Source organism: Polypterus senegalus, chromosome 9, assembly GCF_016835505.1.
Source record: "Polypterus senegalus isolate Bchr_013 chromosome 9, ASM1683550v1, whole genome shotgun sequence".
NCBI lineage: Eukaryota > Metazoa > Chordata > Cladistia > Polypteriformes > Polypteridae > Polypterus > Polypterus senegalus.
The window spans coordinates 97,847,784-97,981,342 of record NC_053162.1 but is presented as its reverse complement, the minus strand read 5'-3'; the positions used below and the strand labels follow the sequence as shown (position 1 = coordinate 97,981,342).

Here is a 133,559-nt window from a genome sequence, read left to right as displayed (position 1 = left end):
TGTTTTACGACCTTCTAAATACGTTTTTTAACATTATTAGAGCCCTCTAGACATGAAATAACACCCTTTAGTCAAAAGTTTAAACCGTGTTCCATGACAAGACAGAGATGACAGTTCTTTCTCACAATTAAAAGAATGCAAACATATCTTCCTCTTCAAAGGAGTGCGCGTAGCAGAGAATGTCAGAGAGAGAGAGAGAAAAGTAAACAATCAAAAATCAATAGGGCTGTTTTTATGTATGCGAAGCACCGTGATAAAGCAGCCACAATGAAGGGATCAATGTGAAGGTAGTCTTTAAGCATTTTTTTAGAATAGCATCCATATCTTCTAAGCAAACAGCCTCTGTGCAAACAGCCCCTCTGCTCACACCCCCTCCGTCAGGAGCAGAGAATGTCGGAGAGAGAGAGAGACAGAGAAAAGCAAACAATCAAAAATCAATGCGGGCAGTTAGAGCTTTTAAGTGTGCGAAGCACCGCGCAGGAAGCATATCGTATATCATTGAGGAGTTTTATTTAATACATAATACTTGCTCTGATTGGGTAACTTCTCAGCAATCCGCCAATAGCGTCCCTTGTATGAAATCAACTGGGCAAACAAACTGAGGAAGCATAAATTAAAAGACCCATTGTCTGCAAAAATCCACGAACCAGCACAAAATCCGTGATATATTTAGATATGCTTACATTTAAAATGCGCAAAGGAGTGAAGCCGATATAGCGAGGGATCACTGTACTTGTATCTTTTGTGAAAGTGTTTCTTTGATATTTGGAATTCAGGCTTCACACATTATACACTTCATGTCTACATTTTGTCACTTATTACAAAAACATGAAAAACGTTTCTGTTTTAATGATGTGTTTACTGTGCATAGATCGTTGTAGACACAGAACACACATGAAATGCAAGTGTTCCAAATAATGATATAGTATTTATAAAAGGTGTCATTTTGCTTGACTTCTCACTGTATACAACTCTAAGCAACTGACATTCAGGTAAACAGACTTGAGCTAAGAAAACTGTGCGCCGGTAGGGAATGTGATAGCAGACTGATTGCTGTTTACTGCTTATCAACAACATATTTAAAGGACAAAAGATGGTGATGGAGAGGTGAGAAGCGTTTTAAGGTGGGACAGATCTATGAGTTTTTTTGTAGGCTCTGATAATTCTAGTGTTAACTAAACTGGAGAGATTTTGTATGGAAGAATGGTCAAAAATACCTCCATCCAGAATCCAGACACTCATCAAAGGCTATTGGAGGCGTCTAGAGGCTGTTGTATTTGCAAAAGGAGGCTCAACTAAGTATTGATGTAATATCTCTGTTGGGGTGCCCAAATTTATGCACCTGTCTAATTTTGTTATGATGCATATTGCATATTTTCTGTTAATCCAATAAACTTAATGTCACTGCTGAAATACTACTGTTTCCATAAGGCATGTCATATATTAAAAGGAAGTTGCTACTTTGAAAGTTCAGCCAATGATAAACAAAAATTCACAGAATTAATAGGGGTTCCCAAACTTTTTCATATGACTGTGTGTATAAAATAAAATGAAGTCAACAGGACAGTACTGAGTGAGCTTTTAAATGCACAAATGGTACACAGAGAGGGGCTTCATACTTGGTTATGGACAATCAAAACATTACTATTGTTTTAAATTTCAATTTAATTATACCAGAGTGGCAGCTCTACTGTAAACCCAAGGGTACAGAAAGAAAAGGTTGACAGGAAAAGCTCCAAAATTGGAAATACCAACAAAATAGCAATTCATACAATTATTTTTGTGTTCATCCGGTCACGAGAAAATATCTGTAGTATTGTATTCTTTATGTGAAATTTCTTCTTTTATTTCATTGCAGCACCTCTTGTATGCAGACTTGCTTGATGAAGAGTGGATGGTTGTCATAGAGCGCCCAATAATTGAAATCATTTCACAGCTGCCTGCTCCAGTCAGACAGAAGAAGTTTGGAACATAACAAGCTAATTTCAGTGGACTGTTCATACAACTTCATCTGCATTGTAGCCTAAAATACTAAAAATAAATACTTATTTTTGCTTTTAGAATTTCTCTTTTTTTTAACAACTTGCCTCATTCACATTCAGCTGCTGAATGTTTATTGGAATATTTTGTACAGTAAGAGCAGAACAAATGTATTGCACATAGTGTAACCGCCTCACAGCAGTTGTATTCCAACTGGGATCTACCCCGGGGCAACCAGTTTCTTTTTTCTAAATGGCTACAGTACAGGTATGTAAAATTTTAAGGGTCTCTTTATCTGTATGTGTATTCTTCTATACAAACAAGTATCCTAGAAGACCTATGACATTATGTCCAGGCCAATTAATTTATCTGTCAGTGAAGTCTTTTGCTACTTGCAGTTGTGAATGAGGTACAGTATAATATCGGGTATCACCTATTAATGAATCATTGACCTATTCCTGTAGAAACAATCAATTAGGGGTGTTTGGTCTTGTTTTGTTGTCTTGTTTTGTTGGTCTTGGTAGTTTTTTTCTAGTAGTTTTAAATGTTCTTGTTTAATATTTAAAATTTGTTGATGTTTTTATTGTTATTATTATTTTTTGAGGTGGATATTAATAGCTCAGAGCCCAAGAAATCAAAAGTAAACCTGGACTAATCAAAGTGCAAATGTATCATATTACTTGGGTAATGAAACCACTACTTGAGAGACACCTCAGAAAAATTGATTCTGCACCTTCTACATAATTCCATAACGAGAGAGAAAATCTTGTGAGTTGTCTCATCCACCATTACCCAACTTGATATCTTCTTGATTACCAGTTATTTTTCTCAGATCCCTAGTAGAAGTTAGTCAGTACTTCAGTGGAGGCACTCGCATGCAAGCCACCGGTACACTAGTTCATGTCTCCTGCTGCTTTTGAACAATATAAGGTTTGCTGTATAAGCATAGAGTGAACAAATATGCACATTACATTAAAAACAACTTCTCAATAGTGTTTTGGATATTATTATTGTAAAGAACAGACATTATTAATCTGCAGCTAAAAGGTGTTGGAACTAGTTAATTACACAGGAAAGGTGCTGCTCCTTTAATATATACCTAGGATGTGTTTAGAAAGAGAACAGCAGTTGATATGCTGGCAGAAGATCGGACGTATAGGGCATGCAAAAAGCATTTCGGTGTGGTGTTCAATTTCAGTCATGCTCGAAGAGGCTGTTATGTTCCAAACAGCAGGGACGAAGCAAAACTACGTCTTGCACTGTGCCTGAAAAGTTGGCTTAGCAGTCAAATATACAATAAAGACTAAATTAGGGTTACGGTTTATCTGTGCATTTAGAGACATTTTTGCTTCTGTGCATCTTCAGACTGAAATTGCAATCTTTAAGATACTTTAGGAATGGTGTCGGCTTTGATTTTCTCATTATACAATAATTCAGTTCCTTTCTTAATACTTAGTTATTTGGATAATTTTAAAGATTTTTTTAAACTAATTAATAGCTAGATGTGTGAATTTAATGCAACTGCTTTCCTCCATTCAAAGAGTAGTATTGATTTTAATATTATGCTTGTGTTGGCCAGTTTGCAGTTATAGTTTTATTTATTTTGGTAATTTAACTTACCTGCATATATGTTGACATTTACTGGGTAACAGAATGGTGTGGTATTATTACTATAGTTGAGAAAGAGGGCATTGTATGTACTGCACTAAATACTTGTTTGGTGTGGTTATTGGGGGATTTTATTGTTGGGATACCTTTTGTTGTTAAAAAGGTATACAGTAATCCCTCCTCGATCGCGGAGGTTGCATTCCAGAACCCCCCGCAATAGGTGAAAATCCACGAAGTAGAAACCATATGTTTGTATGGTTATTTTTATGTATTTTAAGCCCTTATAAACTCTCCCCACACTTTATAAATATTCCCCACACAGTTATACAGCATAAACCCTTTGTATTCTCTTAGATATTAGGTAAGATTAATTGAAATTATGTATGTAAACACACTGTTTATATACAGTAAAACCTAAATATTATTTTAAAAATATCGAGTGTCTCCGATATCACATATGTTACACCCATTACGATAGACAGGCCACCAACAATAAATATGTACAATGCAAGAAAAATTCTATACAGTAAATGTGTGTACAGTGACACTAAACATATGTACATGTACTAAGTACTGTAAGTAGAAAATTAATTATGGTTACTCGTCAACAATGACATGACTTGTCCGATAATGAGTTTAGTTTTACTGCACAACAAAGGAGAGCGTTGCAGCTCTTCTAAAGGAGCCACTTCAGTCGACTGTGTAGCACCGCCGTTGTTCTTCTTCCAGCAGTCTTCAATCCAAATCCCTAAAGCGGATTCCATCCAGACTACTGCCTTATTACATCCACTTACAACTCGTTTTGCACCCTGGTTAAAAGGACACTGCGGCCGTAGATCTTGTATTCCTTTCCTACTTTTTAAATAAAAAGAATCGTAGCCTCAATGATGCCGTAATGATGTCCTACAGTGGTGTAGCTTTTCTCTTCCTTCAACATTTCCAAAAGTTTTACCTTTTCAGCAATCGTTAACATCTTCCATTGGCGCTTGGGCACGGCCTCTGAAGCAGTAGCAGGAGCAGATCGTTTTGGAGCCATAACGAATGGCTTGACTACGCATAAAGATAAACACAAAAGAGCACAAAAGTTAACTCTTTACACAGCGAAACACATTGATGCTGAATGAGCAAGACGAGACTTCCTGGTTAACGCCGCGGAATCGAATTCTGCTCTTCGTCGCTGAGCCAGTCAGCACACAGGAACTTAACTGCGTGCTCTGATTGGTTAGCTTCTCAGACATCCGCCAATAACGTCCCTTGTATGAAATCAACTGGGCAAACCAACTGAGGAAGCATGTACAGGAAGTAAAAAGACCCATTGTACCCAGAACCTGCGAAGCAGCGAAAAATCTGCGTTAAATACAGTGGTGTGAAAAACTATTTGCCCCCTTCCTGATTTCTTATTCTTTTGCATGTTTGTCACGCAAAATGTTTCTGATCATCAAACACATTTAACCATTAGTCAAATATAACACAAGTAAACACAAAATGTAGTTTTTAATTGATGGTTTTATTATTTAGGGAGAAAAAAATCCAAACCTACATGGCCCTGTGTGAAAAAGTAATTGCCCCCTGAACCTAATAACTGGTTGGGCCACCCTTAGCAGCAATAACTGCAGTCAAGCGTTTGCGATAACTTGCAATGAGTCTTTTACAGCACTCTGGAGGAATTTTGGCCCACTCTTCTTTGCAGAATTGTTGTAATTCAGCTTTATTTGAGGGTTTTCTAGCATAAACCGCCTTTTTAAGGTCATGCCATAGCATCTCAATTGGATTCAGGTCAGGACTTTGACTAGGCCACTCCAAAGTCTTCATTTTGTTTTTCTTCAGCCATTCAGAGGTGGATTTGCTGGTGTGTTTTAAGTCATTGTCCTGTTGCAGCACCCAAGATCGCTTCAGCTTGAGTTGACGAACAGATGGCCGGACATTCTCCTTCAGGATTTTTTGGTGGACAGTAGAATTCATGGTTCCATCTATCACAGCAAGCCTTCCAGGTCCTGAAGCAGCAAAACAACCCCAGACCATCACATTACCACCACCATATTTTACTGTTGGTATGATGTTCTTTTTCTGAAATGCTGTGTTCCTTCTACGCCAGATGTAACGGGACATTTGCCTTCCAAAAAGTTCAACTTTTGTCTCATCAGTCCACAAGGTATTTTCCCAAAAGTCTTGGCAATCATTGAGATGTTTCTTAGCAAAATTGAGACAAGCCCTAATGTTCTTTTGCTTAACAGTGGTTTGCGTCTTGAAATCTGCATTGCAGGCCTTTTTGCCCAGTCTCTTTCTTATGGTGGAGTCGTGAACGCTGACCTTAATTGAGGCAAGTGAGGCCTGCAGTTCTTTAGACGTTGTCCTGGGGTCTTTTGTGACCTTTCGGATGAGTCGTCTCTGCGGCTGATGCCCGTTTCCATGCTCACATCGTGATGTATAAAATCTAAATTTGGCGTAAAGCCACACACATCCTCACACCTGGTCAAATCATTATGTATGCTAGTTTTCAGCTCCAATTTGCAAACTGGTGGCACCCAATGTCAAAGCAGTGCTGCTGTTCCTGTGTGGTTTCCCTTTATTTATTTGATTCACATCCCTGCATAATAGCATAGTTTAAGACATCTTATTGTAATCAAACCTGTAACAATATAATGATGCATGGAATGGCCAAACAATTCCAAATACCATAGCTGCTTTAGCATTGGTACTGTCAGTAATCTAACCCATTGTATCTGAGTGGGGAATCACTGCTATATAGCATCTGAAAGGAAAGGTCTACGGCAGATTGTGTCAAGAGCAGAGAGAATTATCGAGGTGCTGCATCTAGCACACGCTGCCTCAGCCATGGGCACACTCTACTTGAACTCTCCCAATCGGCAAATGCTTCAGAGCCTTTCCTGCACGGACCTCGTGGTTCAGAGCCCTAAACGCACTCAATCAGTCCATGAAGTACTCATAGTAGAAATGTTTATACAAACCGGATTCTAAAAAAGTTGGGACACTAAACAAATTGTGAATAAAAACTGAATGCAATGATGTGGAGATGGCAAATGTCAATATTTTATTTGTAATAGAACGTAGATGACAGATCAAACGTTTAATCCGAGTAAATGGATCATTTTAAAGGAAAAATATGTTGATTCAAAATTTCACGGTGTCAACAAATCCCAAAAAAGTTGGGACAAGTAGCAATAAGAGGCTGGATAAAGTAAATTTGAGCATAACGAAGAGCTGGAAGACCAATAAACACTAATTAGGTCAATTGGCAACATGATTGGGTATAAAAAGAGCTTCTCAGAGTGGCAGTGTCTCTCAGAAGCCAAGATGGGTAGAGGATCACCAATTCCCACAATGTTGCGCAAAAAGATAGTGGAGCAATATCTGAAAGGTGTTACCCAGCGAAAAATTGCAAAGACTTTGCATCTATCATCATCAACTGTGCATAACATCATCCGAAGATTCAGAGAATCTGGAACAATCTCTGTGCGTAAGGGTCAAGGCCGTAAAACCATACTGGATGCCCGTGATCTCCGGCCCTTAAACGACACTGCACCACAAACAGGAATGCTACTGTAAAGGAAATCACAGAATGGGCTCAGGAATACTTCCAGAAACCATTGTCAGTGAACACAATCCACCGTGCCATCCGCCGTTGCCAGCTGAAACTCTACAGTGCAAAGAAGAAGCCATTTCTAAGCAAGATCCACAAGCTCAGGCTGTCACTGGGCCAGGGATCATTTAAAATGGAGTGTGGCAAAATGGAAGACTGTTCTGTGGTCAGGCGAGTCACGATTCAAGTTCTTTTTGGAAATCTGGGACGCCATGTCATCCGGACCAAAGAGGACAAGGACAACCCAAGTTGTTATCAACGCTCAGTTCAGAAGCCTGCATCTCTGATGGTATGGGGTTGCATGAGTGCGTGTGGCATGGGCAGCTTGCATGTCTGGAAAGGCACCATCAATGCAGAAAAATATATTCAGGTTCTAGAACAACATATGCTCCCATCCAGACGTCATCTCTTTCAGGGAAGACCCTGCATTTTTCAACAAGATAATGCCAGACCACATTCTGCATCAATCACAACATCATGGCTGCGTGGAGAAGGATCCGGGTACTGAAATGGCCAGTCTGCAGTCCAGATCTTTCACCTATAGAGAACATTTGGCGCATCATAAAGAGGAAGGTGCGACAAAGAAGGCCCAAGACGATTGAACAGTTAGAGGCCTGTATTAGACAAGAATGGGAGAGCATTCCTATTTCTAAACTTGAGAAACTGGTCTCCTCGGTCCCCAGACGTCTGTTGAGTGTTGTAAGAAGAAGGGGAGATGCCACACAGTGGTGAAAATGGCCTTGTCCCAACTTTTTTGGGATTTGTTGACACCATGAAATTCTGAATCAACATATTTTTCCCTTAAAATGATACATTTTCTCAGTTTCAACTTTTGTTCCGTGATTTATGTTCTATTCTGAATAAAATATTAGAAGTTGGCACCTCCACATCATTGCATTCAGTTTTTATTCACGATTTGTATAGTGTCCCAACTTTTTTGGAATCCGGCTTGTACTTATAAATGCAATTACTTCACTGTAAACTTGCATTACAGTTATAATATTACACAACCTGAGTCACGTATGCTTTCATAGTGTATATTTGTCATTGTTTTTTTTTTTTTATCTTATTGTTATTGTTAATTTTATGGAGGATTTGCATATTGAATCTCATTGTACCGTACAATAACAATAAAGGAATTCAATTCAGTTCAACAGAAGAGAGCTTGTGTTTACAGATGATGACAACTGGCTTCTAAATCGATTTAGATTTCCAGGTGCTATCTTCTTGCAGCTCTTGATATCATTTTTAAGATGACATGCAGTAAAGTATATATATTACATTATACAGATACATTTTTAACTTCATTTAAATAATGTACAGTACAACCACAAAATTCACGTGGGTTACGTTCCTAGAGCAGCCGTAAATTGTGAAAAACCGCAAACTTTGGATGTGGTTAAAAAAAAATGCCTATTTTCATAATTTAAACCCTAAGTATGCCCTCAAAACACTTTAATTTCAAAATCAGCTTAATACATTACCTAAAAATAAAGAATGTAAAGGTAAATCCGTATAATTTACTGCTATGTCTCCCGCAGTGCTCGAATGTAAAATACAAATATTACCGGTATATGTACTGTAATTCATGCAAGCGCATTTTCATTACCAGAAGCATTAGACGGTGCAGCTCGTTTTGGCAGCATCTTGGCGCTTTAACCCTTAAATTGCCACATACTTGGGGGTTAATACATCCCTGGACGCCAAATACTTTTTTGCTGCACTTTAAGTAACCGTCACAATTCACAAAGAAAAAAGCGAAATTTTGCAAAGAGCATCACAATTACTGCAACACTGATCATTTCACTCACTGCTAATGAACTGTAAAAACAATTTAAAAAACTACTGGAACAATATGTACAAAGTGCAACTAACGCCATGGGTGAAACTCAGTAAATCACTGAGCCAACTGTGCTTGAACTAGCTGCACACAAGCACACAGAGGTAAATGCTGATGCTTGCAGGCTAGTCTAGTGCAGAGGCTCAATCCCAGGGACAGTGAGGCTGCAGGGTGTCACGCTTGGGTCACAGAATTGCACAGAAACACAGGAGATTGTAGAGACAGGAACTTTATTCAAACACTTCAAACAAACCTGTCTCTTTCACAAAGTCAAGGAGCTCAGTATGCAGTTATCGATTAAAGAATAGACAAACATCATAGGGGAGCACAACCCCCAACAGGAGCAGAGAATGTCTGGGGGAGGAGAGAGAAACAAAGCAAAAAGGACAGGTACAGTTCAGCCTTTTAAGTAAGCTTAGCGCGAGAAGCATATTGCGACAGAGCAGTCGCAAGTAAGGGAGCAATGTGAAGGTGATCTATCAGCGTTTTTTAAGAGGGGGTTTTTGAGTAGCGTTTATGTCTTCTAGGGGTGCGTTCACCCCCCCTGCTCACAAGGGGCTGCCGCTAAGATTAACACAGTCAAGAAGACAGTGATTTATTTATTTTTATGATAGAGATTCCAGGGGCGCACCCAGCCTTGACCCGCACACACTCGCAAACCGGTAATCAAACAGCAAATAAAGAATGTAATGAAAATAAATGGAATAAGAAAACGATACCACCCCTGTTCCCCTTACGGCGATTACACATTAAGTACAACAGAAAAAGTTCATGAAAAACAGCAACAGATGTAATGTAATGATGAAAATAGATAGTCCAGAGATCCACACGTTGAATGGGAATGTACAGATAGTCCTACCGCTAGTTCCTGAAATGGTGAAGACGGGTGGACGGGTTCAGAAGCGCTCCTTTCTTTGCAGGATGGCCATGAATCCACTTACATTCCTCATGTACACAGGCAGATGGCAGATAATCCAGACACACGAAACGATCCAGGACAAAATTAATAAGTACAGGTAACCCAACAGGAGGCAGACAGACAGGAACTTGAAACATAAATTACAAAAACTTTTTTTTTTTTTGCTTTTGTACAATTGATTCCTGTTCTCTCTACAGTACGTATTGCCACGAACAAAGCCATAGAAATTGCAGAGGATATTTGCAGTTTCCGCAAACAATTAGTGAAGTTCTAAGGAAAATGACTGAGGCCATGAACTCTGAACCGTGACTTCGCAGGGGTCTACTGTATACTGTTATTAAGTAAACTTGTGGACACAGTGGACAGCGATAGCAATGAACTGGCACCCCGTGTAGAGATTGTCCCTGCCTCTCGCTGTATGCTTGCTGAGACTGGCATGACCCTGGATGGATAGATGGCTGAAATAATTAAAACATGTAATGCGAAGATATTTCCGTAAAAATTTTGAAGAATTTGCGTTCTAAGCTTACAGATAGCTTAACTTTTATTAAAGAGCTGATTGTGTGGCGATTGGTTACTTAGAGAAAGAAAAGGAAGGACAGGAATTGGGAGTTAGAACGTTTGAAAGAGACAGTACTGCTGCAATTAATGAGTTCGTCCAGGGTCATGCACGCCGCAGCAAGCATCTTGCGGGAGGCAGGAACAATCTCTGGATGCCCCAGGACGCCATATGATCACTGCCCCTCCACCACTGGGGCCCCGTGTCTAATACATGCTTTAAGTCATTGCATCATAAAAATGATATCAAGCATACATCTTATTGTTTAAATTGCTATAATATCATGAATGTAATTCCTTGTCCTGTTGGTGTAAGAGAAAGCCCATTTAAGAAGCAAGTAGTGATTCACTTACATATAGTAAATAGAAGAACACATACAATATGGCATTTAACATACTACTTTAGTTACGATGGGATTTGAGAAACTAGTTAAAGATTTTAAGATGAAGTTTAGTGACGTTCTACTTTTAATGAAAAAAAAACTACGTGATTAAAGTGGAAATTTCTAGATTAAAGTTAACATTTTGAGCTTTTTTTTTCCACTGTGTCCCTATTTTCTTTTCTCTGTACCCTAATAAGCTTCCATATGTACTCAGATGATGGGCTATGACTCGCCTTTCCACAGCCGCTTTGATATTTGATTTCGGGCACTGTGTGACTTTCTGAACTTGAACTTTGATCAACTTCCTTTTGTTGTTTAAACAACTGCTTAAACCAACAAATAGTACATTTTTAATTACCTCCACTTGGCATTCGCTGAAATTCTTCATGTTTTCTTGTGCTTTTGCTATTGTCTTTTCACAGAATGCTGTACTTAAGGGAATATTTATATTGATTTGCATATTCAAAGAGGCGTAATTCTGGGAGGAGATGGGGTGGGGTGGCAGGCACATGCATGAACGTCACATTTCATGCTGGCCGGGATTTATGTAGCGGAAGCGCGTGGAAGATGGCTTACTCACGGTTTTGTCAGTCTGAATTTTTTGTGCATACACACATTGCGACTTTTCTCCGTACTCCATGTTTTAGTGTGAATTCTACACACGCCATTATACATGAGGCGCCACACCTGCTCTCCATCTTAGTTTGAATCGGCCAACAAATTTTTCGAGACATCAACAGAGATTTTAATTTTCTATTGGGTGTTTATTAAAAAAAAAAAAAACAAACCTTAGCACATCACTCAATGTCATTTTTAAATCACATGAATTGGACTCGGCTGTCTATGACAGCTGTTCAGCCAACATAACCCTATTTGAGTTGCATTTTTAAACCCAATGTAAAGTGCTGTTAAAAAGCAACAACAACATTTATTGTTATAGCACATTTTCATAGTTCAAAGTGCTTTACAAGATTTCAAAGAGAAAGTTGCAAGAAAAGAAAATGAAAAAACAATATTAAAGAAGAAAAGAAAGAAAATAATCTAAACAATCCTAAAAACAGATAAATATCAATATGTATAATGTCCTTATATACTCATATGAGTTTGGTGAAGACAGGAAAACAAAACAAAAAAAAATCTGCAGGGGTTCCAAGGTCAAAAGACTGCCTAGCCCCCACTGGGTATTCTACCAAACATAAATGTTCATAATTCATTACTCTTTGTTTTCAGGCTACATGAGATAGGATTTGATGAAGTTGGTCTCGTGGACAGCTGGGATGCCCGTCTTCATTCCATCATCAAAGGTGCCTGCATGGTGCCTTGATTAGCTGGTGGTGGTGCAGATGGCCACCACAGAGGAACCGGAAAAACTTCAGAGAAAAATAGAGATTAGTAAATATTGCAGAAACCTGGAAAATATTATAGTCTATTAGGAATACAACTAAAATGTAGGCACATTAAAATAAGTTAAAATAATGGGTTTTAAGAGTTTATATATATATATATATATATATATATATATATATATATATATATATATATATATATATATATATATAATAATAAAAGGGCAAAGCCCTCACTCACTGACTCATCACTAATTCTCCAACTTCCCATGTAGGTAGAAAGCTGAAATTTGGCAGGCTTATTCCTTACTGCATACTTACTAAAGTTAAGCAGGTTTCATTTTGAAATTCTACACGTAACGGTCATAACGGTCGACAACATCCTCCATGTTGAACTTTCTTATTTATGGCCCCATCTTCACGAAATTTGGTAGGCAGCTTCCCTGCGCTAGCCGAAACCGCTGTATTTACTTATTTCGATGGTATGACGCCACTGTCGGCCGCCATATTGAACTTTCTAACATCACCAATTTTCAAACTTCCCGTGTAGGTAGAAGGCTAACCCCATCTTCACGAAATTTGGTAGGTGGCTTCCCTGCGCTAACCGAAACCAATGTACATACTTATTTCGGTGGTATGGCCACTGTCGGCCGCCATATTGAACTTTCCAACGTCACTAATTCTCCAACTTTCCGTGGATGTAGAAGGCTGAAATTTGGCAGGCTCATTCCTTACAGCTTATTTACAACAGTTAAGCAGGTTTCATTTTGAAATTCTACGCATAACGGTCAACAACGTCTGCCATGTTGAACTTTCTTATTTACGACCCCATCTTCACGAAATTTGGTAGCTGGCTTCCCTGAGCTAACCGAAACCAATGTACATACTTATTTCGGTGGTATGATGCCACTGTCAGCTGCCATATTGAACTTTCCAACATCACTAATTCTCCAACTTCCCATGTAGGTAGAAGGCTAAAATTTAGCAGGCTCATTCCTTACAGCTTACTTACAAAAGCTTAGCAGGTTTCATTTAGAAATTCTACGCATAATGGTCATAGCGGTCAACAACGTACGCCATGTTGAACTTTCTTATTTATGGCCCCATCTTCTCGAAATTTGGTAGGCGGCTTCCTTGAGCTAACCGAAACCAATGTACGTACTTATTTCGGTGGTATGATGCCACTGTCGGCCGCCATATTGAACTTTTCAACAGTCTTTGTTACTTATGGGCCCATCTTCAAGAAATTTGGTACATGGGTTCCCAACGCTAACTGAATCCTACTTACGTACATATATACGTCCATAGCCTGCAGCTCGGTCACAGTGTGAGGCGTTGGGTCCCCATCCCAAAGCCTCCCACGTTGTTGGCTGCCTGCCTATATAAGACTGTCCGTCGCTCCGGTCTGTACATTCCCTTCCTTGCTTCGCCACGGGATTCACGCTCTCCCTACTGATAACTACAGCCTTTTTGTTTAATCCATGGCTTCTCCGCTGTTTTATTGTTTTTTATTACAATTATAGTTATTGTGTAGGTATTTTACACTTACTTTACATTGCTCAGATACCCATTTCCTTTATCATTCCAACCCCCATTACCATGTCTATCGAGATGATCATATTGCATGGCCATATCAGGCTCACTCTTGATATCCGGAGGAACATTGTGTCTTATGTATTAAATGACTGGGACAGGTTCAAGGTGTGGACTGATGACGGTACAGGAGATAATTATACTACACAGGAGCACTATAAGAGTGAAATGCTTAAGCCCTTCACCTATGGTTCTGCATGTGAGTTGATGACTGCCACTGAATTGTTCGGTTGTTGCTTTCAAGTGTACCGAAATGGCCAACTTTTTTACAACTTTCGACAACCGCCAATGCCTCTTAAACATCTTAGATTGACAGGTGACGATTTCAGTAGTGGACACTTTGATGTTTATGAATGTTTAAACTCTCAAAAGCTGGATGTGATTTTATCGATGAAACCGGTTGTGTGCTTACAACACTTGACAGATGCCAAATGTCACTTCAACACAACAAATCCTGCAAATACTGTCGTAATTTAAACAAACCATGAAACTCAAACCGATTATGACAGCAGCAATCCAAGCTGTGAGATTTGAGACAAGATTACTGTTCACATGGCCAACTGTATGTTGCATCCTTAAGAGTAAGCTCAGCTCACAGCTTGGTCATGTTACAACCGGAGGGCCGAACTGACAACATGGTATACAAAGAGATCCTTAACAAATAATTATTGGCATATTTTCCCTCAGTTTAAAAAGGTTTAATTTTCTTCTTAATAAAATTTTAATGCAGTACTTCGCCGCTGCGAAGTGCAGGTATTTTGCTACTATATAATATATATATATATATATATATATATATATTAGCCTGGTGAATTTCTATTGGTAAAGTATTCCTGATTTTAGTGCATAGCAAAAGGCCACCTCACCATTTCTCTTAAGCTTGGCTATTGGAATTGCAAGCAGACCATCATTAGAAGACATAAGTTTATGGTTTGGAGTTTAGTGGGGCAGGTATTCTATTCAGGACAGAGCAAGATTTTTTAAAGCTTTATACACCATTAATACACATGTGTAACCACTATAATGATACTAAAATGATTGGGATGTGCTCAGATTTTCGTTTTCTAGTTAAGATTCTGACTGCTGCATTATGCACTAATTGCATTCAATTGATGTATTTCTTAGGTAGCCCTGTTAGGAGTGCATTACAGTAATCTTGTCAACTAAAACCAAAAGCGTGAAATATTTTTTCAGCATCTTGTAAAGTTATGAGAGGTCTAAATTTTGCTACAGTGCATCCAGAAAGTATTCACAGCGCATCACTTTTTCCACATTTTGTTATGTTACAGCCTTATTCCAAAATGGGTTAAATTAATTTTTTTCCTCAGAATTCCACACACAACAGCCCATAATGACAACGTGAAAAAAAGTTTACTTGAGGTTTTTGCAAATTTATTAAAAATAAAAAAAATGAGAAAGCACATGTACATAAGTCTTCACAGCCTTTGCTTTGAAGCTCAAAATTGAGCTCAGGTGCATCCTGTTTCCCCTGATCATCCTTGAAATGTTTCTGTAGCTTAATTGGAGTCCACCTGTGGTAAATTCAGTTGATTGGACATGATTTGGAAAGGCACACACCTGTCTATATAAGGTCCCACAGTTGACAGTTCATGTCAGACCACAAATCAAACATGAAGTCAAAGGAATTGTCTGTAGACCTCCAAGACAGGTTTGTCTCGATGCACAGATCTGGGGAAGGTTACAGAAAACTTTCTGCTGCTTTGAAGGTCCCAAAGAACACAGTGGCCTCCATCATCTGTAAGTGGAAGAATATCAAAACCACCAGGACTCTTCCTAGAGCTGGCTGGCCTTTTAAACTGAGCGATCAGGGGAGAAGGGCCTTAGTCAGGGAGGTGACCAAGAACCCAATGGTCACTCTGTCAGAGCTCCAGAGGTCATCTGTGGAGAGAGGAGAACCTTCCAGAAGGACAACCATCTCTGCAGCAATCCACCAATCAGACCTCTATGGTAGAGTGGCTAGACAGAAGCCACTCCTCAGTAAAAGGCACATGGCAGCCCGCCTGGACTTTGCCAAAAGGCACCTGAAGGACTCTCAGACCATGGGAAACAAAATTCTCCATTCTGATGAGACTCTTTGGTGTGAATGCCAGGTGTCACATTTGGAGGAAACCAGGCACCGCTCATCACCTGGCCAATACCATCCCAGTGAAGCATGGTGGTGGGAGCATCATGCTATGGGGATGTTTTTCAGCGGCAGTAACTGGGAGACTAGTCAGGATAAAGGGAAAGATGACTGCAGTAATGTACAGAGACATCCTGGATGAAGACCTGCTCCAGAGCGCTTTTGACCTCAGACTGGGGCGACAGTTCATCTTTCAGCAGGACAACAACCCTAAGCACACAGCCAAGATATCAAAGGAGTGGCTTCAGGACAACTCTGTGAATGTCTTTGAGTGGCCCAGCCAGAGCCCAGACTTCAATCCGATTGAACATCTCTGGAGAGATCTTAAAATGGCTGGGCACCGACGATTCCTATCCAACCTGATGGAGCTTGAGAGGTGCTGCAAAGAGGAATGGGCTTAAACTGGCCAAGGATAGGTGTGCCGAGCTTGTGGCATCATATTCAAGAAGACTTTAGGCTGTAATTGCTGCCAAAGGTGCATCGACAAGGTATTGAGCAAAGGCTGTGAATACTTATGTACATGTGATTTCTTAGTTTTTTATTTTTAATAAATTTGCAAAAAGCTCAAACTTTTTTCACGTTGTCATTATGGGGTGTTGTGTGTAGAATTCTGAGGAAAAAAATTAATTTAATCCATTTTGGAATAAGGCTGTGACATAACAGAATGTGGAAAAAGTGATGCGCTGTGAATACTTTCCGGATGCACTGTATATTCATTAAGTGAAAAAATGCAGCCCTATTAATTTGGTTAATATGTGATTTAAAGTTTAGGTCAGAGTCCATGATTACCCCTAAATTGTTTACCTCCTCTTTGACTTTTAACCCTAAGGGATCAAGTTTATTTCTAAGACTTCGGATCAGAGAGCCGAGAACATCAGGGTCATAGGGAGCTATCGATTTTAAAAAAAAAAAAGGTTTGTGTCATCTGCATAACTGTGGTGGCTCACCTTCTGTTTTGAGATAATCTGTCCTAATGGAAGCATTTATATTGAAAAAAGCAGCAAATCCAGAATAGATCCTTGTGGTACAGCATATAAAGTATGGGCTCAACAGGATTAACTTTGGGTGGATGTACTATATTATTTTGTGTTTAAAATATATAGAAAAAGCCTCACAAGTTTAACTAATAATTTTAGGAGGCATTCCACTGAGAATAAAGCTGTTGAATTGCCAGCATTATCATTTATAATTTTAGAGAAATGTTGCTGTCTCTCAAGGTAGACTGTGTTGTTATATTCAGTTATTTTATCTATTGTTCTAATACAGTGGACATCTATAGGTAAAATAGTAGTTAAATTATTTGCATTTATGCCGCACTGTCCAGGTTTCTTATTTAGCCAATGGTTCGTTATTATAGTGCTAATACAATTCACATCTAAAGTTGAACTCACTACAAAATTATCACATCCTAACATGGCATTATAAAAAGCATTACAACTAAACTTACGTAGTCAAGAAAGACCGATTACCTTTGAGATATTGTCTGAGAGGACCCAGGCACAGAATCTGCTTGGATGCAGACCATCTCATCTGTAGAAAAGCGGTTTCTCCTAGAAAATAAATTTTGTCTCTTGCAGAAGCCTCTCAACCAGTTGTTCAAGGCCACCAGTTAACTGTTGGATTCATCCAAACTTCTAGCCAATGGCAGGGGACCCAAAATGATGATTCTTGAAGCCGGGGTCCTCTGCTTCATGCCTTGAATTAGTAGTATAGTCTATCCTTAGAACCTCCCGACTGTCTATCAATTGTTGTTTATGTACAGTGGTCCTAACAGCCCTGTCCTTGTGCTTCTCAATGAATGTCTCTTAGTGTAATATCTCGTACTCTTGCAGTGGAAAAACAAAAATTTTATGTTTAGGGCATGTAATACTGAGTTGGTGTACAATTGAATCCCCAATTACAAATACATCACAAAAGTCGGCCAGCATAGTTGGAGAGAGTAAAAGGTTGAAGTGGTTCTAGTTGGCATTGCTTACCTGAGACGACGGACATGATCTACCATTGAGCCCCTGCCTGCCTTGCTGGAACAGCCAGGTTCCATCATTGTTGTCATCTCAAGTAGGAGCGGGGTAAAACACACTTGGCCCAGTGTGTGAGCTGCACGGCTTAAGTTCGATGTTGCTGAGTTGCATTGATTGCAGCTGCTGTGGAGTTCTCTTATAGCAGGCGAGGTTTCTTTTCCCTGAGCTGTGTTTGGCAAGGAGTTGCGGAATCTAACTCACAAGGGCCTGAGGTTCATCAACAACACATTGCAGCTCACAGTTGGCCATTTTCTGCTTACGCTTCACGTCCTAGGAGAGGGGGAGAGAGAGAGAAGTTAGTAGTTTACCAATTAATTTAATTGCATATGATATATGAATGTGACTCACTGTTTCAAAAGCATTTACTGAAAATGTGATAATTTGAAGTAACTATGTATGTAAATGTAAAATGCACCAACATTCAAGCTGGTTAAATAAGTCTTAAAATGCACAGGAATGTGTACATTTTCTGACTGGTTCTTCATTGTTAATGTGTGTATTGTTTCCTGGGTGCAGCACTGAAGATTTAGGAAAAGTCTTAATCTTAAATCAGTATTAAGTCATGATTATGAAAAGGAGAATACACACCACAGGCTTATTTAGCCAGCTCAAAAACATGCCTTCTGGGGGACTAACACATCAAATTCTTCTAGAGGAAGCCAATTGGCTTTTAAGGACTAATGAATTAAGAATGAAAACTGGTCATTTTATTCTTCTTAGAATGGAAACTGAGAGACGTTGAGCAGCTACTTTGTTTGATCTACTACAGCAATTGATAAGACTACTTTATCTTCCTGCAGTAGCATCTTTCTTTGTTGCAAGTAAAGGACTGACAGGTATGAAGCTAAATAAAGCTCTCCTTTGTTATGGCAGATGAGTTCAATAGTAGAACGTGGTATTGAGATAGAACTGCATTCCCATACAAAGGAGAAAACGGAATGAAACAAACTTATGTATGAAAGTGCCAGTTGCTTTATATGTACGGAGGTGACAGAGCATTGAGCATTTGTGAAGGATCAACCTTCAAAATGGGAAAACAGTCTTAAAATTATATCAAAAGTGGTCTTAATAGTGTGTGGTCTTGCAAAGAAGAAAACTGAGCCAAGATACAAGGTCATTAGAGTCAGTTTTCTCTCTTGTTAATTAATAAAACTAAGATGGACATTACTGAGGTTTTTACATAATAGCTGATTTACAGTCATAAAGTTTGGGAACCCCTCAGCCTGCATAATACTTTACTGTACTTGCAACAAAAAAGACAACAGTGGCATGTCTTTCATTTCCTAGGAACATCTGAGTACTGGGGTGTTTTCTGAACAAAGATTTTTAGTGAAGTAGTATTTAGTTGTATGAAATTAAATCAAATGTGAAAAACTGGCTGTGCAAAAATGTGGGTCCCCTTGTAATTTTGCTGATTTGAATGCATGTAACTGCTCAATACTGATTACTTGCAACACCAAATAGGTGGGATTAGCTCGTTAAGCCTTAAACGTCATAGACAGGTGCGTCCAATCATGAGAAAAGGTATTTAAGGTGGTCAATTGCAAGTAGTGTGTCCCTTTGACTCTCCTCTGAAGAGGGACAGCATGGGATCCTCAAAAAAGATCTGAAAACAAAGATTGTTCAGTATCATGGTTTAGGGGAAGGCTACAAAAAGCTGTCTCAGAGGTTTACACTGTTAGTTTCAACTGTAAGGAATGTAATCAGGAAATGGAAGGCCACAGGCACAGTTGCTGTTAAACCTAGGTCTGGCAGGCCAAGAAAAATACAGGAGTGGCATATGCGCAGGATTGTGAGAATAGTTACATACAACCCACAGATCACCTCCAAAGACCTATAAGAACATCTTGTTGCTTATGGTGTACATCTGTACATCGTTCTACAATTCGGTGCAATTTGCACAAAGAACATCTCTATGGCAGGGTGATGAGAAAGAAGCTCCTTCTGCACTCAAGCCAAAAACAGAGTCGCTTGTATGCAAATGCTCATTTAGACAAGCCAGATTCATTTTGGAACAAAGTGCTTTGGACTGATGAGACAAAAATTGAGTTGTTATTTGGTCGTAACAAAAAGCTCTTTGCATGGCCGAAGAAGAACACTGCATTCCATGAAAAACACCTGCTACCTACTGTCAAACTTGGTGGAGGTTCCATCATGCTGTGGCACTGTGTGGCTAGTTCTGGAACTTCTTAAAGTCGAGGGTCAACTCAATATCAACAAATTCTTCAGGATAATGTTCAAGCATCAGTCACAAAGTTGAAATTACGCAGGGGTTGGATATTCTAACAAGACAATGACACAAAACACAGTTCGAAATCTACAAAGGCACTCATGCAGAGGGAGAAGTACAATGTTCTGGAATGGCCGTCACAGTCCCTTGACTTGAATATCATCGAAAATCAATGGGATGATTTAAAGCAGGCTGTCCATGCTCGGCAGCCATCAAATTTAACTGAACTGGAGAGATTTTGTATGGAAGAACGGTCACAAATACCTCCATCCAGAATCCAGACACTCATCAAAGGCTGAAGGAGACGTCTAGAGGCTGTTAGTTGAGCCTCCTTTTGCAAATATATGTATTGATGTAATATCTCTGTTGGGGTGCCCAAATTTATGCACCTGCCTAATTTTGTTATGATCCATTTTGCATATTTTCTGTAAATCCAATAAAGTTAATGTCACTGCTGAAATACTACTGTTTCCATAAGGCACATCATATATTAAAAGGAAGTTGCTATTTTGAAAGCTCAGCCAATGATGAACAAAAATCCAAAGAATTAACTTTTTCATGTGACTGTATATGTGAAGGAAGAGGAGTCTTTTATATGCAGACTAGCTGTCTAACCCGGTTTCACCCAGAAGGATTTCCATGTCTGCAAGCCTGAGTTATAGTGCCATTGAGTAATCAAATGTATCAGAAGTTCTATTTAATTATGTACTTTTCTGTATACAATATTTGTATTTTATTTTTTTAACCAGGGACAAATAATATTACTTCACTTGAGTGGCTTACCATTGAACATACTACATATAATCCTTGGTGGTGGAACTTCGTATTAATGCACATTCAGTAATGTTTTAAAGGTGATTTAAAGTTGATTAATTCAAAGCTAAGACTGCTTAAAATCTTGACTTTCCATTAGCATCAAAGCATGAGATTAGTACTGCAGCAGTATACAGTGGATTTCAATAAATGACAACCAATTTAAAAAAATAAAATAAAGGAATTATTTTTACTTACTCAAAAGCACATTCCAGTTCTCTTCTTAACAAATTCTGATTAACAGCATCACCATCAGCTATAGAAAAAAAATCAAGTTTCATTCTATTCAATCATGGCTTGGCTCTATTGGTTAATAAAGCGCTTATCATGGTACATATGCATTTGCCATGCAAATTGGCTCTAAAGTTATGTGTTTTCCCTACATTTAGACAAAAAAATAAATAAACATTTAGACCAGAAAATAAAAGCTTAAAAACATAGTGAACCCAAGAAAGTTATCAAACATTGATCTTTATCTTGAGAGTACGCTCACATTGAAAAATAGCTTATACATATCATTCTAGGAAAACAAAAACAATATTATGAGATTTGGACATTCCTCAGTGCTTCTCAGTATAAAATGAAAGTCAAGGAGAGCAGCTGAATCCAAGAAGAGCTAAAAAAAAATAAGGAAGACATTTTTGCAGTTTTACAAAACTAAACTGGGAAAACAGAAGCCTGGCCTAGTTGGGAAACAGACGAGAATCTGGTGAAACTTGAGCCTCTGGATTTAGTTTCTGTTGCACTCTTTATGATGTCTTACCCTCCATAAATGAGCCATGCTGCACACTGGGTGATCGAGCAGGCAGCCTTGAATGTTTTTTCAGCCTGCAGTACTGCTTAACATAAGGAAGATATTGGTGGTGGCACAAAAAGATACTCGCAACATTAATGTTGTCAGGGCTTTAGAAATTCTTTTTTGAACTTGGTGTACCTTTTTAGTTTGTTTTTGTAATGCCACTTTTTTGTTTTTGTTATTCTGATATCAACATCAATGTTGGATGGTTGGCACCATTTTGTAGGTATTTCTGCATGACACCGGCCATATTGTCAATTGCTTTGTCCATTTTCACAACGTCTGGCAGCATGTGCCCTCATATTGTGCCTATAAAATTCAATAAATTTGGCAAAATTATCTTCTGTTTACTCCCCACATTTCATGGGATTCAGTATTCAAGAATATAGTCCTATCTTCCAAAAATCCTAATCATCAAAATATACACTTTAATCTGTGGGCCATGTGGTTGTCCAGCGATCCTTATTGCCATTTCAGTTTTGTTTTTTTTTAAATATTTTTTAGGACTGTCCATCAGTGTTTACATCCTGGTCTGCAATTCTCCATCCGTATCCTTCTTTTGTCCCACTTACTCCTTCGTAGTTTTAGACATCTCGTTTCTCTCTTAATCCATGTTGGAGGAGGTTATTTTCAATAGGCAGCTTTAACAAATGGAATAGAAATCTTCTGTTACTTAGTCCTTTAAGCTTTAGACGTCCTGCTATTTTGATATTGTTTTAGTGACATGTTTCTATTATTCATCTAGAATAATAAAACAAAGAAAATGATCTCAAAAAATATACTCCTCATGTAAGAGACGGCAGCACAGTTCCTGGAATTTGAGAAACAGCCTATTTATTCTCCCCAGCCTTCTTTGCATTAAAATGCAAAAACATAAAACCTAAGATTGATAAGGTTTGACTTTTATTTATTTATTTGAAGTTTTGAGCTGTTTTTTTTTTTAGTTTTTCGTGTACAAAGTATAAACCATTGTAATCATCCAAACATTTGACCTCGAGATTTTGATGAATCTTGATGTTTTAGACCTCTCCAATACCATTTTTGGAATTATGTCTGTCTATGTGTGTCTGTGTGTTCTGTTTGTGTAAACACAATAACCTGAGTACGCTTTCAGTTCAATTTTGCATACAAGTATTAAATACAAAACTTAGATTTCTATCAACATTTGAGGTATTTCTGCTAACCGTAAGTGGTACTTTACCTTTTATTCATGCAGCTGCAGTGTTCGATTTATTCAACTTTACTTTTATAATAATTGTTCAATATATTATTAATTTTGATTTGTTGTTGATGGTTCTTTAATGTAGAACATAATGTCTTGTGGTTTACTCCTCAAATAGCCATCCCCATATCAGAGTATACAAGAAAGTCTAAGGGAGACCACTGCCGATTTTTTTGGATAACGTTTTGTGCTAGAGATGAACATGCTGGTGTCCTTCAAAGTTTCTTCAGTAGACATTATTCAATAAGCAAGTGGACAGTCTGGACAAACATATAGACATGTCTTCTTCTCAGAGAAAGGGCTATAATTCTCATTGGATTAAGGTTTTCTGGGTTAGAAGTGTGTTATGAAGCTTATGGTTTTGGGGTTAAAAAAAAGGAAGGTTTGATAATCATTTTGGTAATATCAGAGGTAAAAGTGGAAAGTCTGGCCATTTCCAGTTCTGCTTTTTCTGCCCAGCCATTTTGCACAATGTTAGGGCAGCTGAGGATCAATGGTAAGACAAGTAAAAGATCCAAAAATTGTTAAAAGAGGGTGGCATATAGTAGATGTGGATGAAAATGTTCTCTGTAGGCGAGCAGTGACGGATCCCAACTACCATCTCACTATTCTGTAATGGTGCTAGGCCAAGGAATGGACCATGCTGGCAATGCAGAGACAGACTGTTTCGTCTTTTCTGGACTTGATATGTGATATTTATACACTGAAGGGAGAGACGTGTGACGATGTGGGTTCAGCTCCATGCTCCCTCAGCTGTTCGGGAGCCCTTGAACCCAACACCGTTGATAGATATAACCAAGGTGAGCTAGACAGTGAGGCAACAACACAGCAAGAGGATGATGTAAAAAGGTGCAAAGTGATTTTATTTAAAATCCAACAAAACAAAGTGTCCACAAAGTGCAGTGCTTCAAAATCTTCATCAAATAAATAACCCATAAAAACAGTGATAATCGTGGAGGTTAAAAAAATCAATAAACAGAACAACACTCCTTTAAAACCAGAGGTTAAAACCGTTGCTGGAAGCATTCTCAAATCAATAAGCTCGGTGCTCTTCTACGCTAGCGTCTCACCCGCTTCTTCCGATTGGGCTTTGCAACAGACGAGACGCTTTCTCTGCAGCTGCCCTTTCTCTCATATACACAGGTTTGGAGACTTCCCGATCCTGGCTTCGGTCTGGCATTCATCCCAGGCCCAAGACTTGGACTCCTTGGTTTCCAGGACGCCCACACCAAGGACTTCACCTCCAAGCCTCCCGCCGTCCCGGCCTTACGTGGACAGTCTCTCCTTGTTCGGTCACTCCCACTACATGATCGCTCAGCGGGAGTGACTTCTACTTCAACTCCTGGGTGTCGGCCTAACACCCAGACTTCCATGCAGCTGCCCGCAAGCGAGCGACCGTGTGTCTGTGTCTGTCTGTCTGTCTGTCTGTCTCTCTCTCTCCTGCACCGACTTGCTCGCTTGCTTCCTGTCACCTCTGTCCTTTCTCTCTTCCTTGTTCTTTTTACTCTTTTATCCTCCTTAACCGACTCGCGTTTTTTTATTGGGGGGATGGCGGCTGCAGCACATTAATCCCAGGAACAATCACCGATGTGCGCAGTCCCTTACCTGTGCACTAGGTGAGAAACGCATACACCGCAGAGCGCCCTGCGGCTTGCTACGGCCACCATGCCCCCTCACTATGCCGCCGCGAGCGCTGTGTTTATTTATTTAAAAACTGCTGGCCTTTGCTAAACGAGCTGTGGACCCATAACACCAGAAGACCACAGTTGTGGCTACAGAAGTGGAGCCCTTGCAGTAATGGACTGGCTAAGTGGCCCTGAAAAAGCAGATGAATTCCTTTGCTAACTCAGCATTCATAGAGAGGGTGTTAGATATCTGCATCTTACTAATCCTAAAATGGGAGTGAAATGACTCAGGATAACACTCCAGTTGTCTGCCTCAAAAGCAGTGCATTGCCTCCATGTGTTGTCTTGTAGAGGTTCATAACAACTGCTTCACAAAACTAAAGAAGTTAAAACCTCATTTTGATGTTTTGGAACAGCTATTATGGCTGTTAGATGATAAGGAAAAGTAAAAAAAAAAAAAGCCTCAGACTTGAAGACGGATGAGGTTTCCATAGTGAGCTGTTCTGTCCATCTCTAAGTTCCAGTTATTGGCTTGGATGAGAATAAAGACTGAGAAAGCCCATGCCTCCCTACTGTGTTGTGAAAAATCGGAAACTAAACCTGAATTAGTTGGCAGACAAAGGTGTTGTCAGGGTTTGTAACAAATTGGGGGCACATCATGATATAGAATCTGCATTGAGACGAGAAGATTACCAGCTGGGTTGTTGTTGAGGGACATTCATTTGAGACCAACCAAAGGCTTATGGTCTGCAGTAATAGTGCGAGGAAATTGTAATTGTAGGCAATATTGGTGAAAACAGAACTGGTGGGTGAAACAGAATGTTCACCCCCAGCACAATCTGTCTGCTAAGACCACCAACAGCGTCCCAGGCAGCATCAGTGTGAAGTCAAAACGACTCCTCCTATTTGGGAAATACCACACTGAAGAATTACAGAGAATGTAAAGTACAGTAAATATTGATATAACAACATCAACTTCTTGAAATGTGATTTGGTAAAGATTATATGAGTAAAACAAAATATGACACCCTGTAATCATCTTTTCCTAAAAGCCCAGAAACACTAACACACTTGGACATGTTCATGAACTTATTCTAGGTGTTTCTTAAGGTCAACATGTTAAGTTCATGCATCTAACAGCTTGGGAATATAAACTTTCATGAGTTCTGGTACACTTTGTCTTGATTGATTTAAGCCATTTAACAGATGGAAGGAAGGTGAGCAGAGAGTGAATGATGATCAGAAAAGATCTCAATGGCTTCATATTTCATACATTACATTTAAAGCTATTCATTCATAACAATGGAGCATGTCTGTGTGTGATGGTGCCAAGAAATGCCTCAACTGCTGTCAAGTGTTCCAGAAAAGTTAAGACTGAAGTTATTTCAAATGGCTGATGGCTGCCTTGTGTTCTTTACCTGCCTCAGCGGTTCTACAGCAATTGAAGTGTGTTGAGATTGGGCCTCCAATTTAATAGTTTTTGAGTTCCATCTGCAGACTTCCATTCTGTGTGCAGTTTTTTTGTGGTCTTTATTGTGCTGAAAGCTTTCCTTTTTGCCAGTAAATCATTTCTAATAGGGCCAGAATGATTATATTTTTCAAGAATCAGCATTTTATTGATTTTAACCAGATCCTTAGCACTGATATCTGAAATGCACCCCTCATATCTATCTATCTATCTATCTATCTATCTATCTATCTATCTATCTATCTATCTATCTATCTATCTATCTATCTACATCATGAAAGAACTGATGGCTGCAGGCAGATATCAAGGTACTCTGTGTGTGTGTGTGTGTAATATAGTGATAAACATCATTGATGGACTGACATCCCAACCAAGATGGATGGTGTACCCTTACCTGACAGGGAGTAGTGATGGAGCAGATGGATGTGCATCCCAGCTAGGCTGGTTACTATTCCCTTTTCCAGTTGGGAGAATAATATAATAGAAGGACAGGGGTTCCTGCCTCCCAGACCCATGTGTTCCCCAGTACATTAGGTGGCAGCATCCCTCTAGTGTAGATCCCATTTGGACATCCAGAGGGTGGCCCTGATGGGGTCCTTGGGTGTGCTAGAGAGTGCTGTTGGAAGGTGCCTCTTGTGTCAGATGAAGGTTTCACCTGACCCAGAAGTGCATCCTCTTTATGGTGCTAACATGCCAGAAATGCTCCTTCTTCTTAGTTTAAAGAAGCCTTCCACCTTTGTATCTTGTAATCATTTTTGGGTTAATATGCATTATTAAAACTGCCATACCTTGACATGTCATGTCTCTATTTGTTTATTTTATTTCTTGGATGCAATTGAGAAGGCAATTTTCATATTTTCTGGTGTAACATAACTAAATAAAGAAACACTGAAACCTCATCAAGACATGTTGGATTTGAAAGAAGAAGAGGCCTGTGCTTGCCTTGAGGACTGCAGAAAGAGAAAAGAAAGAAAGAGGACTGTGATGTATTTAAATCTGGATCTAAGCCCACTTATCCAGAGCAGGGTCATGTGGAATGTGTGTGTGTGTGTGTGTGTGTGTGTGTGTGTATATATATATATATATATACAATGCATCCACTTTAACAAAAGGACAAGTATCTGTGTGTGTCTCCCCAGTTCCTATATCTCTGTTTTCCAACACATGGCGTATCACAAACATTAACACCACTTTTATGAATCCTATATCAAATGACATATAACAGAGACACAGCAATCGGATGGATACGCTGCACTGCATATGTTAACACTGAATGCATCTGACCTAATGGACAGAAATCAGCGTATCCTTTTTAATAAAAGCAAAAGTGTCTGTGTGTATCTGTCTGGTCACAATGCCTCTGTTATAGGTCATTTGGTGTGGGATTTGGAAATGCATTGCTAATATTTGTGATGCACCATCTGTTGGAATGAAAAATGCAATGCATTTTGTTGCAGCAATTGTTTTTGATGTGCCAGCTGTTGGAATGATACATTTTATTACTACATGCATTTCAACAGACAGTTCAGTACAAATGTTAACGCTGAAGTCTCAAAAAGTGCAGTTATATACAGATAAGATTTCATATAATAGCACAATAATAAGTGGAAAAAGTCATTGTGTTATGAGCCATGTTCATGCTTGTAATTGATTAAGTCCTGACAATTCTTCACTGTTTTTTTGTCAAACTTCTAGATTCACTAATCATCCTCAGCCTCACTAGACTGTCCAGATTGAAGGCAAGTACTCCCCCTTTTCCAAGTTTGGCCGGTCATGGCCTTTTGCTTAATGTACACAAGTTAGTTTTGTTAAGTGATAATAAAAATTCCACCATTATAAAGGTTGACTAAAAAAAAACTTTAAAAGAAAACAGCTTGAAAACATTTTATTTGTGTACAGTAGATTTTCAATAAAAATGGCCACTACAGGCTTGATTTGTTTATACATTACAAATGTTTATCAGCAATTATAAACACAAACACAACAGTGTCACCATCCGTTATGTTACTGCATCTATTATTGTCATGTACTCAGAAACAAGAAAAGTACAACAGACGATCCATCACTAATAAACAGCCAGTGTGTGTCCTCTGTGGAAAGCTAAGAAACACCCTACTGGGTATGCATTTTAATGACATTTTTGAAATGTATTTTCTTGATTGCTGAGCACATTATTTTCTTAAACATAAAATCTTATCTTGAAAAGCAAAACGTTTTATTTATATTAAAAAATGATCCACAGCTAAACACCCACTTTTACTACTACAATTTTTATACATATTTGAAGATAAAAGACGTTTCATGACTTTGCTGCGTTCTTCTCAAAAGTGCTGCAATACAGAATAAGACTCGCAGCCACGCCCACCAACTCACACGCGACGACACAGAAAAAACGGCGTCATTTATATTCGTCTGTTGTAGTGGCCACATGCACCTCCAAGCCTCGTTGACTGTTCATAGAGGCATGTTTCTCGTGGAGGTGAATCGCCATATGCAGCGTGTAAAGCGGTTTGTGAGGGGTATACCATGGGATCCTTAAAACAATCCTTTACAACTGAGGTTAAAACACAATGAAGTAAGCAGTCTTTAAAAACCGAATTTTCGGTTATAACACACGACCACGTGCACCATGGCAAACTGTTTAACACGCTTCATACAGCAATTCGCATCTGCGACAAACATGCGTCTTCTTAGATGCTCCTGCAGGAACACGAAAAGTCTACGTGAGTCACAGGTACATCTGGACTGTGCAAAGACGACAACGACTCAAGTGACAAGTTGGAGGTGGGCACATGAGCGATGGCGGTCCGCTAGTCACGGACGATTGTGTGTTGGTTCGTTCCGTGCATTGTTACAATGTTGCTTTTCTTGCTGATTTATTCCATTACCGATTTTCCAAATTTTAATTTTCTCCCTGTGCTTAAAAATCATTAAAAAACCGGCCTGATTAGGCGGCGTATGGTACGCCGCGGGTTGGACAGTATATAGTATAATATCACTTTTTTTTTTGCATCAGGAGCTGGGATAAGCCTCTTATTTTATTGCCAGTACCTTATTCTAAACTTTTTCTGCTCATTCAGTTTCTCAGGCACTTGCTTTGGTTATTTTGTGCAATAATTTTCTTGTGCAAAAGAGTCATGATTGTACCTGTGTGTGAACAAAGTGTGAGCACCTATAGAATACTGTCTATTAATGCACCAGGAAACCTGTACTATTACTTAACACACAAAAGAACAGGTTTTCTCAAAAAGATAATACTTAAAAAAACACAATTAAAATAATAAAGGATTTTGTTTTATGAAGTTACCAAAACAACATTTTTTAACGTCACATATAAGGTGCACACATGAGAGAGAAAAAGTAACAGGAAAGTCATAAACCTTTTTCTAATACACACTCCAGTGGATCAGATTGACCCCTACTCGGGTCTAAATTCATGATCACCAAATAATCCAAAACACTCAGTTACACAATCATCAACTGGACCTCAATCAACCCATTCACAAGTCCAAGTCTGGCTCTCTTTCTTATGGGTAGGATGACTTGCTTGTATTGAATGCTATTTTATTTTAATAAAATCAATAAAATGTCTTTGTGGGTTTCCTCCGGGTGCTCCGGTTTCCTCCCACAGTCCAAAGACATGCTGGTTAGGTGGATTGGCGATTCTAAATTGGCCCTAGTGTGGGTGTGTTTGTGTGTCCTGCGGTGGGTTGGCACCCTGCCCAGGATTGGTTCCTGCCTTGTGCCCTGTGTTGCCTGAGATTGGCTCCAGCAGACCCCTGTGACCCTGTGTTCAGATTCAGCAGGTTCGAACATGGATGGATGGATGTTACTGTGGTGGGCTGGTGCCCCGCCCGGGGTTTGTTTCCTGCCTTGCACCCTGTGATTGGCTCCAACAGACCCCCGTGACCCTGTGTTAGAATATAGCAGATTGGATGATGGATGGAATAAAATGTTAAAAAAAAAAAAAAGTCAAATTCTGTTAACATCAATTAACCAACATGTTTCAGGAATAGCACCCCCTTCATCTGGGCTATATATTAGTTCCATTAAATGGCTTCAAATTTAAAAAGATCAAAAAATGAAAATTTTAGTTTTAAATTGGATCATAAAAATATGCATTCTTAATTTTAAAAAATTAACATAAATTTGTATTTATGAATTTAGACTCCAGTAATGGTCAATCTGATTGAAATTTTTATGTGTATTATAAAAAGGTTTATGACTTTGGTAACGTCCTAGTTTATTGTAATACAAAAAGTCCTTTATTATTGCAATTGTGTTTTTAAAATATTTTTTGAGAAAACCTGTTTTTTTACCTCTCTATTTTATATAAATCCAAAGACAATTTTTGTGTAACATTGAATAATTTAATACGCAATAAGGATATAGACAAGTGAATATCAAGCACATTTTATTTTATTTTGGATATTAAGGAAGCAGTTTGAAACAAATGTTGTGTAAAGCTGTGTCAAAACAATTAGAAAATGAAAAGGGACATGTTCAGAAGTTGAAAACACTAGCACCTCAGTGTCTCCATATATTGGTTATTATGTAAAGGTTCAAATTTAACCTAATTGCAGTGGTCACACGCGTGCGCACTTGGGACAGCTTAAGGCCTCTGGTGAGGGTAATTACCCAGCATACCAGGAGTTGGCACTTTGGTCTTAATGCCTTCTCTCTTCCTCCCTTTGCAGAGCAGAAGACTGGCAGCCATTCCATTGCTGACATCACTTCCGTTGCCCACCCCCCTAGACCCGCCCCTTCCTACTGAGTTGACTATATAACCTGGGAACCATCTCATCCATCTTGTTCTCATTTCTGTTCTAATTCATTTTACATCTTTGTGTGTTACAAATTTGTGCGTTCTTTCAAATTATATGTGGTCACCAAAGTACTCTTTCACTTTGTTGCACCTCCTTTTTACAAAGTATAATACATGTACAAGCCTTGGGGGGTATTGGACTATTGTACAACTGAAGCCAGGTTCTGGTTCCTGGTGTTAATGAGAAAGCAGCACCTTAGAATAAAATGTGTTGCTGTACTCACTGTGTTTTATGGCAATGAAAGCTTTAATTTTGCTTCAGATATTTGGGAGAGGCCGTCAGTCTGAAAGCTTAATCTCGTTCCAGGCTGAGTCACAGTTGTGCACAAGAAGACTGTCCACACATGGTTTATTTAACAATATTTAGCAAAAATAGTCATGGTTACAACGTTGTCAGCACACGAGTGGATACCTGACATTCGAATTACGCAGCATGACAAAATAATGATTTTTTTATCGATATTTTGATATTGTCGCTGATATTCAAGCTGGATCTCTACTGAAGCCCACTGTATGAGGATCTCCTTTCTCCCCAAGAACATAAAATAAAAACTTACCTCAGCCATCATTACAAACATTGCACAATGAGTAATGTATACAAAAATGATCATTTTTGGTTGGTTTATTCCTTAAATACTACATTTTGGGGTTGAGTTCATGTGTAAAGAAAATGGTGCGACAATCCCAGGATCAGGTCAGGGTTGTAACTGAGAATTTCTAGGGTTGCCATATCCATGCATATAACCATAAAACTGAATTAAAGCTTTCAAAATGTTATGGCTTCTACCTTTATGATGAGCTGATGTTAAGCACATCTTTGCTCGTCAGCCTCACACAACTTGCTTTCCTTGGGTAAGTCTTTTTGAAAATTGTTAAACACACTTTCCCCACGTACAGCCATACACCACAAGTGCCAGCAGCAAGGCTGAAGATGTGACGCACATGGGAAACTCAACATAGTGCAACTTTCTGAAACAATAAAATTCAGCATCATCTTGGTACTGTATCTTTGCTTATGCCCCAAATGCATATTTGTGCTTGAAGTAAATTATTCAAATAAAATATGCATTTTTATGTCCCAGCTGCCACTCACAAAAAAATTGTATTGCGCTATTTTGTAAAAGTATTGCATTATCTCACAATAATAATAGTGTTATTTTGCAAGATATTGCTTGCTTGCTGCTAATATCACCACCCATACTTCTGTCAGGTAGTGGCAGCCATTAAGAGAGAAATTGCATAACCAAGCAAAAAGAACAGAACACCATAGCCTCAGTAATCTTTGGTCACTGTGAGACCTGTAGGAGCAGCATGCTCAGTTGACCACCTGCCCATCCTTGTTCAAAACAAGGCCCTTATCCTCTCTCTTGATGTCGCTCTTGGACATTGCATGCAATTCTGTTTAAAGGGTGTGAAGATATGAGCTTACAGGAACTTAAGATGAACTAATGATACCTCAAGAAGCCATTAAGAAGGCTAATAGAATGTTAGGTTATATTGTACAACGTGTAGCATACAAGTCCAAGGATGTTATGCTCAAGCTTTGTAATGCACTGCTTAGACCTGTTTAGGTGTACTATTTATGGTTTTGGTCTCCAGACTACAAAAAGGACATATTGGTGCTAGAAAAACTCCAGAGAAGAGCAACTAGACTGATTCCAGGACAACAGAGGATGAATTTTGAGAAAAGATTAAAAGAGGTGAGCCTTTTCAGTTTAAGCAAAAGAAGATTAAGAGGTGAGATGACTGAAGTGTTTAAAATTATGAAGGGAATTAGTCCAGTGGATTGAGACTGTTATGAGTTCATCAAGAACACCAAGACACTGTTGGAAACTTGTTAAGGGTAAATTTCGCACAAACATTAGGAAGTTTTTCTTTACACAAAGGGACTTTCTTAACTAGATCTAATGTTATTTTGGACAAATTTAATAGATAGGACTGGTGAGCTTTGTTGGGATGAATGGCTGTTCTTGTCCAGATTGTTCTAATATTAAAAAAAAATAATTCATTCAACAAGCTTGTTAAATCCATGATGTCAACTCCAATAGTTAATAATTATTAATTTTACATCAGCCTTGGTGTTAGAAAGTCAAGTATGTACGAGGTGTGGCAGAAAAGTAATGAGACTGATTTTTTATCTACCAAAGTTTTTATTTTTTTCAAACATCAATGTTATCCCCTTCAAAGTAGTTCCCTTGGGCAGCTACACACCGATGGAGACGTTGTTCCCACTGTTGGTAGCAGCGCTGGAAGTCTTCAACCGGTATGGTCTTCAGCATGTCCGTTACACTCTTTTAGATGTTTTCTAAAGTCCTGAAATGATGCCCTTTTGAAGACATTTTTCAGTTTAGGAAAAAGGAAAAAGTCACACGGACTGAGGTCAGGTGAATAAGGGGGCTGGGGAACCACAGGAATGCCTTTTGAGGTCAAAAATTCTGTTATGGAGAGGGCAGTTTTTTGGTACGATTTTGGCACAGACCTTTCGCATGTGCAAATGTTCAGTTAAAATTTGATGAACGGTAAATCTGTTCAAATTTAATTGTTCACCCAACATTCTTAATGTTAAACAACGGTCTGATCTCACAAGAGTGTTCACACGTTCGATGTTTTCATTGGTTTTCGAAGTTGAAGTCCTCCCTGAACGGTGTTCATCTTCAACGTGTTTTCTGCCTTCCAAAAATGATTTGTGCCAGCGAAAAACCTGAGCTCGGGATAAAGAATGTTCCCCATAGGCCTGTTTTAACTTTTCAAACGTCACACTTGCCGCTTAATGGCACAACGTTGCTCCAAATTCGCTGTTCCATTTTGCGTGCGCACAACCAAAACACAACTTTGCTAATAGCAGTCACAAAAATCACGTAGTTAACGGAAGGAGTTGAAACTCGCACTGAGCTATGGGAGGGTACTGATACACGTGCTCTATCAAGGACAACAGCGCAGCGTTGCCAGATCGCTTGCAGTGTTGCCAGTCTCATTACTTTTCTGCCACACCTCGTATGGCTTGCAATTTTGTTTGTTCTCTGACACACTGTATATAAAAACTAGTGTAGGACTGATCAAAGGGCATTAAAATATGGGAGAATAGTATTAAAATTTGGGACTATGATTAGTTGTCTTTGTGTTAACTGAATTAAGCACAGTACGCCGCATACACACACATACATGTTGAACTTTATTGAGTTATATTAAGAAATGTGTGAGTCTACCCCAGAGGCACTGAGTGTAAGGCCATTTAAGGGCCATACATTGTATTAAAAATAAAAAGTGTTATTCAGTGAGTCGATTAAACAGGCATAGCTTTTATGTACATAGATCACGAGCCATTCATTTTTTAACCCCACGTTTTCTAAGGCAGGATCATGGAATTCAAAAGCCTATCCTGGCTGGATGGGACAACATTTATACTCCTGCATGTGCCCTCCAATTACTGATAATAATTTCAAGTCACCAAGCAAACAAACTCTCTTGTCTTTGGAATGTGGAGGGAAGAGAGCATGGAAACTCCACACAGGTATTGACAAAACAGGAATAGAATCCATGTCTCTTTAGCTGTGATGCTCTAATGCTAGAAATGACACTGAAGTGCTGGCACAGAAAACCAGTCACCAGGAAGCGCTGTATTTAAACAACGGCAGTAATCAAATTAGTCTTGCTTTTTGATCCAAACAGTCATGGACATCTCCCAGAAACTGAAGGTAATTACAGCAACATTTTGACTTATGGGAATGACATGATTTATGGGAAATAATGTAACATGTTTTAATCTTCTATTTGGAGTGTTAAGGGATGTTTGGATGAAATTAACATGCTGGTAGGCTTTAGTTAAGATGGTATGACATTTCCCCCAAAGAAACTCCATCCATTTTCTGTCCTGCTTATTTGGTTCAGTGTCTTTTGGAAGACGGAGCTAATCTTGGCATTGGGTGCAAGATGATAATCAGATCTGTACAGGGCCACATGCATGCATGTCCACATTCACTCCTAGAGTATCCATATAATCTAACACGTATGTCTTTGGTATGTAGGAGGAAAATCATAGTACACAAGGAGAATACAAAACCTCCTCATGCTGAACCCAGAACTGTGGAACTGTGTGGCAGCAACCCTAGCCACTGTGCCACCTGCCAGTGTTTTAGTGTGAAGTAATCATATAATTGGTTTATTTTAAAATATACATTAATATAAATAGTGGGGTCCTGTTGTTGTTCTACTTTATTGTGGAAAAAGTATGCTGGCTTTGTATTGCTTTAACTGAAGTGTAGTTAGTTGCATAGTATTTGTGTTGTTTTTTTTTTTTTGTGCACAAAGATTCCTATGTAAGAATAAATTGAATTAAACCATTTAACTCACAGTGTTCACTTTGTACACGCAGTATCTCACACCTTCATTCAAGTGCAGGACGTATGGCCAAGCACAGAATCATAAATTCTGTCTTAAGATAGTGATCTGTCTTAATGCATGGGTCTAGAGTTTAAACATAACTTGAATTAAAACTGAAAATGCAAGTGCTGGTTTCAGCTTACGTACAGTGATTCTTGTCATTGTATTTTAAACAAACAATAAACAAACACACACACAATGATTTCAAGCTTTGTTCCCCTCTCGGTTTCACTGCTTAGTGGTCCATTTCATCATCGATTCTGTTATGACTGAAGGTAATGGCTGCTCATTTGGCTTGGCATTTTTCTTTCTGGCATAGCTGAAAAGACAACAATTTATTACACCTTAATTAATTCAGTAATGGATAAATATACTCATATAATATCCTCAAATCCACTTAAAGCAATTCAAGGTTGTGTGCTGGCATGAATATACTTGCCCTTTATTATTTTAATAATCTCCTTAATTTCAGAGATGGCTTATCCTAGACAAGTTTGGGTAGTGATACCTAAAAATACAGAGTACGTAACAAATTGTTTAATGAATCTTTATTTTGTCTAGAATAATTTTCAGGATACACCAATACAATGTGCTTTACAAAGCAAACCATCAAGGATCAAATTCCAAGTACATAATACATCAAAAATTTGACAAGTGAGGGGAGACCATTCAGTCCATCAAGCTTGTCTGTTTAGCTAACAGTATCTCATCCAGATACTTGTATAATCAAGAAACTTCTAATATAAAACAGTTTTCAATTACATGATCCGATTAAAAAGTTAAGAGTACATGCATAAGTAAAGAAGAAACTGAACACTGGGGTACATCAGTGTCATTATTGTGTCAGTGTCATCCTGGGGTGGACATTTGCAGGCCAACTAAATGCCAAAAGAAGCTGAAACTCGATTGATATTTGTTTCATTGGGTGTGCAGTTGACCTTTTTGGGTGGGTAATGCCCACACTCAGACCACCTGTTGCCACACCCCGGGATTAGATGAACTACCTGTTTCAGAATAATGTAATAAGAATACAATGACAAAATGCAAGATAGTTAAATCTCTTTAAATTCTTACAATACTTAATGCGTTTGTTCCTTGTCAGAAGTTTATTATAGTTGATTGATACTTCAAGCTAGGGGACCATTAAAAAGGAAATTGCAATAAAGGTGTGATGAAGACATGACAGAGCATTTCTGCATCAAGAGTAGATATAAAGGTTCTGACCCTGTCCTATAAGTTGAAAAAAACAACATGTCTTGCAGTTGCATTGGTATGAATTTAAAGTTGTGTCAAAAATCATTCCACAAATGGTAATGGAGGTGGGAAGCAGTCTGCAAGAGCCAAGCTCTAAGTGAGAAGTTATTACGTTTTTTTTTTTGGTTCCTTTTGTTTGTATACAGGAGGTTGGTGGACATACAGACATGTACTGTATGTTAATGTCATTTTGGCAGGCAATGAGTGACTGATTCATTCCTCCCCAAAGGTCAGTTTCTGCCTATAATTGATTCCGTTGAATTAGATGGCTTGTTCCTTTTTTTACAATCAGTCAAATCATAAAAAACAAGCATATATTCAATCATGTAAATCTTTGGATTTATAGGCCAAGAGTAATGAAGTTCTTTATTCTTCACCAGACAAGAAAGGCTGTGACGGGACCCAGCTTAGGTTTTTTAAATTGTCAATGCTTGCTATAAGTTTTTTCTATTAGAATTTTTCTAGCTAAAGAATGAAAGAGGCAGTTTTGGATGCTGATTAATTTTAAATGGTTTGACTTACTTTATTTCAGAAATACAGTATACTGTGGCAATGAACTACATATACTAATTTGCCTGTATTCTCCAGTGATTCCAGGTAAAAAAATCATTAGCCTAAGATATAAGATGTTTGGTTGTTTTTTCTCCTTGGGGAAAACCAGACCTTTGAAAATTTGTCTTTTAGAGGCCACCATATTATTGCCGAAAATGATGGGGATTTGCGGCAGCTTTAAAAAACAAAAAATTTAGACAACACAAGGTAAGAGAGGAAAAAAAAAGAGATTGACCTGGATATAAAAAGCAAGAAAAGGAAAACACTGTGGACCCTATTAAACCATCATCTATGTTGGGAATGGCTAAATCGGTCAACATCACGCAGTGTGGGATTACTGCATTTGAAGATGTTGGAGCTCATTGGGATGAGGAATTATTCCCAGGATAGAGAGAACTGGTGGGCTGTAAAAGTTTCCTGTCTTTGATACTGCACTGACTTATTGGCAGAAATAGTTTTAAGAACTGAGAACTAAATGGGACTGTTTATTGGGAAGAAAATAATGGCATATTCAATGTATATGTATATATACCCTGTATGTGCTATATTTAAAATATCACAAAGAAATCGGCTGGAATCAGTGTCTTAGACTTGAGAATATTTATGCATTAAAGCTACACCTTTCCTTGAGTTTCATCCCACCAATACAGTAAAAGCTCATGAAAGCTGTACCATAGCAGGAACTTATTTTACTCAAGGAGTCACCTGTTACTCTCTACAAGCTTGAAGAGACATATAAGTTGAAAGAATGCATGTAATAAGCATTCATTTATGTTAATTGACTACGGGTAGGTGTTGACATGATTGTGCCATGGCATGGATTGAAACCCTGTGTTCAGTGCTGCACGGATAAACACCAGCACTCTACAACCTTGACCCGGATAAGCACATTTAAAATTAAGGTGAATAACTGGGTAAATCAACACTCACTGACCTTTGTCACTATTTTTGAGAAATAATTTGTTACAAATTTCATTAAAATCTATTGTATAATTAATTGGACAGAAAACTACCAGATGACTGGTAAGCCAGGTTTTTGTTGTGTTCTTGCTGAGAGTTAAAGTACTACGCTGATTGGCTCATGTATTGTGTTATCATTTTAGACACTCTCAATGAATTTTGAATGCTGTAACTCTGATTGATCCACGTTGGTAAGTAGAAAGACTGTAATTTTAATTTGTGATTCCAAAGTATGTGGATCTTCAGCCTCAGTTGCAATGTTGGTTTAAAAGAGGTTTTTGTAAGCTACAGTACTTGGAAATGAAGTTCACAAACAATAGAAGCGTATTCAATTTGTCAAACATCTTCTCTAAACAGTCCCAGTACCTTTTACAGTCAGTTCTTACAATGAAGAAAGGTTGGTTTGTTTAGTGTTTTCCATTCTCTATTTTGGTGTCAATTTGCTCAGTTCAGCTGACACAAAAGCATAATTAATACTGCCTACTAGAGAAGGAAACTATGAGGTACTCCACAATATGCAATAATCCTGCCACAATATGATAATGTTGCATTTTTTTATGTTTTTAATTTAAATATTGCAAATCATACTGTATTATATTGCCATTTTCTGTATTTGATTAATCTTACAGTTAACATCATAACTCATCAAGGCAAACATTTATCAATTATAATTAGATTAAATATGTGTCTGCTATAATTAGAAGAACCCTTGACTCAATTCATTTAACTTTTTTTAAATTGTTGAAAAGAATTTCAAGTATGTTGGCAGTCTCCACAATAGGACTGGGTATGCTCAGCTATAGTATGTGACACGCACATTAGTAAATTGTCTACAGTTAACTCTGGGTGTATCCTTCTGACATAAATTAGGGCCATTTAAAAGAACAGGAAACAAATCAGAAAGACATTGTGAACTTTGGCTGCATTAGATTTTAGCTAGGATTTGTTACTTCCTTTGTTTAAATCACTTTGTAAATTCAAATGTACTGTGGCATACGGCTGGGGGTGGTACCCAGCTTTGATGCCCAGGAGGACCGGAGGAGGGCTTGAGCCTCCCACAGACCACGAGTGGGTGACTGCCCTGGTTGCACTGGGGACCACGGGTGCAGAGCTTGGAAGCTCAACCCTGTAGGGATCTGTGGTTACCGCTAGGGGGCACCCCGGTGCCTGGAGAGCCCTGGACCTCAGGACTTCCGCCACACCAGGAAGTGCAGGGGGGAAGAAGACTGGGGACACCCGGAGGGCTTCCAGGTGCGCAGCCGGCACTTTCGCCACACAAGGGATTGTCCACGGAGGAGTGTTGAGAAGCACCTGGAGCCCATCTGAGCTTGTATAAAAGGGGCCGCCTCCCTTCATTCGATGACTGGAGTCGAGGAGTGGACGAAGTCTTGTTGGAGAAGAGTGACCTGAAGGAAGCAGGCTCTGGAGGGAGAGGCCAGGACTTTGGAAAATTGGTGCTGGAAGCACTGGGTTGTGCACCTGACTGTAAATATTAGGAAAATAAATATGTGTGTGTTGGGTGACCAAACGTTGCCCATCTGTCTGTGTCTGGGACTCGTTCCACAGTACATACAAATCGGTTTTTAGGGATCCTGTTGGCATTTATTCTTATGCAGTTTTAACAAGATTACGTGCAGGGTACAACTTTCAAGTATTATGTATAGCTGTGTGTCCAGTTCAAAACATGCACAAAATGGCTAAAGAACAAGCTTTACAGTAAATTAAAAAAAATATTTTTATTATATTATTCCCAGCAGGATCAAAAATGCAGAGGGCGAATAGAAGACAAACATGTAGTCCAAAAACTGTAGCAAGGGTCACAACCAAAAGAACAATAATCAATAACATAAGCCAATAAAGACGAGATAAAAATTGAAGTCAGAAGGAGTGAAGAGAGTTCAAAAACCAGAGAAACAAAACAAAGAAAGTAAACATTTGAAGGGTTTTGGGATCCATGAAGCCAGATGGTGAAGCATATTCCAAATCACCTTTTGTCCAATTGTGTTGTGATTAACAGTCAATGACCTCTGAGGACACACCCACTCTGGGACAGTCTTAACAATGGTAATCAAAAATGGCACTCTCAGAATGGCACTGATAGGATGGCTCAACTATAACTATATTTCAAAAATAAATTAACTCAATGATTGCCTATCTTCGCATACCAGATTTTGGAGTCTAATGTGAAAGTAAATCATTAAAGAAGGTAGAAAAAGGTGCAGAGTGCTTCTGTACTAGAATATGATATTCATTATAAGGCTTTCAGGTCTTAGAGGTTTCCTCAACATGTGAAAACCTCCCTGATGTTCTCAGCCTCTTGTTATATGTTAGAATAAGGCAGGTTTGAGAATCCTTAGTTTCTTTAGGGTAGTAAAAAGCTTGTTGGCTTCAGTAGAATTATTTATTAATTACTAGGGGCTTTGCCCCCTGCTCTCTTTGCTTGCCAACCCCCCTGGCCTGCGCTACATGCCAGCCACCTTGCGTCTCTCTGCCACTCGGCTCGCGTATCTGGATTTCACTTTCACCAAACGATAAATATTTTAATTCTCGCGGATACACCTTCTTCATTGGAAAAAAACACCACTTTTCCCTGATGGCAACACAAATTTGACGATCTACAACTCTCCAACTTAAAGTTTAAATATGAACAATATATTCAATCTCTTTTCGCTGTTCCATTATTTCAGAGAGTAATAATTTCCATTTGTGGGTGCTAATGCGATCTTTACTATCATTTTTTTAAGACTTTCGAATTTTAGTACTTTCATTATCTCTAACCTGCTCAGCATGTGTATCACGCCAACGTTTTTGAACCTCTTTAAGACGTTTTACTTTGTCATCCACTCTTTTCTTTTATTTTTGGCCCTGGGCGTTGTTAAATCTCTTGGCACAAAGTCTTGTCTCGCGGGACTTGAAAGCATCTCTCTGAAAAACTCACGTTTCATCCCAGGCTAAAAAGTCTTATCTTGTCCCAGGATTTTTTTTATATAATAGAGACATATAAACTAGCTTACAAGAATAACTATTAAAGGTTCTATTAAAAGGTATATGTACTGGGGTCAGAAGCAGAATTTGAAAGCCCTTGGTATACATGTAGGACATTGTCTCTAACTTGTACTGGCTTAGACATTTAGTCATAGCTGGGAATTGTAACAACAAGTATGGTTACTTGCTTTTAAAGCACTTTATAAAAATACTCCCTATTAAATATGTTATATAAATATCAACTGACTGACATTTAAATAATGAGTCTTTCACACCAACCTCAAAGCTTTGTTCAGCCCAGGTTTTTATGATGCTTCTCATATCCCACTGCACTGTTAGCATTGATACCTATACAAAAACAAAAAGAAAAGACAGATGGTTTATAAATTGAAAACATTTTTCAATTTAAAATGAAAGCCTTAACCCACTTCGTTGCTATCATACTTATTACAGAACACTACAATTACAGCAGTATTCATCCAAATATTACAAATTCTATATTATATCTAGGAAGTGTGCTGATATTATAAAACAATGATGCATATTAGTGTAGCAAATTATTCTACTTTTGTATCCAAATGTTATAATTTCTATGTGTAAAAGTAAATGCCGCCAGCTCACAGCTTCAGGAAACTCAGTTTAACTCTAGTGCGGTCATTATCGTTATGGAGCTTGTATGGTTTCCTCTTTTGGATAAGGTTTTCTTTAAATACCCCAATTTTCTTCCCACATCCCAAAGATTTGGGTTAACATTTTAGTTATAATTCATCAGTTTTGCTACTGTTGTAAACAACAACTTCTCTGCTACATGGGGAATTTCTATATCAATAATAATTTCAGAATGTACCAACACATTCGCCTTAACTCGAGAAGGATTGTCACTGTGATTGTCATGGGGGATGGATGGGTGTCCTGGCTGGCATTGAAGTAAGCTTCTGGCCAGAAAAGGAAGTCATAACAGAAGGACAAGAGGCATCTGCTGACAAAAGTTATATTCTCCAGGTGTACACAAGATGGAAGCATCCCACTCGTCAGTCACCCATACGAATATCTACAGGTCAGACTGGGAAATGTAGCTCTATGGGACAGCCCTGTTGGAGTTCTTCGATGCCACCAGGAGGAACTATAAGGGATTTGTGTGACCTATTTAATAGACTTCCGCCTGACTTTGAAGTGTTTCCAGTGTGCAACAAAAAAGAAGCCAAGTTTCCTGTAAAAGTAGTCAAAGTCGGGAGGACTGTGGATGATGCTTCATGGGAGGTGTGGAAGGAGGAAAGAAATTTATTGTCATGTTGTATTATTGCAGAAGAGAATTGGAAGAACAGTGGAGGCTAAGAATAAATAAATTTGTGTATTTGATGTCAGGATTGTATTGTGTAATGGCATCTGGGGGGTTTGGGTTGCTGTTATGCCCCCTACTGGTCACATCACTTATCTGACATTTCTCCATTGACATCTAACATAAATGTACCCTTTGATATGAGGTAGTGAGAGTCTGCACAATTTTACTCTAAAAACAGGCCTCCCCAATTAAAGCACTGTGTCAGACTCACTAACTAGTGTGCCACCTGTTTTAAGAATTTCATTGCGTAATTGAAATCTACGCATGATATCTTACCTAAATAATCTTTATAATCCTTGAAGTACTTGTGTCGTAAAACACGGCCATCTGTAAATTTATAAAGAAAAAATCAAATTACAAAAAATAAAAACACAAGGCGTACAGTGTATCTTGGCATATTTTGCTTGTCTGTTAGTAATGCTCCATATCCATTGGTAACAAACATACAGTAAGTATGTGAGGTGAACAGGAATGAGTTTACAATTTGCCTTTTGGATGCTCTTGAACCATTCAGCTCAATTACAGGCTGGGATGACTGATGGTCACATCAGTTGATAATACCTGAGTCCATCTGGGCAACATACATAAAGCATGGTGTGAGTGGTGATAAAATGAAAAGAGTTGAGGTGGAAAGAACATAAAGCCTTGGCAGATGATTTATGAATGTGATTTTTGTTTAGAACTGCTGGCATGTTGGGGGGAACAAAGTCAGCATATACTGTGTATACCATCTGGTATTTAATAGCAAACTCTCAAAGGGATTTGCCAAGTTTGACAAACAAAAATTGTAAATGAGGACGCCTTGTAAATTTAATTCAAAAGCCAGGGTTTTACATACAAAAAAATTTCAAAAAATAAATCAAAACAAAATGGATATATTTTTTCTTGACCAGCTATAACTTACTACAAAGACTCAATCATATTATTTTACAACAGTTCTTTGATATTTTGCCATTCAGTGAAGAGCTATGAATACATAGTTACATCTGAAAACAGGAGTTCTTTATATCATGTTTTATGGAAAACATTGGCTGTATTCTCCTGAAAGTTCTTGTTTTATGTTGATTTTTAAAGAAAACTGATTTTTTATGAAAGCATGTTTTCGTTCAGTAAAGAAGCAATGAGCTGCTGCTCTGCAGGTAGCCAATAGGTAACAATTCAAGGATATTCAGTCTTACCAAGTCAGAGAATTAAAATGAGGAAAACAATGTTCCTGAAAACAAATGGACAGACTCCTGGGGCCTCATGTATAAACGGTGCGTACGCACAGAAATATTGCGTAAGAACGTTTCCACGTTCAAAACACGATGTATAAAACCTAAACTTAGCGTAAAGACACGCACATTTCCATGGTACCTCATACCCTGTCATACGCAAGTTCTGTGCTCGGTTTTGCAGACTGGCGGCACCCAGCGTCAAAGTAGTGCTACTGTTCCTGTGTGGTTATTCTTTTTTAGATCTTTTAGATCATCCCTGACGCTGCTTTATAAATACACTGAAATTAACCACATATTGTTCATCAGTTTAATGCATCTAATTGTAATTAACCTGTAACAATATAATGGTCCAGATAATAGCCATAGTATTCCAAATACCATAACTGCTTCAGCGTTGTTACTGTCGATGCACTTTCTTTTTCTTCTTTCATTTGCTCCCGTTAAGGGTTGCCACAGCGGATCATCTTTTTCCATATTACTCTCACTGCACCACTCGGAGTATTTATATCACTGTATTTGAGTGGGGAATCACAGCAGCAGCTAATCGGAAAGAGAATTATCAGGATACAGCATCAAGCACACACTGCCTCAACCACAACAAAATGCTTCAGAGACTTTCCCGTATGGACCTCGCGGTTCAGAGACAGTTTCATCCCAAGAACTTTAAACACAGTCAATCAGTCCATCAAGTGCTCCTTGTAGAACTGTTTGTACTTATAAGTACAATCACCTCACTGTAAACTTGCACTACAGTTATAATATTGCACAACCTGCGCCATTTTATAAAGTGCATATTCACATATGATGATGATATAATTTTTAGGATGAAATGCAGCAAAATATGTTGATTATATTATACAGATAAAACTTTAACTTCATTTAAATAATCTGTATTGTTAATAATTAAACATGTGAGGACACGGTGTCGGAGTGCTAGCTAGTTCACGGATTGATCCTACCTCGTGCTGTATTCTTGCTGGGCTTGCGCGAAACTGGAAGGATAGATGGATAGAATAATTAAACATGTACTACGAAGATATTTCAATGTTCTTTAAAAGTTTCGAAGAATCGTCGTTGTAAGCTTACAGAGGGCTTAACATCTATTACAGAGCTGATTGTGTGGCAATTGGGTATTGGAGAAAGAAAAGTAAGGACAGGAATTGGAGGTTAGTACGTTTGAAAGAGACAGTACTGCTGCAATAATTTCATTGAAGGTCGCGCACAATCACTGCGCCATCGTGTTTCCATGTTTAATAATATGCTTTCATTCCAATCATCATGAAAATGATATCACGTATACATCTCAGTATTTTAATTATTCGGAGAGCTGTAATATTACGAATGTAATGGATCAGTATCATATCGGAGAAAGAGAAAGTGTGGAAGCACATAGTGATTCACACACATAGAGCACATAAAAGATCAAATACAAAACAAAGCATTTAACATGCTACTTTAGTTACGATGGGATTTGAGAAGCTAGTAAATTAAACAATTTTAAGATGAAGTTTATGATGTTCTACTATAATGACAAAATAAACTACGTGATTAAAGTGGAAATTTCGAGATTAAAGATGACATTTCGTGCTTTTTCCCCACTGTGTGCCTTTTTTTTCTCTGTACCCTAATAAGCTTTCATATGACACTCAGATGGTGGACTACGACTTTGATATTTGACAACTTCTTTTTTATTTCGGGCACTGTGTGACTTTGTGAACTTGAGCTTTCGAGTTTGTCTGACACTCTGTCACTCGATCAACTTCCTTTTGTTGATTATACCACTGTTTAAACCAACAAATAGTATGTTTTTCCTTTGCCTCCACTTTGTATTCGCTGAAATTCTTATATTTTCCCCCGTGCTTTTCCCATTGTCTTTTCACAGAAGGTTGAGCTTAAGGGCTATTTAAATTGATTTGCATATTCAAAGAGGCGTAATTCTGGGAGGAGTTGGGGCGGGACAGCAGGCGTGTGCACGAGTGTTACTTTTCATGCTGATCGAGATTTATGTGGCAGAAGAACATGGAAGTTTGCGTACGCACAGATTCCTGCATCTGGATTTTTCTGTGTGTACGCACATTCCTGCTTTTGTGCTTACGCCATGTTATAGTGTGAGTTCTACACAAGGCATTATACATGAGGCCCCTGGACTTTTAAAAAATACTTCCAAAATGACCTTAGTCCTTTACTTTTTCTGTTACTTGCAATATCCTATTTTTTTAAAATAATAACTACCAATGGCCTTTTCAGGCTTTTGCTTTCACTGCTATTTTTTCTGGTGAGAGTTGTGATAGCAACATACTGTGTTGGGCATACTAGGCCATTCAAGGCCTACAAACAGTCTCCAAGTGCTTCTGGGTAATATCCAGGCACTTCTAATCCCTCTGTGAGAAACGGAATTCCTCCAGGGTGTGCTCCTGAGTCTTTTCCCAGTCTATCTTGTTGGGATGTGTCCAGAGGGCATCCTTCCTATGTGCTCAAATCATCCGATTTATGTATTGGATTCTTTCAATCTCAAGAAGCAGCATTTCTCCTTAGAAGCCCATGGATATTGTTAAAAAATTCATCTTGTTCCAGATCCCAACAATCTTCTTCAGAAACCGAATTTCTCAGTCTCATTGTTTTGGCTGAACATCAGAATTAGTGACTATAGGTGAGGATAATCTCAGATTGAAAACTTTGTCCATGAGTTTAGCTCCCGCTTTAACATTCTATTGGAATTTGAAACAGTCTGTGATGCAAATGGAACAATTATCCATATAATTTAAATACTTTTGAGAAAGGTTGTATTTAGCCTCATTTTGCAAATTTTGATGCAGAAAATGCCATCATACATAAACCCCCTCATCCACGCATCCCCCAAAGGACCAAGGCTGCACAGTTACATCACATAGCTAAAACAAAACATATCTCGAACTGATGAACATGAGGGGGTGATTAAGTATTAAAATAACATTTTTATAGCCTTTGCCTTGTTCATGAGGGGTATATTCTAAGGTTTAATGGACGAAATGTTGGAGAAATAAGTGAGAATATATTAAATAAGCCACAGCCTAATTTTAGTTTTTTTAACTAATATCAATTTTCACTTTTACCTGAGTTGCCACGTTGTTTAATACACTGGCCTCTGTTGGGGATTCCAGCCGCCGGGTTGCCAGGGTTGATTATATGGCATTCATACCCTGTTGGGCAGTGCAGAGGTTCATCTCCATCTTCTGTTGTACTGCAAGCTTCCGCTAAAATCAAGAAATGGATGACTTATGGTCATTAATGACATTAGAATTTTTCAGATTTGCACCTTTGTTAACCTTGAAGAATTAACCTGAACATATTTAGTTATTCCTTTCAAATATTTCTGCAGAACATACTGTATCTGTACAACATGTAAGTATTCATCTTAGATAGATAGATAGATAGATAGATAGATAGATAGATAGATAGATAGATAGATAGATAGATAGATAGATAGATAGATACTTTATTAATCCCAAGGGGAAATTCACACTTTTAACTTGACATAACTTACCCTGAAGCACCTCCTCTGGTCCATCCAATAACCATCCATTTCCTCCTAACCATCGAGGCTTGGGTTGAACTAACCAGTCCAGTACTGAGGAACAGAAAAAAAAAATATAATAAACTGCTCAAAAAAATTAAAGGAACACTTTGAAAACACATCAGATCTCAATGGGAAAAAGAAATCCTCCTGGATATCTATATTGATATAGACTGGGTAATGTGTTAGGAATGAAAGGATGCCACATCGTTTGATGGAAATGAAAATGATCAACCTACAGAGCCCTGAATTCAAAGACGCCCCAAAAATCAGAGTGAAAAAATGTGGCAGGCTAGTCCATTTTGCCAAAATTTAATTGCAGCAACTCAAAATTGTATGCAGCACTTTGTATGGCCCCTGTGTTCTTGTATACATGCCTGACAACATCGGTGCATGCTTCTGATGAGATGACAGATGGTGTTGTGGGGGATCTCCTCCCAGATCTGGACCAGGGCATCACTGAGCTCCTGGACAGTCTGAGGTGCAACCTGGTGGCATTGGATGGACCAAAACATAATGTCCCAGAGGTGTTCTATTGGATTTAGGTCAGGAAAGTGTGGTGGCCAGTCAATGGTATCAATTCCTTCATCCTCCAGGAACTGCCTGCATACTCTCACCACATGAGGCCAGGAATTGTCGTGCACCAGGAGCCACTGTACCAGCATAGGGTCTGACAATGGGTCCAAGGATTTCATCCTGATACCTAATGGCAGCCAAGGTGCCTTTGTCAAGCCTGTAGCGGTCTGTGTGACCCTCCATGGATATGCCTCCCCAGACAATCATTAACCCACCACCAAACTGCTCATGCTGAATGATGTTACAGGCAGCATAATGTTCTCCATGGCTTCTCCAGACCCTTTCACTTCTATCACGTGCTCAGGGTGAACCTGCTCTCATCTGTAAAAAGCACAGGGCACCAGTGGTGCATCTGCCAATTCTGGTATTCTATGGCGAATACCAATCGAGCTGCATGCTGCTGGGCAGTGAGCTCAGGGCCCATTAGAGGACATGGGGCCCTTGGGTCACCCTCATGAAGTCTTTCTGGTTGTTTGGTCAGAGACATTCACACCAGTGGCCTGCTGGAGGTCATTTTGTAGGGCTCTGGCAGTGCTCATCCTGTTCCTCCTTGCCCAAAGGAGCAGATACTGGTCCTGCTGATGGGTTATGGACCTTCTATGGCCCTCTCCAGCTCTCCTAGAGTAACTGCTTGTCTCCTAGAATCTCCTCCATGCCCTTGAGACTGTGCAGGGAGACACAGCAAACCTTCTGGCAATGACATGTATTGATGTGCCATCCTGGAGAAGTTGGACTACCTGTGCAACCTCTGTAGGGTCCAGGTATCGCCTCATGCTACCAGTAGTGACACTGACTGTAGCCAAATGCAAAACTAGTGAAGAAACAGTCAGAAAAGATGAGGAGGGAAAAATGTCAGTGGCCTCCACCTGTTAAACCATTCCTGTTTTGGGGGTCATCTCATTGTTGCCCCTCTAGTGCATCTGTTGTTAATTTCATTAACACCACAGCAGCTGAAACTGATTAACAATCCCCCTCTGCTACTTAACTGACCAGATTAATATCCCATAAGTTTCACTGACTTTATGCTATACTCTGATTAAAAAGTGTTCCTTTAATTCTTTTGAGCAGTATATATAATTTATTGGCATATGGCTGTCTCTACCAGACAACCTCAAATAAAAATTAAATGATGTGCTGTCTTATGATTGCTTTGACTGTATAAGTCAAAAGCAATTGTTCATGGGAAGAAAATATTAAAATTAACCCACTGGGGCTATTAAACCTATGTACTAAAAATCAGTTTTTACATTAGTGAAATAAGGAAGTACATTTCCACCACTAGATAAATCTGTTTTACTCACCTGGAGGAGGTTGGACAGACTCTAAACAGGCATAAATACATCCATTGTAGCAACAACGTTTATGCCGTTCACACTCAGAGTCAGATCGGCAGCTGGGCACTTCACATGCCTGCTCTGGGAGCATCTGAGGTGGTGGAGGGCATCTGTCATTCTTTTGAAACTGAGCTGATGGAGACTGGTTGGGGTACTCATAATCCTAAAGAAAATATAAAAAAATATTATGAAAGGAAAAAAATATTAATAACAACACAAGTCTACCCTGTGTGGTTAATTTAATAATTAACCTGTGCTAACTGGCTTTAGGTTTGTTCTGATGAGAAGGTGAAGGTAAAACAAGTTGGGAGATCAGTTAAGAGATTTTAAGAATTAAGGATAACACCTTCCAATTTCTTGCGAAGATCAGATCCTGCACCTCCAATGATTTCAGAACTCTACAATTTGCACTGGTAAGGAAATATGGGAAAAGTAAACACAGGTCGCCAGAGGACACAAAAAGATAATGAGATGCTAATGCTGAAGTGCAGAGATAAATGTATAGAAGTAGGACTGGTGCACAACTCACAAAAGGGATGATGTCATCAGAAAACTACACTCTGGCTTTTAGCCAAAATGGAGAAATGGAAAGGACTGTGATAGAAGACTGTCAAATCTAGGTTACATCATTAGAAGCTTGAATAACTACACATCTGAATTGTATCATAATTCTGAGGATGACTCCTGTGAAATTTCAAATCCATTAGATCTTAGAATTTTGAAAAATTTTGTTTCAAATGTCACCAGGAGCTTTATAAGCAGAAATGAACCTTCCTTCTGAACTATCGAGAGCTGGTGGAGATTTTACTGTTAGGTTCCATACTAATTTCGGTGGTAGGTTTCTGATAATTGGCCAGAAGACTGACTCCATTCTGTCTTTATACCAATCTTGAAAAAAACACACTTTACATATTGTCAGTCAGTAAGCAAGCTATTATTGTGAATTGTTCTCGAGCATATTGCACCAATCACAGAACAGGAACAGGATGAAGAACAGGTGAGCTTCAAGAAGGATGTTCATCCTAGACATCAAGTGTTCGGCCTTCATTTGATTATGGGAAAGACCTGACATTACAATCAACCCCTTTATAAGGCATTTACTGATTACAAATAGTCAACTCTGTGAATCATCATAATCTGTGGAAAGTATTGGGCCAGGTGAGTGGGAGTAATGGGATCATCAGGGTCATCATAAGCCTTTACATAAAAAGCAAGCATCCATTACAGTCAAGAATGTTCTCTAAGATTCCACATCTGGCATGGTTGTCTGATTAATATTTTTGTTCCAATTTGTACAATGAGATGGCAATGAGTAATTTCATAGATGAATTGGCTTGGACTAGATTTCTAATAAGTGGTCGTAACATTAAAAATCTTTATTATGATACCAGCCTTAGTGTAGCATCACCAGGGGGACTGCAACAAGTACTTGAAAAAGTGGATAAATCTGTACAGTTAAGGGATACATTAGATTGTTTAACCAAATATGAAATGACTGGGCACAGACTATGGCCATCACGACAAGAGACTTACATACATTAGCTTGGCAGTTTTTTTTTGTTTTAAATAAGGGTTTAAAAGCTGGACTTTGAAGAGAGATAAATTCAGAAAGATTGACGCTTTTTAGATGAAGAAATTTAATCGACAGAACACGGGTCAAATGTCTTAATGCTAGGAGAACTCCAAACAATGCATGAATGGATTAAAATCATTGCCCACCATAATCCAGAGTTTCTTGAGCCATATTACTAAAGTGCTGAAGCTATCGGGATTCATTCCACAAGGCATAGTGGAAGTAAAGAGATCAAAAGGCAGGCAGAGACAGAAGTGCACAGTGAAAGGACTTCTTTATATTGTTTTTGAATTAGATTTTTTGAGCATTTGATTATTGTGTATATGTGGCATGTGTAAACATCAGAGTATATGTTTATGAGCACTTAATCCCAAGTAACACAACCTGTGCCATTATAAGCTCTTATGCCCAGAAGCTCAATTGAATTTCAATGTACTAACTAACTGTTGTAAAAGTAATACACTCAATGTAAACAATTAAATATTGCACAGGAAGTTTTAGAATGGTATCCACGGAATATTGAACATTATATTTGTTACTGTATATTTCATCCATTTTTGTTTATGTTAATATAGTGAATTATGTTAGAAGTTTCATATTACTTATGTATTTTATTAGTTTGTAGTATTGTTTAGTTTCTTTGTGTATAAGAAACCTTTATTATGTGTCTTCTGTTTTGTAAGTGGTTTTCCAATAGGTGCAACCACCTGCCTATTACCACCAGGGACTGTCCTCAACTCTATAAAGATGAGGTATTGCCACAGTTCCTGGTGGTTCATTTGAAGGTGCTAGAGAGTGATGAATTACAGTGATCTACTTTTATTGTGACTTTTTCAGATTTTCATATCATTCTCTGTTTTTATTGGGACTTTGGTAGCATTTGAATACCTTATTGTTTTGGACAAATACTATTGCCTTTGTGCTCCATGGAACTTCATTGTTAGTGAATAGCATTTTTGTGAAAAGGCCCTTTTTTATCTAGCCAGGATTTCCCTCTCTAGTGTGCATTTTTGGAAATGCTTTTTTGGCATGCATTCTTTGAGTCCCAGATCATAACAATATTAAGTGGCCATTAGTGGAAAAAATAGGAATAGTCTTAGTGAGTTTATCTGTTTGACCTATAGTTGGCTAAAGGTAAAAATTCTGAATTGATTGGTTTGTGTTCAATATTAGCATTGTCTTGAAAACCTTTAATGTAAGTTGACAGATCTACCCCATTCTTTCTTTCAGACAGTGTATTGAATGACCTTGTGACTGACATATTTCTTTACCAGTGGTTTTTAAACTTTTTTTTTCTTGCAACCCAATTTTGCCTATTGCATGTCTTCTCAACCCTTAATCACCATGGAACAGTGGCAGATCATCATGCCATGCACTCGAACATCATTCTTCACCTTTGGAAAAATACCGACAAACATTGTCCGGGAGTGGGTACACCCCTTGCAGGATCACTGCTGATCAACATCTGTAGATGTAGGTACAGATGTATGGTGAGGGTGGTTCCCCTTCGCCACTGTACATCATGTGGAGGATTTCCCCCATCAAGAATTGCCACCAAATGTCATCTGAGGGAGCAAGGGGGGGTCCCCTTTGAAGAATCGCCAGCAAATAAAGTTCTGGAGGGGCAGTTATTTTGCTCTAGCCATGCAGACAGTAAGCCATCAAAAGCCTTTCTGCAAACCATATTTCATAACTCAGTTACATATACCCATAGTTTAAGAAACACTGCTATATACTATAAATTTGAATCCTTCAATAAATATAGTTGGTGATTATTGATAAAAGTAATGTTAAATTTGGACTATTGTCACAGAAATTACTGGGGCTGCAAAGACTCTAGCATGTGCTCTAAAGATTATTAGAGACATAAACTACAAAAAAATTAAAACTGTTTTTGCATTCTGTTTTGTATTTTTAAAATTCATAATCTAGACATATTATTACTTCTTCACACATTTTCATTTACCACCATTGGTCTATTTTTGAAATGACTGTACTAATTTTTTCCTAGTATCTCCCAGAACCTCCAAACTTCTAGCCTTTAGTTTCCCAGCTCATGTCTGCACCTCCTGTAAATGACATTGTTACTTAATTTGGTATAAATATAACAATCTGTTTTCTAATTCTATTTAAGATAATACTACTTTTCCAGGATTTGTCATTTGTGAAGATTTTATATTTTGCTGAAAAAGCAGGTTTCCATGTAAAGAAGTTCAGCAGATTTGTAAATGTTGATTGCTTAATGATATCCAAATTAGTGACCTTAAAACAATCTTTTATTTGTGACTGAAATTCTGAAGAGCAGCACAAAAATGCTCCTGATGTAGATAGATGCAGTCCTTAATCCAGTCAGACAATTTGATGAAGGTTTTATTGCCCTGGACTTGCAATAAAGCTGCCAGCTCAGTTTCTGCCTGGTATTCTTCACTGTGTGTCCTTCAGCAAATCATTATCCTGCCTGAATGTGTCCTGATCTTGTAGGTCACCTTAGCTACAGCTAAATCTAAAATAATTATATCTGCTAGGAAGACTGAGTAACTACTGCACACTAGATCTGAATTTCTAAACCATACAAAAAGATTCTGATCCCTTATTATAAGATAATATTGTGTCAAAATTTGTCCTCTCTTTTTGGGCAGTTGACATACTTGAAATACTTCAGAATTTCAAAGTTATATTGCATTGGTTAACCTCATCCATTATAATAGCTGTGTATTTCAGGTATACAGGCTCATACTTGCTGACTGTAGTAAAAAGTGGTAATTAAGTAATTCCAACAGTATGTAAAAAGTTGGTATTTGACATACTAACATTATCAACAGTGTGCATCAATATTCACTCTTTCCATTTGTCTGTGGCATCACCTGACTGATCCATCCTATTCATTATGAGTCTATCAATATGGAAAGCTGTCTCCTATATGTCTGGACCTTGCTGTACATGCATGTAATATCCCGTGTAGTGGGAAAATGACCCCAATCTACACTCTGGGCATGTGATAGATCATGAGCCAAACAGGATCAGCGGAGAGAAGAGACACAGAACAAAACTGACAGGTGAAAGGTGTGACTTTATTTTCACAAAGTGCTATACAACAAAATCACAGCAGTGTCAGATGGGCTTTGTGTCACAGTCCTTAAACACTGACACTCCATCAAAAGAAAAACAAAGGAAAGAAAAACAAATGTGTATTTACAATACATCTAGTGCACTTCCACAGTCCTCTATACAAATCTGCACACGACCACACCAAAAATCAAGGCAGCCTTCCTTTTTTATCCCTAGCTCAGGAAGCTCCTCAACAGGGGGAAAAATAAAGTAAAAAATGCACAAAGAAAAACAAACAAAAAATAAACCGAGTTTGTTTAAACAAAAAGAAAAAAAAACCAACTGGACCAACCCCTAAAGAAAAACTATCCCATACCTACACCAAAATTATTACTCGAAGATATATACGTCCAATAAAAAAATATATTTACAAAGCCGTCAAGTAACACAACTGCTCCTTCAACAGCTCAGCATTATTTAACCATACCTCGCCTTTAGATCCATTGGCCACCACTGTTGGTCGGCAACTCCTTAACTACAACCGTCAACATTATCCATCCAAACTGCCACCCCCGTCTTCCCCACGCACCTATTCAGGTAGACGCTGGCACGTGCACGTTGACGCCACGCGCCGTGACACGCCCCAATCAGCTTCCTATTTAAAATCGAACCCCTGCTGGTCGCCCGCGCAAGTCTTCCCGGATGGTCAAAGTGTATGTTGAGGTCGAGCACACCAGTTGCCAACTCGCCAGTAAGTAAACATCATTTATTTAGCATATGGGATACTCACCTCTAACTCGGCCTCAGTTACAAAGGGGAATGCCGCATTCTAAACGGCATGCAATGAGCGGGCCGCGTGGACACCAACGTGCGAAAGTGAACACTCACGGAGGAGCCCGTACTGGCCATAATACTGGCTCCACGCGTGCCTCACAGCGTGCACCCGCTGAGACGTCCCGTGGCAACTCCTTTAACACACAAATAATAAGCGCCCGTCCTTTACACGGACGTACTTTTACAAAAATGTTCGGTTAAGTGTTACGTTTAACTTAAATTTGTAATGCACGGAGTTGCGTATTACCATAGTGTAACACTCGCTAATTTCATACTAGGCCTATATACTATGGCACAGTTCATCCGGTCTGTTACAAGCTGCAGAAACTGAAGTTTGGGCAAGTAGATGACTACGGAAGCTCTGAAGTGAAAAAAATTATGGGATAACCCTTATCTCGTACGTATGTGAAAATATCTCGTATGTACGAGATACTTTCACGTATGTACGCAATACTTTCACATACATACAAGATAAACTTAGATTAAAATATTACAAAAGTGTGATTCGGGGCTTTCTAATTACAACCTTACCAAGGCCATGGCGCTTCAGTTTGACGTCACTTCCAGCACTTGTAGCGTGGTGATATAAAAAAGCAGGCGGATGGGCTTTTATTTATTAAAGGAGTGTGGGATGGTTAGAGATGGGTTTAACAGCATGCAATACCTATGTCAGGTAATGCTCAGAACGTCAGTCACGAAATGCCCATCACATACCCCGTTTCACTATGGTTAAGATTAAGCTTGTGGAAGAGAAAGGGTTTAGTTACGTGCTTTATGTTTACAGGTATTCGTCTGCACGCTCGTACGGAGCAACTGAAGAGATATGGTGTTTTTTTCTTCTGGGAAACAATTTGGTGCATACAACTTAATATCTCGTGCCCACCACTTACCATAGCCTGCGCACCATGTACTTTAAAGTCGCACCTGCCAATACTGCGTGTGCGCCGCATTCTTTCAGATGAGCACCAAATGCCATCGCGTGCTACTGTACATCATTTTCTGGAAACAGGACATATCACTGAACAGTCTGATGTTTTCCGCATACAGTTACAGTCCACAGAAATGGATATTGGCAAGTTTATAAAAGCAGGCTATGCATTCAAGCCCAGATCGTTAAATCCGCGAAGCAGCACCGCTAACCAATGCACTAATTTATAGTAAAAGGAAAGTAAATTAGTTAGCCATTTACTTAATAGCCCGCAGCTTGTTATTCACACAAGTTACGAAAGGAATTCATATTTCACGTATTTAGTGCATGTGAAGTTTACCCAGTCCAATGTGGGTTTGCTAATTTAATGCACTGGTAAACCTGGCACACTCAATCGCTTATCTACACCAATGAACTGTGGGATTTAACATGCGTCTAAAGTGTTAAATCCAAATCAGGCCACTTTAACTCCTGCCGTTTTCAGACAAAAAATGTACCCTTGTTAAAACGCCAAACTTGAATATTCTAGTAAAATCCACTGGCAAACCTGACACACTGAGTCAACCATTGCACTGTGCAAAACGAACTGCAGTCTTTAAAAGTATAGCAGAGATCTAAATTGTGTTGCTGCCATTTTTATTGTCACGTTTTTGACAGGATGGATCACCAAGTTAAATTGCAGGTAATACTTGCTTAGCCCAAATGTAGGTACACTTGGTATATTAATTGGCTAACTTATGATGTCATCGTGTTTACGGTAATGGGAAAAAGAAAAGACACCTTCTTTCAGTTTTATTACATATCAGAGGCACGGATGGTTATTTAACCTAATTGCCCCTTAAACGACAGAGTCTGACTTGTTGCTCATATGGGAATGTGTAAACTTTGCTAGAAAAAAAGGACTTGTATCCGCATTTGGTTGTCAAAATTTAACTGTAGTCTCTCTTGTCACAGAACTGTTAAATTAAAGTGAGCCAAAGTGATTTAACAATTTAGAGTGTGACTTCAATATTAGTCATTCTAGTGCCATTTATATGAAGACAGATGTATGCCAAATTTACCAGTCAATTTGACTATTCTACCCGGGTTGGTCTAGGCCCACGGTTTTCAAACTTTTTTGAACAAGTACCACTGCGCGAGGACCAGTAAACTGAATTCCCACTGTCAATGAATTGTTAATTTACGCCCGTGTTGTTTTGAAGAATAAGTCACTATAATAACTATGACTATAATTATGATGTTAAAGTGATATTAAACTAATTAAAGAATCGTTTTAAAAAAGTGCAAGGTGTATAAACAGGTAAAACGACTGAAAAGTCATATGCATGGTTATTTGACAGCAGATTCTCGCTCACAAAAAGAATTTTAATAACTTTGTTCACATGCAAAATACATTATCACTTGTAAGGTTACTCACTCTTACTGCCATGCTTAGTGCGAAACGTGCGCTTTTTATGCCATCACGTCCTGGATCCGTGGAGAAAATGTGCTTACCGAGACCACCATATCGTATTCCAAATACAAACAATTTCTTGGTTTCGTCTTTATGCTTGTCATGGAAGAAAAGGCCTTTTTGCATAGATACATCGAGCTGAAGGGTAGCAGAGCTGTAATCGCCTTAGCACCGAGTTCATCATGCTCTTTCCTCACTTGACTCCAGAATTCTGTCACTGATTTTTCTTTGAACATTTATTGGAAATGCTGATTATCTGTCATATCTATAAATATGTCTTGCTGCTGGATGGAAAGATCGGTACTCATAATGTTCTCCATATTAAACGGCGATGTAATCCAGCGCTTTTCAACGTCGCTTCTTGATGTCAAGAATTGAAAATATGATACAAATTCCAAATAGAGCTTCTTCAGATGGTTGGTAAAAACTTTCTGTGTTTCCCTTGAATCGACAGCAGCGTTCATTGCTAGAAATTCCGAGAGAATCGGAAACATTTCCAAATTTCCATTTGCGACCGATTCATCCAGAAATAGAGTTTCTTATGAAAAGCTGAAACTTTCTCTTCCATTGTAAAAATGTTGTGTCCGTATCCCTGGAGAGACACGTTCAGTTTTTTAAAATTTTTTAAACACGTCTGCAAGGTAACCAAGGCAGCAAACCCATGACTCATCTTCAAACTTCTCTGCAAGGGATGACGAATCTTTCAGGAAGAAATACACTTCATCATGGAGCTCAAAAATCCTCATCAGAACTTTTCCTCTTGAAAGCCATCGAATTTCTGTATGAAAAAGCAACGTCTTATGGTCAGAACCTATTTCTTGGCAGAATTGACGGAACAACCGCGCATTCAAAGGGCGACTCTTGATGTAATTAATAATTTTTACGTGCAAAATCTCACTCATTCTGTTCGATGCCAGCGCATGTCTATGCAGGATGCAATGAGAGGAAACTATCAAATTATTTTGTTGCTTTGCTCTCGCAATGAAATCAGCTGTTCTTCCTGTCATTGCTGCTGCTCCATCTGAGCAAATTGCAACACACAAAAACCAAAGAATATCATGTTCGGGGAAGAAATCATCGATATGTTTGAAAATTTCCTCACCAGTTGTTCTCTCAGGTAAAGGTCGACAAAGCAAAATATGTTCGATAATATCTTCAGAATCTGGAACACAAACAAAAACGACCAACTGGGCTTCGCCTGAAATATCTGTGCTTTCATCCAACTGCATCGAAAACTCCTTAGCTGCAATTATCTTGTCAACCACCTGTTGTATCAAATCCTCCGACATATCTTTAATTCTCCTTTGCATGGTGTTATCAGAACATGGGATACTTTTCAAAACGCTGGCCATTTTGTTGTTGAAAATGATTGATACGATTTCTATTGCCGTAGGAAGCACACGTTTCAGAACGACAGTATGGGGTTTATTTTGTTTTGCCGCTAGCAGTGACAGAGCATATGATGCCTGCAAACACTTGTCAGGCACACTTGTTTTTCTGAACACTGTCTGCCGCTTCAAAAATTCGTCTTTACTCCTGACAAAAAACGACAACGGCTTTCTGTTGTGATCTTTGTGCTTAGTTGTAAAGTGTTGCTGAAGTAAGGATGGCTTCATACACTGGTTAGACAGTACCTCATTGCAGATAACGCACACAGGCTGCTGATGAGTGTCGCTTTCAATGTAATAAAACCCCCATTGCAAATAGTTTTCGCTGTACTTGCAATTTGGTTGGGCTGTCTTTATTTTCTTTTTTGGTGGTTCTTTCGGTGTATCTCGTCGCTCAGCATTTGGCAGAAGTGTTGTTTCGGTAGCACCGGAAACTTTACTGTTCGAACCGCCTCTTTGTGGTTCTGGCACAGATGTTGCCACTTTTCTGATAACGAATTTGTCCATCTTGAAAGAACTGCACACGACACAACACAGTAAAATGGGTAAACGGCGCGTAAATCACTTTCCTTGAGACAAACCATAAATCGAACTGAAGAAATGAGACTGCTGAGAAGCCAGTTGTTAATTCCCCCCAAATTCTTTCGTTTGTCCAAAGAAACAGACACGAAAAGGTCATTTTGCAATCCACTTTGAGAAAGGGTAGACATGAGATAAGACCTGCGAGGGTTTAAGCTTGGGCACCTGGGGCATAATAATCCATTTGCTCCAACTTCTGGTGATTCACCGGCTGGACAAAACTTGTCTATTTCTGTGCTATTCCAATTTCGGACCAAAGACTTGAGTAGGTAACGGGTTTTACAGTAGTATACTTATACTATATATGATTATATGCAACATATTGGCATTCTAGCAACATCGATTCGTGGAAAATAAAGGACCACACGAGTACCACTTGGCATGACTTGTAGTACTACCAGTGGTACGCGTACCAGAGTTTGAAAACCGTGGTCATAGACCATCTCAAATATCTCCAGATATTTTGTGGCAGGTAAATCAAGTGCAACTTTCAATTCAGAAAAATCCAGTGTATAAATACTAGAGGGATGGCTGCCATTATGTTTGAGACAAACCGTGCTAAATCAGCCACTACCAAAATGCATTTTGATGCCTGACCATCTCATATTGAACATTAGAGAGTACCATTAAAACTGTTTCCACATATTGCCTGGTAAATAAATCAAATTCATCTTAAGATGGTCTGTAGTGTATACATATTAGGAGAGGGCTTTCTTAATCAAATACTTGCTTAGACTTCTCTGGTGACTACTGAACAGCATAATTGAGTTATAGAGGTCATCCCTCTGAGGCACCTACAAAATTCACATGTACATTTTAAGTTTGTTTCTGATCATCTGAAGTCTAGCCTGTATGTCACTTATGAGGACAGAGAGAAAACTGAAAACCAAATGGCTGCTAAATTAAATGAAAATCTATCATAAGAGACAGATTTGTAGTTTGACTATAAGACAAAGATTGGAGTGGAAGATGTAATTATCTTTCAACTCCACAATGCATAATTTTACCTGGATAAAGCTGGTGGCACTGTGATGATTATGTTTTTTGGTCTCTCCAGGGCCATCAGTACCATCCTGCCATCCCTGTTTAGGGATAAGCTCAGAGATATGCAGATGAATTAGTGTATGCTGTCTGTGATAATGTACTGTCTGTCGGACAGACTGCAGTTTGTGACACTCAAGGACTGTGTCTCTGATGTGGCCCACAATGAGCAGTTCTGTCTATTTTTCTTTTCGCTCTGTACACCTCAGACTACAAATACTGTACCAGATCATGTCACTTCAAGAAATTCTCAGATGATTCTGCACTTATGGGGTATATTGATAAGGGGGATGAAACAGAATATAGGAGTCATGTTGAGAATCTTTTTTGTTGTTGTAGAAAGATTTGTCTGCAGCTTAACATTAGCAGAAGAAAAGAACAGATTATTGACTTTTTCTGCTTGAAAGAGCCTCAATGTTGGGTCACTATTCGGGGAGTGGTTTTAGAGGTGGGGCATTTCTAAAGGGGGTCCACATCAATGATAGATTGGACTGGTCTCATAACACAAAGGAACTATATAAGAAGGGACAGAGCAGGGTCTAAAGTCGTGCCATATCAGTTAATATTGATACAATGCATAAAATGGCCTTTACTGTTCTGTTCATAACTATACAGAAGTTCTTGTGTGTCTGCATACCCAGGATAGGAAATAATAAAGTTAATTTGTTCTGTCTGTCTATCAGCTTTGTATTATGTCATTACAGCCATCTTTCTGGTATCAAACATGGCAGGATCTAATGAAATAAGTCTGTCGCAGTCCATGTTAGGGAAAGGTGGCAAATTACTAGACTATTTTCAAAATAAGTGTTGCAGCCTTTGTTGCTGTGATTGTTACAGGACATGCAGATGCATTTTCGCTTTCTTTATATAGCATATATTAAGTATACTGAAACTGCATGCACAGATCTACAAACATATGTGACAGCCTTGATGTCAATAACCCATGTATTCACTTGAACTTTATAGTAGCAAAGCATACAGTTTTTGCACTTTGTGGACTCAAGTTTGTAGCTCTTGAAGCGACTTGCGTAATGGTAATGTTGAGTCACTAAAGCTGCCATATATAGTAGATGCAGCATAACCAGGAATGTTCAACTCTACTGAGACAGAAACAGAAACAATTAAAAACAATTTGTCTGCTGTGTCACAAAATGATGTGATGGCAATTGAGATTTAAAGAAATAATATCTCCTGTCTGTGTGAAACGATGGGATTGTTTGATGCAGAGATTACAAAAGTATGAAGTTTTAAAATGAAATATGAATGATGTATAAAATGAAGTATAGAGTATTAATCAAAATCAAAGTCACCACCCAGATGGAACTGGTGCTTACTTAGATCCAGTGAAAAGTGGAAAAGAAAAGCCAAACTTTAAAGTTTAAAGTCAATGTTAAAATGTGAAGTAAATAGTATTAGATCACAAAAGAGTGATGCCCTAACTCTAGTGCCATGACATTGAAACACTGAAAATAAGTAATAAGGTAACGGGTAAGACCATCAAAATTACTTGATTCAATTTTTTCCCATCCCCTATTGTGCAAGCCTTTCATTCCAACACCAACCACCACATTTATTTCTATAGCACATTTTCATACATAGAATGTACTGTCGCTCAAAGTGCATTACTAGATGTAAAGCATCAAAAGATTTGGAAGCGGCAACAAATCTCACAAATCTCTTACATTGAATTAAAATGGAAGAAGAGAAACTTGTCTTCATACACAATAATGAAACATTACAGAACAAATAAAGACACGGTGTGATGAAATGTTCAAGATATAATCACTATTAAAGGTTCCATATAAAGAAAACTGACAAACATACACATTCCATGCATATACAATATGCACACAACATACCGAATGTGTGCATATTTATTTGTCAGTTTGTAAAAGGAGGAAACCTTTCTGTTCTGTAAACATATTATTTATAAAGACTGTATGTCTGTACTGGAGATCTGCCAGATCTTTGATTTTGAAAATTGATTTGTCCCACTCTGTGTTTCAGATGAAATTAAGCAGAGGTCTGACTGAAGATGAATTACATATGATGAGCAAAGACTTCAAGTGTGGAGTGACATGAAAAGCACCTGCTATCTCAGGCCAGTTCTCATATCTGGAATTTACATCGTGAGTGAATTCCACTAATGCAGATCTTTGGACAGCCATGTTAGTCTTGGTTAAACAGACCAAAAAAAACCAAATCTCTGACATGTTATTTTTCAAAAATGAACAATAAGACTGCTGGAGTAATGGCACCTAAATGATAAAATAAATATATCCAGTAAATAAATTAGAACATCTGCCCTATCATGCTGATGCCACATCTGCACACTAAAGCCAGGCCTAAGGACCAGGGGCCTCATGTATAAACTGAGTGTATTCACAAAAATGTTGTGTATGCCCATTTCCACAAACACTTCAGATGCATAAAAACAAAATAAAATTTGGTGTAAAGTTACACACATTTTCACAGCAGCCTCACACCGTGCGTATGCAAGTTTTTGCTCGGTTTTGCAAATGGGCGGCACCCAGTAATAATAATAATAATACATTTTATTTATATAGCGCCTTTCCCATGCTCAAGGTGCTTTACAGAGTTTAAAAAAGAACAGCAGGGTGTACAGTATATAGCATTGTACTAAACCAGATAAATAAATAAAGAAGAGTAACAGTAAATTCAGAGAAAAGCCTAACAGACAACATAATTGATAGTCTAGCATATACACACAGGTTACATGAGCATCTTGACAGAGAGGTAAACTGAGAGAAGGGTAGTAAAGTCAGGTAGAGCTGAAAGCCTTCCTGAACAGATGAGTTTTGAGTTGTTTTTTAAAAGAATTCATGGAGTCAGCTGAACTGATTAATTTCAATAGGTTATTCCAGAGTCTGGGTGCTATACAGCTGAAGGCCCTGTCACCCATGGAGTGTAGATTAGTGTGGGGCACAACAAGATTTCCAGAATCAGAGGACCTTAGTGGGCGGACAGGCACATAGTGATGGAGAAGGTCACTGATGTAGTTTGGCGCAAGGTCGTTTAAGGCTTTGTAGGTTATTAGTAGAATTTTATATTCAATTCTGTAAGACACGGGGAGCCAGTGAAGGCGGAGCAGGATTGGTGTTAGGTGTTCACTACTGCTGGTTCAAGTAAGGACTCTTGCAGCCGAGTTTTGAACAAGTTGGAGCTGTGATATAAGATTAGAAGGGGCACCTGCCAGTAGGGAATTACAATAATCGATGCGGGATGTGATAAAAGCATGGACAAGTTTCTCAGCATTAGAAAAGGAGAGTAAGGAGAGAACACGGGATATGTTATGGAGATGAAAGTAAGAAAGTTTCTTAATGTGATTTATGTGAGTGGAATAAGAAAGGGAGGAATCAAAAATGACACCAAGATTCTTTGCAGTGGAGGCAGGTCTGATGAGATCACCACTAAGATGGACTGGGAAAGAGCTCAATTTATTAAGTTGCACTTTAGTCCCAATTTGCAGGAGTTCAGTTATGTTGCAGTTTAATTTTAAAGAGTTCTGCTCTATCCAGGTATTCATTTTACCAAGGCAGGTTGTGAGCTGAGAAAGCTCTGATGAAGTTCCACTTTTAACATTGAAATAGAGTTGAGTATCGTCTGCATAAAAATGATAACCCAGTCCAAAGCTACAAATAATATGGCCAAGGTGAAGCATATAAATACAGAAGAGAAGAGGGCCCAGGATAGATCCCTGAGGAACTCCTTGTGTGACTGGCGCTGAGCTGGATCTGTTGTTGCCAAGACTAACACATTCTTGCCTATCAGTCAGAAAGGACTTGAACCACTGGAGGGCAGTGCCAGAGATACCCAGCATGTTCTCCATTCTGGACAGTAGAATGTCATGTCTGGCAGTGTCAAATTCTGCACTGAGGTCTAATAGAATTAATATGCTGGTTTGTTCAGAGTCTGCTGCCATAAGCAAATCATTGGTTACCTGTAGCAGAGCAGTGTCAAAGCAGTGCTACTGTTTTTGTGTGGTCTCCCTTTTTTTAGGGATTTATCAAATACACCAAAGTTAACTACATACGGTGCATCCAGAAAGTATTCACAGCGCATCATTTTTTCCACATTTTGTTATGTTTCAGCCTTATTCCAAAATGGATTAAATTCATTTTTTTTCCTCAGAATTCTACACACAACACCCCATAATGACAATGTGAAAAAAGTTTACTTGAGGTTTTTGCAAATTTATTAAAAATAAAAAAATGAGAAATCACATGTACATAAGTATTCACAGCCTTTGCAATGAAGCTCAAAATTAAGCTCAGGTGCATCCTGTTTCCCCTGATCATCTTTGAGATGTTTCTGCAGCTTAATTGGAGTCCACCTGTGGTAAATTCAGTTGATTGGATATGATTTGGAGAGGCACACACCTGTCTATATAAGGTCCCACAGTTGACAGTTCATGTCAGAGCACAAATCAAACATGAAGTCAAAGGAATTGTCTGTAGACCTCCGAGACAGGATTGTCTCGAGGAACAAATCTAGGGAAGGTTACAGAAAAATTTCTGCTGCTTTGAAGGTCCCAATGAGCACAGTGGCCTCCATCATCCGTAAGTGGAAGAAGTTCAAAACCACCAGGACTCTTCCTAGAGCTGGCCAGCCATCTAAACTGAGCGATCGAGAGAGAAGGGCCTTAGTCAGGAAGGTGACTAAGAACCTGATGGTCACTCTGTCAGAGCTCCAGAGGCCCTCTGAGGAGAGAGGAGAACCTTCCAGAAAAACAACCATCTCTGCAGTAATCCACCAATCAGGCCTGTATGGTAGAGTGGCCAGATGGAAGCCACTCCTTAGTAAAAGGCACATGGCGGCCCGCCTGAAGTTTGCCAAAAGGCACCTCAAGGATTCTCAGACCATGAGAAACAAAATTCTCTGGTCTGATGAGACAAAGATTGAACTCTTTTGTGTGAATGCCAGGCGTCACATTTGGAGGAAACCAGGCACCTCTCATCACCAGGCCAATGCCATCCCTACAGTGAAGCATGATGGTAGCAGCATCATGCTGTGGGGATGTTTTTCAGCGGCAGGAACTAGGAGACTAGTCCGGATAAAGGGAATGATGACTGCAGCAATGTACAGAGACATCCTGGATGAAAACCTGCTCCAGAGCGCTCTTGACCTCTTGACTTGACTGGGGTGACAGTTCATCTTTCAGCAGGACAACGGCCCTAAGCACACAGCCAAGATATCAAAGGAGTGGCTTCAGGACAACTCTGTAAATGTCCTTGAGTGGCCCAGCCAGAGCCCAGACTTGAATCCGATTGAACATCTCTGGAGAGCTCTTAAAATGGCTGTGCACCAACGCTTCCCATCCAACCTGATGGAGCTTGAGAGGTGCTGCAAAGTGGAATGGGCGAAACTGGCCAAGGACAGGTGTGCCAAGCTTGTGGCATCATATTCAAAAAGACTTGAGGCTGTAATTGCTGCCAAAGGTGCATGGACAAAGTATTGAGCAAAGGCTGTGAATACTTATGTACATGTGATTTCTCAGTTTTTTTATTTTTAATAAATTTGCAAAAACCTCAAGTAAACTTTTTTCACGTTGAAATTATGGGGTGTTGTGTGTAGAATTCTGAGGAAAAAAATGAATTTAATCCATTTTGGAATAAGGCTGTAACATAACAAAATGTGGAAAAAGTGATGCGCTGTGAATACTTTCCGGATGCACTGTATTGTTTACAAATTTAATCAACTTGATTGCAATCATTCTGTAATAATATAATGGTGCATGGAATGGCCAAGCTATCCCAACTACCACAGCTTGCTTTAGTGTTGTTGGAATATATCATAAATGGAAGAATTAGAAGAGAATGCTTATTTAGAGATGATGATGAAAGGCTTCTAAGTTGATTTTGATTTCCAAGAGCTATCCTCTTAGCAGTGTGTGCTGAACTGGTACCAGCTTTACAAAGGCAGACTTTGAAGAATTATTCTGTACCTGTTCCTTTCCAAGTTCTGTCCACCCTCGGATTTTTAGCCACAGGTGATTTTAAACATGAACTTCCTGACCAATCATTTATTTCACAGACATCACTGAGCCAAGCCGTGCCAGCTGTATAGGATCTGCTTTTCATACAGATATATAAGATTTACTTATACTGTGGTTGAACTGGAAAGCACAATTCACAGCAACATCTGATTGTCCAAATGTAATCGAAGCAGTCAACTGCACGCACATTGCTATTGCAATGGCGCCAGACAAGTTACATCAGCCAGGGATGAATCATCCCAAGAATGAACTGGAATTACATCTTCTGTAGCAGGACAGCCTATAAAAACGCCAACTCCGCACAGTCGTAGGTGTTTTTTCCAAACTAGGCTGACCCGCCTTTTAAGGCGACCGACTTTTAAGTTGACCACTTCTTAAGGCAATTCAATATATAGATCAATTTGATATTTTATACAAACTCATTAATTTGGTTATATTTCATTTGAGCGGTATTACTTTAATACTCGTAGTTTCTGTTATTTTTATGATGAAATTTAAACTTTTTTTCTATATTGGGTTCAACCCTGATATTTACTACGCGGTGAGGCATTTGTACTCCATCAACATTAATTATTTCCAGAGACATAATTTTGTCTATTTTTCCAGCACATCGCGCACAAAAGCAAGGGAATGATGGGAGCACCAGAACTCTGCTCACATCATGTCGCTTCGTACCTCAAGCTGCAAGTAGTAAGTCTGTGATAAGTGGAATACCTTCGCTTTCCACTCCGGGACAGAAGGACAATCCCGACCACTTTTATATAGTAAGAAAAAAGAAGAAGATATCGCACAGTCTGGAGTAGAAAATCATCTTTTACCTGGAAAAATGAAACTACAAATCCCATCGTGCATTGCAAAATGGACGGGGCGTGTGTGAAACTCTGCGCCTGCGTAGCACTCACGGGACAGAAGGACAATCCCGACCGCTTTTATATAGAAGGATACTGCTGCAAAAGGTAAGCAGTCCTTTTAAGCATGACGAGTCACCTCAAAGAGCTATGTAAAGAGCAGTGAATCGATCTATTGTGGCGCTTGGTGCTGACTCTACACTATAAAGGTGCCTTCAGATAATTAATTGCTCATGTAAATAGAAAGCATTTCCACTCTATTAATGGGCTGCTCTATAGTCCACAGAAAGTGTGTTTCATTGTGCAGGCATGTAGCATTCTGCATAATGTGGTACACAATAGTGGCTTGCCCATTTCCAAAAAGATGCGGTATGGTGAATCTGACCCTGACCACCAAATGATCAGCCAAATTGGACAGTGTTATAAGTTCATTTGAATGTAATTAGCAGAATGTAAAAACAGGTAATGGGATGCAGCATTTATTTTATAACCAATTAATTTAATTTGTGGTCAATATTACTTAGTATGGCCCTTATATTCTTTATTTCATTGGCCACATCTCTTAAAGCACCCACAATTGCATTTTGTGACTCCAGAAAAGCATCTGACAGCACACAGCCAGCTGGTTGCCTGGCAGTTTCCGAGGCAGAACTGTGTGAGCAACCAGAACCTGAAGATGTGCTGGACAAAGCAACACAATCATCGCATCCTTGGCATATGGGTCAGCTTTTGAAATGTTGTCAGAAACGGAATAAATAGAGGAATAGTTTGCTGCAAACGGCCTTTTCACAGCGAATTTGATACCTGACCACTTCTTTTTTATTTTGGGCACTGTGTGACTTTTTGAACTTGAACTTACGAGTGTCTCGACCATGCTGGATAACTCGGTAACTTCCTTTTGTTTCTTATGCCACTGCTTAGGCCAACAAATAATATGTTTTTTCTTGCCTCCACCTCACATTCACTGAAATTCTTTTTTGAATGTGCTTTTTCCATTCTTTTTTAACAAAGCACTCAACAGAAGGGGCTATTTATAATGATTTGCATATTTAAACATGCAAATTTCAGGGAGGAGTCAGGCTGGGGCTGTAGGTGTGTGTATGTGCGTTAAACTTCATGTTCTTTGGGATTTATAAAGGGGAAGTGCGTGGAACTTGGCATACGCACAGTTTAATGCAACTAGATATTTTTGTGTGTACACACATTTCCAGTTTTGTCCGTACACCATGTTTTTGTGTGAATTCTGCGCATGGCATTATACATGAGGCCAGAGGTGCTCAAGGATCACAACCACTTGCATTCTCTCCAATATGTTAATCTAATTAAACTATTAAAACTGTACAGATGTGGACAAGTAGTATCTATTAGTGTGTTTATTCTGTGCTTCTGATGAGTATTTATTCTTTAAAGAAATTCTGATAGATTCTTCATCTAATGCGGGATCAGGATAGCGAGAGACTTTCTAAGCAATAGGGGTATAAGGCAGAAGATGACCCTAGAAGTCATTTCAGTCCATCCCACTATCTCAGACCACACAAGGTCTCTTTTGATTTGCCTTTTAACCTAACGGCATATCTTTGAACCGTAGGATAAAACTGGAGTTCAGACAAGCCTGTGGAGAATATTCATTCCACACCTACCCGTGCTACTCAGTCACTGACTGCCATTCACACCCAAATAAAACTTGATCACCATCACAAGGCACTTTACAGCTACAGAGCCATACTGCATTTGCTTCAATTTCCATACTCTCTCTCTCTCTCTCTCTCTCTCTCTCTCTCTCTCTCTCTCTCTCTCTCTCTCTCTCTCTCTCTCTCTCTCTCTCTCTCTCTATATATATATAGATATAGCTATATATATAGATATAGATATAGATATAGATATAGATATAGATATAGATATATATATATATATATATATATATATATATATAGAGTAGAAGTAGACATAGTACACAGTTGAAAGACAAGAACGTTAAGTGATTTGTTCAATTTCAGACTCAGTGGTGGAGACTAATTAAGCAAACATGTGCTTTAATGTCAGATCCAGGGTTCTTTCTGGGTTTGAATACCATTCTTGGTGGCTGTGTGTGTAGCTGTGCTTCTGTGTCAGTTTTTTTCTGGCAATCCATTTTACCTTGAGTTTGACTATAAGTAAAAGTGTGTGAAGGCCCTGCTATTTAGTGGCATCCTATCCCAAACTTATTCCTGCCTTGTACCCAATGCTTCCTGGGCAGGCTGTGGCCTGCCTCAGGCCTAAAATGATTTAAGCATGTTTGATGGCATCATGCAGTTAATTTAGTTTAATGAAGGAAAACAATTTTCCTTCCAAAATGCAATGCTTGAGTAGTAACCTGGACTTAGTATTTTCAATATTTAGCTTTGCAATTTGTTAGTTTTTCATTTGACACATATGTCCTCAGACAAACCAACATGTTCCCACACAATTACTCCAGCCCAACAGTTGCAAGGATTACATACCCTAATAGAAGGGTTTAGGATCACATCAAGATTCGACCCCCACTTCTAGCAATTTTTGCGAGAAATATTTTCAGGATGTTCAGTTTTCAGTTGTCTTTCTAGGAAATCTGCAGCTACCTCCAAGGGGCCCCTGTGTGGCATAAATTACCACATAGCTTACCAAGTGCAATCAGCAGTAGTCATTTGTGCAATTCAACTTGCAAACGAGCAAGAAAGGGAGTTGGATAGAGAATCTGCATATTACATGAAGAGCACACAATATTTAGGAAGTCCATTGAAATCAGTTTCAGATTGGAAGGACACACATTAGATCAAGTGGAAGGAACAGTTACTCACATTGTACTTGTCTCCAGTTTTCTGCAGCAAGCTCCTTTTTTGTAATTTTCTTGTAGTCCGCACTTCTGGAAACAGAACCAGTATACAGACAGCTGCAGCCAGTGTTTTGATGATGGATTTTGTATGCATGCTCCCAGACATGCTTTTTTCTTTCTGTTCTTTCTTCAAATAAAAGTTAGTCTCCGAACATACAGGTTAAAAAAAAAAGTGCCATGCACAGGGTCTTCTTTTATTGTTTTATAATCGGTGACTTCATACAGAAAAGCTGAATTAAAAAGAAAGTTTCAGTTAGATCCTGTCTCTCTCCGGATCAGGTATTCTGCTCTCCAAGTTAACCCTGTCCGCATGTGCAGCACATGTTTCAAAGAGCAATATTTTTAGAGTCTGACTCGGCTACAGTAGCTCACATCTGGCAGTCTTCATTCAAAAATGCCAGCAGGAATCTTTGCAACAGTTCTGTTAGGAAGGGGTGGCGGGAGGCAAAGATGGAGGTGGGGGGTTAAGGGGTTTGATGGAGGTGGGTGGGATGGAGGAAGGGAGGGGAAACACAGACTCACTCTGGTTGGAGAGAGTAGGTGTGAAGAGACTTACTTTTGGGATGTAAGACGGAATATCGCCTGTGCCTCCTACCCTCACCCACCCAGGGAAAAAAAAAACACATGCAGGGTCTCACATATTTCCGTTGCATTTATCGTCAAAGAAGGCTGCTATTATGCAGCTGGCTACAAAGTTCTTCCTTGCAGAAAAGAGATAATTATAGGAATGCCGGCTAGGAGTGAAGTGTTTAACGCTTTGGCTGCCACACTGCTTTCGAAGACAAAATATTTTTTTGAACACAAGTTATAACACTTCTGGAAAATCAAACTCTGTTGGTGGGGAAGGCATGGCTAGTAAAATAAGATTAAAAATGAAAACATAATTTGACACTTTAAAAGTATTAATTTTTTGTAGGCTTATCCACAATGTCTAAGTCCAATCATTATTGCTTCAAAGCCTTTTTTGGCAGGTCATTACATGCAGAGCAGGAAGCCCAGAGCAATGTCATCATCATTTTACAATTTGTTGCATAGATCAGAATTGTTTATTGACTCAACTCTCAACTTTAAAATAAAATATTACATTTAAGGAGATGAGCAAAATCAAATATTAATATAAAGAAACACTGACATGGCTAGGGTATATCTACATCTGTATTATGTATTTCTTCCTAAACTACTTTAAGTGTATACTGTAATACTGTTTCAAAGAGCGGCTTATTTTTACAACTTAGAGAGAAGGCAAGTTTCAGGATTCAAGGTTGCCAAAATATCATCTGGTGGAATTGTAACATTGTATTTATAAGTTAGGCCTCTCATGTCTCTAAGTTATTGCATTTCTTTCTTTCTTTCATTTACAGACCTACAAAAGAAAAGTTACACTTTTTTACCCAGGTCAGTGGTTTGTGAAACCCTGATTTAAGGGCCTAACATTCTATAACCAGTTTTGTATATGTGATGTTCAAAATGTATTAGAGAGAGAATAAAACATTTTAATACATTATTAAATTCATACATGTGTAAAACTGCTGTGACCAAATTGTGGCAAATGTGTGGCTGCAATAAAAATTTCACCTAATTACAACAAAGATATGTCAGGGAGTGCATTGTTTAAACAGATCATGTTTATCAGTTCCTATATTTTACCCAACTCATAATAAATTTGTATTGGTATAAGTGTTTTCTGAAAATTGGAGAAATACACTTGCTGAAAAAAATATTACAAAAACTTGTATACCTGCTTATCCGTGCAATTATCTTATCAGCCAATCATATGGCAGCAGTGCACTGCATAAAATCATGCAGATAGCATTCAAGAGCTCCAGTTAATATCATAAGGCAGACTTGGTTCATGGTTTCATGCTGTTGGTGCCAAATACTGACTTTAGCATCTGTGTGCCTAAGCAGAAATCAAGACTCATCAGACCAGAGTACATTTTTCAAGTTTTCAGCTGTCCAGTTTTGGTAAGCCTGTACCCACTGCAGTCTCAGTTTTCTGTTCTGGGCTGACAAGAGTTTAAACCTGAACATGTCTTCTTCTGTTTTAGCTAGGGGATCCATTCCCGGGCTCCTGATTCCCAGACATTTTTGATTCCTGCATTCCCGGGAATGAAACTGCTATAATTCCTGGGAAACCGGGAACAGGCAAGCTCCCATATATAGCATGTAAAAGTGTAAAACTTGATCAAGAAATAACAGAGTTACAGTTGAAAATAATTAAATGGCATGATTTTTTGGCCCACAGTGTAGTGTGTTGCCGATTAATTCAGTCAACAACAGACCAGCAGCAGTCAGTCTCCCGGCTTCCACTAAGACCGAGCACAGTGGACTGGGAGGAGTCTGCACTCTGCAGCTCATGAATGCCGGGACAGGGCAGACTTCATTGACGTCTGTCAGACAACAGCTTTGAACAGCAACTTGAAATTGCAATGCGTCAGTCTGTTGCATCTGCATTATCTGTGCCAAGAAACTTGCCATCACAGAATGATGACAAGAAACTGGATGCATCAGTAAAAGCTGAAATGGAAGTGTTTCAGAGCAATGGCAAGCGCAGGCATTGTTTAGAACAAGTGTATCAGTATATGATGACTGTGCCGCCTACTGCAGTAGAGGCAGAGTGTGCTTTCTCAGCGGTACACTGGACACATGCTTTCTATGCTGTTATTACCGCAACTAACTAGATACATATACTTATATGACAGCATGAACTACTTGTAGATAAGTTTAGTCTTTTATTGCTGTCAACATATTGCAGTAGTTTTATTAAAAATAAGTGTCGGCCATTCTAAAACTGTTCACATGTAAGATGCCCGTGCACTGTGTCATCCCTGGGAGCCTGGGATTCCCAGGAATGACATGCGGGATTCCCAGGAATGGATAAACCCGTCCAGTAATGGATTCCCTAGTTGTAGCCCATCTGCTGTGACATTATTAGATGCTTTTCTGCTCACCACAGTTCTATAGACTGGTTATTTGATTTGATTTAAATTTATCCCCCAGGGGAAATTGTCTTTTTGCATGACATTTTAAGGTTAAGGGCTCAATTTTCAGATTTAGGGTTCAAGGGCCCTTCTGGCAGTAATGAGATTTGAATTGGGACCCTTTCAGATACCAGCACAGATCCTTAGCCCCAGAGCCACCACTCCGCCTGATCACTGTGTGATTCCATATCTCATTGTTTTAATTCATAATGGAATGGATGGCATTGTTAAATATTTTGGCCAGGATTTATATTAGTATATAAAATGTGTGGATTTTTTACTTTAATGCTATCACTGCTAGGTGGACTTTTAAACACACTGTCAAAATGATGTATTTGTATTATACTGACTTATGGTTTATGGGTGTTACCTACATTTCTGGTATCTGGCCAATTTCTAAATGATAATAAATTAACTGCCAGACATGTGGTCTAATAGGACAATTTCTCTGCTGCAGTTCCTGCTTATGGCTAACATCAGGGCTGAACTATCAATCAATAAAAACTCAGCTACCAAGTCTTTTAAATACTTCAATTTTAAATCTGATGAGAAGACATTAATGTACAACTACTTTTGGAAATTGGTCACCAACTTTATCAAATGTGCTGCTTTATATTCCCTCTAAACCACTCCAGTCCGTTCCCATCCACAGTTCACAAAGAATCCTCCCCCACTCAAAACAAGGTCTTGTGAAGGAATAACTGTCGGCTTTGTTTAACATCAGGTTGCCAAATGGGGCCCCCAGTCCACCATGGTGGCGTATTATTACCACTTATTCTTGTATAGAGTCATTGAAGCACTTGAGATTTCTTGTTAAGCTCAGTCACAGCAGGCAAGGTGCAAAGCATGACAGACTAATTGTGAGATCTTCTAAAAAGTCTATTTGATAGAAGAGAGTGTTATAATCAGACATGGACACTAAAGATTTTGTTTTATTTTATAATGGGTTTTAAAACTATAATTCTTTTGTAAATGTCCACAGTTAATAAAACACAAAGAAGAACGTTTCAATTAAGTGCAGTTTTTCCTTGAATAAACTAGGTCATCTCCATGTACATCTATATGCAAGGCTTCTTCACTGGCAGTCACTCCAGTCAAGTTTATTGCTATGAGCTCTGATGGCTGAGTAATCAACTTCTCGAGCTGCACATATTGGGGGGTTGGAAGCAGGAGGTTCCACTTGGAATCGCTTTTGCTAATTTGGGTTCTTATTCCTTGCCTCCTGTCGCCAGCCTTTGTCTACCTTATCAGAGAGGACATTTGTTTCAAAGTAAACTGCAGGTTGTTGAGACCTCTATGGGGATGTTCTATGGCTAGGGGCTACCAGGTAAAAATGTTAATTGAATAAACCTTTTGTAATGTAAAGTTTAGTTGTGTCTTTGAACCCTGTGTGCTGCCATTTATTCAACTTTGTAAAGAGGATTTCTTGAAAGTAATGTGATGATGCAGCAGGTTCATGGCTTCAGTTCTTCTGTACCTTGGTGTAGGAACTGAGTAAATTTTAAGTTGGAAAACTTAATCATCAGTCTTATCTTTGGGAATACCAGTAATTAACGAATACTTGCAAGGCTCCTACTTTAATTACCATGTCTTTGTCTGTTTTAGGAAGTGGGTCTGCAGCCTTTAGATTTTTATCTGATGCACATTTGTTTTAAGGAGCAGAATAATACAATTTGTTAATGAACACAATAATTATTGAAGTATCATAACTGTGTATATATATATACAGTATTTATATACAGTATATATACATATATATATTGTGACAGATAGGGGGCGCTGTCGTCCCCTTGAGCCCTCAGACCATACGCCAGACATCAGATAAAAGTCCAAAATAATGACTTTTTATAATATATAAGTGTACAAAGCACCCTCCACTCCACAATACTCATAAATAAATCACAATAACATTCAATAAACAAATCTTCCACTCCCTGACGCGTTGTCACCCTTCCTCCCAACTCAGCTTGACACTCTGGGTTTCCCAAAATCCTTTATAGTCCTTGACCCGGAAGTTCTTCTGATCCCTCAGTCCATGTGATTACCCAGCACTTCCGGGTCAGGTGAAAACTCCTCTTTTTCTTCAACCCGGAAGTACGTCATTTCTTCTGTCCACGTGACTGGGACGTACTTCCGGGCTGTAGGGAAAATATTCCTTGAGCCTCTCTGCGGCATCCTCTGGCGGCCCCCATGGTATCCACCAGGGCTGTGAAGAAAAACTCCATTGTCCAGGATTCCCTGCTGGCATTCGGGGCACCTCCATGCTGCAGGGTGGGCTCCATCTGGTGGCCTGGGGATATTGGCCGGGATGAATGGCGGCCCATATACCACAATATATGGTATACAGTGCATCCAGAAAGTATTCACAGCACATCACTTTTTCCACATTTTCTTATGTTACAGCCTTATTCCAAAATGGATTAAATTCATTTTTTTCCTCAGAATTCTACACACAACACCCCATAATGACAACGTGAAAAAGTTTACTTGAGATTTTTGCAAATTTATTAAAAATAAAAAAATTGAGAAAGCACATGTACATAAGTATTCACAGCCTTTGCCATGAAGCTCAAAATTGAGCTCAGGTGCATCCTGTTTCCCCTGATCATCCTTGAGATGTTTCTGCAGCTTAATTGGAGTCCACCTGTGGTAAATTCAGTTGATTGGACATGATTTGGAAAAGCACACAACTGTCTATATAAGGCCCCACAGTTGACAGTTGATGTCAGAGCACAAACCAAGCATGAAGTCAAAGGAAATGTCTGTAGACCTCTGAGACAGGATTGTCTCGAGGAACAAATCTGGGGAAGGTTACAGAAAAATTTCTGCTGCTTTGAAGGTCCCAATGAGCACAGTGGCCTCCATCATCCATAAGTGGAAGAAGTTCGAAACCACCAGGACTCTTTTTAGAGCTGGCCGGCCATCTAAACTGAGCGATCGGGGGAGAAGGGCCTTAGTCAGGGAGGTCACCAAGAACCTGATGGTCACTCTGTCAGAGCTTCAGAGGTCCTCTGTGGAGAGAGGAGAACCTTCCAGAAGGACAACCATCTCTGCAGCAATCCACCAATAAGGCCTGTATGATAGAGTGGCCAGATGGAAGTCACTCCTTAGTAAAAGGCACATGGCAGCCCACCTGGAGTTTGCCAAAAGGCACCTGAAGAACTCTCAGACCATGAGAAACAAAATTCTCTGGTCTGATGAGACAAAGATTGAACTCTTTGGTGTGAATGCCAGGCGTCACGTTTGGAGGAAACCAGGCACCGCTCATCACCAGGCCAATACCATCACTACAGTGAAGGATGGTGGTGGCAGCATCATGCTGTGGGGATGTTTTTCAGCGGCAGGAACTGAGAGACTAGTCAGGATAAAGGGAAAGATGACTGCAGCAATGTACAGAGACATCCTGGATGAAAACCTGCTCCAGGGCGCTCTTGACCTCAGACTGGGATGGCGGTTTATCTTTCAGCAGGACAACGACCCTAAGCACACAGCCAAGATATCAAAGGAGTGGCTTCAGGACAACTCTGTGAATGTCCTTGAGTGGCCCAGCCAGAGCCCAGACTTGAATCCGATTGAACAATTCTGGAGAGATCTTAAAATGGTTGTGCACCGACGCTTCCCATCCAACCTGATGGAGCTTGAGAGGTGCTGCAAAGAGGAATGGGCAAAACTGGCCAAGGATAGGTGTGCCAAGTTTGTGGCATCATATTCAAAAAGACTTGAGGCTGTAATTGCTGCCAAATGTGTATCGACAAAGTATTGAGCAAAGGCTGTGAATACTTATGTACATGTGATTTCTCAGTTTTTTTATTTTTAATAAATTTGTAAAAACCTCAAGTAAACTTTTTTCACGTTGTCATCATGGGGTGTTGTGTGTAGAATTCTGAGGAAAAAAACGAATTTAATCCATTTTGGAATAAGGCTGTAACAACAAAATGTGGAAAAAGTGATGCGCTGCGAATACTTTCCAGATGCACTGTATATTGTAAGATGCTAGGGGTCGCTGTCACTCATTTAACCCGAACAGACAGATACACTGGACACAGGTTAAAAGCACCAAGAAGGTATTTTAATGCTACTTCTTTGATGATGGTGCCTCCAAAGCACCCCAGCCGCAATAGATATGCAATTAAACAGCGAACACAAATATTTATAAATCAAATCTATCCTCCATACCTCCTGACTGGCTCACTTGCTGGGTCTCCGGTAGTCCTTTATTTAGTCCTTGACCCAAAAGTGCTTCTGTTCTTTCCAACCATATGACTTGCTAACATTTCTGGGTCGAATGAAGAACTGGCTTTTTTCTTCAGCCTGGAAGTACTTTGGTGCTTCTGTCCATGTGACTTGGGAGTACTTCTGGGCTATGGATGAGGCATGGCTCCTCAGGGAATCGTTAAACTCCAGGGGAGCTGCCATCTAGCATTTTGAAGAAGGCAGTGTGCAAAAGTAGCTGCCTCCTCCCATCCTCAGGGCGTCCCAGGTGACCCAAAAGGAGGACATGTCTTCTTTTTTAACATGGTTTCCTCCGTCCTCCAGGCATTCTAAAAATTCATTAAACTGTCCTCCTTTCACAGAATCACGAACAGAGTTGACCATTTTTTACAAATTACATATGATATATACCGAGAATGAGCAGCCTTCGGCCATTCTCCATTCATCTGTGTCACCGCATGACATTACATTACGTTATCACATTATCAATAATTGTAACACCAAGTAGCAGCAACACTGTTTTATATTCTATTTCCGCCAGCCTTTGTCTACCTTATCAGAGAGGACATTTGTTTCAAAGTAAACTGCAGGTTGTTGAGACCTCTATGGCGCCACGGACAGCGGTTAGTGATTGATTGTCTAAAAAAAGTAATAACTAAGACCTTTTTTCAAAATGTCAACAGAAACAAAAAAGTCTAAAACCGAAAAGAGAAAATGCAAGTTTTCTGATCGTCACAAGACGAAATATCTGTGCTTTGAGGCAGGACGAAATGAAACTGAAGCGAAATGTGTGGTGTGCGATTCCTACGTGTCTGTTGCTAATAAAGGAATGCTTGATTTACAAAGACATATTGAAAGCGAGATGCACCGAAAGATGGTACGAACGTATGGTTTAAATGCCAAGATGACTTTTTTTGAGCCAAAACATTCAATTGCTGACAAAAAGGCGCGTGCAGCTGAAGCTACATTAGCGTTTCATACTGTTGCTCATCATCAGTCTTATAGGTCGATGGACTGTACTACTGGCTTAATGCGCAAATTGTTTGCGGACTTTGACACTGCAAAAAATATTTTGTGTGGTAGGACGAAATCAGAAGCCATTATCAACGGTGTCATTGGCCCTCACAGTGTTACCAAACTAGTTCAGACACTGAATGACGTTAGCTATTTTGGAGTGGCAACCGACGCAAGCAATCATGGAGCAGAGAAGTTGTTCCCAGTTATTGTGCAGTATTTTGACTGGAAAGCTGGTGGAACTAAAACAGGATTACTCAAGCTGGACAGCATGCCAAAGGAAACGTCAGAAACTATTTCCAAGTATCCTGTAGACACTCTTAGGAAGTACCATCTGTCTTCAAAATGTATTGCATTGTATTAGACAATGCTAATGTGAACTTTGAAGGTATCAGCCGGAGGGAGGGAATAATATGTTTTCGCAGCTGAAAAAAGCCCTGCAGTGCCCACTTGTTGGAGTAGGATGTCCAGCCCATGTACTGCACAACTGCATTCAGCATGGGGCAGATCTGCTGCCAGTTGACATTGAGACAATTGTACTGAAAGTGTTCAATTATTTTTCCATTTACACTGTTTGCACGCAGGCGTGAAAGATTTCTGCGATTTCATCGATGTTACATACCAGCAGCTGTTGTACCACAGCAAGACCAGATGGCTGAGTTTGTTTCCAGCAATAGAGAGACTTTTGCAGATTTTTCCAGCTTTGAAGGCTTACTTCCAAAGTATGGATCAGCCACCAGTGTTGCTGAAGATTTATTTCGAAAACGATTTTTCGGAACTGTACTTGTGTTTCATACATTCTCTGATGTTAGTTTTCCAGTGCCAGATAGTGGTAATCGAAAAAGAAGAAACATCTGTGTTGGAGGTCTGCAACAGCTTGAAGTAAACAATGAAAACTGTTCGAGGCAGGCTGGAGGAGACTTTTATTCCACTAACCGTTAGACAGCTTCTGACAAAATTGCGTCAAGACGGTCTAGATGCGGATTGCAACAAGTTCACACAAGCAGTCCAGTCAATATACCAGGCATGCATTTCTTATTTGGAAAAATGGAAGGCACCATTTGCTGAATTCTAGTGCTTTCAATGGATGTTTCTTGACACGATGAAAGATATTTCGTTTGATGCTTTACTGCAATGTGTACAGTACCTGATAGAGAAAGGAATTGATCTAGACGATGCTTAATTGTTTGATCAGTACCAAAACGTTAAGTCTTTCGCAGAACAGCAGAAAGATGCCGAGTTTTTCAAGTGCCCCCGTCCCAACAATGGAGCTCATACTTCAGAGATACTGTTGCTTGTCCGTCCGAACTGCATAAAGTGTGCACGTTTTTCTTCGATATACCAGGGCACAACGCCAACGTCAAACGAGCGTCCTCGCTCATCACCTCTCAGTGGAAAAAGGAGAGAAACAGGCTCTCAATCCAGTCCGTCCGGGGAATAATTCTGACAAAGTACAACTTCAAGAATACAGCGTGTCAAGAATTCAACACCTACATTGCTGGAAACAATGACCTCTTGCAGAAAGTTGGATCATCTGAGAAGTATGACATGACATAGGCGAAAATGTATGTTTTTTTTTGTAGACTTTGTTTAGTTTATGTTTATTATCTAATGATAATATTCGAGTTTCAGTTTTTTAGGTTGCTCACTAAATTGTAACCACTATATGTCACGTATGAGGGAAACTGTTTAAGGGGGACCTTTTTCACTGCTACACCGCTAAACAAACATACAACTGAGTACATGCATTAGTAGAGGTATTGCGCAGTGAAAATGGACAGAGAACATTCCAAAACTGAAGCTGTAATAGACGATAAAGTTGAACATGATGACACAAAAGAACTTTTGCTGGACAAAGGAGTCATGTCTGTTGTCTGGAGATACTTTGGATATTAAAGGTCGAATGTGGACCATTATGTTCAAATGTGTGAATAATGTTTCTATACTACTGGATAATACTGCAAACAAAGTTGTATTTTTTTTAATACTATAGTACTAGGGTTAGCCATTATGAATGTAGAGAAAAGCCAAGCAAAATGACTCCTTTAATTGGCTAACTAAAAAGATTACAGTAATCATTTTAGTTAGCAACTTAAAGGTGTCATTTTGCTTGGCTTTTTAATACTGTGTAATGTACTGGGGTACTGTGTAATAGTGTGATGACATGTTGACTTTATTCTCGACATTTCCACTTTAATCTCGATGCTTATGACGAGAAAAAAGTCGACATTTCCACTTTATTCTCGCTGTTTGTCAAGATTAAAGTCGACATGTTGACTTTATTCTCGTAATTTGTTATTAAAGTAGAACATCATAAACTAAACTTCATCTTAAAATTAATATTTAATTTACTAGATTTTCTCAAACCACGTCATAAGTTATGTAGCACATTAAATGCTTTGTGTTGTGTTCCCAAAGCCGTGTTAATCGCTACTGCTTCTTAAATTGACTTCCTCTTGCACAAAGAGGAGGTGCAGACAGCACACATAATACATTAATTTCATGATATTCCTGCTCCCTGAACATTTAAAATGCTAAGATAAATACTTCATATAATTTTCATGATGAAAAAGCATGTATTAATCATGTTGCGGGCATGGTGGCATGGTGGTTGGGGTCCCAGGTGTTCCCTGCTTTGAATTTGCATGTTTTTCTGGTGGGTTTACTTGGCGTGCTTCAGTTTCCTTTCAAAGTCATGTAGGATGGCGGGTTTTGTTATGCTTTATTAACCCTGCTAGTGTATGTATTGCTCGTATTCACCCTGCGATGTGCTGGCGCCACGTTCAGGATGTCCTCCTGCCTTGCACACGATGCTTGTTGGGATGGGCGCAACCCTGAATGGACGGCATAATTAAACATGCATAAGAAAGATTTTTTTTTTTAAAGTTCTGAACACTCCGTGGTTTAAGTTTATAACTAGTTTTAATATCACAAGGACGTTTATCGTGTGGCGATTGGTTATGTGGAGAAAGAAAAAGGAAGGATAGGAAATGGGGGTTTAATACGTCAGAAAGAGACAGCACGCATGCAATAAAGAAAGCCCGCTCAGGAGAACATCCATTGAATTCTGTGTTTGTGTCTTCAATCACCAGATCACAAACCCAACATTTACACAATATTTAAGTTAAACCTGTGCAATACCCATTCATACATCCAGTTCTTTGGGACCTCGTCACATCTGCCATAAATTTCTCTACACTGAACGTACACCTGAGGATCCCTTACTGTGAGGGAGCAGCACTACCGCCTCACTACCATGCATGTTTAATACCTGTTTCAATGCATTTCATCATGAAAAATTATCTTAGCATTCCACATTTTCAGATAGCAGGAATATCATGAAGTGAATGTATTCTGTGCAGTGATCACTGCCTCTTAGTGCAAGAGGAAGTCAGTTTAAGAAGAGCGTAATGATTAACAACTGGGTCAGGGAACACTTAACAAAGCATTTAATGTGCTACATAATTTATGGTGGGGCTTGAGAAAATCTAGTGAATTAAACATTGATTTTAGGATGAAGTTTAGTTTACGACATTCTACTTTAATGACAAAATAAACTACGAGAATAAAGTGGAAATGTCGACTTTAATCTCAACATATTAGTTTTTTTTTTCTTCACTGTGGCCCTAATACGATTCTGTAGGGCTATACCACAAATAGCATTAGAAATGCAAGTTGCAGTTTTATTATTTATATACTGTATATAACTTAGCATGAAGCAAGGTCAATATTAATGCAGTTTGCCTTAATGATGGTTCAGTTGGTAAAGATGTCATCACCAAGTTGCACTTGTTTTATTTTATTTTTATTTGGTGAATGCTGTGTATTTCACCTGGGCTTGAAGTCTTGGAAGTAATAGTATTATTACAGAAAGTTGCACTTTTATTTATTTTATTGTTACTATTTATTAGTTTAAATATTATACAGTTTAATGATGGTAAACTTGTTTAAAAAGTCACTTTAACATGTCAGTGGACAGAGATTGTTAACATTGACAGTGTAGTTGGTTTACAAAAAATATTTACTATTTATTCCTTTTCTAAGACATGTTCAGTGCAATACAACTTTTGACAAGCACCTCTGGTTATTTTACTAAGTCTAAATGCCTCTTTGGATGGTTTAAAATATGTTGTCAGAATTTTAGTTTAAGTTGTGTACAAATATTGTTCAATAAAAAGGTTCTATATTTTGACTGCAACTGTCATGCAATGTGATTCCTTCTCTTCATTAGTACCACCCCCTTGAAAAATATCACTTTTTGGGGCCATGCAAACCTGTATTAATACTTGTGTGCACATTAAAAATGTTTTTGTACGATGTACAATTCTCATGACTGGGGAATAGGTTATTTTTAGCCAGTAATTGCAGTGGAAATGTGGTTAACATCCACTCATGCATGGGGAAAAAAATATGGTCCAATACCGTGAAACCGGTATAATTTAGAAAAATACCGTGATATAGAATTTTGGTCATACCGCCCAGCCTTAATATATATGTATGTGTGTGTGTGGATGCAGATACACTAGACAAATATGTAGCATATACGGTGTCTTATTACTGGATATTTAGAGTTTTACTTTATCTGGGCACATATAATTAGTGTTATTATACCAAGTCTTTATAGATGATGATTGATGTTGTGTGGAGTTGTTGCTTTGTTGTTGATCTGAGATTCAGATACTATTTTGTAGTTTGTTGTTTTTCTTTTTTTTTTTGGATTTTATTGATTTTATTAAAATAAGACAACATTCCATACAAATAAATCAATTTCTACAAACATAAGAGCGAAAATAAATCCCCCCTCACCCCTGAGAAAGTGAGCTAAGCCAGCAGAGTAAATCTTAAAGCTAGTAAAATAAGTAAGTAGATGAATTAATAAGTGAATAATGATAAAAGAAACCAAAAAAGGAAAAAAGGGGAGAAAGTCTGCTTCTTCAGTACTTTAAAAGCTTATTCTAAAATGTTGTTGATTAGATCCTGCCAGGTTTTGAAAAAGTTATGCACAGCTCCTCTAAGTGAGAATTAGATTTTTTCTAGTTTCAAATAGTACATAACATCAGTTACCTACTGACTTACAATAGGAGAGTTAGGATTCTTCCAGTTGAGCAAGATAAGTCTATGTGCCAATAGTGTAGTAAAGGCAATTACAGTTTGTTTGTCCTTCTCCACTTTAAGTCCATCTGGAAGTATATCAAACACAGCTGTTAGTGGGTTAGGAGGGATTGTAACATCAAGGCTGTCTGATTGTCATTTAACGATTTTGGTCCAGAATGATGTTAATTAGGTTCAAGTCCAGAACATGTGGCCCAGTGAGGCTGGAAATTGATTGCAACGTTCGGAGGTTGGATCTTACTTTGGAAACATTTTGGGCAATTTTAAGAGAGACAGATGTGCTATATAATTTTGAGTTGAATAATTCTTTGGTTTGCACATATGGAGCTCGAGTGGATTCTCTGCATTGCTACTTTCCACTCCTTTTCTGAAATATTGAGTGAGGGATCCTTTTCCCACTGTCCTCTTGGATCTTTGAAAGGTAGGGACTGTAAAATAGTTTTATATATTACAGAAATGCTGTCTGAGTCCTCAAGACTGATCAATATTTTTTCCATCATAGAGGAAGGTGGGAGGTGAGGAAAACTGAGCAGGTTCTGTTTAACAAAGTCTCTGATTTGAAGGTAGTGAAAGAAATGTGTTGCTGGAAAGTTTAATTTGGAATGTAATTGTTTGTAGGATGCAAAGACGTTGTCTATGTACAGATCTCTAAGTGATTTAATCCCAAATGTTTTCCAGACATTAAAAACTGCATGAGAGACTGGAAAAAGTGGTTCTTGTGCAAAGGTACCACAGTTAAAAGCTTCTTTATCTTAAAATGTTTTCTACATTGGTTCCATAATCTGAGTGAGTGAAGCACAATTGGGTTATCAGTATATTGGCGATAACTTGCATTTATTGGGGTACAAAGCAAAGAATATAAAGAAGAACTGCAGGATTTTATTTCTATTGCGGATCAAGCCTGTGTATGTTCATCTATTTGTGTCCATGTACAGGTTTTTGTAGCTTGTATATTTGCTGCCCAGTAATAAAATTGAAAGTTAGGTACAACCATACTGCCTTCCGCTTTAGGTCTTTGTAGGGTCGCTCTTCGGATATGTGGATGTTTTCAATTCCAAATAAATTAGGTTATGGTTGAATCTAATTTCTTAAAAAAATATTTATTAATATATATATTGGAATGTTTTGAAATAAAAAGAGAAGCTTAGGAAGGATATTCATCTTAACAATGTTAATTCTTCCAGCTAAAGTGAGATGAAGGGTTGACCATCTAAGCAAGTCTTCCTTCATTTTTTCCATACATACAGCTAAATTTTGTTGATAGAGAGTTTTATATTTATTTGTGATGTTTACCCCTAGGTATTTAAACTGATGTGCAATGATTAAAGGGAAGGTATCCAATCTAATATTGTATGCTTGAGAACTCACTGGAAAGAGCACACTTTTAGTCAAATTAATTCTGACTCCAGAAATATTTTGAAATTCTGTAAGTGCTGTTAGGACTGCAGGCACAGTATTTTGTGGGACTGATATATACAGTACCATATCATCTGCATAAAGAGAAACTTTCTGTTCAAGTCCTTCTCTGATAATCCCCTTTATCTCATAAGCATTTCTACAGTGAACTGCCAGTGGCTCAATGGTGATTGCAAGAAGCAGTGGTGACAAGGGGCATCCTTGTCTGGTACCACGTTCTAGTTTAAAGTTTAAGTTTTTGGATTGGTATGCAGTAGTTTGATCCACACACAAATGTTCGGGCGAAACCCACATTTCTCCAATGTAGTGAAAAGGTAGTTCCATTCAATCATATCAAATGCTTTTTCTGCATACAAAGATAATAATATCTCTAGGGTGTTTGACTTTGCAGGTGAATATATTATATTAAACAGGCGTCAAAGATTGGAAGCTAAGTGCCAGCCTTTAATAAATCCAGTTTGATCTTGTGATATTACAGCATTTTCTCCATCCTTCTAGCTAGGACTTTGGAGAGTATCTTAACATCATTATTAAGAAGTGAAATTGGTCTGTATGATGCATATTGTAATAAGTCCTTATTTTCTGATTAATGCTTGGTGAAAAGTTTGAGGAAGAATTTGATTGTCTCTAGCTTCTGTAAATGTTGTTAATACGAGGGGAGCTAGCTGAGTGGATCATTTCTTATAAAATTCAGCAGGGTAGCCATCGGGGCCTGCTGGTTTCCCATTCTGAAGTGACTTTATAGCATCTAGTAATTCTGATAGCGCCAGAGGTTTATCCAATTCCTCTGCAGTGTAAGTATCTATTTGTGGAATCTGTAATGCATCCATAAATGCATTAGATTGTGTCTTGTCTTCTTTAAACTCAGTAGAATATAAGGATTTATAGTAGTCTCTATTTAGAGACTACTATAAATCCTTATATTCTACTGAGTTTACTGTGCATTATATTTTTATGGTCAATGATTTTGTCTCTGTTTGTGTTGGTGATTGCTGGGATTGTATTGCGAACTTCTTGCTTGTGGATTTCTTGAGCTAAGATATTATTAGCTTTCTCTCCATGTTCATAGTAATGATGTTTTGATTTAAAAATGAGTTGTTCTGTTTCTTTAGTTGTCAAGAGGTTGAGTTCTGAATGCAGAGCCTGCCTATTCCTATGAAGAGCCTTACTTGGACACCTGGCATGTTCTTGGTCTATTCTAGTAATTTTGTTGATTAGCTCTGATACCTTCTTGGTTTCCAATTTATTTCTGTGGGAAAGATATAAAATAATCTGTCCTCTTAAGAAGGCCTTCAGGGTTTGCAGAGACCTCTGAGTATGTATTTGTCTCTAGAAAAAAGCTGATTTATTTGGATATAATTTCTGTACAGTCTGCTAATAAAAGTGGGTTAAGATGCCATCTTCGAGATGAGTATGTGGAGCATAATGATTTTAGCTCCAAGATCAAAAGGACATGGTCGGAAATAACAACAGCGTTGTACTTGCAAGATTTAATCATAGACAAGAAATTGTTATCTACAAAGAAATAATTGATTCTTGAGCAGCAATGGTGCACTAGTGAGTAGAAGGAATAAGTTCTTGAGTTTGGGTTTTGAAATCTCCAGGGGTCTGATAAGTTGTGATCAGTTACAAACTGTGTAATTGTCATGTGACAGGAGACCTATCTAGGTCTGGATTTAAAGCACAATTAAAGCCCCCAGGCATTATAATTTTATGAGTGTTCACCTTGGGAATGGATGCAGATATATTTTGTATGAATTGCCTATCATCTACAATGGCTGCATAAACATTTACCAAAATCACTTTACAGTTAAATAAATTACCCATGAAAATCACATATCTCCCTTCAGGATCAGATATTTCATCTGATACAACAAATGAGACTGTTCTATATATAAAAATTCCCACACCTCTAGTTTTCTTTGTAAAGCTGGAATGGCCAGTCCAGTCTTTTTGCAGCCGGAACTGATCCTTGCTTAATGGATCTCCTGTAAAAATACTATTTTAATGTTTAGATCTGTTAGGTGAAATAATGCTTTCTTTCTCTTTAATTCATGATTCAGGCCTTTTAACATTCCAACTCACAAAGTTAACTGTCCCGTCATGGAGACATTGATTCTGAATTTTTGATGTAATTTTGCAGTCTTAACTGAAAATGAGACAGCTTTGACCTAAATTTCCAATTTTCCCAGGAGTTATTGCCATGAAACCTATTGTTATGTTGGTACTTATCATTATAAGGATTAAAAGGATAGATTAGATATAACTTGCTCTCTTTCTCTCTCTCCCAGTACCCCCACCCCCCACCTCCCACCTCCCTTTTTGTCTCCCCACTTGAGGCTGGACCACACTTCACAAAGTGCGTCCTCTGACATACCTAGAGACCGAGCTCGTCCAAAACAAAACAAGCCCCCCAGCAGTGGCATATAAGAAATAAACTTGAGATATCTATTGCCAATACAGTCCAAATACTATAAGCATAAAATATAATCTTTAACAGTCTTGGAACAGTAACATAGTAAACCCAGGAAACGGTATTAAAAAGTGGCCCTGGATAAGCATAGCAAGCCTAATACAATAATAACAGTAAAAATAAATCAAGGGTATGATGTTAAACAGTCTCCTAAAAAAAAAAAACATAAAGAAAAGGTGGCCAAGAAGAGGGAAGGATGTATAATTATGGTTCCAGTATCATTGCAAGTGGATCAGACAGCCTGTAAGATCTTCTTTGCCATGCCATGACAGGGTGCAACTCACGATCGTATTTCAGAAGACTGTCTGGCTCAGTTTTCTTAGTTCTTTTTCTGCTTCCTCCGTAGTGGTAAAGATGTAATGCTTGCCTTGAATGTCCACTTTCAGTTTTTTAGGATACAAGAGGCCGTATCTGATTTCAGCTTTCTGTAAGTGCTGTTTAATGTTGTATAAAGCGTCTCGTTTAGCAGCTGTTGAGGGTGAGAAATCAGGGAAAATATGAATGTGGTTATTTTCAAATCTAAACTTTTATTTCTGTATGAGAAGTGACATTACATTAAATTTAGATTGTAATTTCTCAAATCGCACAACAAGAGTCCTAGGTTTAGAGGTATTTGATCCCCGTATGCGGTAAGATGCTGCTATCTCGGTGTCTGATTTAAAGTCCACTCCAATTATTTTTGAGAATAGTTCAGCAATGAATTTCACTAGGTTTGGACTTCTCAGGTAGACCTTCGATTCTAATATTATTCCTTCTGTATCCATCTTCCAGAGCAGCAAGTCTGTCTCTGAGTTTTTTGCATTTGGAATCCGCAGCTGTTGCTTTTCTTTCAGCGGTGGATGCCAAATGTTTGGTTGTTTCAATTTGAGTCGTGAATGTCTGCTTAACGTCTTTCAGCTGATCAGCAAATGCTCTCAGTTTATCCTCAATCTTAGACATATTTTCCTGAATGCATTCCTCAATTTTTTCCAACGTACCTTTAAAGGCTGCCTCAAAGCGATTATATACATGTTTCTCCAAGTCTTTATTATCCAGCTGCAGCTCCACCCGCAACTTCTCATTTGTCTTGAGCATACCATTTCTTTCTTTCTTTATATCTTCTTTCTGAATGTCTTTCTTGAGCTCATTTATGGCCATTGTAGCGATCATTGCCTTCAGTTTGGACAGATCGTTTTGGCTTTCATGCTCCACAGGTGAAGCGGCAAGCCCTATTACACCCAGCTTGCGAGGAGTAGATGAAAGCGCGGACTGCAAGGCCATTTCCAGTTTCAAGTGATCTTCTGGAATTGGCAAGCTATCGTGACCTGTATCACTTGCACATTTGCTCCCATTTTCGCTCTCGACTGGAGATGATGCAGCAGAGTGGGGTCCTGGGAAGTCTGTTCCAGGTCAGTCTCTGAAAGGCCGTACCTTGAACTTGGACTTGATGACTGCCTAGGCTTGGATGTAGTTTTAGATTTTGTTTCTTTCTGAGACCGTTTCTTGCCACTCATGCTTATATATGCTTTTATATACTGTAAAAGAACCTCGTCGGGTTGGGTAGATACAGGCTACCTCGGGATAATAAGAAAAAAGAGAAAAAATAACACTGCTGCTAACGGAGCTCCACTTCAGAAGTCCATCTCCCGCAACGGACTTGACAAGCTCCCTAGTCTGCTGTTTTTCAAGCGAACGCAATTCTTGTACACATCCAGTCATGCCTCTATCTGTTTTTACACGTGTTTCCTGTATGTTTTCTCATTAAAGGCACGCGAATTAGCTAACCGCACGAGACAGAAATGTCAAAGTAAGCAGTATCAGATACCCTTACTACGTTGAAAAAACTTGGAAGCACGACCTTAACTGCAAAATTGAGGGCACAACAATATCCCAGCGATTTTTATGAAGTGTTGCCAGCATTTCATAGTACCCTTTGTCACAGACACGCGATTAGGGGTCACCTGAAAGGCCCGATGGAGCACGAAAACACACTGGAGTGGGGTTTAAGGCAGCGTATTAATGTTTTTCTCTTTTCAGCACTGGAAAAAAGGAAGAAAAACCTCCTGCACCTTGAATTCCACGGCAGAAAACATTGCTCCGTCTCATGAAGAAACTGTCGTGTTTTCGTCTGTCCACCTCTGATGAAATCACTTGCCATCGCCATCCAATGACATCACCTCAGTTCACTACGTCAACCCTTCCGCCTACTTCTGGTTCAAATCATATAAATTGCTCTGTTTGTACAAACTCATTTGTCAACTGTTTCTTTCATGAACTTGACTGTTATTTCAGTGCATACTGAATTAGTTTGGTACAACAGTACACAGTAATTGTTCCCCAACCCTTAATCTGTTTTCCTCTCACATTTATTTTTGCACACCTTTTAAAAATTAACAACGTTTCTAGATTTAATAAATGTTTTGCCTCGCGGTGACAAGGCACACAAGGTGCACGTTTGAATTTTCTGTTATAAACTCGGCACTGAGTAGGCTTTTCCTCAGATGCATCGAGCCCTTAAAAATGGGTGTCTGTTTCTTTTTTTCTGTTTAATTTTAGATTAGTTCGCTTTTGCTTTGTAATTAATTGTTTTACGATATGCAGTAGACAAAGCTACAGATATAATGATGCACGTTTTCAATCTGTAAACGTTTAAGATTTAAGAATCATTAGAAATAATGTATATAATTACAGGTACTGAAGGCCAGTACTTTTTGTTATCTTTATTGAGAGCTGTAACTTTTCCATCTGCTCACAGGCAGCACTTGAGTCCCTTCACAACAGTCAGCTGCACCTTTAATGACATTTTAGGAGTGGTTACAGACAATGAATCATACTGTCTGAAAGCATACCAGGAAATTTTGAAAGGGGTTATGCCTATCAGTGTACACTCAACCTGCTTGTGTCATGTCATCAGTTTGGTGGGAGAGACCTGGCAGCACTATAAATACTTCAGTGAGGCTGCATCACTTGTGATGTGGGTAAAGTCTGACTTCTTCAATTAGCCTGCGAGGAACCCCTGAGGCAGGAAACACCACGTGGAATAGCTGGTTCAAATCAGTAGGGTACCTTGTTGAACATATTCACCTCTATAAAAAGTTCTTTCTGGCAAAGAACATGTCAGCTCAGGCTGTAACAAATATCCTAGACACTAAAAGTGAAGTTAACCTTCATCTCAGAAGGACGCAGCAAGCTAGTAAAACCTCTTAAATTCTGGAGAGCACTCATTGTCCTACTGCAGTGTCAGCATGCAGAATCATGGAGGATCTGAGGTCCTACCTGATAAATGGATATGCAAAATAAGGTTCAGTTGTACTAGTGTGCTGTTTCATTAAAAGGAATGTAAAGTGCAATTTCATTATTGTTTGTTTTGTTGTAGCTGTTGCTACTTACAGTAAAAGTAAATAAATAAAAACCCAACAATCCGAATCAAAGAAAAATAAAACGGTGAAAACCAAAAAAAAAAAAAAATAAAACAGACTTTGTGAAAAAATAAAACGTATTCCATAGGGCCCTACAATACCAATGAGGGCAGACGGGACAGGAGTCAGGAGAATGTGATTGAAGTTGTCAGTGTTGTCTCCAGCTGGTAGGACTCCTGGGGTCAGCTGGGGAGATTAAGTGAGAGAGTGAGCCATGTTAGTTCTGCTGAGAAGCCCAGCTAGATGCCTTGAATGATTTCTAAAGTGGATTTTAAATAATTTATTGTTTGTTTTTAACCTCCACGAGAGTACTGTTTTTTTCATGGATTGTTTATTGACTGTATTTATCGTCTGCACTGCACTTTATTGTTTGGACATGTTTTTAATAAACATGCACTTTGCATTTTGGCTAATGTAACTTAGTTGTTGTCTCTAACAAGCTCTTATGAGCACCGGACTTGGACCCCTGACAGTCTGTCTCTCGGCCTCTTTTTAATGACAGTTTTCTGGCTTCACCCAACTTAGTCTGATGACCTCCAAATATTTATGATTGGATGCCTTCCCTGACTCCAGACTCCTTTAGTCACCTTTAAGGACACTAAAGAAGGACAGTGTCATTCTAATCCCAAGTCAAACGTTTATTATGTTATATTGTACACATACATATACAGTATAAAAGTAGAGCAGAAATAAAACAATTTTCTATGGCCACCAACGTTGCTATTGCCAGTGAGGAGTCTAATAGCTTGCTTCCTGTCTTGAAAGTCCTGATTAAAGGCTTTCAGACATGATTTCATCTGGCTCTGACTTTACAATACAGTAAATTATGTTCTTCTTTTTCACCAATGAAAGGGTCAGTAATATGAAAGAAGATTGCAGTGAGTGTTCACTGATAAAGAGTAAAAAAGAATAAAGATGAAAGAACTTCAAGGACATGACACAATTTATCCTGGAGCGCTCAAATCAGATAGTGATTTCATAAGCAAAGCCTTTTTTGGTGGTTGCACAAAGTACAAACACTCCTAAGGAACTCGAAGCCATCTATTACTGTAACATTGTAATAAAAGGGAGGTTGTGCTGCTTCTAGTAAATGAGGGCGAAGTAACATTTCTTGTATTAAAATCTAAAATCATTAAAGAACTTGAAACAGGCTAGAAAGTAAAATAACAATACAATAAAGGTATCTTAGATGAGGACTAGCATGCTTTTTATGCCATGCCTTTCATATATCATGAGGACAGCAGAGAGGAGAAAAGATTTAAAATTAATTGGGGAATGCAAGATATCATTTTAAGAGAAACTAGAATTTAGGCGGCTAATGATGTAAAGAAAGACTGGAGTGGATCACAGCTACTTGCTATAAGTCAAGAGAGGCAGTGTAGGACTACTGAAAATTAACTGCTATTTTGTATTATATCTACTGCAAGTGGCGGCACGGTGGCGCAGTGGTAGTACTGCTGCCTCGCAGTTAGGAGATCTGGGTTCGCTTCCCGGGTCCTCCCTGCGTGGAGTTTGCATGTTCTCCCCGTGTCTGCATGGGTTTCCTCCCACAATCCAAAGACATGCAGGTTAGGTGGATTGGCGATTCTAAATTGGCCTGTTTGTGTGTGTCCTGCGGTGGGTTGGCACCCTGCCCAGGATTGGTTCCTGCCTTGTGCCCTGGGATTGGCTCCGGCAGACCCCTGTGACCCTGTATTTGGATTCAGCGGGTTAGAAAATGGATGGATGGATGGATTTACTGCAAGTTTATTATACAGCATTTTATTTGGATAAAAATTTTATAGAGTAGTCAATGGAAGAGTCCTCCTCACTTTTGCAATGGTATTGCAATGCATCTGCTAACTAAATACACAAGCTGCAGTGTTTCATTTGGACAAAAGTAAGGATTACAGGTCAGAAATTGAGTTCATTAAAGTCCTGTATACTTCATGGGTCAGGAAATATGCAGGAAATTTAATCAAAGACCACATTCACCTGGGTAACAGTCTCTTCCAGTTATTACCATCATTGAAACTTTACTTACTGGTCACTAAACTTGAGAACCACCCAGCATGTGATTAGCTTCTTTATTACTTCAATTACTCTTCTCAAATGCAGTCTGATTCATCTCAGTCTCTCCCATATCTCCAAACACTTCTTTCCAACCTAAATTCTTCAATCCTTACCTTGTAAAGACTACTCTGTATATTACTAGGAATGATTGTACTTCTGCATTGCCGTATTGTTTTACATATTATGTTTTGTGCAGTATATTAACATTCACGACTATTGTATTGTATATGTGTTATCTTGGGTTTTTATAGGACCTGCCAAGTTTGTTACTAGGTTGGTCTACTCTTGCACCTTAAGATTATCACACATACTGATACACAGTTTCAGGTGAAAGCTTATTTGTCAATCACTCTGGAATATTTTATTTAGAACCCTCTCACATTCACACATAGATATCTTTAAATAGACAATGGAGCCATAATATACTGTATCTCTTAATATTCTTTAGGAGTCTCTACTTAAGAACTTACTATCACCTGCACCGACAAACATGCGGGTGTCATTGTAACACAATTAAAAGCGCAACTAGTACTGCAGGGACAGGAAGAATTAAAAGAGTGAACCATTTACAACACGTCCATCGTTTGTCTTCTGGACGCTCCTGTGGTCTTCTAAATTGTTTTCTTCAAATATGCAAACCCAAAATGATTAGTTACATATTTGTCAGGAAGTTGCACAGGACTTAAAATTTAATATGTATATTTGTTAAATGCATTGTCAAAAGGGAGTTATTTCCCAGGTATGTGATATTACACTCATCAATTCACTTGTGACATTTTTGGCAATATGATAATGAACAAAAAAAAGAGACAGTAAAGTTGACATTAAAAAGTGTTGGAATTTTTATTTAACTTCAATCTCTGTACCTGTTTATTGACATATGTGATGTTCATAATGTCCGTAAGTATATACTTGTCCCTAGCTGGGGTGTTTTTTAGAAGATGCAAGGCGCTGAGGTAATTTTGCGCATTGACACCTAGACCTAGACCTACACCAACATGTAAGTGTTAATCCAACCTTGCTAAAAATTTTCTTCCTTCAGTTTTCAACAGGACATCGATAAATGCAGCATTTTTGGGAATGGGATTATCTCTTCCTAACACCAAATTCCAGATTACATAATTTAAAAAGGACCATACATTACAGTATTTTCCACATCTTGCATACTGTTTTTCAGGTCCTTCTACGAGAGCTATCTGCACCACTTCTTGTGTTGCCAGTGATGTGGCTTCAAGGACAGTAATGTAGAGGATTTTGTTCCCTCCTGTTTAAATCCGTGTGAAAAGGATTACAGCAGCGATCTACATCTGTACTAATAAAAGGCAAAGCCATCACTGACTGACTGACTCACTGACTCATCACTAATTCTCCAACTTCCCGTGTAGGTAGAAGGCTGAAATTTGGCAGGCTCATTCCTTACAGCTTCCTTACAAAAGTTGGGCAGGTTTCATTTCGAAATTCTACGCATAATGGTCATAACTAGAAGCTATTTTTCCCCATTTACTGTAATGGAGTTGAGCTCGAAAGCCGTGGGGGCAGAGTTTCGTGTGACATCATCACGCCTCTCACGTAATTATGCATTACGTAGAAAACCAGGAAGAGCTACAAAAAGCGCTGAAGAAAACATGCATTATATAATTAAGAAGGCAGCGAAACAATTAGAAGCGAAGCGAGTGACATATAAAACCATATTCAGCGGCTCATGTGAACTGGCGCGTGCGCAGACAAAAAGCAACAGTTCCAAAGAGTGCTGAACAAAAACCGAATTACACTGCTACGCTCAAATAGACAAACCACACACGTGGCGCAATAGTAGAGCCTTCGCCTCTAGCGCTGACGTCCGAGGTTCGATTCCCGAGAGGGGATGCACTGAGTATGTACGCACGCTTCTCGATTCATTTTACCTTCACATCCCCTTGGTTTGAGACGTATGAAAAAATATGCGGTTAACGCAGAAAGACAGATCACCAATTGAAGCTTTATGAATAATGGATACTTTATTCGCGATCAATGATTGTTTTGGTAAAGCCATACTCAGTGTATTCATTAGATGAACGGTAAAAAAGTAAGAGAGAAGGGAGGGTAACTTATTGAGGCACACAGGCAAAACCACAATAGCACGCGGGCTCGATGTACTGTAGTGCGCGTCAACTCGATCTGAATTGCGATCACATTGAAAAATATTTCTTTTCAAGTTCTATTTAGTCCATATGTGTCAAACTCAAGGCCAGGCCACATCCGCCCGGCGTGTAATTATATCCGCCCGTGAGTCATTTTATATACTGTATTATTGTTATTAATGGCCGGGGATATGAAGCGCTGGTAACACAATAAACTACAGATCCCATAATGCAGCGCTTCAGCTGCCTTGCTGAACACTTACGCGTTAATCAAGTCTAGCTTATGATGCTGCAAGTTATTGCGAAGCTAGCCCACACGATGCCAAAGAGAAAAGGTGATTCTGAACATAGAGCCTTTAAAAACCGATGGGAGGCTGAGTATATGTTTACTGACATTGCCGGTAAACCCGTGTGTCTCATTTGTGGAGCTAATGTGGCTGTAATTACAGAATTTAATCTAAGACGGCACTATGAGACAAAACATCAAGATAACCTGAAAGACCTGAATGCAATGCACAAGATACAGAAAGCAGAAGAGTTAAAGAAGAATCTGACACTTCAGCAGACGTTTTACCGTGCAAAATCACAAAGTGATTTCAAGTGAAGCTACTTTTATGGGAGACACAAATGCACCAGTGCAACTTGCCCCACTTTCCCTGTTGCCAAGTAATGTTGAACCAAGTCGGCACAACGGTGTTCCCAAATATGCACTTTGCTGATAAACTGAGCGCACTGAGTTCGCACGGCGCTTTGGTGACTTTGAAGAACAAAAAAAGAATTTTGAGTTGTTTCGCAACCCATTTGCCGTCGATGTGGAAACTGCACCTGTGCAGATTCAGATGGAGGTGATTGAGCTGCAGTGTAATGGCACACTGAAGGCAAAGTACGATACTGCACGGCCCGCACAGTTTATTCACTCCATTCCCGCACAAATGCTCCAGCTCCATATACATGTGGCTCGAACCTTGTGCATGTTTGGTAGCACATATCTGTGTGAGAAGCTCTTCTCAGTGATGAAGACTAACAAAACAGCACACAGGAGTCGCCTCACTGATGAGCACCTGCAGTCCATCCTGAGAATCTCCACAACACAGAACCTCACACCAAACAGAAACGAACTTGTTGCCAAAAAGATGCCAGGTCCAGCTCTGATAAAATGACATATGAGCAAAGACAACTGAATGATTTGATTTGTTATTGCTGAAAAGAACACATTTTATTTATATTTCCAGGTTTTGTTATGCACCATGTTCATATTTGAATTTGTATAATTTTGACAGGATATATTTTTATGGAGAGCAAAATCTTTTGGGATATTTAAAATTTAAGTTTATTTTTTATATAAAATTACATAAGAGTAAAGAAATTTGAATGTTTGTTCTTTTAACGTTTACTTTATTTCTAACTTGTATAATTTAGACAGGATATATTTTTATGGAGAGCAAAATATTATAAGTTATTTAAGGTTTGAGTTGATTTATTCGAATAATATTCTGTCGACTAAATAAAAATTCCTTCTATTTAAAATTTAAATAGAACTTGAACAGAAACCATAGTTCATAATATCCAGGCAGACTTGCACGTAAGAGCGGAGTCATCCGTTTTAACAGGCAGCGTATTGCACTGATACGAAATAGCCTGCCCATTTAATTATTTAGGAATGGATAAATAAATTAAGATTTTGTACAAATAATGTTTTTCATTTTTCTTCCTTCATGGATTCTGTCACCCCCAGCAACAGTTGCTCACACCCCAAAGACTGTATATATGTGTGTATGTATATATATATATATATGTATTTGTGTGTATACAGTGGTGTGAAAATCTATTTGCCCCTTCCTGATTTCTTATTCTTTTGCATGTTTGTCACACAAAATGTTTCTGATCATCAAACAAATTTAACCATTTGTCAAATATAACACAAGTAAACACAAAATGCAGTTTTAAATGATGGTTATTATTATTTAGGGAGAAAAGAAATCCAAACCTACATGGCCCTGTGTGAAAAGTAATTGCCCCTGAACCTAATAACTGGTTGGGCCACCCTTAGCAGCAATAACTGCAATCAAGCGCTTGCGATAACTTGCAATGAGTCTTTACAGCTCTGGAGGAATTTTGGCCCACTCATCTTTGCAGAATTGTTGTAAATTCAGCTTTATTTGAGGGTTTTCTAGCATGAACAGCCTTTTAAGGTCATGCCATAGCATCTCAATTGGATTCAGGTCAGGACTTTGACTAGGCCACTTCAAAGTCTTCATTTTGTTTTTCTTCAGCCATTCAGAGGTGGATTTGCTGGTGTGTTTTGGGTCATTGTCCTGTTGCAGCACCCAAGATCGCTTTAGCTTGAGTTGACGAACAGATGGCGGACATTCTCCTTCAGGATTTTTTGGTAGACATTAGAATTCATGGTTCCATCTATCACAGCAAGCCTTCCAGGTCCTGAAGCAGCAAAACAACCCCAGACCATCACACTACCACCACCATATTTTACTGTTTGTATGATGTTCTTTTCTGAAATGCTGTGTTCCTTTTATGCCAGATGTAACGGGACATTTGCCTTCCAAAAGTTCAACTTTTGTCTCATCAGTCCACAAGGTATTTTCCCAAAAGTCTTGGCAATCATTGAGATGTTTCTTAGCAAAATTGAGACGAGTCCTAATGTTCTTTTTGCTTAACAGTGGTTTGCATCTTGGAAATCTGCCATGCAGGCCGTTTTTGCCCAGTCTCTTTCTTATGGTGGAGTCGTGAACACTGACCTTAATTGAGGCAAGTGAGGCCTGCAGTTCTTTAGACGTTGTCCCGGGTCTTTGTGACCTCTCGGATGAGTCGCCTCTGCGCTCTTGGGGTAATTTTGGTCGGCCGCCACTCCTGGGAAGGTTCACCACTGTTCCATGTTTTTGCCATTTGTGGATAATGGCTCTCACTGTGGTTCGCTGGAGTCCCAAAGCTTTAGAAATGGCTTTATAACCTTTACCAGACTGATAGATCTCAATTACTTCTGTTCTCATTTGTTCCTGAATTTTTTTGGATCTTGGCATGATGTCTAGCTTTTGGTCTACTTCTCTGTGTCAGGCAGCTCCTATTTAACTGATTTCTTGATTGAAACAGGGGTGGCAGTAATCAGGCCTGGGAGTGGCTACGGAAATTGAACTCAGGTGTGATACACCACAGTTAGGTTATTTTTTAACAAGGGGCAATTACTTTTCACACAGGGCCATGTAGGTTTGGATTTTATTTCTCCCTAAATAATAAAACCATCATTTAAAAACTGCATTTTGTGTTTACTTGTGTTATATTTGATTAATGGTTAAATGTGTTTGATGATCAGAAACATTTTGTGTGACAGACATGCAAAAGAATAAGAAATCAGGAAGGGGCAAATAGTTTTCACACCACTGTATATGTGTGTGTTTGTATATGTATGTGTATATATATATATGTATATATATGTGTATGTATGTGTATACTGTATATATATGTTTATATGTGTGTGTGTGTGTGTATATATATATATATATATATATATATATATGACAGAAACACTCATAACAGTGATAAAACAATTACATTGACAATCATGTTACATTATTTTCAAAATGTTTCATTTTCTTTTTTTGATTACTTCCTTAACACACTACTTCTCCGCTGTGAAACGTGGGTATTTTGCTAGTATTAAATAAAAGGCAGCTTGGATGAATTTCAAAAGGTCTGGATTATTAATGAAATGTTTTGAAGACACAAAACAAAAAAGACAACTATTTTGAAAGATGAACAAATAGTATGGTTGGCCACAGGCTGCCATTGGGAAAATTAGCTCCCTGATTTATTGGTTTGTATGTCATTAGACATCAGATGTGACTTGTATCATATTGCCTGCCTCTATCAGCACGCTGTAAAATCCATTTCTACTTTCATGTTTCTTGGTTGTCTTCCATGAGTCTTGGGCATGCTTACAGCACGAAAAGTAAACTGTAAGTGATACATTTTATCGCAGATTCTTAGTACTATTTTACTGAAGTAAGGGTATGTTTCCTCACAGCAGCCATGATGAGTGGTGTGGTTTTGACATTTACACTGGGTGCACCCCTACTTTGTCAGATTTCCTAGCATCAGGCTGTATGTTATCCTGCTTTTGTCTCCGCAGTTTTGCTTTTTCAAAGGCTAAATTCTCTGTCAAGGTTCTGATACAGTGGTCAATGTGCCCTGAAATTGTCTGATTTGTGTATGTGCCTACTGTGATTCAAAACTCCAACCAGTGCCAGTGCTATACGCCTACTCAAATCATATTATTTTCTTATGCCTTGTGCACTCAAATCTATTTTTATTGGCAATGCTGCCAAATATAAGGAATCACATACAGACACACTGGTTTAACGACAGATGCACAGTCATATAATATGATGACTTTTTTTCTAAATGGAATCTACTTTTCACATATTACCTTCTGTGTTGCTGTTTTGTATAATGTGCAGAGTGAGATTCAGGCTCAGTGGCAGCATGGAGCATGTTGGTGAAGCATTCACATAAGAATTTAATTGTACTTTGCACGTATAACAATCAATCTGACCTGAACTGATTATAGTGCATTTCTTTTTTTTATAAAAGCCATGGATTTTTTTTTTAATGTGCCATGTTCACATGCACATTAAAACTGAGTTCACAGTGCAAATCAATACTCAAATTTACACACTTTCTGTGCTTTGTCATGTACGGGAAAGATAAAATAAATACTGAGAAAATAAAAAAGGCAGATTATGCAATAAAGCTAAACCACAGTTAAACAGACTGAAGTGCCACAAACCATATTTATAGCACATGCTGAGTGATCATGTGAGATTTTGTTCAGAGATTATTGCCTATTCATCTAAAGAACAAAGACACCAATTGATGCCTGGGTAATGACATGCAATAATGTCAGCTTGTGAAACAATCACCAGTGTGTGTAAGGTTGCCGTGAAGGAAGACAAGCAGTAATGTGAAGCACACAGCCGGTGTCTTTAAAAATGGCTAAATCTCACAAAAATGATTTGCTTTTTGCTTTTTTCTTCCTAAAATGGCATCGATATGTAGTATGTTTGCAATCTCAAAATGCAGATCAATACTCCATACCACTTTTGGCTTGAAAAACTGCTATATTTGGCTTCTGTTTTCAGGTCTGGAACCTGGTCTCATCATCTGCAGATCGGACTAACAAAACACTTCACTGTAAAATACAATTTCATATTGTAAATAAATATACACCATGAATGTAAACAAATAATTTCAACATGAAAAATGCCAAACTTATCCAATAAAACAAGATCAGACCTCGATTTTCTCAGGTGGTGGGTGCTCGGAGTAACTTGCATTAACTTATCTCATCAGGCCCTCAGATTGGATTTACTGTCACTTTGTCACATGGACTATGGCGCCTTGAAGATAGACCAGGGTTAGACTTTTAGACTTTGGGTAAGCTTGAATGTTTTTCCCATGTGAACAGCTGGACTTATAGATTTACTTATTCTTTAAGGAAGATTAAGAACTTAATATATTTTAAAAAATTGTAGATATGTGTATTTTCATAACTGATGCATAAATTGTATCGTAATTTTTATTTGAAACTGTTCTGGGAGTAGCACTCATTATTCATTTAATTTTTGTTTGCTTTTTATTCTTTTATTATATTATAACTCAGCAAAATATTCATGAGGAATGCATTTAGATAAAAAAAACCCATCAGGCGTACCCTTCAGAATGTCATAGTAAAACCAAACTTCTGACTCAAATTTCACACTTAGATGCACACTTAGATACACAGAAAACAAACAAACCTTGGACTGCCTGAACCTTATTTTATTAAATAAAATATAAAGTATTTATTAAAAACCTTATCTTGAAAAAGCCATAAAATTAGACTGTCAAGTTACCTAAAGTTATTTTTGAACTTCTTTTTAGGTTCAGTGTTTCATTCTATTTCTGTTTGTGTGCCTCCCAGCAGTGTAATCTGTTTCCTCTGCCTTTTATATTTGTATAAAACTACAGTATAAATCAAATTTCTGTCATGCGTGGCCGAGTCTACTGATTTTGTTCTTTGGATGGAGTTTCTCCCTTCCTGTCTATGCCAGTTACTGTCTATGTGAGGTGCTTATCACCCACTAATCGCACATGCTTTGAGAATTTTCTACAAAAAAAGATTAGATTTAAAGAATTTCTGTGTTGATAACATTGTTTGGAAAGTGTAGTATGAAAATAAATAACAGCTGAGCCTATTAAACGTTAAAGTGAAACTTAGCGAAGTGCACACACAATGCAGATTTTAAGAATCTGATACATGCCATCATTGTGTGACATTCTACCAAAGCCTGGCACGGGGAGCAGTGAGACACATCCTGTGGTTAAAACTGAGGAGTAGTTAAAATAGTGAGTATTTCCAATTATATGAAAAATAAAAACCAAATTGTAAATGATAATGAATATGAGATATGGCACAGGTCAGTATTTAACTCCCTATACTCAAAGAACATGGGAACTTTCTGGATTGGCCATCCCAGAAAGGTAGAGAGACTTGTTCAGTCACACATTTTGGGCAAACTGGAAATTTCCTATGCAAGATTAATCTTGCCAATATGAAATGCAATGCAACATGCAAAATACACTGAAATGCAATGCTGTGACGGTCCTGGTTAGCTCCACGGTCCTTGGCAGCTTGAACCTGGAACCATTGATAATTAAGGCCGAGGATGAGCTGGGCAAATGAGGACACACACAGTTAGCAAGAGTTGGTGTAAAGTGCTTTGTGGTTTAATTCCAAAAACAAAACAAAGTATCTATACTAATAAAAGGCAAACCCTCACTCACTCACTCACTCACTCACTCATCACTAATTCTCCAACTTCCCGTGTAGGTAGAAGGCTGAAATTTGGCAGGCTTATTCCTTACAGCTTACTAACAAAAGTTAAGCAGGATTCATTTCGAAATTCTACACGTAACGGTCATAACGGTCGACAACATCCGCCATGTTGAACTTTTTATTTACGGCCCCATCTTCACGAAATTTGGTAGGCGGCTTCCCTGCGCTAACCAAACCGATGTAATGCATTACTTATTTCGATGGTATGACGCCACTGTCGGCCCCATATTGAACTTTCCAACGTCTCTAATTCTCCAACTTCCCGTGTAGGTAGAAGGCTGACCCTATCTTCACGAAATTTGGTAGGCGGCTTCCTGTGCTAACCAAACCGATGTACGTGACTTATTTCGGTGGTATGACGCCACTGTCAGCCGCCATATTGAACTTTCCAACGCCACTAATTCTCCAACTTCCCGTAGGTAGAAGGCTGAAATTAAGGCATGCTCATTCCTTACAGCTTACTTACAAAAGTTAAGCAGGTTTCATTTCAAAATTCTATGCGTAACGGTCATAACGTCAACAACGCTCACCATGTTGAACTTTCTTATTTATGGCCCCATCTTCACGAAATTTGGTAGGTGGCTTCCCTGTGCTAACCAAAACCGACGTACGTGCTTATTTCAGTGGTATGATGCCACTGTCAGCCGCCATATTGAACTTTCCAATGTCACTAATTCTCCAACTTCCCGTATAGGTAGAAGGCTTTAATTTGGCAGGCTCATTCCTTACAGCTTACTTACAAAAGTTAAGCAGGTTTCATTTCGAAATTCTATGCGTAACGGTCATATCGGTCAAAACGTCCGCCATGTTGAAGTTTCTTATTTATGGCCCCATCTTCACGAAATTTGGTAGGTGACTTCCTGCACTAACCAAACCAATGTACATACTTATTTCGTGGTATGATGGCACTGTCGGCCGCCATATTGAACTTTTCAAAAGTCTTTGTTACTTATGGGCCCATCTTCAAGAAATTTGGTACTGAATCATACTTACATACATATATACGTCCATAGCCTGCAGCTTGGTCACGTGTGAGACGGCGTTGGGTCCTCCATCCCAACACCTCCCACGTTGTTGGCTGCCTGCCTATATAAGGCCGTCCGTGGCTCCAGTCTCTACATTCCTTTCCTTGCTTCGCCACGGATTCACGCCTCCCTGCTGATAACTACAGCCTTTTTATTTAATCCACGGCTTGTCCGCTGTTTTATTGTTCGCTTATTATGATTATAGTTATTATTTAGGTATTTTAGACTTAATTTACATTGTTCAGGTACCCATTTCCTTTATCATTCCAACCATACCCCATTAACATGTCTATCGAGGTGATCACCCTTGATCAAAGAACTGTCACTTACCGAGTGGTTTCCATGCCCAGAGATGGCACCTATCTTTTCCATTCTCTGTGTTACATATTGCATGGCCATATCAGGCTCACTCTTGATATACGGAGGAACATTGTGTCTTATGTATTGAATGACTGGGACAGGTTCAAGGTGTGGACTGATGACGGTACAGGAGATAATTATACTACACAGGAGCACTAGAAGAGTGAAATGCTTAAGCCCTTCACCTATGGTTCTGCATGTGAGTTGATGGCTGCCGCTGAATTGTTCGGGTTGTCGCTTTCAAGTGTACCAAATGGCCAAATATTTTACATCTTTCGACAACCGCCAATGCCTCTTAAACATCTTAGATTCGCAAGTGACAATTTCAGTAGTGGAAACTTTGATGTTTATGAATGTTTAAACTCTCAAAAGCTGGATGTGAAGTTATCGATGAAACCGGTTGTATGCGCATAACGCTTGACAGATGCCGAATGTCACTTCAACACGAGTCCTGCAAATACTGTCGTAATTGAAACAAACCATGAAACTCAAACCGATTATGACAGCAGCAATCCAAGCTGTGAGATTTGAAACAAGATTACAGTTCACATGGCCAACTGTACGTTGCATGCTCAAGAGTAAGCTCAGCGCACAGCTTGGTCATATTACAACTGGAGGGCCGAACTCACAATGTGGTATACAAAGAGATCCTTAACAAATAATTATTGGTATATTTTCCCTCAGTTTAAAAAGGTTTAATTTTCTTCTTAATAAAAATTTTAAGGCAGTATTTCACGCTGCTGCGCTGGTATTTTGCTAGTAAATAATAAAGTGCAAAGTGTATTCCTTAAATAAATAATCCAATGAAAATCAAATGCAAAGTAGAGGTTAAAAATCCTTGGCAGAAAAATCATGTCCTTAAAAACACAATCTGATCCACCATGTTTCCTCTCTAAAAATCAATGTCTGTTTTGCTTAACCTTCAGACCAAGGTGATGTCCACCAATAGGTACAGACAGCCCTAAATCCTGGCTTGTATCCAGTGCCATTCCCACGGTGTTCACGGGGTGCCGCTTCGAGCCTTCTCCTACTTCCACTGCTAGATTCACATATTACTTGGCATGAGCACATGGTCACTTCCTACTCCATGAGGTGCTCAGCAAGAGTGTCCTCAACTCTCAAGTGCTGGACAAGCACTTCTCTTGGGCTCACTCTTGTCCACCTGCTTCCTCCCTAATGTTGCACCTGCTCCTCTGTGATCCTGCCCGTCTTTACTTTCATTATCGTTTCTTTAACCTTCTTTCATTTCTTTCCTTCTTTTGACTCTCCATTGTTTTCCCTGAACTTACTATACAGGCTCCCTTTTATGCAATAATTAGCAAAATACCAGCGCTTCAGCGAGAAGTAGTGTGTTAAAGAAGCAATGAAAAGAAAAGGAAACATTTTGAAAATAACGTAACATGATTGTCAATGTAATTGTTTTGTCACTGTTCTGAGTGATGAGTGTTGTTGTCATATATATATATATATATATATATATATATATTACACACACACACAAACATATATATATACATATCTATACATATACACATATATACATACATATATATCTACATATATACACACACATATATACACACAGATACATACATACACACACATATATACACACAAATACATACAGTATATATATATATACATACATACATACACACACACATATATATACATATACATACATATCTACATATATACACACACAGCTATTTCAGTATGAGTGCAATACGCTGTTTGTTAAAACGGTTGACTCCCGCTCTTACGTGCAATAACAAATCAAATCATTCAGTTGTCTTTGCTCATATGTCATTTTAGAGCTGGACGCCTGGCATCTTTTTTTGGCCACAAGTTCGTTTCTGTTTGCTGTGAGGTTCTGTGTTGTGGAGATTCTCAGGATGGATTGCAGGTGTTCATCAGTGAGGCGACTCCTGTGTGCTGTTTTGTTAGTCTTTATCACTGAGAAGAGCTTCTCACACAGATATGTGCTACCAAACATGCACAAGGTTCGAGCCGCATGTAGACGGACTTTTTTTGTTCTTCAAAGTCACCAAAGCGCTGTGCAAACTCAGTGCGCATAACTCTAGCTTCGCAATAACTTGCAGCATCATAAGGTAGACTTGATTAACGCGTAAGTGTTCGGCAAGGCAGCTGAAGCGCTGCATTATGGGATCTGTAGTTTATTGTGTTACCAGCGCTTCATATACCCGGCTTTAATAACAATAATACAGTATATAAAATGATCTCGGGGCGGATATAATTACGCCGGGCGGATGTGGCCCGGCCCTTGAGTTTGACACATATGAACTAAATAGAACTTGAAAAGATATATTTTTTCAAATGTGATCGCAATTCAGATAGAGTTGACGCAAGACTACAGCCTGCATGCCTCAATGAGTCATCCTCCCTCGCTCTTACTTTTTACCGCTCATCTAATGAATACACTGAGTATGGCTTTACCAAAACAATCACTGATGGCGAATAAAGTATCCATTATTCGAGTATGTAGATCGGGATATATATATATATACATACTGTATATATATACCCGCGTATTGCAGCGAGAAGTAGTGTGTTAAAAAGGTAGAAAAGAAAAGGGAACATTTTAAAAATAACGTAACATGACTGTCAATATACAGTATTTGTTTTGTGAGTGTTACTGAGTGTTGCTGTCATCAAGGATTTGATTATCATTATTTCTTTCAATCAGGTTCGTATTTGTAGGATGTGTTGTGTTCAAGTTACATTCCGTGTTTGTCAATCGCTGTAAAGATGACAGGTTTCATTCATCGATTCGTTTCTTACTGCATCAATAAACAGCTCGTCTTCTTCTTTATCTGAGACCTGACACACTGCATGCACGGGTTTTTTACACTGTCTTCCTTTAGCGGGACATTGACTTTTTCCAACGTGTGCTTTGTTTTGGATTTATGAATATGCTTGTATGTATCAGACGCTTCATATTTTTGCTGCCTTTTCAATTGTGTAATTCGGTTTTGTTCAGCGCTTTTGGAACTGTTGCTTTTTATCTGTGCACTGCGTCAGTTCACGTGAGCCGCTCGGTGTACATGCATCGAAGGTTCCCAGCTGTGCTGGTGCCATCTCGTGCTATGTCCATGGCTGTATTTAATGTTACCTTAGTCCTGGCACTTAAAACTTTCTCTCGCAGTTTCGCTGAGTTTGTGTCAAACACCACCCTGACCATCTCATTTTCCTCTCCATAAGCACAGTCCTTCACCCGTGAATATTTAGTGAGAGTTTGCTATTGGATTGCCGCTGACGGACGGCCTTATATGGGCAGGCACTAAATTACAAATGCCAGCGGAAGCCTGTCTATGAACTTAATTTAAAGTGTAGGTTTACATCGTGCTTTGTTTCCGAAGTAGCAGAACTCATGAATATGGTTGTATATGTCACTCGCTCGCTTCTTATTGTTTCACTGCCTTCTTAATTTTATAATGTATGTTTTCTTCATCGCTTTTTTGAGTTCTTCCTGGTTTTCTATGTACTGCGTGATTACGTGGGAGGCGTGATGATGTCACACGAAACTCCGCCCCACGGCGTTGAAGCTCATCTCCATTACAGTAAATGGAGAAAACTGCTTCCAGTTATGACCATTACGCGTAGAATTTCGATATAAAACCTGCCCAACTTTTGTAAGGAAGCTGTAAGGAATGAACCTGCCAAATTTCAGCCTTCCACCCACACGGGAAGTTGGAGAATTAGTGATGAGTCAGTGAGTGAGTGAGTGAGTCAGTGAGTGAGTGAGTGAGTGAGGGCTTTGCCTTTTATTAGTATAGATCAAGTGCAGGTGCTACAAACACCTGCTCCAAGGTGTGAATGAAGCAATTGACCAATCTGCTTACATTTGCACATGAATGTGTGTTCAGCCAAGCACCTCAATGCACTTTGGGATGGCACCTACTTGAACCTGCAGCCACATGGAGTCTGCACACTCTGGGAATCCCTATTATTTATTTATTCATTACAAATGCATATTCATTTTGTGCATTTAATTTTGTTAGGATATATTCATGTCATAATTAAAAAGAAATCAGTCACATAAATAATTTCTTTTTAATTTAGTATTAATGGCATTTCTTTTCATGACCACACATTAATCATGAAAAATCTAGATTTAATCAAATGACCAATCAGCATCAAGAGACTGGGCAAGGGGTGTCAACAATATGTGTAAGAGGTATTCAAATCCCAACTGTATGTTCTCCATCAGCGTCAGGCAATACAAGATATAATTTCCATAAATATTATAATGAGCACTGTGACAGGAGAAACACGGAGACATCATACAAGATTAGCAGTTTGATCCCTTAAACACACGAGCTATTTATTATTTTACTGCTGAACCCATGGGATTGCTTCTAGAGTTCCATCCAGTTAATAAGTCTTCTTATCAATTGGTCACTACAATGTTATCTCTTAGTGTATACTACATTATTTGCAAAAAGACAGACTCTTGATAAGGTTGGAATAATGACTGCACCAGTAGTTAAAGCAGTGACTTCATTTTCTGTCAGAGTGCCCTCATGCTCTAGTGCTTTTGTGGGTTACCTATGTCATAAGTGTCATTCATAGCCATTTTATTCATTCAGTCATTAAAATATTAAACAAAGTGTAGATAATTATACAATTGTGATGCTCTGGTGCCCATAATCATGGGCACCATCCTCTGTTGGGACATCTACTAGTTCATGATTTGAGATGCACTAGGGCAAGTGACAAGACAAGTTTCAATGCAAAAAGCACAAAAGTGCATTTTTATTAAATAATACAAAAGTTTCATCATGCAGTTAAAAATTCTTCATTAAATAAAATGTCTTCAATAATTAAATTCATGAAAACAGTGTTGTGGGGGTAAAACTGATAAATAATTGAAACACAAAGTTACCCAAAGTTAAAATCCATAATTCACCATTGAACGAGTTTTCTCTGTAGCGAACCTCACGTCTACTCTGCTCTAGCAAAGTCATTCAGTAGAAAAGAGACACCACCAGACTCCGTCTCCTCGGACTTCCCACTATTCCCGGTCAGTCACCACAGCGAGTCTCCACAAGCCCTCGATCTCCCCTGCTTCTTAGATTATACTTGTCTCTTTGGAGTGGCTCCTCATGCTCCCGCTCGGATTCTTTCACCCGACTGGCTCACATTTTCATACGCCTCTCCATCTCATTCTTCAGATACTTTATTTCCTTTTCTTTTTCACCCTGGTCTCCCTTTACCCAGTCCTTTTCACAGTAGTGTAGGCCTTGCCCTAATCGATAGCCGGAGCTCCTAATGAGGGTGGTTGTGTTGATCTCTCTGATGTACATGTATACTTAACTAGCCAAGCCCCCCATTAACTGCTCTGTCTTCATGGCAGATGTAATAAGCATACATTTAATATGTCACTGTACTCTGTGCAAATATCTCTTTATTATAAAAAAAAATCCTGGAAAGGAAAAGCAGGATGACGAGACGTTTAAAAGACCCACGAGACAAAAAAGACTGGCCACGGAGCGTCTTGCGGGGACCGTAAACATGAGACTTGGTGCCAAGAGATTGTCCCAGGGCCGTCTCGCGGGGACGTGGAACATGAGATTCTTGCAAGACACGCCCTTCTTATCAAATAAGAGCATAGCCAGCCAGCAAAACACTCAGTCATGTAATGTAAAAGCACGTAGCACACACAGATCCTGTGCTCACAGCAAAGAAGAAAGAGCAGTGTGGAGAAAAGAGACCCAAAAGCGTTGGAGAGAAAAAAAGGCAGATAAGAGATTATGAAAGCAGTGGAATTCGAAAGGCTCAAGCAAACAATGTATACATTGTTTAATACACGTGCAGAGAAAGGTACAGAATATGAAAGCAATAAAATTCTAAAGTATTGTAGCATCCCAGCCAAGTTGAAGCCTTTTTTGTTTTAAGTGACTGTTCGGTCCGATTGAGGGAGGGCGGAGTACAGCACGGAAGACTGATAGCGGGGTACTGATTGATGCGGTAACGGCGAGGCGAGACCCATGGGAGGAGGGGTTGGAGAGGGTGCTAGAAAGTTGTGTTTGGAGTTATGAAGTTGGCGATTATTTAAGTAGAACTGTTGTGACACTTTATTACGTCAGTCGCTACAGCATCAAGAAAAAGATAGTAAAGATCACATTAAAGCAAAAAAAAGGTAATTAATCATCAGAACCAGGTGTAATTAAAAAAATAGCAGGACAAATTGAGGTCAGAAATAAAAGCCAAAGAGTGACAAAGAAAGTCTTCTCGCCTTCGCATCATTCAATGCACAAAACGTGGATTTACACAATAATGGACCATACGCTATGAGAATCTTTGGTCCCGCACCAGTCAAAGCAACGACATGTTTAATTTCAAAGAATACACAATTCGGTCAGGTGTATATTTATGATCATGGAGAAGCGATGTAAACTTTAACAGGCGACAAGAAAGGTAATGTATATATTCTGCGAATTACATTTAGACACCAGATTGTGATATGCCATTCATATTAAAATGTTTACAGTTTACCGTGAGAATAGCTTTTTCTATGACAATTAACAAATCACAGGGGCAAACATTAGATAAAGTCGGATTATTTATTAGAGAAAAAGAAACAATATTCACTCATGGGCAGTTATACATTGTGTTGTCGACGGGATCAAAATTCAATGCGATCTTGAAGAAAAGGTAATTCCAAATATTGTTTTTAATAAAGTTTTAAAGTAAAAGCACTAAAATGCGACAGTATTGTAGCGTCCCAGCCAAGCTGAAGCCTTTTTAAGTGACTGTTAGGTCCGATTGAGGGAGGGCGGAGTACAGAACCAGGTGTAATTGAAAAAATAGCAGGACAAATCAAGGTCAGAAATAAAAGGCAAAGAGTGGAAAACAAAGTGTTTTTGCCTTCACATCATTCAATGCACAAAACGTGGATTTACACAATAATGGACCATACGCTATGAGAATCTGTGGTCCTACACCAGTTAAAGCAACGATTCCCAAGAAAAAAAAAAGCTTTCAAAATTGTATAGCTGATTAACCAAACACAGGGAAGGGTGAGCGAAGCGAGCAGGGGGAGGAGCCCCCTAGAATCTTATAAATCTGCCTTTTTCTATTCACATGCATAGTTGACACAGAGCCAGATTTGGCACAGGGGCTCACCATATAGAACTGCTAGGCAAGCATTATAAGACAGATAGAGACAACTGGGAAATGGGTAATCAGACTGTGGACTGTAGTATACTATTTTTGTCTGTCAAAGTCAGCATGAGACTGTATTCTCTTTTGCCTTGTTTGGAATTGCATGATTCACCGAAGTGGGGGCCTGCAAGTGAAGAAAGAGTATAAAGCCTTGGAGCATGGCCCGGCACACCTTTGAAGCCAAAGGAAGGATGGGAGATAATGTCATCTGATCCTGAAAATCCTTCCACTGCAAAGGCGAAAATGGCAGACTTTACACATTAGGCCCCCACTCCTGAAATGGGTTCTTGCCATTGGCTTCTTGCATCAATAAAGCATGGACAGAACAGTACCTCCCATGGGACACCAGATGGCAGCCCCAATAGGTGGCAGTGGTGCCTTGAATTCCCGCAGGGCTCCATGGGAAATGGAGTTCTCTACTACACTTTTGGGATCTGGCGGTACCGCCAGGGGGTGCTGCAGTGGTTCCTGAGCCCATGTGGGCAGTTCTTCCACCACACCCTGAAGTGCAGCCGGAAATAGGTCATCAAACACCTGGAGCACTTCCAGGTGGGCTATAAAAGGAGCCAGCAGCTGTCACTCCGTAAGTCAGAGTTTGGAGGAGGGGGGCAAAGCTTGCCAGAGATGAGTGGTGGGGAAAAGAGAAATAGAAGTAGAATTGTGTGGTACTGTACTTGTGGGACTGTGTTGTGGGCTCATGGGGACAGGGAAGACATTCCACATGAGCGACAAGAAATAAAAAAACATTTGTGTTTTTATAAGAGTGCCTCCTGCATCTGTCTGTGTCGGGTTAAGCGCTGGTATAGCGTCATTGTCACACCTATTAGATGTTCACTGAAGAAGGCAAATTTGTAATACAGGTAGTCCCCAGGTTACTGACGTCCAACCTATGACTTACGAATGGGGCCACAGCTGCGACGCATGCGCCTCAGTAAATGCCACTCCGTCATCTTCGGCCTGGGGACGCTGCAAGCGGAGGCTGGATGGGGGTGATTTCGCTGCTCGCGCAGTGTAGTCTCTCTCGGGCGGCTCCCGGTGGCAAGCGGTGACCCATGGTCCATAGTCACCGGGGCCAGAGCTATCGTTTGCGTGCAGGGCGATGGTTTGCTGCCCACCCACTACGGCGCCGCACTACTGGACGCAGGCTGGATGGAGTGGAGGGGGGCATGTCAATGCCCACCCAGCACACACGGCTGCCCCGTTCGTTCTTGGCGGGCAGCTGGTAATGCTGCAAGTGGTGACCCGGTTGTGGCTGAATGGAGGCCATTGAGGGTGAATGGGGTGGCGGGGGGTAGCATTGTATTGTGCCTCGGATGGCTGCCTGTTGAATGGGGGCGATTCACTACCCGCCTTTGGCCGTACCGTGTTCGTTCTTGGCGGCTGGATGCTGCAGGCAGCATACTGTAGTGGAGGTGACTGTGTGGTGAACGTGTGATGAACCCCCCCCAGCTCCGTCCCCAGTCATTCTCAATAGTAAGCCTGCTTGTACTGTTACGCACATAGCAGGAAGTTGTCTCTTGTCAGTACATCAGACGTGCTAACAAGGGGTGCCTTCCTGCTGTGATAGTTGGTACAGTGCTGTGCAGAAGAGCTCATCTTAATCTTTTGTCTTCACCCTTCAACAATGTCTCTGAAACACAAATCTGATGTAAGTGCTGGTGATACAGTAAAGAAGAGAAAAACCATCACCATTGAAAATAAAGTAGAAATAATGAAAAGGTCAGAGAAAGGTGAAACTCCATCATTCATTGGCAGAGCCTTTGGTTACAGTCGGTCAACAATAGCATTTATTAAAATAATGTACCTGTTCCGACTTACATACAAATTCAACTTAAGAACAAACCTACAGTCCCTATCTCGTACGTAACCCAGGGACTGCCTGTATTCTGAAATTTCCTTTTTTCGGTTTTTGATAACCTAAACTTTAAATTTAAAGCTCTGGCAGTTTACTGATTACCTTTTCAACATTTTAGGTCATTCATTAAATTTGAAGAAAATTTGAGGTGTTCTAAAACTTATGACTGGTAGTGTATATAAAAACAATTTTAAAAAGGAGAAAAGTTAAATATCATACAATATCTGAAGTATTAAAAGAAAATACTAAAGCAGTGCCATAGATGGCAACATGTTTTGTGAACAATGTGGAATAAAATGCACAAATCTGCAAAAGCCGAAGAGCTGCTGATCAGAACATGACTTCATCTAGGAGTAAACTGAAGACATCTGCTGTTGATTTGGACATTTGTGGTGATTACACAAACCAGAAAAGTATAGAATATAAATGTATGGAGATGTTTTCTTCTTATTTGCTTCCCAATGCCATCTGCTTCTTATATTCTGAATTCCATTACGACAGAAATCCCATTCATGGCCTTAACAAAAAATGTCCATGTGCTAATCGGGTAATCATACCAATACATAATACTACGTATGAAAGAGCCATTGCTAAGCAGACCCAGTAACTGGCTAAATATACATATAAAATATTACATTGTTTGTACTTGAAGATAGAAATTCAAACATTTGAATATGTTATTTGTAGTATCATTTACTTATGATGTACCCTTCTGTGCATCTGATATTTTTAGGATTCATAAAATGACTTGGTGGCACAGTGGTAGTGCTGCTGCCTCGCAGTAAGGAGGCCTGGGTTTGCTTCCCAGGTCCTCTCTGTGTGGATTTTGCATGTTCTGAGTGGGTTTCCTCTGGGTGCTCCAGTTTCCTCCCACAGTCCAAAGACACGCAGGTTAGGTGCATTGGCGATCCTAAATTGTGCTATGTGAGTGTATGTGTGTGCCCTGTGGTGGGCTGGTGCCCTGCCCGGGGTTTGTTTCCTGCCTTACGCCCTGTGTTGGCTGGGATTGGCTCCAGCAGACCCCTGTGACCCTGTAGTTAGGATATAGCGGGCTGGATAATGGATGGATAAAATGATTACTGCATTTCAATATTTTTTCTCACGAGTTGATAGCATTTTTCAGTCAGATTTAAGAATGTTGCACGTCTGTTTGAATCAGCTTCACTTCCCTTAAAAGCAGATAGAAGATTTCTAATTAAACGCAGACTTTGAATCATTACTCAGGGGTGAATGAACTTTAAATTTACAAGTCAGTCGGGGTGGAGCAGAAAAAGGAAGCCACTTGTTTTGTTTGCTTTGCATAACCTGGTTAAGAGAACAGAAGGAACTTACCATTGGAGTGAAGAATTATTACATTAAATGACTGAAAGTATTATAAAGCAAATGTCATGTAATATCTGCAATAAAATCACTTCACTTGCATACATTTTTTTGCTGAAACTTAGGAAAGACACAAGGCCTGTAAAAGAAAGCACAGAGCATTTGTAGGTTTGAGTGCTTGGAATGGCACAGTTAGCCTCTAATTTGTTTTTACTGTTAAAAAATGTGCATATGATCATTTCATAAATGATGGCCTTCTGTAACATTTCATTTTGTAGACGGATACCACTCTTTGATAAAGCATTTGCTGTAGTAAATAATTATATGCCATTGTGACAGAAAAATATTTATATACTGTACGTTTACAGTATTTGATGTATTTTTATATTTGTAACATAATTCACATATATTTCTTTCAAAGCTTTCTACCACTCAACACAAAATATCTTATATATAAATGTTTATGCGTGGAAGTGTGTGTGTCTGTCTGTCCGACCCAGAAGTGCGAGGCTACAACATGAAGCTCAAAGAGCCGGCAAGGCAGCCCCAAGTTAGCAAGTCGGAAGAAGAAACAAGTATGAGGCTACAGCATGAAGCTGAAAGAAAGTGACTCCATCACCAAAGTGAAACCGCTGATGAAATACAAACTCGCTTAGCCGCAAATAAACACGCGAGTTGAGCACATCGGCAAAACAAAACCTCAGAGGAGAGACAAACTTGCGTAGCTGCTGATACACAAGGTGGGCGAGCATGTCCGTAAAATGAAACCGCTGACTCTGCATTTCAATATTTGTTCTAACGAGTTCAATAGTTTCTAGGATTTTTACAGCACAGGCTTACACAGCTAGTTTAAAATAATGATTTGCAGCACTAGTTCAGCCAAAGCCAACACCTCCAAACTAGGCCTTGTAACAGGTTACAGTATATGAACAATTTTACAAAATAGTCCCTTTGGTTCATTTTTATCACTTCTTTTCATAAAAGAATTAGAAGGTTTCACAAAAGATTATATTTTGATTTTAAAAATCTGTGTAATAATAATTTCATAAGTTTTCTTTAAAATTAACCTAATGCAGTATGAAATCACTGACTGTTTGCAACCCTGCAATGGAGAAAGCAGGTTCTGAAAAGTGATGGAAAAATTAGCAGCGTACAATACCAAAGCTGACAATTAAAGTATGAATATTCCTTATCTCATTCTTGTTGATCTTTATTCTCATATCTAGCTGTTTGTAATCTTGAAAAGCCTTGGAGCCTAGTATGGGGTACAAGGCAGGAATAAATCCTGGACAAGACGCCAGTTCATCACAGGGAAAACACACACACAACCCAACCATACACATCGGCCAATTTAATATCGCCAATCCACAGTATTTGGACTGTGTGAAGTAACCCGAGCACCTGGATGAAACCCACACAGACATGCAAATTCCATGTACGGAGGACCAAGGATAGAAACTCGTCTCCTTACTGCGAGGCAGCAGCACTACCACTGCACCACCACCACTGTGCCGCCCTGTTCAGGAAGGTGCCCAGTGATGGCTTAGCTCAACTCTTTACTTTAACCTAAGGAGATGGGCAGTATGTTTCTCTGTAATCTGTAAACTTCAGAGAACAGGGAAGATGAAACTTCAAGTAACAGACTGATGTACAGTAATTGAATGGAGAAGTACAGGCTTGCTGCTGTGGATCTCTGTTTACCGGCATACTGGCTTTATTCCATCTCAGCAATGGAGTACCAATAGTAAATGATTGTGCACCTCTCGCTCTGATGTCCCCCTCCACTCTTTGATATAATCTTTGCAAATCAACTCACTCAAACCTCTGAGGGCAATTGGCATCGCATCGCAAGGAGGACAAAGAGGCCGAAAAAAACAGAGGGTACTGGTAATGATTAGTTTCCACTTCACGCACTGCTGTGCCCACTGGGCAGCTGAACTTTTGCACAGAAAAAACCCCAAGTGAAACTCCTCATGAATGGTTAAACATTTTACACACGGTTGTTATTTGACTCATTTTTGTTGTCTTCAGCTGCTCCTTTCTGGGAGATGCTAGAGATCTGCCACAGAGAACATTCTGGGTATCTCTGCCCCTGCCCTCCAGTGGTTTAAGTCTTATCTGACAGATAGGCAAGAATTTGTCAGTCTTAGAAACAGCAGATCCAGTTCAGCACCAGTCAAACAAGGAGTTCCCCTGGCCTATGTCCTCATTTGTGCTCTTCTGTATCAATATGCTTCCCCTCGGCCATATTATTCATAGCTGTGGACTGTTTATCTTTTTCTACCATCTTCTGAGTAGAAACAGTCACCAATTACTAAATGTGTTGTGTGCAACAAGCATGGACAGCTTCTTACTGAGCAACCCACAGTGAAAACTGACCATTTAGACCAAAGCCAAACAGTCCAATCAACAATTTTATAATATAGTAAACAGATTTTGGTCCTTTTAGGTCTTTTTTCTTATTAGGATTAGGATCCTCTTTCTAGAAAGTAATTTAGTTTTAGTTTCTTTTGACTTTTATTTTCATCTTGTTTTGCCTTGCTTATGCATATGTCACATGATCATGATTGTTGTGGTAATCATGGTAAAGAAATGACTCTGTAAATATGGCGTCAGTTTCAGTATACAATATCCTTCTGCGGATAAACAACATTCTTAAAAACATTTGTGTATTTCTAAGTAGGCTCAAGTGCTAGGTTTGGTTAGGACTTGGCTTATTTTTTTGTCTTTAGATTCTCATCTTGTCATTTTGTTCCTGGTTCTCAGTTATTATCAATCTCCTGGACTCATTGATTACTTACAATAATCATTGGACACTCCTCCGTACCTTAACAATCACCAAGTTGACGCAAAATCTATGATCAGACCAATGTACAATTGTTTGCAAATTTTTCATTTTCTTTTTAACTTGTCCCACAGTGAGTTGAAACACCCTTAACACCTCAGTGCCTGCGCATTATAATTCCGGGGTTAATGATCAACGGTGTATCGAAACAAAGCCATCATGGTGGAGTAAAACAAGTCAAAAACTGAACGTATTAGTGTAAAGGACTGAGAGGAACCGGCTTTACAAAATTTAGGGATATGTGCCAGTAATTAAACATTATGAATTATTCTTTAATGAGCATTTTTGTGTGTTAATTGTTTCAGTGGCTCTTTTTATCTCGCCACCTAATTTCACTTTATGTGTATCTTCGTGACCCACAATCCAGGGGATCTGTCTTCTTCGTGGAACTGCCTCCAGTTGTTATCCGTTCCCTTTTGGTGTCCCCATGAATGATTGCTGCCGTCATCATTGCAAGGCTTTCCTCAAGCCATTCACAACCCTTCCTCAGTACCATTTTAATTCATGGTTTAACATGTCACCATTTTCTTTCTCTGGGGATGCCAATTACTTTGTTTTGCCATGGATGCTGCCTTATTGTTGATCACATGGGAGTGTTGTGTGATACCATGTGGGACTTGTATTGTATATGACTTCCATCATCAACTCAAGACTGTAAAAGACTGTGTTGAGATGAAGAATGTAGTAAATTCTATCACATTAGGGAAAAGAGTACCTGTAGACTTAAGGCTTTCTTTTTTATATTTATTTAACTCTGGATTTGCTTGCCATTTTTATGATCAGGCACACGTTTACTTGTAGTTATTTTGCTATTTGACTTCAACCATGTTGCCTGAGCTGATGCGGCCTTCAGATTGCCCCCCGCCCCACCAAAAAGCCCTCCATTCCCAGGTTCACTATTTTTTTTTTTAATTTTTAAAGAAAGAGCCCCAGAGGCAGCCTCTCATCATCAGATGTAGGTCAACACTACAGTGGGCAGAGTTGCTGTCTGTTATACTAACACGGGCCAGCACAGGATTCTGATGCTGGCTAGAAGTCATTGTACAGAGTTCAGAAGTCAAATTATTTTAACATCTATGGGTCTGCACTAACAGTAAGCTTCCTGAGGAAGAGGTATACTGGGGTAGTCACATTCAATTTAAAAATAACAGCACTAGACTTTGTGTATAAGAGAAATGGGAAGCACCGCAAGAATAAATACTGAGACCACTCATTGAGACTCCATCCTGAAATGTAAGCAGCCGTCAGTCTTTTCAAGAATGTTGGGCATCAGTTTGCCTTGTAATTAATCTGTAGGAATGCTTTGTTTAAAAAAAAAAAAACACTTTTGAGCAGGAACTGCTGTCCTCTTAAGACGCGAAGTTGCTTATTGTCAGAACCGTGTATGGTAAATGACATTTTTCCGTGCAAAATAAAACATTTGCATTTTTATAACTGAAGCTTCAAACCTGCGCGGCCAATTGAATTATTTTTGTATAGTACATTTCTTCTACAAAAGCTAAAATCTTGTAGATACTTATACATACTGTACAGTATAATTAACACAGACTTGCAATAAAACTAAAACATTGTGCAATACGTACATACAATTATTTATAGAATGACATGAAAAGGCATTTAGCTGTGAGGCATTTTGTCCATATTTACGCCTCTCAAGGCCTGAAATATTGTTAAATTTGGGAATTCTTTGCACTGCCCCATTAAAATATACAATAAAAATTTAAAAAATGAACTGTCCTTATTTATTTAGGTGTTTATCCACCTAAGTCATGTCCATCTGTTTGTTTTTCAAGCCCTTCAAAGCATACATTTGGTACATTTAATTTTCTTTCTATCTGTGTTTATTCTAAGGTTTAGGGATGCACAAACCAGTGTGTTTCTTTGTGCCGGTCCCAAGCCCGGATAAATGGGGAGGGTTACGTCAGGAAGGGCATCCAAATTAATATGCAGAAGATGATCTGCTGTGGTGACCCTTAACAGGAGCAGCCAAAAGAGGAAGAAGAAGTATTTCTTAGTTGTACTGTATTTTTATAGTTGACATGTGCTATCTGCTGTCAAACAGTAGGAGACACTGTTAGTGCCTGCAATACTCATCTATTATCAGAATGGTTTTTGATTTTTCTAGATTATGTTTTCTCTTTCAGTTCCACTTTTTCCCAATTGCTACCAAACTTCTCTGGTGTGGTGAAAATGGAATGATTTTAAACCACCTGTCAAAGTATATCAGGTATAACAAGGCTAGAACCAACTTTATTTGTAAGTTTTTTTATCATTCTTTTATTAATTCCTTTTATTTATGAACAATTTTCTGTTTTTTCACTATTTAATTGGAAATAATAATGTTATTAAATAGTTTTTTTTTGTTTATTTTTGCCACTGCAATATCATGGAATGATACAATACAATACAGTACAATTTATTTTTGTATAGTCCAAAATCACACAACGAGTGCCACATTGGGCTTTAACAGCCCCTACCCTTGACTCTCTAAGAAGACAAGTAAAAACTAAAAACTCCCCAAAAAAAAACCCTTTTAGGGAAAAAAATGGAAGAAATCAGAAAAGGGGGTAAATAGAATACAATACACAGAACACAACACAAGTAATCCCCAATACAATATAATAGTGCAATAGAAATAGAAGTACAGAGCAGAATTTAACAGTAGATGATATCACATAATACAATTTGGATTTGTTTATAAACCTGGAGATCTTGGCCATCAAGCTGTCTCCCCCTATTGGCCACTCCACAGCTGAGTCAGCATTGGGCCAGCCAATCTGATGAAAGTACCCCTCTACCTGACGATTCCAGTGCTCCTCCATCTGAGATGGCATTTCCTTAGACAGGCAAACAACTTGGCAGGTGGGCCGTGGCACCAAGTGCCACATTTGAGTGCCAAGAAGATAAACAAAATAGATGAGGGTTAGTAATATATTATAACTATCATGTTACTTATGTTTTAGTGCCAATGGCTAACAACAGAGAACCAGTATGTACTGTTAATCAGCAGCTCTAGTCAGGATATGCTAAATTGAAGTAGTGAGTTTTCAGCTGGGATTTGAAAGCGGAGGCCGAAGGGGCATCTCTTATAGTAGCAGATAGACCATTCCACAGTTTAGGGGCCCTGTAACTAAAAACTTGACCTTCCACTGCTATTTTATTAATTCTTGGAATCATAAGCAGACTGGCATCCTGAGATCTTAATGTACTGTATGTTTTAGTTTGTAAGGCTGGACCTTGGCCATTTAAGGCTCTATATGTTAAAAGGAGGATTTTGAAATCCAGGGAGCCAGTGTAAGGATTTAAGAACTGGAGTTATGTGTTCGTATTTTCCTGTTCTTGTAATAATTCTTACAGCAGCATTTTGGATTAACTGGAAGTTGTAAAAAACTACAATTTGAACATCCAGTAAACACCGAATTGCAGTAGTCAATTCTACTAGAAATAAATGCATGAATCAATGATGACATCATCACTCAGCTATCTTGGATTCTGCCACCTTGGATTGTAGTCTCTTTGATATCAAGAATTAGAGTTACATTAGAGCACTGGTCCTGTGTCGTAATGGTGTCATCTTATTTAATCATTGGCTTAGTGCAAATAAGAGAATGACTTAGCAAAAAAAAAGTTAATTACAGTTCAGTTTCTGGTTTCAAATCTTTACCTGCCTTGCAATTTGTCTGAATATGCTTTGTTCTACTTGTTTTGGATGTCTTTAAAACTGTCCTAGTAGTCCATCTATAAGCACCCTTAAGACAATCTAAAGGGACACAAAAGCTGTACTGTCTACATCATACTTCTTCAAGGAGACATCTAAACAGGCTTGGCATTTGTTGCCATCACCATACTTGTGTAAAAGACGTCATGTAGACTTGCTGTCACCATCTATTTGTATTGCTTAGTGTTTCCTCTAAATGTAAAGAGAGCTCCTTGTTGCCCTGACTAAGAAGAAAAACTGATAACTAATATCTTGAGGAAATGAGAAGATTAAAGCAAAAGGCAAACAAAAGAAAATAAACTGAAGCGACTGAACCCCAGATGAGAGGCAAAATTCAAAATCAAATAACATGCAATAAGTCGAAAACCAGGCAAGATATGAAAAAGTAAACACAGAAGAAGTCAAAATGAAAATAAGGATTTTAGTTACACATTACCTTTTATGCCATTGGCTGATTAAGTCAAGGTCACGACTCTGGAGGCCACGCCCCTAGAAACTCAGGACGTGACCCTGGCAATGGTAGACAATATGGCTTCTCTTAAAGGAAAAGGCTACAAAACATCATTTTTCAGCCTAAATCATGGCACTCATTGAGTTTCAGAGGGTTAGAAGAGTAAGTTATGTCACAGAGTTAGTTAAGGATTAATCTGAGGAAGAAGGAACATTTTAAAAACAGCAATCTGGGAAAGACAGAGAGAAAAGGAGGAGAATCTGCAAAAAGACAAAATGGCTCCACTATCAGGTTCCAGGGGGGTTGAGTCATATTGCTTTGGAAAACATGCGTTAATTGTGCAGAAGAGGAGCACCCTGCTGGTCTCATGTCCAAGAATGAGAACTTTCCACTTTATTTTTTACAACATACACCTATTTGCAGTTGTACTTGACATTTAAAGGCCATTTATTCAAGACCTAATTGAACAGTTCTTGTCCGAATGTTAGATGTTTTGCCTTGCGAAGTCCTCTGTGTGTGCTGCATTGAGTGGTTCTTTAATGGTTGCTGTGTCTTATAATCACCATCATTTTCATGTGTCATTCACTTTACTGTGCTGTCGAATGTATTGCAGTGGGGGTTTGTGGGGAAGTAGTGTTGGTCAAGTGTTTCTCTAGATGGGGGATCACAACTGTGCTGGCTCTGGGTTGCAGGATGCTTTTCACTTGGATATTTTGCGTCTTGCATACCACTGTCTGAGCCAGTTTAGACAACACCACTTTCTATGACTCATCTGCAATATTCTGTTGTCTTTTTATGTTTGTAAGAATTACCTATCATGCTTTGAAATCACTTCATTTTTTTTTGTCTGGTGCTGGTACAAAAAACACCCCACATATAATGTACCATTTGACTTGTTTTGATGTCTAGTTATGCAAGACGTCATTTTAATCCATTTTTGGACCATATATTGTGCAGGAAATAAGACCCGTGTGATAAAGAGTAAACCAACAAGTGTCTTAAGGCAAAATGATCAGAAGGACTTGAAGTTGAGCTTACCATATTGACCGACCCCAGGGGTTCGGCCCCTAATGGGATGCGAGGGGTCAGAGTTAATCCTTTTCAGAAAACTTTGAAAAAATGGAGACTGGTAATATAGGCATGTGAAGCGTTGCATTATGCAATTTTAAGGTTGCTGACCACGAATACGATACCATTTTTGATATTTGAATATTTATTGGTGGCCATAGCCTTCTAAGAGTCTCTCCCAGAAGGTTAAAATTCACAAAAGTCAGACATAAGCTTGTGGGATATTGCTGTTGATTATTTCAAGGTCAGTGATTATGAATATGATTTTCTTTTTGTTGTTTGATCCTTTACTAGGGATTTGTCCTCTATGAACCTCTATGACAAGGTGAAAAATTACAAATTTATATAACAATCAAGAATATTTAGACTTCAGACATTTAAATTGAAGCACACATTATCATATTTTAAATATTTTACACAGCTATTCTTGTTTATCATTTACTTCTATCTCATGAAGTACATCATTACATTTCTTATGAACACCCTGCATTAGGGTAGCTTACGCTAATTCAGACTTTTTGTAAATTGAAAGTTTATCACATTTTTCATTGGATTTGAAATTGGGCCTAACGTTTGTAGAACTCTGACAAAAATATGAACTTATTTAAATCTATTTCAAATTGAAAATTGAAGTTAAAAAATGTGTCTTAAGGAGTTATAAACATTTTCAATGTAAGGTACCCATTCTGTGCCCTACAGAGTGGCTATAGTGACTTCAGGAGCAGTGGACATTTTCATGAGAGACATATGAATGGCTGGCTAAAGACTTGTAGTTAACACATTCAGATATTGTGGTGAAATTAACTCACATTTAATCGTAAAAAAAATTGTCAATTATAAAAGAACCTAAGCATGAAAAGATATGTACTTACTTACTTATGCCCTCCACCCTTTCCACCCCTTCCGGTGGTAGATCTCCAGAGATTTCTGTCCTGGGCCATTCTTTCTAGTTGACTCGAGGTGTAGCCCATCCTTGTGATTTCTGCCTATGCATCTCCAAGTTGTCGGAGATCCTTCATCTTCCAGGAAGTTAGTCTCTGTTTCTCTTTTTGGCGTTTCTATAGCATTGGGGTTTTACCGGGTGGGGTTGCTATCCCAACACCCTACCCTCCTCCTTTTTCATCCGGGCTTTGGACCGGCAGTGGCGGAGTTGAAAAGATATGTACAAGGAAAGAAAACAAGCAGTGTCACTTTCGGAAAATTTAAAATATGATGAACCATAAATGTCTAGGGAATCTATGAAATATTGTATGATATAATAATGGCTGATTTGTAGTATCATAGCTTTGAAGTAGATCAGTCAAGGGGAAAATTCATGGAGGTCTGAACTTGAATAGAAGGGTGCAAAATATCTGTCAATATCATATTGTCTCCCTGTATGGTGTGATAAAAAATAAACATTTCTGTTACAAATGTGTGCTTTTGTAGATATTGTGGATATGGTGAATTTATGTGTGCTTTATGTTTTACTGCTGGTTTTGATGTCTTTGTATTCCTATTTTTTCATGTATTTGTTATTTCTGTCGATTTTGCTTGTTATTGGTTAATTATGTACTATGTTTTTATGTTTACTTATGTTCCCTGTTCTGTGGGGGTGGAGCCCCCAGGAGGCGGAGCCACCCTGACATCATCACTCCTCAACCCTCCCTCTGGTGATTTGAAAAAATTGAAGGGGGTCTGAATACTTTCCGTACCCACTGTAAATATACAGTGAAAAGGCTCAGGAGTAGATAATTTGTTTTTGGTGGCGTTCTTTAAGTATTGTTTGCTATTTGGATATACTGGATTTCTGATTACTTCAGGCACTGAATTAAATATTCTGATTTTGGATATCATCTTGGGATTCAGTTTCTTAGGATTTCCTTTTCGGCAATTCCTTGCTTCTCTATTTGCACTTTTAAGCTTGCTTCATGTACTTGCCTGTTTGTCATTTTTTTTTTATTTGCAAATAAATCCTCAACTTATAAATATTCTTTGTTAGCTTTTTTAATACACACTGAAGGTTTACGGTCATCCCTCCTTTTGTGGGGATTTTGTTATATTTTTTATCAATTTAAGTTGTTTTGCCAGCTTCCTATTTATGGGGCCATTTATAATGAAGCTGGCAGGTAGTATTTAGAGCCTTGCTGGGTTTAGATATGCCTCTTCTGGGCAGGGTATTGAAAATCTTGGCTTACCTTTTGCAGAGCTTTTTTGGAGGCCCTACACCCATTTTGCCTTATTGGAAGACTCCACTTCATGAAAAATATTGCAGTGATTCTTGTGTTATATTTAAACTGCCCTGCCCAGGGTTTGTTTCCTGCCTTGCCCCCTATCTTGGCTGGGATTGGCTCCAGCTGACCCCCGTGACCCTGTGGTTAGGAAATGGAGGGTTGGATAATGGATAATCAAGCCAGGGTTTCTCTTCTGGCTCCTATTTAAAATGCTTCTTTTAGTCTTGTTTATTTTCTTTTCATTAACATTAGTTGTTTTCTATTGTTTTTTTTTTTTTTTATAAAATTATTCTGTTCATATATGGTCTGTGTACTTTTTGGCATTTGAAATTTAATTTTAGAAGCAAAAACGAAAAAATGAAAATGAAAGTAATTTTCAGTTTTTGATTTTTGATTAAAGAATAAAACGCGGGAAAATAAGGTATTTTTTAAATTCTATGGCAACAAACAGCAGTCATAAACTTATAATTACATATATTTTTCTGGATTTATTTGTGATTCAGAAAAAACAACAAAACAGACACATTTTCGTTGTCAGAAACCGTAAGTATTTCTTCTTCTGCGCGATTTTTGATGACATGTGCAAACAGTCCTCCTCACAACACATCGATCGACGGCCTTGAAGTTACACTGGCATCGGCAGAGGATGGACCATTACATTGTTTTTCGGAACAGTAAAAAAGTGACACTCCGCGACGAGGACATGACTGCAGGAAAACTGAGTTGCATCTTTCAGGTAAAAATACAAACTTTGCTTCATTGATGTAGCAGCTCTTTTATGAACGTTAATGTTATTACTTACTGTGAAGCAGCTAACATTTGGTAATTTCATTCACTAAGTCTGGCAATTTTTATAGTGCTAGCATTTTGAATGTGTGTAAATGTGTGAATGGTTGCTGATTGACAAGTGTAACACATGTTAAGAAAACTTTCTGTAAATCACGTTGCTCTCCTAACGTGTTACATTTGTGTGCACTGTTAATACTCAAAACATTTACTAGCTATAGTAGCCGGTAAAAGTCAATGAGCAACCATTCAAAATGCTAACACTCTAAAAATTACCAGACTTAGTGTTAGTAAATGAAATCACCAAATGTTAGCTGTTTCACAGTAAGTAATAACAATAATGTTCATAAAAGAATTGCTAGATCAATGAAGCAAAGTTTGGAAAGCTTGTATTTTTACCAGAAAGATGCAACTCAGTTTTTCTGCAGTCATGTCCTCATCCCGGATTGTCACTCTTTTACTGTTCTAAAAAACAATGTAATGGCTCTGCTGATGCGTAACTTCGAGGCCGTCGATCGATGTGGTGTGAGGAGGACTGTTCACACATGTCGTCAAAAATCGCAAGAGAAGAAGAAGTACTTTAGGTTTCGAAAAAAATGCGTCTGTTTTGTTGTTTTTGAGCTATTACACTTTAATTATTTGAATCAAAAATAAATCCAGAAAGTATATGTAATTTTAAGTTTATGACTGTCATTTTTTACCACAGAATTAAAAAAATACCTTGTTTTCCCTCATTTTATTCTTTAATCAAAAATCAAAATCTGAAAATTCCTTTTATTTTCATTTTTTCGTTTTTGCTTCTAAAATGAAATTTCAAATACCAAAAAGTACACGGACCATATATCATGTATCTATTATTGTATTTTCTATTAATTGCATTCTGTTCATTTATCATGTAGTTTCTTTTTTAATATTCAGTTTTATTTGAAGAAAACAACAATCCATATGATCAAGTCTAACTTATACAATGAAGAAAATAACATTATATACAATCAAATTGAACTTAACAAAACAGAATCCAGCTCCTACCTGAAAGAAAGAGAGGAGAGCCAACAGCAATTGCAAATCTTTGTAAACAGCAAAGAAGGGAGAATGTCCTTTTCCCAATAAAAATGCTTATTCTAAAATATTATTAATTACATCCTGCCATATTTTAAAAAAAAGTGAGTTGGCCTCGTCTGTTGCAAGTGAAGGACATCTGAGATGGTTATCCTGTAGTTTCAATGTCTGTTTTTCGGTGTTCGGATGTTCTGTGCATTTTATGGGTGAATCCCCAAGAGGTGGGGCCACCTGTCTATCTCCCTTAAAGGACCGCCCACCAGCCCTATCAAGGCTGATGGGAAATGCAGTCCCTCGCCTTTCATTGTATGAGCTTTGTTATTCGGTGGCTCTGTGTGTATTGTATTTTCTTTGGCTTTGATCTCTGTTATTATTATTTTTTTTTTTTACTTACAGTATATACTCACATATACGTCAGGTCTTGAAACCTGAAAAATCTATCATAAAATCAGACCCCGACTTACAGTGCATCCGGAAAGTATTCACAGCGCATCACTTTTTTCACATTTTGTTATGTTACAGCCTTATTGCAAAATGGATTAAATTCATTTTTTTCCTCAGAATTCTACACACAACACCTCATAATGACAACATGAAAAAGTTTACTTGAGGTTTTGCATATTTATTAAAAATAAAAACTGAGAAATCACATGTACATAAGTATTCACAGCTTTTGCTCAATACTTTGTCGATGCACCTTTGGCAGCAATTACAGCCTCAAGTCTTTTTAAATATGATGCCACAAGCTTGGCACACCTATCCTTGGCCAATTTCACCCATTCCTCTTTGCATCACCTCTCAAGCTCCATCATGAATGGGAGGCATTGGTGCACAGCCATTTTAAGATCTCTCCAGAGATGTTCAATCGGATTCAAGTCTGGGCTCTGGCTGGACCACTCAAGGACATTCACAGAGTTGTCCTGAAGCCACTCCTTTGATATCTTGGCTGTGAGCTTAGGGTCGTTGTCCTGCTGAAAGATGAACCGTCACCCCAGTCTGAGGTCAAGAGTGCTCTGGAGCAGGTTTTCATCCAGGATGTCTCTGTACATTGCTGCAGTTATCTTTCCCTTTACCCTGACTGGTCTCCCAGTTCCTGCCGCTGAAAAGCATCCTCACAGCATGATGCTGCCACCACCATGCTTCACTGTAGGGATGGTATTGGCCTGGTGATGAGCGGTGTCTGGTTTCCTCCAAACGGGACGCCTAGCATTCTCACCAAAGAATTTAATCTTTGTCTCATTAGACCAGAGAATTTTGTTTCTCATGGTCTGAGAGTCCTTCAGGTGCCTTTTGGCAAACTCCAGGCGGGCTGCCATGTGCCTTTTACTAAAGAGTGGTTTCCATCTGGCCACTCTACCATACAGGCCTGATTGGTGGATTGCTGCAGAGATGGTTGTCCTTCTGGAAGGTTCTCCTCTCTCCACAGAGGACCCTCTTGAGCTCTGACAGAGTGACCATCGGGTTCTTGGTCACCTCCCTGACTAAGGCCCTTCTCTCTCTCTCTTCTCAGTTTAGATGGCCGGCCAGCTCTAGGAAGAGTCCTGGTGATTTCGAACTTCTTCCACTTACGGATGATGGAGGCCACTGTGCTCATTGGGACTTTGAAAGCAGCAGAAATATTTCTGTAACCTTCCCCAGATTTGTGCCTCGAGACAATCCTGTCTCGGAGGTCTACAGATAATTCCTTTGACTTCATGCTTGGTTTGTGCTCTGACATGAACTGTCAACTGTGGGACCTTATATAGACAGGTGTGTGCCTTTCCAAATCATGTCCAATCAACTGAATTTACCACAAGTGGACTTCAATTAAGCTGCAGAAACATCTCAAGGATTATCAGGAGAAACAGGATTCACCTGAGCTCAATTTTGAGCTTCATGGCAAAGGCTGTGAATACTTATGTACATGTGCTTTCTCAATTTTTTTATTTTTAATAAACTTGCAAAAACCTCAAGCAAACTTTTTTCACATTGTCATTATGGGGTGTTGTGTGTAGAATTCTGAGGAAAAAAATGGATTTAATCCATTTTGGAATAAGGCTGTAGCATAACAAAATGTGGAAAAAGTGATGCGCTGTGAATACTTTCCAGAGGCACTGTATACACCCATTCAAAAATGTAACACTTAAATTTTTTTTTCTTGCCTTCTCCAATCTTGCATCAGTTTCTCAGACGCATCGAATTTTGTTGCAGCAACGCAGTTACCAATTTCTTTCACTACTTCAATAACTTTTAATTGAAAACCAGCTTCATATTTTCTTCTGATCACTCCATCGTAGATAAGGGATGCTGTTATGATAAAGGTGTATGGGGGTGTGAGATGCAAAAAACACAAAATAGTGCAAACGTCACTTCAGAATAGTTCGGGTATCACCGTGTGGTTAGGTAGGCTCAATACATCGAAAAAAAAAGGCAGTGTGCTCCATAGTTCTCTCTCAGGTGGGCGTTAGTATATCATAATCCCTTGCACCAATAGCATGAGTTTTCTGCATTCGACTTATACAACTGACATTATAAAATACCAGTAATTATACAGTAAAATCAAGTCCCGACTTATCTGTGGGAGAACTTATCCGTGAGTATATACGGTATTTTGCTGTGCTTCTTAGGATTCATTTTTTGGATATTGTTTGCTTAAAATTGCCTTGTAGGCAACTCTTTTGATGACCTCTTTTCCTCTTTTTAAATATGTGTTACTTTTTTTCCATTCTTGTGAATACATTCTTATTTCTAAAGAATCCTTTTGGGACTTCTTTTTGCTCCATTCGGAGTTACACAGATCTCCTTCTGGCGATTATGAACAAGTAGAATAAGCAGGGAAACAAGACAAATAACAGGTCAGGTCAGCTGCCATGCTGCAGCATCACACCAGTTCTAATCCCCAACAGGCCTGACCCCAGTGGCTCTCCGGCATTTTCGACTCTTCCAGGGATGAGGTTCCTCAGGGCATACCAGAAGTATAAAAATAATATAACAAAAGTCTCTCACCACATTTTCAAGGATTAAATAATATTTTGCTATTTTTTGAAGTTAAAAGCTAGATCTCTAATTTAGAGGCCAAGTTAGGCTTGCCTTGGGGTGAGACCTGTGCTGTCGGCTTTTTGGTGGCCTCACTGGTTTGCTATTTTGTGGAGCCAGAGACTTATGATAGAGTTTTTTTTTAATTATGAAATGAGACAACAACTGAAAGTGAACTTTCTGAAAGCACTTGAACAATGTGAACATCAGAATAAAAATATTTTAAATTCTCAAAGTAACCCAAGTGATACCCAATCATAATAACATATAAGTTGCTTACTGTAGTTCATTCATTCTCAAGAAATAGTGTTTTAAATTGTGTGCCCCAGCAGACAAAATTTATGATTTATTGAATACTCCAAGTGCATTATAGCAAAATATGTACACTGAATTTGATTTGTGCCCTGTACAAAGGGGCTTTCTTGTGTTTAAATGTAGCTCTGACAATTGGATCATTGGCCAGCAGATAACATTTTTGATTCTGTATTGGAATTTCGACTTCTTCAGAATGAGAACAAAACTGAGCTATTGAATTAACCAAAATGCACCGAGAGATAAAGGGGTGAGCAGTTGCATTCATAATGTCATATTCTGACAAAAATGGGGCATTTGGACCAGAGGTATTGCCCCTTGAAAGCTTTTCCCATAACAGGCAGACAATTCAAAGACTGATTGACACACTACAACAATGTGAAAGCTGTTGTGAAGGAGCTGTCCATTAAAATTAATTAATGCGCCATAATTGCAAAAAAAGTTTCTTCTGTGAACAATAACTGACAACTGAGTGAGGATTTGACTTAAATGAACACGAACAGCCACTATGGCGTCTGACTCTCCTGTCCAAACTCCTTTAAAGAACCAAGAAGGTTGCAGAGCAAAGGTTCACCTCTGTGAGCATCTCGGTCATGGTCTTGTATTCGTTTTGTTACCACATCTGTTTCTACACGTGGATGTACGTCACCTGCTTTTACTAATAATAAAAGAAGAAAAAGAGACATTTTTGTACTTGCTTGGGAGGCAACCCGAGGACAACAATTATTCAGTGTTTTTTGTATCAGTATACTGCTGCTGGATTATGTGAATTTCCCCTTGGGATTAATAAAGTATCTATCTATCTATCTATCTATCTATCTATCTATCTATCTATCTATCTATCTATCTATCTATCTATCTGTTTCAGGACTTTGAATTGATTTATTTTCTTGACAACCTCTGTGAGGAGCAGAAACAAAATAACATTTTTGTAGAGTTATTTTGCCACTCTTTTATTTATTTATTTATTTTTGGTTAATGAAATGCTTCATATCTGAGCAATATCTGCACAGTTTTACAAGTTTACCTTTGAACAGACAGCTGCAGCGTTTCTCCATCATTTCTCTGATTTGCTGGCTTTCCAGTTGAAGTGCACACCCGATGCCACTTTGTGATATTCTTTACCCTGCTGTAGACAAAACCTACAGTTTTATGTTAGAATGTATTTACATAGATAGATAGATAGATAGATAGATAGACAGACAGATAGATAGATAGATAGATAGATACTTTATTAATCCCAAGGGGAAATTCACATTTAACATGGCCCACAAAAGTATTAAGTGTATCTTAAGTAAAGCTCTTACAGTATGTGCAGGTAGTATCCTGAATAACTTAGCATTTTACTTAACTTAGCATTTTACTAGCCTTTATTTATTTTCCAACAGCGCTTAATCACATTCAGTACTTTATTCTGAGCTTGGCAGCTCTCCACCTGGCAAGCCTTTGAGACATTCCCGTAAGCCGCTGTATGACTTTTGAACTTGTACTTAGGTTGAACTTGATCTTTTATTTAGTTTTAAGACAACTAATGCTTAACTGCAGCTCTACTAGACTTGTAAGAAAATATAAAACAATTGAAAAACTAACTTTAAGAAGCTGCATTATGGAATTTTAAAAAAAAGCTAGACAGGTCACTTACGGAATAAAAAGTAAGAATGAAAACAGCCAAAGTGTAACAATACCATATATGAATGCTGCAGGATTATCGTTCTTTTTTCCTTTTAGCTTACTGCGGCTGAACAGGAGTTGGTTGACCATGCTGCTGCCCTTTTGTTTCACATATTTCACATATCCCTTTTTATCTTGGGACTTATTATTATACCATATTTTATTTCTTTCTTTTTTAGACTGAAAAAAGAAAATCTCTGGTTTTGGGGATACCTTTTATATACTGGGCATTGGATACTCCTGGGGATAGCCCCCCAAACGTGGCCTTCATCTTCTCTTTTTCTTTGTAGAACACGCACTGGAGCCTACAGGAATGTGTTTACATGGACAGATTTAACCAGGGTCATTCAGTGTTCTGCAGGTTAACACTTTTATTTTGCATTTAAGCCATACTAAGAATTAATACGAATAGTAATTTATTTTATTTATAGGCGCCTTTCAAGGCACACAAAGACACCTCTCAGAACACATTAATAAAAACAGTCACAAAATAAAATTAATAGAATATTACAGTACAATAAAACCAGAATAATCAAGCAGAATAAATAAAAAGATGAGCTTTAAGACGAGATTTAAAGGTAGGAAGAGAGTCGATAGTACGAATATGTTGTGGGAGAGAGTTCCAGAGGCGAGGGGCCACTTGACTGAACAGTGGCATAGCTAGGGGTGGGCGGAGGGGGCGGTCTGCCCCGGGTGGCACATTTTTGGGGGCAGCATTATTGACTAAAAGGCTCAGTACAATTCGCGTGTAAGCAGCAGGGCTCGATAAAATATCACTCATGAATGAAAAAAGTAAAATTCTATGATTTTTATCCACAAATGCTTCAACACAGCAGTTGAAATTTATGAGACAATAACCAAAATAAACATAAACATTACACTGATAATAATTTCTAGGAAGATAAACATTTAATTTACAATATTTCGTTTTGTTTCGTTATCAATCTGAATGCATTCTTGCTCTGCACAGAAAACATTTTTCATTTAAGCCTAACCAAATTAATACTTTGGTCACTTTAGTTGATTATCTATCTCAGGTTAACGACTGGCTCAGTAGTAATTACCTGCAGTTGAATTCAGGAAAAACTGAGGTAGTAATTGTTGCTCCTCCTTTTCTTCATTCTGAGATCAGTTTAAAATTATCTTCTGTCTCTCCTGTTATTAAGTCGAGTCTACGTAACCTTGGGGTTATTTTTGACCAGTCCCTAACACTTGATGAATATGTAAGGTCAGTTAGCCGCTCATGTTTCTTTCATTTAAGAAATCTTTCAAAACTAAGAAATTTTGTTTCAAAATCAGAATTGGAGATGCTTGTTCATTCTGTTATTTCTTTAAGGCTTGATTACTGTAATGCTCTCTTTACAGGTTTGAGCAAGTCCTCTCTTTCACGCCTTCAGTTAGTTCAAAATGCAGCTGCCAGGCTCCTAACTCGTGCTAGCCAGAATGATCATATCACTCCCATTCTGTACACACTGCACTGGCTCTTAGTTTCAAAGCTTTGCATGGGCAAGCTCCTGACTACCTAACCAGCCTGCTCCAACGCCATACAGCTTGCCGGACACTAAGATCTGGGCAACAGGGTCTTCTCATTGTCCCACGCACTCGGCTAAAAACCCGTGGGGATCGTGCCTTTCAGTCTGTGGCACCAAAACTATGGAATAGCCTGCCATGTGGTCTGTGTGGAGTCGAGTCTGTTGATTCTTTTAAAAAACAACTAAAAACATTTCTTTTTAAGCAAGCTTTTAATCAGTGCTGAATAGTTCCAGTTTGTTTATTTATTGTTTTTATTGGTTTTGTTTATGTTTTGTTTCAACTGTTGTATTTGTTCTGTATTTGCTGTTCAGCGCTCTGTGACCTGTGTCTGTGAAGGGCGCTATATAAATAAAACTACTACTACTACTACATCCCCTCCTATCACTTGTACACTACACTGGTTTTGGTTTTCACAGCGTAATTATATTAAACTAATAGTTAGAGCATGGCTTATCAGTGTCTATATTATATTCTTGTCTAGTTGATGCTTATAAATAATTATATGTGAAAAATTATTGCTGTTTCTCTATATATGAATACATCTATGCAAAATTAATCTTCATTTTTCTCTATATGTCATTTTAACTTTCTATTTAAATAGGTTAATATATTCAGATATGTTGGAGGGTGGCAAATTGAAGCACCACCCCGAGAGGCGCGAACTTGAGCTACGCCACTGAGACTGAAAGCTCTACTGTAAACCCCATGGTAGTCAAGTGACCAGGAGGGATAATAAGATTGATAGAGGAAGAAGATCTAAGGATAAGAGAAGGAATGGAGATGTGAAGAAGATCAGAAAGATAAGGAGCTGCCAGATTATGGAAGGTCTTGTAAGTAATAAGTAGAATCTTAAAATCAATGCAATACCTAACAGGCAGCTAGAGGACAGGAGTAATGTACACAATGGAAGGGATTCTGGTAATAAGACGAGCTGCAGCATTCTGAACCAACTGGAGTTTGTTAAAGTGAGGAAGACCAGAAAGGAGAGAATTACAATAATCAATACAAGCCCCAATATGATACCCTATTCAGTTATCTTTTGCAAGTAATTAACTCTACATCTGAAAATTCGGAATTAACACCAACTTTATTAAAAAACTCCAGAATTAAAATTCACCTAGAATCAATCCTCCATGGAGACATTATATGAGCCCAAGATAAAAAGGATCAGCGTTCAGCCCAATGGGCCATGTCGTAATTTACAGCAACAGCTCACTGAGATCTGTAATTGAATCTGCGCTATCAACTTCTGTTATTGTAGTGGTGGGGAAGACAGTGAAGTGTTTATTTTAGAGAAAACTACACTAAAACCAGTGATTATATGTAATCAGAATTAGTCAAGATTTACATAATCAGATGTCAACAGCAGGGAATGAAAAATCACAGTTTTTGGAGGTGCTTTTATTTTAAGATTTGGAAACATTTAAGGACCTTTGTTTGGAGTCAGGGGAGCTGATACCCCTGTGATAATCCCAATATGACTCGTGTCACTCATCAAAGATGTAGTTACAGTGCCCTCCATAATGTCTGGGACAAAGACACATTTTTCATTGATTTACTCCTCTGCTCCACAGTTTAAAATGACAAAATCAAACAATCCAGATGTGATTAAAGTGTGCGTTGCAGACTTTCATTTAAGGGAATTTGCACATGTTTCGGTCACGCCATGTAGAAGTCACAACACTTTTTAAGTGTGCCCCCCATTTCAGGATACCATAATGTTTGGATCTAGCAATGGCAGGTATATTAAAGCCGTCATATTAAGTATGTTTTTGGATGTTCACTACATG

At 38.8% G+C, this 133,559-nt stretch overlaps 2 protein-coding genes and 2 long non-coding RNA genes across 4 annotated transcripts in view; 2 read left to right on the top strand and 2 right to left on the bottom strand.

Annotated features, from left to right (window-relative positions):
- utp4 (UTP4 small subunit processome component) overlaps positions 1 to 2,060 on the top strand; it is a 71,890-nt gene extending 69,830 nt beyond the window's left edge. Inside the window, exon 17 of the mRNA XM_039763510.1 lies at positions 1,859 to 2,060. Within this exon, the coding sequence (XP_039619444.1) occupies positions 1,859 to 1,975 (117 nt within the window). The 3' untranslated portion in view covers positions 1,976 to 2,060. The remainder of the gene's footprint in view (positions 1 to 1,858) is intronic.
- Positions 2,061 to 11,970: 9,910 nt separating this feature from the next.
- On the bottom strand, positions 11,971 to 21,316 carry LOC120534966. Its single transcript, XR_005634825.1, has 3 exons — positions 21,234 to 21,316; positions 17,948 to 18,262; positions 11,971 to 12,259 (listed from the first exon to the last, which is right to left on the bottom strand). It is a non-coding gene; the product is annotated as an uncharacterized LOC120534966 (long non-coding RNA).
- Positions 21,317 to 34,446: 13,130 nt separating this feature from the next.
- Positions 34,447 to 70,126, bottom strand: wfdc1 (WAP four-disulfide core domain 1). Its single transcript, XM_039763509.1, has 7 exons — positions 69,649 to 70,126; positions 49,092 to 49,287; positions 47,185 to 47,268; positions 46,754 to 46,894; positions 42,721 to 42,771; positions 41,382 to 41,450; positions 34,447 to 35,670 (listed from the first exon to the last, which is right to left on the bottom strand). The coding sequence occupies exons 1-6, from the start codon at positions 69,787 to 69,789 to the stop codon at positions 41,395 to 41,397; spliced, it is 669 nt and encodes a 222-aa protein (XP_039619443.1). The 5' UTR covers positions 69,790 to 70,126; the 3' UTR covers positions 34,447 to 35,670; positions 41,382 to 41,394.
- Positions 54,443 to 89,067, top strand: LOC120535575. The gene is made up of 3 exons (XR_005634922.1): positions 54,443 to 54,496; positions 61,976 to 62,097; positions 88,908 to 89,067. It is a non-coding gene; the product is annotated as an uncharacterized LOC120535575 (long non-coding RNA).
- The last annotated feature ends 44,492 nt before the right edge of the window (positions 89,068 to 133,559 follow it).

What these genes read in the sequence shown, in the direction of transcription:
- wfdc1 (XM_039763509.1), bottom strand. Translation starts at nt 69,789, where the DNA reads ATGTCTGGGAGCATGCATACAAAATCCATCATCAAAACACTGGCTGCA. An exon ending in ACCAGAGGAGGTGCTTCAGG is followed by an intron (nt 46,895 to 47,184) that starts GTAAGTTATGTC and finishes TCTTGATTTTAG; the next exon opens with CGGAAGCTTGCAGTACAACA. An exon ending in TAAACAACGTGGCAACTCAG is followed by an intron (nt 42,772 to 46,753) that starts GTAAAAGTGAAA and finishes ATAAATTTACAG; the next exon opens with ATGGCCGTGTTTTACGACAC.